General features: G+C 43.8%; 2 protein-coding genes across 6 annotated transcripts; both read right to left on the bottom strand.

The window, feature by feature from the left end:
- Positions 1-14141: 14141 nt before the first annotated feature.
- Positions 14142-18933, bottom strand: BAMBI (BMP and activin membrane bound inhibitor). Of its 2 annotated transcripts, none has more exons than XM_061177640.1 (3): positions 18764-18933; positions 15277-15564; positions 14142-14860 (listed from the first exon to the last, which is right to left on the bottom strand). In XM_061177640.1, exons 1-3 carry the CDS (start codon positions 18837-18839, stop codon positions 14442-14444), a joined length of 783 nt encoding a protein of 260 aa, XP_061033623.1. In that variant the 5' UTR covers positions 18840-18933; the 3' UTR covers positions 14142-14441. The 2 variants fall into 2 exon arrangements, with proteins under 2 accessions (XP_061033623.1, XP_061033625.1); XM_061177642.1 differs by lacking the exon at positions 18764-18933 and adding an exon at positions 15660-15786.
- A 37560-nt stretch (positions 18934-56493) lies between these two features.
- WAC (WW domain containing adaptor with coiled-coil) lies at positions 56494-138353 on the bottom strand. 4 transcript variants are annotated; one of them, XM_061177618.1, is made up of 14 exons: positions 138112-138353; positions 137256-137292; positions 135546-135741; positions 91821-91927; positions 85684-85799; positions 84974-85086; positions 80727-81035; positions 68711-68956; positions 67185-67307; positions 66163-66311; positions 62898-63016; positions 61169-61355; positions 59830-59957; positions 56494-57944 (listed from the first exon to the last, which is right to left on the bottom strand). In XM_061177618.1, exons 3-14 carry the CDS (start codon positions 135682-135684, stop codon positions 57875-57877), a joined length of 1806 nt encoding a protein of 601 aa, XP_061033601.1. In that variant the 5' UTR covers positions 135685-135741; positions 137256-137292; positions 138112-138353; the 3' UTR covers positions 56494-57874. The 4 variants fall into 4 exon arrangements, with proteins under 4 accessions (XP_061033601.1, XP_061033593.1, XP_061033609.1 ...); XM_061177610.1 differs by lacking the exon at positions 138112-138353 and adding an exon at positions 137560-137924; XM_061177626.1 differs by lacking the exon at positions 138112-138353 and adding an exon at positions 137598-137616.
- Positions 138354-144179: the final 5826 nt, after the last annotated feature.

The raw sequence follows: 144179 nt of genomic DNA, 5'->3' as shown, positions 1-144179 counted from the left end.
AAGGTTAAGGTGATTTTTAAGCAGAATTCTAAGGTTTTTGTTTTGTTGTGTCATTTTCTTTTTCTTTCCTTCCTTCCTTTTTTTTATTTTTGGTTGTTGTTGTTGCTGAACTTGATGTTTTGTTTTGTTTCATTTTTATTCAGGACATTAAGAAAAGTCAGCATGTTTGGTTCAAACTATACTCAACAGTGCTGCTACCACTTTTGATAATTATACTGTTTGGACTTTTCTCTCTACCCACCTTGGCCCAAATTCTAAGCCTGAGGTTTTCTGTAAATGTAAATTCAATTAGAAACAATACTCCAAACAGGTAATGCTTGTATTGGTGGAAAAAAGGAAAGATGGCCCTAACCTTGTAACTGCTATGTAAACCATGTTCTGTCTCCTTAAAGCAAATTTTATGGTTTCATTATAAATATTAGAGAGAGGAGAAATGATTCAAAACCGATATTGAAAGAGTAATAGAACAAAAAGTATAAAAGAAATAAAAACTTTGAGCTCCCAAGGAGCTCAAAAGGCCTTGCTAGCCGTGCAGAATTCCCATAGCACACTTCTAAGGTGGGAAGGAAACAGTATTATTGTGACTCTCATTTTACAAATGAAAAAAAAGAAGCCGAAAAAGAAAGATGGCATGATTGACTCAGTCTCACTAGTCAGTGTGGAATCTTTGAACTAATGGCTTCTTTTTCAAAAACTGAAAACAGACTTCATCATAGTTGCACCATAGTGAACAGGGGCCAAGAGAAAGATGTTAGCAGAGAAACAGCAGTGGCCGTGGTAGCTTTCATCGATCCCTGCGCTGTGCAGGGCATCGTGCTACCCGAGGAACAGGCTGGAACACGCAGGAAGGCTCTGCAGCCCCTCTCCACGGGCTGCCAAGGCTGTGGTGCGTCCTCAATGAGCCTGAGGCCAGCGCTGCCCAGACCCCACCTTGGCACAGGGCATCAAGGAGCCTGCGGCGGAAGCCCGTGGGCTTTCTGGGGTGCACATCCCCACTAGGCCTGGCCAGGGCGGGGTGCTCACCCCTCTGACAGCCTGGGCTTGAACCGCCCCGCCAGGGGAGCCAGGGGCTGACAGCCTGACCAGCTGCCTCTGTGGGCCAACAGTTAGGCCAGAAAACCTGCAACATCTCATCCAACCAGACCCCGCTGGTGATTCCTGGGCCTGTGAATTCAGGTGGCCTCCAGCCACGGGGAGCAGGAGCTCTTGGGAAGGCTCAGGTTTCTCCCTTTCTCCTAGCTCTACCAGGAGCGCCCCCTTGACTCCTGAGCGAGGCCTCCCCGGTGGGTGTGGAAAAAGACTTATTCCTCCTTCTCACGGGCAACTTAACAGGCTGGAGGGGACGGGAAATGTCACCGACCCAGTTTCATCAGAGAACCAAAGAGTGGATGAGCCTAAATTGTTCTGCCTGCAGCAAGAATTAGAGCAATTATAACAGATTTCAATGCAAACCGTCAGACCAGGGCCTGGAAAAAACGGACATCCCCTTTTGTGATGAGCTCAGGGGCCACCAGAGAAACTGCCAGTGTGTCCTCACTCCCAATGGTGCGGGTCTTCTCCCTCAACCACTGTCTTGGCCATGAGGACTCCAGCTTACCTCTGACCCCCTAAGTCCACAGGGTCCAATCCTACATTATCATTGGGTAAGGAACGCCCACCAGGAAATGTAAGGTTAGATGTGTCTTGGTGAGGTTAGTTAACATGTGATTCTTGAGTGTGAAGCCAAGTTTGTATCTAAGCAAGAGTCCAGTGTTTCCAGGCCCAGGCAGGCAGGGTGGCTCAGGCCTGGTCCAGCACTGGTTGGCCAGCTTGACATCATGGCACCAGGGCTGACACAGAGAGCAGCCCAGGTAAAGCCGAAGTCAAAGGTCTGTGTCCAATCATATTACTGGAAGACAAACAGGCTAGGCAGAAAAGCCAAACCCAGAGACATGCTCACAGGAGAAACAGGACATTAAGTCAGAGCAAAAGGGCTTGAAACTGGCTTGATGCAGAACCCAGAGAGATGGCCTGAGCTGTGGAGTGTCACAGACAAGACACCCCAAGCCTAGGGGGAGAGATGGGGCCTGACGTTAATCATTAACAATGCAAGCCATATCCAAGGGGGTCTGAAGAAACGAGAGGCAAGACCTAGGATGGAGGGAACGGTTCCACAGCTAAAGAGAAACGTGCTGCACCTGCCATCCGCGTCTCACACGCAGGCGGTCCAGGAAGAGGTTGGCGCTGCTCGAAGGCGCTGTGTCGATGGACGTGGGACACACAGACAGAGCCCTGGGCTGGGGAAGCCCCGCTGATCTGTCAACTTCTTAAGTGACATGCCCATGAGGCTGGCCTACAGGAACACTCAGAGACACAGAACGACAGGTGTCACCACATTCCTCATAAGGAACAATAAATGACAAATTGGTAGATTTATGATTGGTTCTCCTATTATCAAAGCTGCAGGGTGTTTTTTTTAAATAAATTTATTTATTTATTTTTGGCTGCGTTGGGTCTTCGTTGCTGCGCGCGGGCTTTCTCTAGTTGCGGCGAGTGGGGGCTACTCTTCGTTGCAGTGTGCGGGCTTCTCATTGCGGTGACTTCTCTTGTTGCGGAGCACGGGCTCTAGGCACGCAGGCTTCAGTAGTTGTGGCTCGTGGGCTCAGTAGTTGTGGCTCGTGGGCTCTAGAGCGCAGGCTCAGTAGTTGTGGCCCATGGGCTTAGTTGCTTCGCCGCATGTGGGATCTTCCCGGACCAGGGCTCAAACCCGTGTCCCCTGCACTGGCAGGTGGATTCTTAACCACTGCGCCACCAGGGAAGTCCCTGCAGTGTGGTTTTAGGCCAACAGATTTCGTAGAAGCACAGATTCTCATGAGAGCAGTCCTCACTCAGCTTATGGAACCCAGGAACGGTCCGGAACAAAATCTTAATACACCTCTCGCCTTCCTGTGGGGATGACTCTCACCAGCTCGGGGCACGGACCCCAAGTGGCAAAACAGGGGGCCAGGCCACGTGCTTGTGCTACCTGGGCTCGACGCTGTGGACTGCGGCCGGCCCCTCTGTCACTAGGTCAGCCAGGCAAACCAGCACACTGGAGAGGTGTGTGTTCATTAACAGAACGTGCAGAAACAGGCATCTGCTGTCAGGGAGCAGAGAGCATGCCCTTCCGGTTGTGGGCAGTGTTACACAATCTGCTCTGTGCTGCGTAGACGTCATAATGGCTCCTAATAAGTAACCTCTTCCCACAAGGGATAGTGTAGTTTCCATGTTTTTTTCAATTAAAATGAAGTACTTTCCTACTGTCTTGAGCAAACTATAAACATGGAAGGTTAACCTGGACAAATTAAAGACACACATATAAAAACGACGGCACGTCACTGGATCTTTGAATCTATCCAGTCTGCGTCTCGGTCTGTGAGGTGGGCGTGAGGACCCCCGGGCCCCTGTGCATCTGTTCTAAAAGCATCGTGAGGGTTTATGAAGGAACAACACCTCGTCCTAATGGCTAACATTTACACCTCCGCAAAGGACTGAGCTAAACCTTTATTTTCGTTGTCTTAGTTAATCCTCCCAACAGCCCAAAGCGCTGAGAACATTATTATCTTCGCGTGTCAGTGAGGAAACAGGGGTTAGTTAGGCTGCGGTCCCACCACGGGTTAACAAGCCAAGTCGGGATGCAAACCCAGGTCCCTCGCAAGCCAAAACCGTACCACCCGTGGCCCCTGTAAAGACGATTAAAACGTCAGGACGAGCACTTTGAGCGGCTGCTTTTGAGTAAAGCAAGTTCCCACAAAGACCCACCTAGGGAGAGACTTCACGGCAGATCTTCTTCAAGCCCAGGAAGGAGGGGCCTTTTCCCAGAATAGGTGGGGAGAGGAAGCCGAAGGAAATGGCCAATTTATTTTTTTCCAGACACAGTATTTATGTGATGGATATTCTGAGGACAGGAGTTTTTCCCCTTCGGTTGCCTGCTGCTTTGGTGGCTCAGGCCCAGCCGGGAGCACAGAGAGGAGCTCTGCCACCTGAGAGCTGGCGGGTCCCGGGGGCCCCTCCGTCCAGGTCAGTCCAGGGACCGGCGGCCGCTTCCACTCCTGAAGGCCAGCGTGAGCGAATGAAAGCGCCGAGGGTGTCAGTCACTGCTGGACTTCCTTCACTGCTGAGGGCCACGAATAAGAGCCCCATAAATCTTCCCCCACCAAGAAAAGGCCGGGCTTCCCACGTTGGGATAAACAAACTGAACATTTCAAAGCCACCGGTTAGGTACTCGCCCCAATTTGCATACAAATGCCAACCAACAGCCTCCTGTGGTTAAACAAGGTGGGTGAGGATGTCAGGGGTTTATGGTCCACCTCTACTGCTTGCCACAAACCAGCGCCTGGAAAGACTGACCTCCTAACCTGCTTCACAATCGAGTGTCAGGCCCGGGAAATGACCCTTGACATTTAGCATCCCGAAGGGATGGACAACCCCCTTCAGACGGCCCCCGACAGCAGTGCCACCTCCGTGCTTTGTCCTCCTGTGACATCGTAGTGGGACACGAAGAGTCCCAGGGGATACCCACAGGTTCGCTGCCACAGCGGGTTTTGCAGAAAATTTGCCTTTGAAAATGTTGGCCGACAACAGTGCTGCTTTTGAAGAAACGGCGCTCCTCTTTTCCACACTTCATTTGTATTTCTAACAAACACTGCTGGAAGCGGGTTGACGTTGCTTTGAGCCAGGACTCATGGAAAATACAAATACGGGTACATATAAAATGTTTTTAAACAAATAAAAGGAATATGGGAAACTAGAAATAAGGATTGGAAAGGCATGAACAATCACCCTCTACACATACATTTTTAAATTTACCTTTGGTTATTTAAGTTATCTATGCATGACTAAGTTTCTTAAGAGAAATAATATATATACATATATATAATAAACTATATAATAATAAAAAATAATGAAATAATAATATAAAATATCAACTATATTATTAATTATTAATACATTTATATAATATAATCTAATATTAATAAAATTAATGTTATCAATGTTATATTAATTATATCATGTTATATTGATTATAATATTAGTATAATATATAATAGTATAATAATTATATTAAAATAATAAAAACTATATAATAATGTAATAAAAGAAAGCTATACAAAGTCTAAATTATAAAACTGTAAATGGATGCACCAGAACCACTTGACTTTTGAAGTAAAAGCATTTTCAGATGAACATGCTAAATGCTTGAAGGGGGCAGGTAATTTATTTATAACTTTTGGTGTGTCCTTGAATAAAAAGACACAGCAGACTATTCTTTGCTGTTATTATAGCATCTGGTCAGAGGCTCATTTCCAGGAGAAGATAACAAATTCACTAAAGTTGCCCCAGCGGGGCTGAGACAGGCCGTTGAAGATGAAACAGTGTATCCGCCTGCAGATTCCAGATCCTGGAGCTTTGCAACGAGCCCAACTCTCAGGCGCTTATTCTTGACTCCTTAGAGAAACCATATTTGATGAAAATCTTGGATATTTAAAAATACTAACATGAAAGCACAGCTCTTGGTTTCATGGCGGGGGAGGATGTACTTTTTGGTGAGAATCAGTTTCCTTCAATTAACCTGGAGGCCGTGCTAACGTTAAAAGGTGGCTGAGCGGATTGGGCCACGCCCCAGTGGTTTCTCCCTTCAGTAGCAATCTGCTTTTCTTTAGGCTTCCCATAGAAAACAATTACACATCTGGGAAACAGTAGTTTGGGGTAGAGAAACAAACAGAAAGACAATGTTTCTTTATTTACTGACGGTCTAAATTCAGATGCCTGTTGACAAGAAGCCTTGATCTGTCCTTCATCTCACTCTCTCCCTGGATTGTGGAAACCTGCAAAGGTGACTGATGCTAGCTCCTTCCCGCTAGGAGTTCACAGTTTAATCCCTAAATCCAGGTGAGAAATACCCCATTTGCCAAGGCAACAGTGAGTCAAAGTCTATGGTATCAAAATTACATCCACTGCATTTAGTAAAAAAGGTTTCCACCTGAATGTCTAATGCTTGAAAAGGCAGAAACGGCTCGAAGTGTGCTGTTTCTCCACTGTCCTCGTTAGTCCCCAGGGAGATTCCAAGGGGAAGAGACCAGGGATAAGGAGTTTTCTGTATTCCTCTCGGTTTTGACTGCTAACACAATTTTTGTCCCATTAGGTTTGCAACGTGAGATCTTTCAGAGTAAACCCACACGACAGCCTCTGACTTGATTAATTCATCACAACTAACATAGTCTTCAAGTGTCTAAAAACAAATCACTGACAAATTCCAACATCTACTTACACGCCCCCCTGAAATTTGTTAAATGTACAGTCATTCCAGGATTGCAAAGACCATTTGGCTGGCATGGCCTGTGTGTATACATAAATGTACAGTCATTCCAGGATTGCAAAGACCATTTGGCTGGCATGGCCTGTGTGTACACATAAATGTACAGTCATTCCAGGATTGCAAAGACCATTTGGCTGGCATGGCCTGTGTGTACACATAAATGTACAGTCATTCCAGGATTGCAAAGACCATTTGGCTGGCATGGCCTGTGTGTATACATAAATGTACAGTCATTCCAGGATTGCAAAGACCATTTGGCTGGCATGGCCTGTGTGTACACATAAATGTACAGTCATTCCAGGATTGCAAAGACCATTTGGCTGGCATGGCCTGTGTGTACACATAAATGTACAGTCATTCCAGGATTGCAAAGACCATTTGGCTGGCATGGCCTGTGTGTATACATAAATGTACAGTCATTCCAGGATTGCAAAGACCAATTGGCTGGCATGGCCTGTGTGTACACATAAATGTACAGTCATTCCAGGATTGCAAAGACCATTTGGCTGGCATGGCCTGCGTGTATACATAAATGTACAGTCATTCCAGGATTGCAAAGACCATTTGGCTGGCATGGCCTGCGTGTATACATAAATGTACAGTCATTCCAGGATTGCAAAGACCATTTGGCTGGCATGGCCTGCGTGTACACATAAATGTACAGTCATTCCAGGATTGCAAAGACCATTTGGCTGGCATGGCCTGCGTGTATACATAAATGTACAGTCATTCCAGGATTGCAAAGACCATTTGGCTGGCATGGCCTGTGTGTACACATAAATGTACAGTCATTCCAGGATTGCAAAGACCATTTGGCTGGCATGGCCTGCGTGTACACATAAATGTACAGTCATTCCAGGATTGCAAAGACCATTTGGCTGGCATGGCCTGCGTGTATACATAAATGTACAGTCATTCCAGGATTGCAAAGACCATTTGGCTGGCATGGCCTGCGTGTACACATAAATGTACAGTCATTCCAGGATTGCAAAGACCATTTGGCTGGCATGGCCTGCGTGTACACATAAATGTACAGTCATTCCAGGATTGCAAAGACCATTTGGCTGGCATGGCCTGCGTGTACACATAAATGTACAGTCATTCCAGGATTGCAAAGACCATTTGGCTGGCATGGCCTGCGTGTACACATAAATGTACAGTCATTCCAGGATTGCAAAGACCATTTGGCTGGCATGGCCTGCGTGTACACATAAATGTACAGTCATTCCAGGATTGCAAAGACCATTTGGCTGGCATGGCCTGCGTGTACACATAAATGTACAGTCATTCCAGGATTGCAAAGACCATTTGGCTGGCATGGCCTGCGTGTACACATAAATGTACAGTCATTCCAGGATTGCAAAGACCATTTGGCTGGCATGGCCTGTGTGTACACATAAATGTACAGTCATTCCAGGATTGCAAAGACCATTTGGCTGGCATGGCCTGCGTGTACACATAAATGTACAGTCATTCCAGGATTGCAAAGACCATTTGGCTGGCATGGCCTGCGTGTACACATAAATGTACAGTCATTCCAGGATTGCAAAGACCATTTGGCTGGCATGGCCTGCGTGTACACATAAATGTACAGTCATTCCAGGATTGCAAAGACCATTTGGCTGGCATGGCCTGCGTGTATACATAAATGTACAGTCATTCCAGGATTGCAAAGACCATTTGGCTGGCATGGCCTGCGTGTACACATAAATGTACAGTCATTCCAGGATTGCAAAGACCATTTGGCTGGCATGGCCTGCGTGTACACATAAATGTACAGTCATTCCAGGATTGCAAAGACCATTTGGCTGGCATGGCCTGTGTGTACACATAAATGTACAGTCATTCCAGGATTGCAAAGACCATTTGGCTGGCATGGCCTGCGTGTACACATAAATGTACAGTCATTCCAGGATTGCAAAGACCATTTGGCTGGCATGGCCTGTGTGTATACATAAATGTACAGTCATTCCAGGATTGCAAAGACCATTTGGCTGGCATGGCCTGTGTGTACACATAAATGTACAGTCATTCCAGGATTGCAAAGACCATTTGGCTGGCATGGCCTGTGTGTACACATAAATGTACAGTCATTCCAGGATTGCAAAGACCATTTGGCTGGCATGGCCTGTGTGTACACATAAATGTACAGTCATTCCAGGATTGCAAAGACCATTTGGCTGGCATGGCCTGCGTGTACACATAAATGTACAGTCATTCCAGGATTGCAAAGACCATTTGGCTGGCATGGCCTGCGTGTACACATAAATGTACAGTCATTCCAGGATTGCAAAGACCATTTGGCTGGCATGGCCTGCGTGTACACATAAATGTACAGTCATTCCAGGATTGCAAAGACCATTTGGCTGGCATGGCCTGCGTGTACACATAAATGTACAGTCATTCCAGGATTGCAAAGACCATTTGGCTGGCATGGCCTGCGTGTACACATAAATGTACAGTCATTCCAGGATTGCAAAGACCATTTGGCTGGCATGGCCTGCGTGTACACATAAATGTACAGTCATTCCAGGATTGCAAAGACCATTTGGCTGGCATGGCCTGCGTGTACACATAAATGTACAGTCATTCCAGGATTGCAAAGACCATTTGGCTGGCATGGCCTGCGTGTACACATAAATGTACAGTCATTCCAGGATTGCAAAGACCATTTGGCTGGCATGGCCTGCGTGTACACATAAATGTACAGTCATTCCAGGATTGCAAAGACCATTTGGCTGGCATGGCCTGTGTGTACACATAAATGTACAGTCATTCCAGGATTGCAAAGACCATTTGGCTGGCATGGCCTGTGTGTACACATAAATGTACAGTCATTCCAGGATTGCAAAGACCATTTGGCTGGCATGGCCTGTGTGTACACATAAATGTACAGTCATTCCAGGATTGCAAAGACCATTTGGCTGGCATGGCCTGTGTGTACACATAAATGTACAGTCATTCCAGGATTGCAAAGACCATTTGGCTGGCATGGCCTGTGTGTATACATAAATGTACAGTCATTCCAGGATTGCAAAGACCATTTGGCTGGCATGGCCTGCGTGTACACATATGGTGTGTGGTAAACAGTTACCGACTCGTCTTACCAGGGCTCTGCTCAGGCTTAGCCCGACAGCAATCTAATCTGCAAGATACAGGCAACTAAATACAATTTGAAACAGCCCCCAGAGGCCATCTGGCCGCTGGCTACTAGGTAGACGGAATCTCCCTGAAGTCTCGAGGAATCTCCTTAAATGCCTTGAGATGTCACCTAACTGCTTATTCCGAGTATCTCCAAGATTGCTCATCAATACCTATCTGGTTATCCCCGTTCATATGCACATAAAGGGGAACGTTTGCAGCTGCAAGGTTGGTAGCCCTCCCCTAGTAACAACAACTTCTAGAGGCTACAAAGCAGAACCACTGGAAAATTGCTGCCTTGCTGCCAGTAAACCCTACTATCTGGTTAAACTCAGCTCTGTCCCCCTTCCCAATTCTACCTCCAACTTTCTGGAATGGCAGACAAGTGAACGACACCACCGCACTGCGGAACCGTGCAGTGTTAGCAGATTGACAGTTAGAGGCTCTAAGGTTGTGGTTAGTCTAAAACTGTACCTCAAATAAAGAGCTGTCAAAATCTGAAGGAGCATTTAATTTCATTATTGCATTGGATCTCAAATTCTCAGACCAAGGGTCTGGTTTTTTGGTCAGCAGACTGAGGGCAACATCCACAGAATGAATTGGGTAGAAGGAAGGGAGTGAGTTGGTGTTGCAGCAGTTATTTTTCTCATGATGACTGTGACCCACAGAGTAACTAACTAAATTAACTTCATCCAGGGAAATTAAGTAGATTGTTTACTAAGTAGGGTGCCCCCCCCCCAAATTTCACAAAGTCCTCCAAACCAGTGGAACCACTGTATTTTGTCGGGAACACCTATGGGGCAAATTGTAGTTGATAGTAGCACTTGCTCAGAATGCATCAGACACGAACTGTTCAAGCAATTCTGACACACTCTGTCACCTAACTTGGCTTTTGTGGTTTTCTCAATGGATTAACCACCTGGAACAGCTGAAACTCTAAGAGAACTTCCTTTTTTTTTTTTTTTTTTTTAATAAGAATGTCTATTTTTTTTAAAAATTTATTTATTTTTGGCTGTGTTGGGTCTTTGTTGCTGCGCGGGCTTTCTCTAGTTGCGGCGAGCGGGGGCTACTCTTCCATGTGGTGTGCAGGCTTCTCATTGCAGTGGCTTCTCTTGTTGCGGAGCACGGGCTCTAGGCTCATGGACTCAGGAGTTGTGGCACGCGGGCTCAGTAGTTGTGGCTCGCAGGCTCTAGAGCTCAGGCTCAATAGTTGAGGCGCACGGGCTTAGTTGCTCCGCGGCATGTGGGATCTTCCCGGACCTGGGATCGAACCCGTGTCCCCTGCATTGGCAGGCGGATTCTTAACCACGGCGCCACCAAATATCCAACGGAATAGGTACACACAATGAAAATGTTCTTATCAGTAGCCATCTAGATTATTACAAAAGGAAACAATTACAAACCAACATGATTTGTAGCTAGGAGAGGCTAAAAGCAGTCAATTGAAAGTGAATATTTAAAAAGTTAAATCCAGTCTGCAGGCAACTGAAGGGCTTGCAAACCTCAAATATGCAAAGATCTGAAATACTAAAGAGTAAAATAAAAATATCCACTGTATAAATAATAGGTACCAGTTCTCCAATTTTGAGGATTTGGGGGGGGGACTTGAGTTCATCCAAGACTCTTGTATTAGCAGGAATACCACCTCCTACACCTCCTCACAACAATCACATAAAGTGTAATTACTGCCCCCATTGTGTGGGTAACCAAACTGAGTATCCAAAGAGCCTAAGTAATGTGCCCAAGTTCACACGTCTAGTGGGAACAGAGGAGGAGCATAGGAACCCAGGCTGTGAGACCCCCAGGTGCTCTTGGCTGCTACCTTGGATGAGTTCAACCTCATCACACCACGTAGCTTTTGTATGTTTAAAGTTATTTGGGCTAAGAGACACAGAAGAGGGAAAATTAGAGGCTCTAAGGAAAAAAAGCTGTCCTGGCCCCAAAAAGGCTAGTTCCAGACTCATGATACTAGATGCCACTGCTTTCAAGCTTTTAGTCTATAATCAAGCCATATTGAAACCAGATTTACAAGCTCTTCAGAGGAGAGCTTTGTGATTTTCTAAAGCAGACATGTTCGGTATTTTAGGAGGGAGGTCAAACCCCCTATGGTGCAGTGTTTTTAATAAAATCAGTTCAGCAGAAATTAGAGACACACCAGTCAATTTCTAGGAAGCCTCTGAGCCATTCGAAATAAGGGAGGAAAAATCACATAAAAGATGTAACCACGGACAGATCAATTTTTTCAAAAGGGGCAGAACGTTTAAGGGGTGTACATACAGAAACATCATGGCAAATTTGGTCCCATTTGTCTCTGGTTTGGGCAAATTTCCACTTAGAAAGGGAAAATTACTTTTGGGGGGAGTTCTATGTCAATATTAAACAAGGACCGTTCCCGGTAAGCCCAGCCGTGTCCTGACACCTCAGAGTAATGGCAAACATCACTATGAGGGAAAGACAAACAAATCCATCACCATCCTTACATCACTGAATCAGCTAGGTCATTATTTCATGAAGGGTCCTTTATCTCCGCTCTTGGCAACCTCTACACTCTCTCAGGGAACCAAATAGACACCATATTTAGTTCTTAGAAAAATCAAAGTGGAGAAACCTGCAGTATTTTCGTCAAAAGTCCAAGTCATGTGCAGATCCTACTTTAAAACTGGTGGCAAGAACGTGTACAAATACTAAATAAGGAGATAGCAAAGGGAGAGGGTTTGTTATTACGGAAAGAGACAGGCCCCGCCTATTACGTGGCTACAACTTGAGGACACCCTGAGCACAGAGCCACCGTCCCACCAACAGGGAGATGTAAACAGCCTCCTTTCGGGAAGAACGAACAGGAAGCAGCTCAGCCCGAACAGAACCACGTGGAGACACTCTGTATTCACCTGCCACTAAACTTCCGTGATCTTAGCACCAGCCCAGACGCAGGCCTTCCTGGAGGATGGAATTCACTGATTTCAAAGTGTTTCCAAGAGTATAAATTTCAATCCTTCACTGTTCTATTTATTTCCTAATGAACTCCTGAGTTCCTAGTTAACTGGTATTTGGAAGAAATGGGGTTTATAAAGAATAACAGCAGGGCAAGCAAGGGAAGAGGCCACTTCAGAATCATGGGACTTGCACGACGCGCTCCCTGACATGAGAATGCAGAAGGGGCAAGAAGTCTTTCAACCTTCAGGCTACAAAATTACTGTAATTTGATCTAAAGCTTGGAAGAGGCGGTGAGGGTGAAAATTTCACCCACTGGCCATTTTGATCCATTCTCTTCTCTTAGGTTTGGAGAGTTAGGCCCCAAAATTCTTTGGCTCCCTCAAAAATTGACACACATAACACTTAATACCTTTTATAAATTGTAAGTCATGCGTGCAAGAATTGTCAATCTCAAAAAGCACAATACGAATGCCATTTATTAAAACGCATATTTATTCCATAGCCTAATTTGTTTGGGGCTGTGGTCCATTAGTTACTAAATAACCTAGGTATTCATTTTTAGACTAGTCATTTCAACTCAGGTTCTTCCATCAACTGGGTGACTGCACCTGTCTTCTTAAGGGACCCAAATTATACTGATCATAAAATATCCCAGAAAAAAATGCAAAAAAATCCTTTAACATTCGTAAAAGAAAACCCCACATGTACTCAAATATTCAGGCTATAGGTTAATTTTTAAGCAAAAGTTTCAAATATACAAAAGAATTGAGAAAAGAACCTACAAATTATTCTCACATTTAAGATAACAAAGACCCATCTGGGGGGAAAAAGTAAACAAATGTGGCATGGGTTTAAATTCAGGCTGGGCTATATTGCCGAAGTCCTCCAGGAGTGGAAACACTGTTATATAGTGTGTTAGTGGCTAAAATCAAGTCTATTTGATTATATTAATAAAAGAATCATTTGGGGAGGAAATTGTTATTTAAGTCTCAATATATAACGTTCACTCTTGAAAATGTTTCTAAAGATTGAGAAGTAAAATAATAATAATAACACTGTGTGGAAGGAAGGCTTAAAAACTAGGAACATGGTACAATCATGTTTGGCTAATTTGGGGTCCAAAATATTTAATTAGGTTTGAGACAGAATAAACTGATGAATTAAGAAGTAAAAGTAGACAGTGACTAACTTTACCAAAAAAATGTTTCATTTAGTAAGCTTTTTTCCTTTTTTCATTGGAGGTAGACACATTTAAAAACGTATTCCAGAGCACCTAGATCAAGTTGATAAATACCACTCTTTGCTAAGGCAACTTCAGAAATTGATCAGTGATATCTGACCTGGTATAAGTAAGTTTCTGATTTCTATTAGATGAAAGTTAAAAACCAGCATTATCTTAATAAAAAATTGTGGGTAAGACACTGAACGATGGGCAGTACACATTTAGAAATTCTCTACACTGTAAGAAAATGACACACGTGCCATGTAAGAACAAACGAGATCTTGGTCTTGTTTTAAAAAAAATAAAAATAAAAAAGTTAAGCCAAAATCTATAGTTGAGATCCTACTCTGGGCAATGATAGGTCTTCATTTGTATAATTAACATGTAGTTCCTTACCTTTCCCGCTTAGTTTTTAATTTATAACAAGATACCGCTAAATTTCAGACAAAAAAAAAATATATATATATATATTTTTTTAATCTCTATGATAAATCAAGATGTAGGAGCTTACAGAGAGCACACTTTCTTTTATTTAGGTACTCGATTCCAGCTCCCTCTGGATGCAAATAACCCTGGTAACAGTGTACAGAGTCTTCTCTTTGCTTTTTATACTTTTAAAGCAAATAATACATTTTGTCTGTATTTAAGTCTGTGCAAATAATCCTTCAGAAGAAATATCCAAGATTCTGTTTGCAGAGGTCATTCTCTCTCTCGAAGGTCATGACGCGAGTTTGTTTTTCTTCAGATAAAGTGCTCCTGTCCAGCAGAACTCAAAGGGTCCCAGAAGTCCAGTTCCGTGAGACCCCGTCATACGAACTCCAGCTTCCCGTGCCCACTGTACATGCCCCAGTGCACAAGCGACAGGATCCGGTCGTGGCTGAGATCAGCCTGTCTCATCTTGTCGCAGGTCAGACAGCAGTTCTCATGGCCGGTCACGGGCACCATGCACTCCAAGTCTAGCTTTGCCACCTGCCCCTTTCTGGAGTGGTGTCCGTGAAAGCTGTAGTGCAAACGGGACAGCATCTGCTGTCGCTGGTCCTGAAGCCTCCTGCTCTCACTCCGCAGCATCCTCAAGGCCAACATAATCAGCAACACCAGGATGAGCCCCCCAGCGATGGGAACGGCGATCACTGCCGCCCGGAACCACAGCTCTTTGGAGGACGTCAGCTCCTGCACTTTGGTAATGAGGTTTCTGCTCCCGTCATGCTGGTGCCTGTTCCCTTGTCCTAAAGGAACACAAGCAAATGATCAAGCCCTCCTGGAGATATTGGCGAGTTTTCAACGGGGCACCCCATTAAAAAGAAGCTTACAATTCAATCAACACTTAGAACAGGAATGTCGCCGGTGTGGCAGAGAAGCTTCCAAAAACATTTGTTTACGAACTGTCATTACTGATTAGTAATGGTCTCTTAGTGGCTTCAAAACGTTGGAAAAACAGGCAAAACCTATCATGCAGACAGACATCTAACGCTCACGCAAACACGAAAGCTACCCAGTAGAGATGCCCCTTTGCACCCAGCCATGCTTCTCCCTCTGCTATCCCTAATTACATTAACAACAAAATCAGTAGCAGGCAGGTAACGTCATGGCTGTCACAAGCCTAGAGACCAGGCAAGGGTTCAGTCAGAGGGCTTCTCCCTACCTGAGGCCTCCCCCTTGGGAGGGGCGAGGACGTCCTGCAGCCCCCTGTAATTGCACATGTCCTCGTGGCAGCACTCCAGCGTGGGCGCAGTGCTGCCAGAGTGGTTGTGGACCTGTCTGGCTTGGCAGACATCTGCTGTGCTTGCGAGAGAGTCCAGGCAGCCATGCGTGAGAGGGGAATTTGTGTTCTGAGGATCAAGAAGTCTGGAGAAGCAGGCGCTCAGCTCAGATTTACACATATAACCAGTAGCCACGCAGTGGGCGGCATCGCAGTAGCATCTGATTTCACCTGAAAACAAGGGGAAACTGCATCAAACTGCTTCAGAGACCAGATAAGGCATCCACTCAAGCAACTGCTAAACCCCCAATCTCAAAGACACTCACTTTAGAGAACATTCAGCTGAGGGCTTCGAAGGGCAGTCCACGTGGACGGGGAAAGCCCTTTGTGCAAGCTGGTGCTTGAATCCCAAGCCAGGGAAATATCTTAGAAACGTATTAATCCACGTAGCAGAGAAAAGTTCAATTTAGGATAAGTTAGCAAATAATGAAAAGTAACACTTTTGTTTCTGAAGCAAAATAATCATCACCATAATTTCTCCTACCGTAAGGTAAATTACATTATTTACTCATTTAATCCTACGTGACCGTACAACATGAAATGCTAGGCTTTTAGATTCTGTCAGTTAAGTATTTGATCGCAGCTGCTGAATTGGTTACTACCTCAAAGGGCTGCACTGAGATGTAAGAGCTTTAGCTAACACCTCATAAAGCTACTAACTAGAAACACAGCAATCTAGAAGTTGCTCTGGTCAGGGGGTCTGAAAACTATGAAACTGGGTAGCTATTTGCAACCTCTCTAGAAAAGGCAAACTGCCTATAAAGATCTACACGTGCAAGGGAGCTTTTAGTCAGTATATTGTAAAACAGGAACTAGGCAGTTTACAATTAGTGGTTTGCTAGCCAAAGTCAATTTCTTTCAGCCCAAATGGAAAGTCATAAAACTGGGAGCAGGGAGGAGGGGGTAAAACTGCAAGGCTCACTCCCCCCCCCCACACCCCCCACCCCAGACTCCCCAGTTTTATGTGTAATTCAACATGGGATCTAAAAGGGGAAACATTGAAACTGAAAAGCCTCTGCTGGTTGAATGAAAAATCCTTAAGGAAACCTCAAATTTTTCTACAGGAAGTGATTAAAAGTTTCCTTTATAAAACTTAGTTTGAGAGTTGCAAGTCACAGCGCAAGAGCTGAGGCTTCCACGTCAACTTCTCCTTGAAATAATCTGGCTCTGGGAGCACTCGCTCACACGCTATCTGACCCGGTGGACCGCGGCCACTGTCACCTGCCACGGCTGAAGCTGCTGTGAACTGAACTCGGGTACACACCTCTCCCCAGCTTCCTCATCTGAAGTTCGGCCTGGTTACAGAAACCGCCGCCCTGAAATTGAACACCAACACCAACACGGGGCACTACCGCTTTACAAACCTCTTCCCAGCCTCGCCTTTCCTCCTCCCTCCTCCCTTGAATGCCTGAGTAAGAGGTCTCATTTAACTATCTGTCCAAATTCCAGGCCACCGGACCGAACGCTCAGCTTTCACCAGCATCTGCTAATGCTTCAGGTCTAAAAAACCAGCCAACTAAACACAGATCTTTGGCAACCTGAGTGCCACCACGCAAAGCCGGAGGTCTTGCTCCTGTCCTGTCTTGCTGCTTTCCTGGTCTGGGCCCAGGTCCCTTCTCCAGTAAGTAGGACCTTCCAGTCAGAAGCCTGCTTTGCAGAAGTTCTTTACTCCTCTTTCCAAGCTTGCTGGCTCTTTCGCATAAAGCTCACCGGTCTTAAGTGGTGATGACTGCAGATCCCTAAGTCTGACAATTTCCACATACAGATTGAAAGTAGACAGAAAACAGATTAAAAGTCAGTTTTGATCCCAGTCACTTCAGACCTCGTGCAGAAAAAGAAAGCTGAATACAATCAGAATGCTGCCTCAATGTTTACGAGAGCCTATTTGAAAAACTATATTCTCAGTGACCTAAAACAGTCTAATAAAATTTTGACAGGTAACTAGGAAAGCTCTAACAACTTTTTTTTTTTTAACTGGAGCCACATTTGAGCAAGTTGAATGGACTTTTGTGTTAGTGTATTAAAACTCTATTTCTGCCGTTTCATAAAGTTTCTTCCTGTGGCACGTGGAAGGCCAGGAGGGGACTGGTATTTTGAAAGAGAGAACAATGCTCTTCTGTCTGCCCCCCTTTCTAGTTACTGTATGCGGTGATTACACAAAAATGTCTGCTTCAGTCCGGACGGCTACAGGAGAGACTGCGGGCTTCTTCCAAAGCTTTTGAAGTCCGCAGCAGTCAGAAACCTCTGATCCCCTAATTATATCATTATCAGGCACATAGTTTCGGTATCTGCGACTTATGTCAGCCGCAGTCCGGCCCCGTTCGGCCGGCCTTTGATAGGGCCAGGAGGCTCCCCTCTGCACGCCGCGAGGGCTGTTATTTAGGGTTGATTACAGCCTTCCTTGCAAAGTAAATAAATACTGTAGCACATCATCCTCGCTGGCCTGGCTTATCCTTCAACCTCATGCCTGCTACATGGCAATTAGAGGAAAGGGGGCGTGGGATGCGGGGTGGAAAAAGCTAAAAATGCTTCCTATTTTCTAAAAAAGTATCTGTTCGCAGAGCAAACAGCAGGGAGAGTTCCTGGCGAGGGAGGCTCGGGGACCTTGAAACCCAGAGGCAGTTGTTTGGGTTATTTCGACCTAAACGGCGAAAGCCTGCAAGGAAAAAAAGAAACTGACCGCTGCTTTTTTTTTTTTTTTTTTTTTTTTTTTGAGTAGCGTTTATAAAATATGAAGTGAGTGGGAAACACGACCGCTGACAGAGCCCACACCTCCCAGCCCCTGAGAAGCAACACTGCCCACACTCCTGCACACACGCACGCCCCTCGGACGGCACACACGCTCGCGGGCTCACAAGCACCCTCGCTCGGAGACACACACACACACACACACACTCACGGACAGAGACACTGCAATACAGACACGCACTCGCAGCAGAGACAGACACACTCAAATACAGAGCCGCGCAGACCACCGAGACACACACTCACGACGGAGACGCGCACACGCGGGCACAGGGCGACGGGGGCGGGGTCCGCCGTCCCTCCCGGCCGCCTCCGCCCCACACTCGGGCCCCGCTCCCGGCTGCAGCGCTCGGAAGTTCACGACGGGCCGACCTGCACAAACACTCTGACAACCACTCGCCCGCAGGCTGTCACTCCACCTCCGCGCGTCGGGCCCGGGACACCCGGGGGCGGCCGCCAAGCCACCGCCGCGACTTCTAAGGACGGGCAACTTGTCGCGACCTGCGGGCCCCGCGCGGGAGGCCACCTCTCCCGCCGCTAACAAAGCCCTGGCGGCGGGTGCCCCGGGACCCCGCGCGCCTCCCCGGGGAGCGCGCGCCCCGCCGGCTGGCCGGCGGGCACCCACCTTTGGTGAGCAGCACGGCCATGGCGCAGAGTTCGAGCTGCAGCCAGATGAAGATGTAGCTGGAGTGGCGATCCATGGACGCCCCCCACGGCCGCGGCGCCCCCGCCGGCTCGCGGAGCCGCGGCGCAGCTGCAGCCTACGGCTCCCGGCGCGCGCAGGGCATGGGTGCTGCCCGGGGCGCGGGGCCGGGCCGCGGCCAGAGCATGGAGCGCGGCTGGAGGGCGCGCGGGGCAGGGTCCGACTCCGCAGGGCGCGCTCCTCCGCTCCGCCCGCTCGGCGCGGCGATCGGGGTGGGCGCCCGGCTCCGCTCCCCGCTTTCGGCCGGCCACTCGGCGAAGGCGCGAGCGCCGGAACGCGAAGACACCGCCCGCCGCGAGCCACCGCCTGCACCCGCCCGGATCAGGCCGGCTCCTCGCCGTAAATAGCGCCCCGCGCTGGGAGCCGGCCGGCGCCGCCCCGCCCCGCCCCGGCCCCGCCCTGGCCGCGCCGGCGCCGTCCGATTGGCCGCCGGGCTCCAGCCGCTCCTCCCACAGCCGGGGGGCGGGGCCGGGCGCGGGCGGAGGGCGCTGCCCCGCGGCTCCGAGCGGCGCCGGCGTCTGGGCTGCGGAGGGCGCCGGCCGTCTCCCGCGCTCCCCCTCGCGGAGGCCGCGCGCCCGTGACCTTCGGGAGCGGCGGGTTGAGCCGGGCCTCAGGCCCTGCCTCGGGCCCCCGCCTCCGTGACCCTCACCGCCCTGCCTCGGGCCGGCGTGCGCCAGCGCGTGGCTTCCTTTTCGTTCCCCGAAACTCGCGAGGGACCCGCGTGGCCGCCTTCGGACCCCTCCCGCCGCGCGGCGCGCCTCGGGAGCCCGGGGGAGCGGGGGCGGCCCCCGGCGTGGGCCCCGCGGGCCGGCGCGCGCCCGGGGAGGGCGGCGGGGCGGGGAGGGGGCGCGCTCAGCCCTCCCCCCGCCCCCTCCGCGCGTCCGCCCCGCCGAGTGATCAATAAGGCCCAGACAGACAGGCTGTTGATGAGCGGGAGCCGCCGAGTCCTCCCGGGTAGACGGGCCGAGTAGCCGGCCACAGACACTTAACGAAAATTAGCAAATCCAAAAGCGCCCGGCGCCAGCGAGACGACACTGGCCGAGACTGACACTCAATTAACCACCCCCGGAACAGTCGCAGGCAAACACACCGGCTGACCCTGATCAGTACCAGCCCCGCGGGGAGCGCCCTTCTGAGATGCTAATTCACTTACTAGGACTTGGGGGGCTGCCCGCCACAAAGTGCCCAAAGGCGGTCCTGGGAGGGTTGCTGTTGTTTTTCTATTTTTGTGGAGAGGAAATTCAGTTTAAAACTCTTATCTGAGGGAAGCTCTTTTCTCCCCTCCCCGCCAAACCTGGGGTTAACGAAAGTCAACCATTTGCAAAATTTCCTTTTAGGATCAGCCAACTTTTTGCGACCTGATAAAATGTCAAGGGGTGGGGCGAGGGGGAAAGGCGCATTTAATGCTATGGCAGGTGAAGCAGTCAAACCCTTGAGGACTCAAGAGTGCAGAAATTAAGACTAAGAAGAAAAAGATATATAGCTATATATTTTTTGTATACATATATTTTTGTGTGTGTATATAGATACACACACATACATATATATGTCTCGACTGAAAATCAAAGCCAACCTTGTAAATGAATGTTGTTGAAAGTCCACAGAGCTGCAGGATGTAGTTAATGAAATTGCCTTTGAAAAATAACGTGTATATGCAGAAAAAATAAAATAATTTCATAAACTGATGTTCTGCCCATTACCTCACTGGATCAAAATTGCATCTAAAAGGAGAGGAGCGCCAGCCCAGCAGAAGTTTTAAAAGGCAGTTAAACTGGTTAGGGCACCAGGTAAGCAGCAGCGGGCGTTTCTTAAGTGGGGGGCTGCCCAGCAGGTCCTGAGGGGAGGTTTGGTTGGTACTTCCTGACATGTGAGTATTTGACAAGTTAACAGCTCTAAGGGGTTTATGCAGACAATACTTGTCTTGTAGTGACACACTCTCTTTTAACTCTAGAGAGTCCATTATTAGCCAACAGGAAACTTTTCGAGCATATTCATTCAACTATTTTGGAGCACCCACTGTAGGCCAGGCTCACAGCTTGCGGGGTCCAAAAGATGCCAGAACCTAAATAGTAAATCACAAACAAGGGATGATAGAGATTATGTGCACAGCTATGATGCATAAAGACAGCAGAGATAACTAGCCCAGGAAGGGAAACAAGTCCAGAAGGTCTGCTGGAAGCAGTGACATCCGCCATGACGCCTAAAGAATGAAAGAATTGGGAGGGGGCCATTACAAGCATAGAGGACCACAGGAACTTAGGCGTGAAATTCATTGATCGCACGGGGGCATATGGGTGGTAAGTAGGAGATGGGTACTTGGGTCTACAAGCAATTCTTTGTTGCTGGATCATAGACGTGAAGCAAGGAGTGGGCAGAGATGCACCAGAAAATAACCACATCTACCTGTGATGCAGATAAAAATGCTTGTTTCATGGAAGAGGGTCTGGGGCACGCGTTGATGAAAGTCGTATTGTAGTAAAACACTGTGAATGCCTTCCCAGCCCCCTTCAGAGAACGTCCCCTTTCATCCCCTAGGCACGTCCCCTAGGGCACTGTGCCCCTCTGGCCATAACTAGTCACATGACCCCAGTTGGACCAATTAGGTTCTGTCTTCGGGGTCTTTAGACTGAGGTGCTGGTCAATCTCTAGAGGTCACTTCACGAGAGACAAATTCAGAGTCCCCCTGTCTGCAAAGCAAGAAAAAAAGGACAGAGATGTGCAGGGTGGCAAAGATGTAAGTCCACGTGGATTCCCGGTCCTTGGCTTAACTTCCGGTCCTTAAGTTCCATCTCAAGGTTAACTCAGGCTCCTCGATAAGGTCCTCTTGTTACTTAAGGTTCTTTTACTTTCAACCCAAAGGGTTCATACTCTGATACTTAACATTTTACTGAATTAACATCAGTTGTTGTTATTCCAGGATGTGCACTTTTTTTGTTCCAAATACAATTCAGAATAAGAACACCGTGATCAGACAGTGATTCCGCCTCTTTTGTTTTCATTATTCGTTTAATGGGCAGGCTTTTTAAATGGCTAAAAATTCATTTTAAGAGAAACAAGTCTGCACTTTATCTAAGGGTTTTGGAGCAGACATGGACTTTTCAACTAAGTGAACAAGAGTGTTTGAATCAATATGGAAAATCAAAATTGGTTTCGGGATAATATGTCAACTATGAGGCCATATCAATAGTTGAAAGAATAAGCAACCATTTTAATTCAATTTAAGGCTCAAGGAAAATTGCTTCTGTACAGAATTTTACTTGTGTTTTGTATGTAATTTGGTTATTACTTTCCCACAGGTAGGTTGATAAGTAGAGGGGAAAATAGTAAAATCTAGTGGGATTTTTTTTTTTTTAATCAACAAATGAAATCAATGACCAAATTCTTTTTATTCTTATGAAGGAAATTGTGAAAATATAAGCTGGGAACCAGCTATCTATACCCAAGAACAGAAAGCTGATTTTAGACCTAAAACCGGAAATAATTAAACATTATAATAGTTTTATTTTATTACCTTTAAACAGTGTTCTAGATATGATGTATATGAACATATATATACTATATAATCACAACATGCCACTATGATGTATTTTCATGGTTGTCCTATACACAGAAAAACTCTAAATTTTATTTTTCTTATAAATAGGGAAAAAAAATATTTCAAGGGTTTTTATGTCCCAAGTCATTTTGTTAACAAAGTTGTAAATACTCTAGCAATCTCTGCTTACCCAAATAATGCCATTGTTCCCCAAAATTATATGTGATACTCCATTTCAGCAATTCCTCTCTCCACGATACAGATGAAAAATAACTCGGTACATTTTGTTCAGAAGCAGTTGTGTTCAAGTTCCCGGCTAGCATACAAACTATTGCAGTCTGGAGATAGAATCTAACATTTCTCCCTGTTATACAAATCTTCTACCAACCAACAATACACAGAGGTTAGATAACACTTTGAATTCCCAGGAGCAGTTTTGTTTTTTGTTTTTGTTTTTTTTAAAGTCATTTGTTCTCAGAAGTTAGGAGTGCAGAGCTAAAATTTACTTTCTTTGGAATATGGTCAAAGGTGAGAGATTAGCCCAGCCCAAAGGAATGAGTGTCTAGTGAAGTTTCTTCTCTTCTTTTTTCCTCCAAAATGGAAAAGGAGATAAAGGACAGAGTGCAGAGTCCAGGACATAGTGTGATAGGACCTAGAAAACAAGGGGAAGACTGAAGCCCACATTCCCAAATGCCCATCCTCCTACAGACTAGCAAAAATGCTATTGAGTTGTACAAATACCACAGAGTATCTGTTGTATCTGAGAATTTTTAAAGCAACTAAGTTTAGAATACAGTAAGAAACGGATTAAAAGAACATCATGAACTTAACAATGGACATTATTTATAATCAAATAGTATCAAATATATTCTGTGTGATCCTTGATATAGCCTTTGTTCTATTGACTTATATTAATGTAATCTCCAATTAAGCCAGTAGAACTTTTAGAAATTATTCAATAATTTCTGCTAGTTTTGCCTACCTGGTGTCAAATAAGAAGGTTGATTCCTTTTGTTCTTTTAACTAAAATGGTAAATTAATCTTTTAAAGCAGAGAAATTATCTTAAATTCCTGCTTAAAGGAACATCCTTGACCCAGAATGCTGTTCAGATTCAAGCAACGAATAGTATTTGGCGTTCTATCTCCTTCGCTGGCAATACTTGTCTTTTTTTGGATTTTTTTTTTAATGTTCATGCACAAACCATTAAAATTAAAAGCTTTGATATTTTCATTAGACAATCAAACATTTAGGCTCTTGCTTGACGTTGGCTGAAACCTTGCATCCTGGCCCACCGCCCAAAACCGGCCTGTGTTTCCACTGCTCTACCTTTATCCAGGCTTCCCCAGGGGGTCTGTGTTCCAAGACCTTCAGAGAATGCCCGAGACCTCAGATAGCACTGAACCCAAGACACACTATGGGTTTTCTTCCTATTCATACATACCTACAAAAAGGTTTAATGTATAATTTAGGCACAGTAAGAGAATATCCGAATTGCCAGCATCACTCTTCTTGCCCTTTGGGGCCGTTATTAAGTAAAATAAGGGTCACCTGAACACAAGCACTGCAGCCGCGACAGCCCGTCTGATAACTGAGAGGGCTACTAAGTAACTAAGGGATAGGACACAGGGAACAAGGGGATGATTCACATCCCAGGCGGGACGGCGCTGGACACCACGAGATTTCATCACACTGCTCAGAATGGCATGCAATGTAAAACTTATGAATTGTATATTTCTGGAATTTTCCATTTAATATTTTTGGACAATTCATCAGGTAACTGAAACCTCGGATATCAGAATTGCAGAAAAGGGGGGACTGCTGTAATGACTTCTCAATCCATTCTATTCTAACACTGCATCTTCCAAACTGAAATCTCATTAACAGAACAGAATGAGGTCTTTTGCAGTGGAACTTTGAAGTTACTGATATTTGCCATCATGTTTCTGTCCCTGCCACTGTTTTTATTTCGCAACAGTGTCTGAGGAAATAATTAGCTATACAGTATTTGTTTTGCCGTTTACAAAGTATCAAGATGCACATTAAATTTGATGTATGTGTCCAACCCATGAAATGAAATGCCGTCCAAATGAGCATATCTTCTAATATTTAATGCATTTCAGTGAAATGTTTCCTGCGGGCAGAAGTCATGAAGAGAGCTGCAGGGTTGCACTGAGATCATCACTGAACAATCCTTGTTTTTATCCTTGATATTAAGGGAAGAACTTACAGTGCATTTCCCCCCATATTCGATAATCTTCCTTTGTTCCATTTGGTCACCTAACACATAAGCTCCTATTCTGCTGTGAATTTGTTTAAACACGAGTAACCCTTCACTGGCCCATTCATAGTTTGGTGTCACTTACCTATATTTTTAGCCTATCATTTCAAAGATATCCTTTAAAATATGCACATTTATAGCTCAGCCAAACTTGTTTAATTAAAAGAATGAGAGACCCACTTGAGATGACTTAATTTAGGAGGGCTTTCTTGGGAGGATACAATAGGCTTATTGTAAGGATACAGCCAGTTGGTAATTTACAAGCATTACTTATCTTCCCGCGAAGCCAGTATCCCTGAAACCGGAAACTAGAACACTTGGGTCTCATTTTCCCAGGGTTCTCTTTGCTTCTCACCTCTCTACCAAACAGCTGGCATACTTTCCCTACTTCTAGTTTTTGCTCTTCATAACTTCTGCTTGCTTTTATACAATCATAAGCCCCCATTACACAGGTTGCTGTTCAGCTTAGGGAGAGATCATCTCAAAATGCTCAGTTTATGGTCCGATCAGGTAGGGTAGGGTCCTGGCTGATATAAACACAACTGCTGCCCGTCATCAAGGTCGTGGACCAGGAAGACCAGAAGGTGTGGGCAGGCCAGCACCATAAGGCATTTATATATATATATGGCATATATATGATACACACATAAAAACAAGGTTATCATTTAACTCACCTTTTTATTTTTTATCTTTATCTTTTGTTATTGTTAGAGTTAGGCTTGAAAAAAAGATTCACACGTTGTAATTGATTGATATGTCCTTATAACTCTTTACATTTATCGGTTCCACCTCCCCTCTGTCTTTTCTTTTTTCTCTGCTGGTTACTTATGGAAACAATCAGATCATTTGTCCTATAGGGTTTTCTGTGGTCTAGAATTTGGTGATTGCATCTCCATGGTGTCACTTAACACGTTCCTCCTTCCTGCTATTATTTCCTGTGAATTGGTTGTTAGATCAAAAGTCTCCATCAGATTCAGACTCAGTTGGTAAGACTACCTCCCAGATGATGATTGTACCTCTCTCAGAAGTTCATTCTGTTTCTTTGCCTCTATTTGTGTGATGTGAAGTTATAGATAACCATTGCCTACATCCATTATTTCAGTGGGGAATGCAAAACCGTGATATTCTATTATTTTATGTTCATTTATTGGCTGGAACACTTCTATAAAGAGAAACTTTCCCCTCATCATTAACTCGCCTTTTGAATAAGAAAAGTATTAGTGAGTGGAATTAAGATCATTCCTTTAAATTATTAATTTAGTGTGAGTTTATCACTTGAGTGTTTGCTGTCATCAGGATTTTAGTTCCCTGACCAGGGGCTGAACCCGGGCCCCAGCAGTGAAAGCGCCGAGTCCTAACCACTGGACCACCAGGGAATTCCCTCATCAAAAATAAACTTAAGGGACTTCCCTGGCGGTCCAGTGGTTAAGACTCTGCCCTGCCACTGCAAGGGGCATGGGTTCGATCCCTTGTCAGGGAACGAAGATCCCGCATGCTGCACGGCACGGCCAAAAGAAAAAAGAACAGAGACTCAGTGCCCCTGTGGCTACTGCCAAGTGGTCTAACATACATGTAATTGAAATTCCAGGAGAGGGGCTCAGAGAAAATATTTAAAGAAATGAAAGTTGAAAAATGTCCAAATAAAAAACTTAATGTAACCAAATGAAGGTGGCCCATCTTACGTGGACTAAAGACTCAGAACATTTCCAGAATCCAGGACTGAAAAACCACTTTGAACTTGGATTATTTTTAATAGACAACCTCTTGAATATCCTGTCTTTTCAGTTGACTGCGGCAACTAAAAGAGCTTTTTTATCAGTTTCCTGAGAGAGATGGGTATTTGGGGTAAATAATCATCTGGCTTTCTCCACACATGTACTTTGGATACCGGAGGCCAAGGTGCCTTCCAGTCTGTATGTAACACATGAGCCAAATCCATCAACTTTACAACCAAAAAGCCAAAGTAGTCACTTGCTTCCTTAGAGTTCCACCCGCTCTGCCCTACCCCATACCACTTAGCTGTTCCTCATAAAATCACAGGAGTTATGAAGACAGCGCTCTAAAGAAGCAGTATTGTTTTCATCGTTACTAAATTTTCCTTTTCTATCTGGCTCCTCAAGGAGTTTATAAACCCTGAAAGACCAGAAAACCCACCTATCACTCCTTTATTCCCTTTGATGCCTTTCACAGTGTGGTCCTGAATACGTCTTATTTTTAAGAAGTAGATGCCAATGAGTGTATTTCCAGTGGAAAGGATGTAACTTTGTAGATGAGGAGACATCACTAACCAGGAGACTGAAGACCTGAACTTGTACCTAGGCTCCATCATTCAGTGTGTGATCACAGGAGATGAATTGTCCCCTTTGTGCCTCACCTCCCCCTTTGCGTGAGGGACAGCAGTGGTGCGTGGCCTAGCTGCCTCTGATATTCCTGCAAGAAGAACATGAGATCATCTCATGAAGTTTTAAGTGTGAAACCCTATAGAAATGTTACATGATTGTCCTTAAAATCAAAGGCTTTATTCAAATCCATCTTTTAATCATCTGGATACACTGATGATTGCTTCAGGGCTTTCCAGCTGGTTTTAGGATTTTCTTCTCCCTGGAGCTGAGGATCGGAGGTACGAACGATGCCACGGCCAAGCCAGGCTGGCAGGGTGATGTCCCTCTAAACACAGCAAGACTCTTGCCAACAAAGTTTACCTCCCAAGAATGTAGGTAGTCCAAGAATCAGCCGAGACAAATTGGTGGGCTAACGTATCATTACACAAGAAATATAGCTGCTCCCAGGAGCCGTAATTCATGCCTCTGGTCTTCTGGGAAAAACAAGAAGAATCTTCCACCTTAGCACAGGACTCCTTTGGATTACCCATCTCCAGTTCAACAGCATTTTTCAAAAAAGTCTGATGCTGCTTACGCACTGTCAGAAGGAAGCATTTCCCAATAAAACCCTGACTGATTACGGATGTACTTGCCACGAACGACTCATGAGCCACGCTCTTCTTTATGGATGATCAATAAGATTACTGAAGAGCCTCCTGCCCTCAAAACGCTTTCAACCCTGCCATCCTTCTTTTAGGTGACTGTCTAACAAATGTTTGGAGAAACGGGGGGGGGGGGGGGGGGGTGGAGGGGGAGCTGACATGCTGACATTACTTTTTCCCTAATCCTTCAAGTCATCCCCGGAAGCCCTGCAACTTTTCTGGAAATAGGTGAGTTCAGGCCCTTGATAGACGCAGATAATGCAGAGAAAAGAAACTATGTTTTCATATTTTTGTCTCGAGGTGTAATCAAAGCCCTTTCAGGTCTAAAATCTTCTCGTTTCCATCACGCAGCCAGGAGTCCAGCAAGACGAGGGAGATAAGGGGGCGGGGGCGGGGGATGGGTGGTAGCCGCGGAGGGGACGGGGGAGGGTGGGAGGGGTGGGGGGGGTGGTGTGGGGGTGGGGGGGTGGTGTGGGGGTGGGGAGGTGGGGGGGTGGTGTGGGGGTGGGGGGGTGGGGGGGCATCTTCCATCTTGACAGATCCAGGAAGGTTCCGGAGCGTTTACCCCAGGCTCTGCACGTTTGTACTGGTTCCCGGTTTACTGGAAGCAGAGGAGTACCTGGAGATATTAGTGTGAGCAGAAAATAAATGCTAATGCAGGTTTCTCTGAGTTTCCGCTGCAAATAGAAAAAAGTAGCAGCAGCATCGCCGTGTGGGCCAGTCGGTGGGATGCTAGTATCTGTTCTAGGAAGGCCTCGGGCCGCAGAGGGTCGGACAGGAAAAGATGGAGGAGGGGAGGGCGAGTGGGCCCCGGGGAGGGAGCGGGAGGCGGGCGAGAGGGGAGGGAGCGAGATCCCTGAGGGCAGCGAACGCGGAGAGCCCCGCATCCTCATCGAAGGTACCGGCGCCGAGGCCACAAGCAGCTCCGCCGCTTCGCGTGGCTCTGCAGGGACCCGGCGCACCGCACCAGCGCCGGTCCTCCCGCGCCGGGCCCTCGCGGCCTCGAGGTCAAGGCCCCTGCGCCCCCGCTGCCCGCTCACCTGCCCGCTCACCTGCCGGCTCCTCCCAGCTGTTCTCTGCCGCCCCGCCCCTCCCCGCCGCCTCCTCCCGGACTTTTCCCAAAGTAAACAAGGGGTGGGCAGACTCTCCTGGTCTGGACAGATTCCCCCCAGGCTAGAGTCTGCAGGGATTGGCGATGCGACCCTTGTGCCATCGCGCCCCATCAGGCTGGAGTTCTCAGTCCTACCCGCACCAAAACCTCCTTCCCTTTCCCCTTTAACGCAGGGAACAGACGTGGGTCTTCAGAACAAGCCCGGTGGAGCGGGCGGGGGGGGGGGGGGGGGGGGGGGGGGGGCGGGTGTGTGTGGATGGGATGGGAAAGGGCTTTATTGTTGTCTAACTCTTGGTCAAAATGGGATCCGGGAATCATTTAATTATTGCAAGCAGTCGAGGGTGATGGAATAGACGTTCCTGACTGGCACCCTGCAGCTGTAGAGACGAGGCCAGGGGAGTTTACGTGTGTTTGGAAAAACCAGTTTTATATAAATATATTTATAAAATATATATTTTTTCCTGACTGCAAAAGTTATGCATCATTGAAGAAAACTTGGAAAGCACAGAAAAGAAGTGTGAAACTTCTGTGGCCAGGGCAGGTGGCGGGGCACTGTCCCTGGTCCACGTCCCTCAGGAGCTCCCAACTCAGAGAAGAGGAGGGAGGTGTTCCCTGCCCCTGGGGCTCTGCGTAGGGCTCCGGCCAGCAGTGTGTGGTTTTGGCCAAACATGGACAACCCTCCCCAGGCCTGTTTTGTCATGCGTCAGGTATGACCAGTAGAATGATCTCTAAGATCATTTCCAGATTCTGTGGAAGAGCCTCAAAAGTGAAATCAGGGTCCAAAACAGCGAGGGCCACCTTCTCTATCAAGTCAAATAAAGTGGAATTACTACTTTTCAAGAAATGCTTTATGAAGGCCTCCAGAAAGCAGCCATCTGACCCTATCTATCATTTAGGAGCTCTGTCCCTTAAAAACAGATGCAGATCATAGCACAGGTATTTGACAAGGCAACTTGGTGCCAGTGCCAGTTTAAAAAAGTCCACCGCCAAATTATGACTGTCCTACTGGAAACTGCACTGATCAGACCATTCTAGAACGTGAGCTTAATGCAGACGGAGCACCTTAAAAGGTCTTTGAGAAGGTGATCAAGTTGGCAAAGGCACTCAGTGCCACGCTTAACAATAAATGTGAAGGGAAAACTTTCAATGATAATAAAGGAGACTTGCTTGTATAACTGCAGAGGGCGCACCAAGGACCAGTGGGCGCCAGCACTAAGCTGTCAGGAGCACATAAAAGTAAGGAAGACCTTGCTAGCATGATTGCTCTAGGGAGCCGGGAGGGGCCGTGGTTCCCCAGCACCAGAGGAAGTCCGGTGAAGGACGTGTGAACCAGTGATTGGAGCAAGAGACCCTTTAAAATCTCTTCCAACACTAAGATGCTAGAGTTACAGCCACAGGTTCTGGTTATAGATGAAACGCTGTGTCATTTTCCAGAAGTAGGGAAAATGCTGGGCCTTGGAACTCATGAAGGACTAAGGACTGAAGAGTCAACTCAGACTGTGCCAAGCTGTTCCAGACCAAGGACGTCCCGCCGAGGGGATGAGTGAGGGCTGAGGTTCAGCTCCCATCCCCAGAGCCACCGTGCACCCTGGGGTTTGGCCTGACTGCCTGAGAGGAGGTGCCTTTTTCTAATTCACAAAAAAAGCATAGTATGACCCAGCCCTTACTAACCTGGTAGGTCTAGTTCATCGGCAGGGAATCATAGCGTGGGCTGCAAAGGATAGATGGACCACAGGAAGACAGCTGATAACTGGGCTGTTGAGTCAAGTTTGGGATCCACACAAGACCAAGGAGAAAATCTCAAAACCACTTCAAACTCATAGACATTCTCCCAAACCTGCATTGTGTGTTACCGAAAGCCACTTCCTTTCTCTCTGTCCTGACAGAGTCCATCTTCTTTCACTTGACAAGTGGACAGATTTAACTTTCTATGGGGATAAAGACTCAGCAGACCTTAACAAGCTTCCTCCAAAATCATCTCATATCCATAGCATAATTCAAGACCCCCCCCCCCGCAAAAAAAAGGCAGAGGAGGGCGGAAGGAGAGATGGGGGAAGAGGAGGCAAGCTGGGGATCCCACATCTTTCTTCACGGTGGTGCTGTAGTTTATTTTCCCAGCTTTTGCTAACACGTTATTTTTTTTTCCATTCTTTTTTTTAAATTGAAGTAGAGTTGATCTACAATGTTGTGTTAATTTCTGCTGTACAGCATAGTGATTCACTTATACATATACATACATTCTTTCTTTATATTCTTTTCCATGATGGTTTATCACAGGATATTGAATATAGTTCCCTGTGCTATACAGTAGGACCTTGCTGTTTATCCATTCTCTATATATAATAGTTTGCATCTGCTAATCCCAAACTCCCACTCCTTCCCTCCCCCACTCACCCTCCCCCTTGGCAGCCACAAGTCTGTTCTCTATGTCTGTGAGTCTGATTATGTTCCCTAGACAGGTTCATTTGGAACATGTTATTTTAAATTCTTGATAAGTCTGCCTTGAGGTGCTCCTGGGACCGGGCCCTGCAGAACCGGGAACAGAACCGCCAAGCCCAGGCTGTGCCCTTTCTGCTGTTGAAAGCTCTGACCTCCCAGCGTCCTCCCCGTGCGTCACGGGCCCCTGAGGCCAGAGCAGCAGCGCCGGAACAGGGCCTCTGCCCCAAACCACCAGCTGCTCTTTTATCACACGTTTGGGTTCTTAACTGTGCATCATTCAAGTTATTTAATTGTGTTCACTCTCTAGAGAACGTAAAAAATATTTAAAAATGAAAAAGCAAGTGGAAAACCCACCAAGGTAACCCTTTATTCCTAAGCCAACACTGGAACGTACACAGCCATTATCAGTTTTATTTTCCAGAGAATAAAGACGCACTGTCTTTGCAGCCCAGAGCTTTCTCCTCTTGGAGGGGACACACCCTCTGGCCAGAGGGTCCGGCCTGGGCTTGGGTCTTTCTCGCCCTCTAGTGACCAGAGGGAAGCAGCACCCAGCTGGGAGAACGACGGCTGCCCTTTGCTGTTGACACAGAAAGCGAGGTCCTTCTAGGGGAAACTGAGACTCAGTGTTTCAACGAACGTGTCTCAGTGTCAGGCGGTGACCTCAGTAAGAGGGCTGTGAGCCCTGTTCCCAGAAGCTTCCTAGGGCCTCGGACAGTAACGGATAAGCTCCTCTGGGCACGAGGCCGGGGAAGCTGGTGGCAGCAGGTGCAGCACGGCTGCGACCGCCGTTCTGAACATAGCACCCTTCCCCGTGAGGGCCTGTGTCACCCGCCAGCAGGCCAGGGCGCCTCCCAAGGAGGAGGTCATATTCTGGGCCGCCCTGGTTCATTCCTTGGTTTTTTGTCTTTTTGATGGAAATGCGTTTACTGAACAGAACCCACGAGAGGCATTGCCCTAAACCTCTGAGCCCTAAATGTGTGCATCGTTCCTACAAATCCACAAATCCACAAACTCTGGCCAACTTCAACTTTCAAAAGCAAACAGAAAACCTCCAAACACATGAACTAAACAGAGATCCCCTCCTCTCCCGATCCACGCAACACCGAAGGAAGGTGACTGACATTCCCGGGCACTGAGGGTGGCAGTGCGCTGCAGACGCGGCCTGGGGCCCCACACCCCGCCCTCACGCGACCTGAGAACCTGACTCCCATTTGGGTCAAGATCAAAGCCAAGAGGCTAACAGGATAATTCAGCCTCCAACTCCACATGAGTTGCCAGTCTAGACTGATCAAATTAATCAAACAGTTCCTCTGGTACTAAGAGCTACGTGAGGCCACGTCAGCCTCTTTTAAATGAAATCATGGAAATGATCACGTCTGTCTCTGACTTTAGAGCTGAGGAAGCCGAGAAGAGGTTCATCCCCCACCCCGGGGTCACGGCAGCTGAGGTTCCCACGGAGGCTCTAGGCTCAGGGCATCACCGTCTGGCCCATCTCAAAGGTAGAAGCTGTGACGGGCCACCACATTCACTGTCGGTTTCTCCTTGAACCAGGATATGGGTAGAAATTGTGAGCGTTTCTGAAAGTCCATAGCAACATTCTGGTGATATTGAAAGGCCAAATTACCTCTTGACAAAAGGAGTAATTTGAGGGAGAGGGGAAAAGGAGAAGAGAGAACTTTTGCTGCTCAGAATCGGGCTGTTGACAAGTTGATTGAATCACCGTCACACCCAGACCTCACTCACCTCCTACAAGCCTGAAGTGAGGATTTCTGGGAATGGGTTTGCGGTTGTTCTTGGACTTCAGCTTTCGTTGCAGGAGCCAGCTTGCCTAGGTAGCGGTCAGTGACCGTTTCCCTGATGCTTGATTTCATTTGCAATCTCCCTCTGCTCCGACCTTGGCCTTTTCCTGTAGAAAATGTTCCCTGACCCTGACCCTGACCTCGGCGTCATTAGGTACATAAACCAAAGCAACGAGAATCATAGCCTTCACACCAGCCAGGATGCCCACACCCACCAGGGAAGGGGTTTCCAGGGAAGGGACCCCTCAGGGCTCCTGACTGAGGTCCATACCTGATTTCCCTCTTGAGGCGGATGGTGGGAGCCCCACCAATCACTCCTGGAGATGACGTCTCTCCCAGGCCACCAGGAAGGTAGCTGTGACCTCTCCTGGGGCCCTGCCCTCGGGGGACCCAGCTTCCCACCTGACCTTGCTGCTCCGCGGGGTCCCTCCTCCTCTGAGTAGCAAGTACTTGGAACTTTGTGATCTGGATGCAAGAAAGGCAGTGGGAGAAGAGCCCTGGGCTGAGCGTCACCTTGACCCCAGCTCTGGGTTTGGATCAGCTCTCACTGAGCCCCTTGGGGTTACGGAGTCCTCAGCTACAAAATGAGCCAATCTGAAAACTGGCTTCTCGAGTCCCTTGAGGCTCTAGAATCCAGAGCCTCCCTTGTGATGCCCGCTCGTGTGGCAGAGGGTTAGTAACAGGCCAGCAAGGTGGAGTCCTTCAGGCGGAGAAAGACAGGTATCACGGGGTAGCGCTCACGCGTGGAGTCGTATTTAAAAATGATACAAATAAGCTTACTTACAAGACAGAAACAGACTCGCAGATTTTGAAAACAAACTTACGGTTACCAAAGGGGAAACATGGCGGGGAGGGATGAATTAGGAGCTTGGGATGAACATACACACACCACTATGTATAAGATAGATAACCAACAAGGACCTGCTGTAGAGCCCAGGGAACTCTACTCAATCATCTGTGATGACCTATATGAGAAAAGAATCTAAAAAAAGAGTGGATATATGTGTATGTATAACTGAATCACTTTGCTGTACACCTGAAACTAACACAACATTGTAAATCAACTAGACTCCAATAAAATTAAAAAAAAAAAAAAAAGCGGGGCCCTTGTTCTTGGTTTCTGCAAAGGCTCCAAGACCTAGTTCACGGTTCTCAAACGTGAGCAAGTGTCGGAATCGTCTGGAGGGCTTGTTAAAACAGACTGATGGGGGACTCCCCTGGTGGCACAGTGGTTAAGAATCCGCCTGCCAATGCAGTGGACACGGGTTCCAGCCCTGGTCCGGAAAGATCCCACATGTTGCGGAGCAACTAAGCCCATGCGCCACAACTACTGAGCCCACGCACCACAACTACTGAAGCCCACATGCCTAGAGCCCGTGCTCCGCAACAAGAGAAGCCACCTTAATGAGAAGCCCACGCACCTCAATGAAGAGTAGCCCCCGCTCACTGCACCTAGAGAAAGCCCGCGCGCAGCAATGAATACCCAACAAATAAATAAATTTATTTTTAAAAAAATTTTTTAAAAACCAGATTGATGGGCCCCAAGCCCAGGGCCTCTGATTCAGTAGGTCAGAAGCGGGGCCTGAGAATTTGCATCCCTAATAAGTTCCCAGGTGTTGCTGATGCACCTGACGCTGCCACCCTTGGAGAACCTTCGCCCTGAGCTTCACGGGAGACACCCAGTACCACCCCCAGCCCCCCGCCCCAGAAGACGCGGTGAGAGACGGTTGAGGGGTTGTACACGTGCTCCACCAGCAAGACGGAGGCTCCTCCAGACAGACGCTGAGACCTACACCTGCCGAAAGGTTCCCAGGTACCCTACGACCTGTCTCCTGGCGTTAGCCTCACGGAGAAGCATGTAGTGACAACTAATATTTATGTCACGCTTTACGGTCTCTGAAGAGTTCTGCTTTACCTCATTTGTTCATCCTGACGATCCTATGATACAGAGAGGGGAGGTATTATTATCCCCATTTTCAGAAGAGGAAACTGCAGTTCCTAGTGGTCCCGTCTTTGATCTGCATCACAAAGCTAAAAGGCAATGGAGCAGGGACCCAGGACCCACCCAAGGCTTTAGAGTCACTTTACCAAGCCACCCTTCCAGATACTCTTCTGGGTAATTGGGGCACTGTTTCTAACCAAATAATTATTTCTTTGAGGTGCTAACTTGGTATCATCTTAACACAGGCAAAGCCATATTATTCAGAAAGCCCTTTTCTCTGGCCCAACTGTCATAACCCAGTAGAAACCTGAGCGGGAAGCCTTACTCTTGCATTAGAATGTCAGCCACTCTAGTGAAATAGTAAATTAATTTAGATCATATTTCAATCATCATTAGTGTCAAATAGTTTTTCTGCGCTGCCCCATGTGCTAGAGAAGGGCTCCCCGGATAAGATTGCCAGAGGGAAAATTTGATACCTAGTTCTCAGTTTTGATTTTTAAAATCTCTTATCGCTTTCTGGATTCCTTTCTGTGTTCACTTAACTTGGTTAACAGCAAGTCCTCGGAGACAGTTGGCAGACAGGTGGTATAAAGTGATGGCTGCAACTGGAGGGAATGAAGGCGCCCTCCCCTGTACACACCCTTCACCAGCAATGGCGATGAACTTCCCAAGTACGTCCATCATCCCTTCGGGGAGCGCTGCCTGTGATGTCTTTCATGCTGAAAGCTCCCATGCAGCCACAGGGAATGTGGGACTATTTATTAGGATAAAGGAACCACACCAAAAAAACCACCCATCATCTTAAATGTTTCTACTTGAGGACAAACGGACTGCCATACAAGGACTCCACTGTGCTTGTTGTGTTATGAAACATTGACTCGGGATAGAGCTTTTGCAAGAGAGACTAAGAACCTTGCTCCTTCTTCCTGAGATTCTCACCCCGTCACAGGGTCCTGCATCCCTCATTAGCCATGCGGCAAGGCTGGCTGGAGCCTAGGTTCTGACCAGTGGGATCTCCCAAGTCACATGGTACCGAGAGAGTTGAGCTTTCTGTCTTACAATCAAATCCCTGTCCAAGCAAGCCTGAGGCCCTGAGACAAGATTCTAAGCAGAGAGGGAAGGACAAATATCGTTGGCCTCCTGGCCGACATGCAAGTTGGATAGCCTCCAAGCACCAGTTGGAAAGAGATGGGCCTGGGAGAACGGCAGTGGCCGAGCAGAGGAGGGCAAAGGCTGGGTTGGTGTGTGGCCCGGGGTGTGAACAGTGCTAGCCATAGGGAAAGGAGCAAAAAAGTTATTAAGATAAGTGTTTAGTAAAAGCTTATTAAAGAAGTTTCAGCAAAATGATTTCTAGCAAACTGGCTGAGAGCCACCCAGAGATGCCAACTGGTCTCTCCCTTGATGTCTTCCTAGCCTGGGTTTTACAAACAACCAACTACCTTCTCACCTAAATTTGGTAGCAGTTATGCCTCTTCTTTAACTATTACCTTGGTTTAGGATACAAAGCACTGGCTTCTGAGTTCACGGTTCAACGAGGACGCTTTTCCGCCTGTAAACCTCCCTGGCCTCACACCCCCTAAGTGTTTCTCCCCCAGGGTTTAGGGGGCAGTGGACTGGGGTAAGGAAGGCACACTTGGACCCCAAATGCCACCTGTACCCTGGCAACACCGTGACTAGGTCTGTGATTCCTCCAGTCTTTTATTTTTCTTAATAAAGATGGATTTAATGGAGCTGTTTGTTTGTCATACACTTGGTGGCAGTCTTCACGTCTTCCTAAGCCTTTATTTTTTCATCTGTAAAATGGGAATAAAATAACCATTTCATAAGGTTACCGGGAGGAAAAATAAGACGTTACGTGCAACGCACGTAGCACAACGCCCCTCATGGAGGACGTGCTTCCTTGTTATCTGATTATCTGGCGAGGGCAGCCCTAGGGTTCCGAGGGTTCTGGCCAGGAGCTGTGTGCTGCACAGGTTATGTGATCTGAGAAGTGATGCCAAAATGTGTTTCCTGCTTCAGTGTCTCCCTCCATTTTCTCGATGACCCAGTGGAGGTCCCGATGGTAATTCCTGCCGCCTGGGAACATCGCGAGGGTTAACTAAAATACTACATGAGGGACTGTCTCCTAAGCTGTAAAGACTGGTTCCTAGTATTCTACGGGGCTGATATGTGAGGAGGGACCATGTCCAGGAGAATGAGGACGAAGAAAGAAGAACCAGGAAGACACTGAATACAGACTCTTCCCACCCTAAATCACACCCAAAGGCTACCCCAGCTGTCTTTGAAAAGTCCAGCTCCCCAGATACAGTTGTGCTGCTGCAACGAACAGGCTTGTGCCAGAGGCAAACAGTTCACCATCACTTACTCTTTAGATTTAGAGGTTCCAGACTCACTGCTCATATTCCTGGGTCAACAGCACGCAGATAACACCAGAAGCTACGGCCTCCGGAATGCAGGGTCGTGGGGCTACAGAGCGCCTCCCTCACTCCTGCTACAGGATCGTCCTTCCCTCCCCACGCCCACCAGCACTGGACAGACGGGATGGCCAGGGCAGCGTGGACTGCGATTTCCCCTAAGGCACTTCTGTTCCACCAGCCAAGGCCCACCAAGCAAATGGCAAAGTATATGGACACTTGCTGTCCTGCCCAGACTGACCTTTGAACACATGAGAAAATGAATAACCACAAAAGAGTTAGGTTATCACAAGGTTCATTCTCTTCTAAAGTAACAAAAGTCACAACCCATGTGTTGAAGTCTGATACCCTCTCCCCCTCCCCCTGCTACAGGGTCCTCAGTAATAACATTATGAGCTCAGGCTGGAATGTCAACTTGAACTTTAGCATTTGCGGCACAACCAACCATAACTCCGTTTAAGCAGACTTTTTTTATTTGATTGAGCATTCCAATTTACTCTGCACTTCCTGAGGCCCTTGGGTTAAAACAACATGATCTAATGCAATGAAAACCAGCAAGAAAATATATTCCTTACTTCCAGTAGCACCAGGCCAATTGAATCCACCCAAGCACACTTCAGTGGTGTTAATCAGCCTGGAGATGAAATGGTTTTCTCTCCTTTCTTTATGTCCACACATTCAACTCAGAAGCCCACCCCCCATTCCACTCAGTCTTTTGATGGTATATAACGTTCACAGTTTCAGGAATAACCCAGCACCTCTTGGAGCTAAAAGGTAGTATCACTGAATAGTTTTGAGGCATATTAGACCAAGAAGAAAAGAAGTTCAGCCTTCAATAGTTAATTCTAATTCTATAACTCCTGCCAGGAGTGTGGGGTATAAGAACTTTATAATATTCTTTTTTTTTTTTTAATATTTACTTATTTATTTATTTTGGATGCCTCGGGTCTTAGTTGTGGCATGCAGGATCTTTCATTGCGGCATGCGGGCTCTTCAATGTGGTGCACGGGCTTCTCTCTAGTTGTGTTTAGCAGTTGTGGCGTGCGGGCTTAGTTGCCCCGCGGCATGTGGGACCTTAGTTCCCCAATCAGGGATCAAACCGGTGTCCCCTGCATTGCAAGACAGCTTCTTAACCACAGGGAAGTCCAAAACTTTATAATATTCTTGAGGACATAAAACCAGGAAAGGGATCAGGGAGAAGTTGGTACTGACTTGGGCTTTAAAGCAAAGACAGGACTTGGTAGATGAAAAGGAGAAAAGAGGATGAGCTGGCACATGGGGCCACACAGTGAAGGCAGGTACGCACAGGTAAGCATGGCACGCGTGCACTCAACAAGTGTTAATAGGGCATGTTCCGTGTGCCAGGAAATGGGCCAGATCCGGGAGCCATCGATGAACGCAAATATCTCCTGGAATTTGCACTCTCGTGAAGGCAGACAGACAACAAAAAATAGGTGAGTAACATGTGGAGATGCCAGATGGTAACAAGTGCTCAGGGGAAAGGATAGAGCCAAGAAGGGAGTGGGGAGCTTGAGTCACGGAGTCACTCTTCCCACAGAGTGACCGAGGGATGCCTCTCTGAAAAGTGACTGTCTTAGTAGGACCTGGGGGAGGTGAGGGAGTGAGCTCGACAGCTCGATGGGGGAAGAGTGTTGTGCACAGAAGGTACAGTAGGTGCAAAGGCCCTGAGGTAGAACTACGTGCAAAGAGTGAAAGCACGCATTCTCAACAGTGAGACATCGTCCAAAGGGGCAGAACATTCACTCTTGGAGGATGAAGAAAACTTACTCTTTTAATGTGTGAAGCAGGGGTCCCCAACCTCCAGGCCATGGACTGGTACTGGTCCGCGGCCTGTGAGGAACCGGGCCGCAGAGCAGGAGGTGAGCGGGGGGCGAGCGAGGGAAGCTCCATCTGCCTGCCGCTCCCCATCACTCCCCGTCGCTCCCCGTCTCTCCTCGCCGCTCCCCGTCGCTCCCCATCGCTCGCACGACTGCCTGGACCAACCCCCCCACCCCATCCATGGAAAAACTGTCTTCCACGAATCCGGGCCCTGGTGCCAGAAAGGTTGGGGACCGCTGGTGTAAAGCACACACATAGAGACGGTAGATAATCAAATGTAGTATATTTATGGCATTAAGATTTCATGGGGTGGTGTAAGAGGGTCATTAGGAAAAAAAATATCTAAATAGGCATTTCCCTTTTGCTCCCGGCAGGGGCAATAATGAAGGAAAGTCAAGAAACAGAGTTTGAGGCCGAGATGGCTAGAATGGAGTGACCAAGACAAGGAGTAGAAGAGGACAGAGCAGTTACGGGAAATGGTCTGATAGGTCACTGTAAACCCTTTGACTTTTACTCTGAGGAAATGAGAGACATTGCATCACAGAAGAGTGATGCGACTTAGCTTTTAAAAGAATCCCTCTGGCTGCTGCGCTGAGAGTAGACTGTGGGATGACCACTGCGGGTGGTCGCTGTGGCCCAGGTGACAGGTGACGCTGCTCTGTCTAGGATGTCCAGGCGAGGTGGTGGGAAGCAGTGGGTTCTGTGTCTGCTGCAGATGAGACAGACAGGAGACGCATGGATCGAATGTGAGGGTGAAAGAAGGAGAAGAGTCAAGCATGACTCCAAGTTTTGGCTGGAAGGCCAGGAAGGATGGGGTGAACGGTGAGCAAGAGAAGGAGGATGAGGAAGAACTGCCATCGTCTTAGAGGGGACCACCGAGAGGAGAGCAGGAGAGGGCCATCAGGAGACGGGGTGTGGTATGAGTGTGAGACGCCTACTAGGTGCCCAAAGACAGACGTTGAGGAGAGAGTTGAATTTCAAAGTCTGGGGTCCAGGGGAGGGGCCCGGACTGCAGATATAAACCTGGTCCGTGAGGCCTGGCAGTGAGATCAAGAAGGGTGTGAGGTGGGGAAGAAAAAGGAACAAAAAGAGAGTAGACAAAGAGAAAACAAATTCAGTGGTGGATCCAAACGCAAGTATGTCAATAATTACATTAAAGATTGACGGATTAAACACTCCAGTTGACAGGCAGAGACTGTCAGAATAGAGATTCTATATATATGCACTGTCCAGAAGAAATGCAGGTTAAATATAACAACACATGTAAGCTGAAAGTAAGTGGATGGAGAAGGATACATGAAGCAAAGAGCGGGCATGAGACGGCTGGAGTGGCTGTGTGACTACAGAGAAAACAGACTTTAAGACAGGAAGTACTTCCAGAGATGAAAGGGGACATTTCATTGCGATAAAATGATCAGTTCATCCAAAGTCATAACAACCATAAATGGGTGTGTGTCTAACTACAGAGATTCAAACCACATGAAGCAAATATTGCTATAATTAAGGGGAGAAGGAGACCTCTCCACAATTCTAGTGTGAGATTTTAACACCCCCCTCTCAGCAATTGACAAGATTGCTAATAGAATAACTAGGCAAAAATCAAGAAAAACAAGAAGATCTGAACACTACCACCTACATTTTTAGGTACCTGACAAGGGCAGAACACCATTCTTTTCAAGTACTCATGGTACCTCTACCAGCATAAACTATACGCTGGGCTATAAAAAAGTCTCTATAAACTTTAAAATATTGAAATCATATAAAGTATGCTCTCTGACTACAACGAAATTAAATTAGAAATCAATAATGAAAATATAACTAGGAAAACCCCAAATATTTGAAAATTAAACAACACACTTCTGAACAATCCACAGATTGAAGAAGAAGCTAAAAGGGAAATTAGAAAAGGTTTCAACAGACTCACAGACACAGAAAACAAACTTATGGTTACCAAAGGGGAAAGGGAATTTGGGATTAACAGGTACACACTACTATATATAAAATAGACAAGCAACAAGGACCTACTGTATAGCACAGGGAACTATATTCAGTATCTTGTAATGAACTATAGTGGAAAAGGATCTGAAAAAGAATATATAGATGTAACTTAATATATTTATATATAACTTAATCACTTTGCTGTACACCTGACACTAATACAACACTGTAAATCAACTAAACTTCAATAAAAAAATAAAATAAAAATGAAAGCAAACAAAACAGAAAACAAAACAAAGAAGTTTTCGAACGGAAAGATAATAAAAATACAACATATCATTAATTTGTGGAAGGCAGCCAAAGCAATACTTAAAGAGAAATATACAGACTGCAATCTTTTAATTTAGAATCTAGAAGTCCAGCACAGGTCACCCCATTCTATATTTTGAGTGCTTCTGACCTTTTAATACTGCCTCAACAAGGGAGAAGCTCTCACTGAATGAAGGTCTGCAAGCTTATCACAGGGTCCTACCCCCAACTCCCAAAAGCCCAAGTGTCTCCAAGCAAGATGCTTGGGCTACAGGAGAACTCAGAGAAGAAGGCAACCCTCCAACACCGTAAGTGCAGGCTTGCTTTGATACAGATTTCTGGAAGGTTGGTGAATGAAGGCCATGAAATACAGTAAGTTTCTGCAAAGTCCAAGAACTTTAAACATCACCATCCCAAATAAACTGTAAAAGAGGAGATGCCACCAGAAGGCTCTGAACACTGTGAAGATGTTTTCCCAGCTCTGGTCTAGATACGTCACAGCTTTTGGTTTTAGGTCCAAGCCTGATTCAGTTTTCTAGATAAATAAACCCTCCCCAGCCCTGATCCTGCAGCTTTGCTTGAGCAGAACTGGTCTGGCGTCAGTGGAAGGCGTCCAGAGCAGGACTTCACAGCTGAGGCCGGAGCTCGTGTTCAATCAGGCGCCTACGAGCCTCTGGAAGAAAGATCAGGCCCTGTCAACAGGTCTGCTCAAGTGGCACTGGTGACAATGCTGGCCAAGGCACAGAGAGTGTCTAATTACAGTATCATCACAAAACCCATATTTCTCGCTCCTGCTTTGAATCAGAAGGCGTCAGCGCTGGATTTCATGCACACCTTGTCCGTGGTGCACACGCCCGTCTCTCAGCTGCCTGCTGGTCTGTACAGGCTCTTCTTCCCCCTGAACCCATTCCTTTGTTAACTCACATCCCAGCGCATCCCCAGGCTGGAAGAGGCCTCCACGCTCACACCCCGCCTGGCCCCTCGGGCTGCCCCAAGCAGGCCCTACCTCCTTCTGCAGCCCTCCTGGGGTTTAGCGACCCTCCTGCCTGGAAAGTCTTCCTTTGCCAGACCTACAAACTTGACAGGAGTCTAAAAATTACACGTCCCCTCGGAGCATCCTTAGCTGAGGCACCATCCCTGCGGGGACGCCCCTTCACCTGTCTGGGGACCACTGGACGTCATGGCCCGAGCCTCTCCGGACGTGACCCGTTCCAGGTCTCTGCAGCTCTGAGTCCTGCCGGGCGGGGCCCCGGCTCGCAGAGCCCAGGGCTGGGCGCCACGCGGGCTGGAGAGGGTGGGGCAGGGACGGGACACGGCAGCCTCAGCTGGACCGCGGCCCCGCTCCCCCTCAGCAGCGCTGCCCCCCTGCCCCTCCGCCCTCCCGGCCTGCCCCGGCGCTGGTCACAGAGCTGGTGGCAGAGGTGGCAGGGGGCGGCGGCGGCGGGGGTCTCCGTGTGACGGACCACACGAATCCGCTGCCGTCACTCCCGGGCGCCCCGGCGGGGAGAGGCCTCGCTGGCTGCCTCCGTGCCTCCAGCAGGAGCCGCCGCCCAGGCCTGAGCTCCCGCGCACAGCCCCCAGCCCCCGGCCGCCCAGGGGCCGCTGTCCTGCCCGCAGGACGGGTGAGCGGGCGGCTCCCCGGCTGCAGAGGCCACGACCCCAGGCGTCCCGTGGCGCGTGCAGGGCGCTCGTGACCCCCGAGCAGGAGGCCCGGAGCCTGTGACCAGGCCCGCCTCTGCCAGCCTCCCTGACGGCCACCTGGCGCTGAAGGGAAAGCGTTCCTCCCAAATGTTTATCTGGCACCTGGCAGAACAGCGAGAGCGGAGGGCTCAGGAGTTTCCCGCACGTCCTGCAAACCTGGGTTATGCGAGTGCGGTCAGGTCTCTCGCCCTCGTGCGCGGCGGCAACGTCCCCCTCTGCGTGGACGGAGGCTTATTCACGCCGGGGGCCGGCCGCGCGGGCGGGGACGCCTCCCCGCCTCCGTTTGCTCCTTCACTCCCCTCCTACCTTCCGACCTTTTTATTTTATTCTATTTGACTTTAAATAGTATTTATTTGTTTGTCTGTTGGGCTGCGCCAGGTCTTTTTAGTTGCGGCGTGTGGGATCTTTAGTTGCGGCATGTAGGATCTTTAGTTGCGGCGTGTGGGATCTTTAGTTGCGGCGTGTGGGATCTTTAGTTGCGGTGAGTGGGATCTTTAGTTGCGGCATGTGGGATCTTTAGTTGTGGCGAGTGGGATCCAGCTCCCCGGCCACGGATGGAACCCAGGCCCCTGCCCTGGGAGCGCGGACCCTTAGCCACCGGGCCCCCAGGGCAGTCCCCCTTCCTCCCTTTCTGGTGGGCTTCTGGAGGCTTCCGTGCGCATGCCCCGCGTCCACAACCCCCCAGAAGAGGCCTTCCTTTCCGCCGGGCCCCGACCCTTCTGGAAAGGCGGGATGGGTTCACGGCGGGAAGCCCTCGGCTGCTCGGACTCTGCTAAGCGGCTGCGGACGCCGTGGAGAAACAGGCCTTGACCTCGTCACCGACCCTGAGCCCCGCTTCGTTCGGCTCTCCTTGCGGGCGGCGGGGGCGTCTGCTCGGCCGGCGGGGCCCCTGGCTCAGGCGGCGTCGGGCTGGCGGCCCCACAGCCCGTCACCCACACGGGGACGGTTCCGAGAGGGAAGGTCGCGGTCCCCGGAGGCGCCCGCGGCGGAGCTGAGCCGCGCGGCCCCGGGCGAGCCCCGGTCCTCGGCACAGGGAAGGGCGCTCACTCCCGCTGCTGCCCCGAGCCGCCCCAGAGCCGCCAGCCCGGCCGGATGCTGAGGTCCCGCAGCCAGGGCCCAGCAGGGCCCACAGCGCCAAGGTGGGCTTTATTTCCTCCGGCGTAACCAACCTCGCTGGGCCTGGTGGGCAGGTGCACGGGGTCCCTGCCTCCCCGAGAGCCTGGGGCCCTGACGAGGCAGCGCCGCGTGGTCACGCCCCTGCCCCCACCTGCCCAAGGCAGGACCCCTCCCTGGCACACGCACGCACACACGCGCACAGGCACACACGCGCGCGCACACCCGCATTCCCCAGCGGACCCACCTCACCCGCCAGCATCGTGCCCCCCTGAGCCCCTCAAGGGCCGCAGGGACTGAGCGGTGGAAATGGGGTCCTTCCACCCGATCCCGGGCCCTTCGTGGAGGCCACGTCCTGCCGTGCCAGCGCTGCAGGTGCCCAAGCGGCCCTGTGCCATCTGCAGCCGTGTCCTGGGAGCAACCGGGGCCACCTCCCACCTCTCTCCTTCACTGTTCCCAGAACTGCGGGGTGACCCCCCGTCCCCCAGCATCCAGCTCACCGAGCAGTGAGGTCGGCCGCCTTCCCAGTGCGCCCGGCATCCTGCTCCCGTCACCGCCCAGCCCCCAGCACCTCGCGCCTGGACCGCTGCAGTAGCTCCTAAGGGCCGTGCTTCTCCCGTCACCGCACCCCCGTTCGGTCTGTTCTCGGCACACAGCCCTCCAAGATGTAACGCGATCTGCTCCAACCGAAACCCTCCAGCGGACCCGGCTCACTCGTCACATGCCTCCAGGGCCCCACGTGATCCGGACCCCCCACCCATCCAAGCTCATCTCCTGCCCGTGCCCCTGCCAACCACTCCGCCCGCCCCTGCTCTAGCAGGGCCTGCTCTAGCCGGTGGGCCTTTGCCCGGGCTCTTCCTCTTCGTGATGTCCCCCAAGTCTTGGCTCCGTGTCACCGCTCGACCATGCTGACCCCCTAACACACTATCTAAAGTGGCAACATGGGGCTTCCCCGCGGTCCAGTGGTTAGGACTCCACACTCCCACGGCTGGGGGCGCGGGTTCGATCCCTGGTCGGGGAGCTCGGGTCCCGCGTGCCGTGGGGTGCAGCCAAAAAAAATCAAAAGACAAAATAATTTTTAAAATGAAATAAAACGGCAGTCTGTTCCTGCACCACCTACACATCTGGATTTTCTCATCCTGCTCTTCTTGTGCTTTATTCATATCACTTATCACCTTCTAACTCACCACGTAATTTACTTAAGTGTGATGTTTACCATTTGTTGTCTGTTTTCCCGTGGAAGCGTGCGCGTTCCAGGGGGCAGGGGGTTTTCAGTTCACTGATGTGTCCCAAGCGTGGGGGAAATTTTCTGGCACGCGAGAAGATGCTTGATTAATGTTTGCCGCGTGAATGGGCAAAAAGAATGTCACCCTTTACCAACAGACGTTGAGGCTCGTATTGGGCCCTGAAGCTGCCCTGCCAGTGCCGCCGGGACCCCCAGAGCCCATGGTGCGAACCCCCCTTCCTGCTAGCTCGTAGGTGTGTCTGCACCTTGGCAGTGACTGCACAACTGGGATTAAACCGGCATCACCAGTTTAAGCCAGAAACGGAAGAAAATACAGTAAGTCCCCTACATCCGAACGAGTTCCATTCCAAGAGCGCGTTTGTAAGTCTGATTTGTTTGTAAGTCCAACAAAGTTAGCCTAGGTACCCAACTGACACAGTTGGCTATATACCGCTGCTTTCACGCTCGCTTCCGGACATCTTGGGCTTGAAATAAAGATGCTGCACTACTGTGGTCTACACAGTCCCGTACAGTAAAGTACACAAAAGCACGACCACTTGCAGAGGATGCACGTACGCCAGACACGTTAACTAACACATGACTGGACACGCGAACGCACGTTCGCATCTTTGAGAGCTCGCGACTTGAAGGTTCGTGTGCAGGGGCCGTACTGCACGAGAAAGGGCAGGAGAGCCCCCTGGGGGTGGCCTCCTCCGTGCGGCTCCCTGTCAGAGAAGCAGAGGGTGGGGAGGTGGCTTGGTCCGGTTCACAGACCTGGCCTAACTCCCAGCCGCTCCACCGCTACCTGGGCGGGTGGAGGACAAGCGCCTCGCAGGGTCGTCACAGAGGCTACGGAGATGATCTTGTGCGACACCCCAATCTGTAGTAGGGACTTGATGGATGACTGAACGCAGTGGCGGCCTTTGTAGCCCAAGCAGCGTGGCTGCATTTGCCTCGCACGTTGGTCCGGCATCTCTGAGGCTCATCACTGGTGTCCGGGCACCACCAACTCGGCTGGTAGCTACCCCGCAAAAGCAACATCCTGGCTTCGTACATGCACTGGCCTGGAATGGAAAGCTGAAAGATCAGAGAAGTGCAGGGCACGGAGCAGTCACTTATACAAAAGCAACCAAGTAGTTCAATTTGCTAATCCCCTTCATGGCTTCTCACCATAGGACGGTATAAATGAAGGCCCGATAGAGGGTGAAGCAAATACACACGTTCCTGGTTAAAATGAAACATCCACAGGTGGTAACTGCTCCATCAAACTCATATTCTCTTCCCCTTCGGGAAGATTTTTCAACTTCCTTCCTCTTCTGGTAGAGGAAGTCCCAAGCTTTGTTTCTAGAGCCACCACGGTACTGCTCACAGGTCTGCAAATACCGGACCCCGTCACTCCCCGGCCTCTCTCTTCGGAAAAGAGAGAAATCTGTTTCACTCTGTAGATTTGGCTTCTCCTGGCTGGGCTCTGCTTCCTTCTGTTCCCCCTGGGGTCTGAGCAGAAAAGCAAAGATCAGATCGAAGCTGGTCTAGCCCATCATCCACCTACTGAGGTAACTTTCCCCGCTTTTAAATTCTTGCCAACTCCTAAGAGATACAAACCCCACTAACAATAATGCCTGCTTTCCCCAAAATTAGGTAGATAATAAGTACCATCGCTTTAGCACCTTCTGTTACATCCATCATCTCTCATTTAATTGTCACAATCACCCTTCAAAGCAGGTCACACAATCCCCGTGTTACCCGCGAGGAAGCTCACACTCCCCAGAGCTGCTTTTCACAAGGTCTCGGAGCTAGAAATCCGCAGGGTTGAGACGTGAACTCAGGTCTATCTGGATTCCTTTGCACTGATTGTCCTGGCTGACCATTCGGTGTTCCCAGCGGAGATTAATCGCGTCTCGCCCTGGGCTGTAAACCTAGCAGGTAAGGAAAGCCAGGTACCCAGGTGCCAGCTGACTCTCAGCTTGTCCCTAATATCCTCTCGGGGTGCGGCCGCCTTAGTTTCTTCATCTTCCAACCCAGACCCTACTGAGAACAGAGAGCCCAGCCCTGAACTACATTGTGAGTTTCTTGCAAGCTGGGAGCTTCGTGCCCCTGATCTAGGTGCTAAGTGTTCATGGTTGTTGAACTAGACCTTGGACTCCTTGCCCATGATCTAGTCGTTTTTCCCAGTTCATCCAGGGTCCCACCCCCAAGGACCAGTGCCGCTATCATTCCCTGGCTGGCAACTTCCTGTATAAACGGATCCCCATCCGCCTTGGGTGACTGTCCCCCTGGACTCCTGACCTGCCCCATCCACCGGCCGGCGCTCTCATCAAATGGCCCACTTCCCCTCTCCTGTTTCCAACTAGCCCGCTTTGTTCCTCCTCCAATCCAGTCGCCAGCACGGCGGTCCTGGCACATTTGACACTCAAGCCCACTCGCATGATGAGAGTGGGTGGTGAGTAGAACCCCACCAGCCAAAGCCTTTGGATTTTTCAGGGTGGACAGAGGAGGGAAGGCAGACGGCTTCCTGCAACAGCCCAGCACGTCCTTCCTGCAGGTTCTGTGTTGCTCACACAATTTCCTCCTGTGTTCCTTCCCTCTGTCCCAGGCACTACCCTAGACTGCTCACCTCCACATGGACAACTAAGTGTTTTGTCCATAGGGGCATCAGAATAGTGCCCTCGAGGATGTCTTCCAGCTCTGAAAACTCCAACTCTATGATTTAAACACCAAACAGTAAACCTACAGCCAAAGAAATAGCCAAAAACAACCAAGGAACTGCTGTGCCCAAGGCAGGCATCTCATAGGATGCAAATCTGAGCTGCTCTCGCGGGCACTGCTTACCATCCCGACAGCTCCAGAACCAACAGATCCAACGCGACAGTGAGAGTTCAGATGAAGGGGGAGAGAATTTAGCAGAGGGTGTGATTGCTTCCAGTTAAGGGGTAGGGGGTTTACTCATTCAACAGACCTTCATTAAGCACTTACGTGCCAGGCCCTATTCTAGGCGCTGGGGACACTGCCGGAAACAGACGAGACATATACAGGCCCTGCCTTTGTGGGGTTTACTCCTCAAGTGGTGGGAGAGAAGCCACAAAGACATAACGACTGAACCTCATGAGGATGTGCAGTCCTGCTCTGAGCACGAGGCTGCTGTCCCCCTCCCTAACCTGAAGAGGAGCCACTGACCGCCCAATACACAGGTAGCTCTGGGAAACAGCTGGGCTAGGGCAGAGGCAGAGAGGTTTTCAGGAGGATAAAGCCAACGGGGCCTCGATGCTGGGGAGAAATGAATGACCATGGCCGCGGGGCGCGCCTCGTGCTAAGGACTTTCCGAGCATCGTCACGATTGTCCCGCCCAGCAGGTCCTGCACATGATCAGCAACATCGAGCCTCCTTGAGTCTATGGCAAGTCAGCTTTGAAGGGGCAGAGCCTGGATTTGACTTCAGTAGGTCAGACTCAGAGATGGTGCTGACTCAATATCCCCGCAAAAGAAGTGTGTTCACTAAAATAAGTGCTCCGCCATTTCCCCCTTCCTGTCTCTTCAGGGTCTGTTCACAGTTCTGGCAACCTCTCTGAAAGCGTAACCATCCTCCTCTCCCGCCCCAGCCCTAAAGTGTCTGGGGGACCTTCCTGCAGGTTTGGACGATCTGCCTGAAGGCAGCCCAACACCGCCACCTAGTGTCACCAGCGGGACGGCCCAGCCCGCCCCGTGCTGAGATCTGCGGGTCCTGATGCCGCTTCAAACCCTTTTTATTTTCCTGACTGCAAAAGAAGATGCTTATTGTAAAACTTTCAAGTATGCTTGTCGAGAATGACTCTAAAAGCCCACTTACACAGTGGAAAGCCAAAGCAGCCCTGATCTGACCTCCATATGGATGTTTCTCTAATTTTCCTTAACTCCCAAACCCCACCAAATGGTATGTGTTCTTGTGATAACGGTGTTATTGGTTATGGGAGGTGCTACCCTTATCCGTGGGATAGTCACGCTGCAGTGTGGAGGGTAAGGGCTGCAACGTCTACAACTGACTTCCAGATGGTCTGAGGGGAAGGGAGGGAACGGGGCTATGACAATGTTAGTGACCGATTCCGGATGGTAGCACACAGGTGTCCGTTGGACAGTTCTCTTCACGTCTCACATGTCCGACATTTTGCAAAATAAAAAGCCGCAAGCATCACCGGGACGGGTGAGGAGAGAGGCCAAGCATGTTCCCAATGTCAATATCCAGACTTAGGAATGGGGACCGTGCGTGCCCTTGCGTGGGACCCCTCGGGGCCTGTGTGTTGCTTACGGGCAAGTCGGACCCTGGGGGACTGGATTCCAGCCAACAGCCTCAAGGGCAGCCTCGCACCTTCTTAGAGATCAGTGACTTTCCCTGCTTGGTAAGCTCGGTGGAGCCAACCAAACAAAATATGGTAAACCCTGCACGGCATTAGACGGAAGATGATGGACATGACTGACTGTTTGGAAGCAGAGAGGATGCAGGGAGAGGGGTCTCCCACTGGCCTGCAGCACAGGCGCTGGTTTGAGTTGACTCGTCTTTTTTTTTTTTTTAAGATTTATTTATTATTTATTCATATTTGGCTGCGCTAGGTCTTAGTTGCAGCACGCAGGGTCTTCGTGGAGGCGCGCGGGCTTCTCTCTAGCTGTGGCGTGCTGGTTTTCTCTCCTCTAGTTGTGGCGCGTGGGCTCTGTAGTTTGCGGCACGCAGGCTCTCTAGTTGAGGCGCGTGAGCTCAGTAGTTGTGGCGCGCGGGCTTAGTTGACCCGTGGCATGTGGGATCCTAGTTCCCTGACCAGGGATCGAACCTGCTTCCCCTGCACTGGAAGGCGGATCCTTTACCACTGGGCCACCAGGGAAGTCTCAGAGTTGACTGTCTCTTGAGCTCAGTTTCTCTCTCTCCCAGTTGTTACACAGCTGCCGCTCCAACCCCTCTCAATGCTGGACACAGTTTTCCTTGTAGATGCTCACTTTCCGTTCTTGATCAGCTGACATTCTTTTTCTATTTCTACACTAAAGCAGGAGAGGAGTCAGAAACAAAATGGAAAGTAACAATAGTTGAAGGGACTCAGGGAAGGGCCCCGAAGGGTAGGCTGACCCCTTCTCCGGTGGGGTTTGGGGCAGAGGACACAGCGCGTGTGGGAGAGGAGAATCCTCCAGGCTCCTGACAGGACCATGTGAGCCAGAGGTTGCGTCACCCCTGAAGTTAATCGCGCCCGTCACCCAAACATTCTTGCTGTGGACAAACCCCGAGCTAAAGTAAAGGGTTAAAAAAGTGTGCCACTTCTTTGCGTAATTGGAAGCACCGCCAAGGGGGGACACAGAGGCAGGGAGAGGGCACTTTGCAAGCGAGCTTCATGCCCGGATCCCCATCCTTTCCCTCCAGGCCTGTGGCGCGGTTCCCCTAACTGAGGTCATGGACGGAGCCCGTGAAAGTGCTAACTGACAGGGCGCAGGAGGCCGGTCCTGGTCGAGAGAGGGTCTGGCCGAGCAGCCTGCCCGCTGCCTTTCCTTCTAGTCGTATCCGGGGCAGGGAGACTGGCCTGGGGACCTGTGCACGTTTTCATTAACTAGACATTTGGTAGGGCGACAATGCTAGTCAGATATGCAGAAGTGTGCTGATGAATACTTAACAACAGGCCCGGGGCGGGGGGGTAAGTAAAGCCTGGTTTGAGGGTTAGTCCATTTCCATGGTGTCCATATTACCACCGTCGCCAATTTCGAGCTGCCAACGTGCAGTCATTAAACACAGAGCTGGGAATAAATGCGCACAGTTGCACAGCCAGCGCCCTTGAGCTTGGCTTCCTCGCATCACTGAAAACCACAGTAGTATTTCCCAAAGAGTATTGGAAGTAACAGAGGTGATAAAAGCGTTTTTCTGTTCACGAGGTTGTCCGGGACAGCTTCCCGTGCTGTGCCGCTGAGCCTCACGTGACGTGGAGCCCGACATGCCGTCTCGTTCTCCCTCCTCACGGCTCAGCCCAAAGGTCACGTCTTAGGCGAGGCTTTTCCAGGCTCCGTGATAAACCCCTCGCCTCCCTCCCTTGTGGGTCTCTATTTATAACCGTGTTTTGTTTTCTTCACAGCAACTATTTCTGTAGGTAGTAGGCATTTTGTATTGAATTCTGAATTTTTTGTGCATTTACGTTTTCAAATTGTTTATGATTGTTTTGCCTTGGCTGGAGCAAGCGCTTGACCTGCCCATACAGAGCATCTTTCTATCGATCAGCCTCCTGTTTTCTCCCTGCTAAGAAGCCAATGACTGCACTTGAATCTCCTCCCATTTCCTTATCCCAACGTTGCCGCGCTTCCCTACATCACGAGCCTCGTGCCCCGCCTTCTGGGGTTGCAGGTCTAGGTTGCTTCCACGTCACCAGTGGTGCTTTCACCACCTTCTCCCTCCATCTCTTGGTTAGATTTTGTCAGTTATTGCTTTCTTCAAGGTCTCTGACCCTTTTATGTTTGGGAATGTCTGCTGTCTTTATATTTGAACAACTTACTAACTGTAACATTTGGGTCAGAGTACAGTTTCTCAGACATCTGTTAGAACTTCATAGACGGCGCTGCATCACGTCCTGCCAGGAAGCGTTGCTGAAATTGGCACACTTTCTCTCGTCCCTTGTTCTGCTCGAGCTGGTTATTTGCTTGGTCGCTCTCAGGTCCGTTTTCCTCCCGTTTCTTCCCGTCTCAGGGCTGCAGAGCATGTGCCGGGCTCTCCTGCCGTCCTGCTTCTGGGTAAGCTCTGCCGAAGCAGAGGTGGGGAGGTGGGCCTTCTCCCTCTCCGCGCAGCTGGCATCTTTGTCAGTGGGCTCCCCGGGCGGGAGCTGCCCCTTTGTCCGCCCTCCAGGTCGCTGCCCCGCTGTTCCCTCCAGTCAGGCCTGCCTTGGTTTACCCTCTGCCAGCTTCAACTTCCCTCCTTTGGAAACACCCAGGGTGACTTCTATCTTCTGGCTGGGCCCTAAGTCAGGGGTGACTGGATGTGCTGAACTCCACCAAAATTTTCTATCCGCTTTTCCCTCCAGCCGTCACCTTTCACAGATTATAGGACAGGTTTGTGCTTTTTTCATTGTTTTGAGATTTGTGGAGGAATATATTGGCTCTTCAAATACTTTTGTTTTGTTAAGCATTAGGGGATATTTCATCAGCTATCTTATGCTGTAATTCCATCATCAGTATTTTACATAATATCTTTGCAACCCTTGTGCTTGTCAAACAGGTATAGAGAGATGGAGCCTGAGATTCTGCATTGGCATTTTAAAAATTAGAGCTTCTCCAACCATGGAACTATCTTCTGCTTATCACTTTTAACAGCTCAAAAAGACGATAAAATGTCAAGGTATCAGAATGGAAAAAAAACAAAAGTGAAATTTAAGGAAGTGGCCTGTTGATATTTCACAATGACTTTGTTCAAGCTCTCCTCTTTAATCATGAATTTTTTTTAGAATAAAAATGTTTGAATGCATTACATTTAAATATTAAACACAAATTTTGAGCAATCCTACAAAGCAAAGAGTTAAAATGTTTACTTCACTCATTCATGCAAAAATATTTGAGCATACACTAGGTGATTTTTCTAGGTGATGGGAATACACAATAAAGAAACAAACATTATTGTCCTTGCATTCTGCCTTTTTCATCCAAGGTAATAACCCTGGAACTACCTCAACAGGATGAGAAAACTTGAGGCCATAACACACCCACATAGGCTGGTCAAACTGGGCAATTAAACAGTAGGCACACGAAAAAAAGAAAAAGACGCCCGTTTATGAAGTGCACCCAGTCGCAAAAGCAGGGAATTCTCACACCCCAGCTGTTCTCCTCTAGGGTGGATGTGTGTAATAAAGATGCTCCTCCATCAGTGACACATCTCAGAACGTAGTATGTGTTTTCTGCCTAAAACACCCGTCCTGAAAGAAGGATCTGGTTGGATGTCAAGACATCATCTGAACCAAAGACATGGGCCTAGCAAACCTTCCCTCCCTGTGAATCCGGGACCCAGTCTCCAACCCTGCTCACCCAGCCACACTCTGCAGAAGCAGGGCCAGTTTCTGCGGGTCCATCTCCCTCCCCAGGCTTATCCCATCAGAAGTAGCATCTTGCTTCTCAGCGGCTTATTTAATCTTTAAACGTGTTCAAGTTGACTAACCTTGCTGAGAGAGCAAGCGAGCACATTTCATAATGCTAGCAACTAAAATGGGTTTGGAGTTCGGTTTTGGTAACCCATTGTGATTTCTTAAAAGGAAAAAAAACAAAACTAGTTGCTGTTCCGTTCCTATCTCCCAAGGCGAGAGGACCAAAATTACAACTTGAAGAAAAAGCTCCGTAATCTTTGTCGATCAATCCTCGTAAATTGATTCTGTCCATAGCCCCTTAACACTCGTAGTTCATTCAGTAACTGTCTTCTGAAGAAAGCCAGCGCGCAGGCATAGAGTGGTGTTCTGATTTGGATGGGAGGTCGGGGAAGGCCTCTGAGAAGAGACTGCACGGGCGGCCAGCTAGCTGTGCAGGCCTCTGGGAACAGGGCTTCCCAGGCAAGAGAACGGAGGACCCTGGGGGACTGGCTGCAGCGAGCAAGGGAGGAAGCAGACATGAGACAGCGCCGACGTTCGGGGCTTGAACACAAAAGCCACGGGGCAGCTCTGGGTTTTGTTCTGAGCGTGACAGCACGGAGAGCAGGCTGTGCACGTGTGCGCGCGCGCAGACAGGAAGGCAGGAGGCCGTGGCAGCGCCGGCGAGGGCTGGGCTGGAGGGGCAAACGCGGGCAGGGGCTCTCAGGCCCAAAGCACATCGTGAAGGCAGAGCACGTGTGAGAACAAAAACGTCTGGGTCTTGAGCAACTGGGGGAACCGCGGTGTCGGCCCCTGAAAGCGGGGAACAGGGGAGGATGAAAGTCTTAAGCGCAAGAGCTCCTCTTTTTCTTAAGAGAATTTGCCATGCATGGTAAGGCAAGTGTTAAACTAACTTGTCGGGAGCTCAAGGGAGAGACCAGGGCTGGAGATAATCTGGGTGAAACTGACCTAAGAGTGGGATTCCTAAAGCCAAGGGCCTGGACGAGCTCACCTAGGCAGGATGCACTTTTAGGGTACTCCCAAAGCTCAGAATCAGGGGAAAAGGGTACAGCAAATCCTAACAGGATCCAAAGAATCCCAACTCTAAGCCAAGTTTTTCACTAAAACAGTGCAATTAAGAAATTATATGAAACAAGACTGGAACACAACTATTTAAACATTTTGTAGTAACCTGGTATTTTAAGTTTTCTTCTTCAAACGCATAAAATTATGCACTCTTTCAAAAGACTGTTCTGAAATAACTGCACAATGTAGTCAAAACATATTTATTACTTTTCAGTGTCATTTTGTACACTCCAGTACAAATACAAGAATATAGCCATATTTACAGGTATTGAAAAGAAATCCGTATATTCAAACCCCACATCTAAATACAGTAGCTTTAAGTCCTGAACTACAATAGTTCTGGTTTGCAGTGAATTACTTCACGCCCTGCCCCCTCCCCTTTGAAATAATCCCTTGAAGTTAAGGTTGTGTTTAAAGACAACAATAGATTGTTTCTGAAATGGATTCACAATTAACTCTTTGAAAAATTTTAAGCACCTCCTTTCCAAGATTTTACAACTGTGAAGCAGATACATAAAATCTGGAAGATAAAATCACTCATTTGGGCTATTAAAAGCAGCATAATGTCTTTAAAAAGGGCTGACAGAGTTTTCAGTGTGCTTAAAATCTGGAGATATAGCCCAAGCTCTAAAATTAAAAGTTAGTCAAACTAGTTAAACAGAAAACAAAGGGGAAAAAGATAGGGAGGCTGGCTCCTCGGGGATGAGACTCTAACAGACCCACCTTCACAAAATACATTTTATTACAACATCAGTTTTTAAGGTTTGACTGTAACACCACTCATGTCCCTTTTAAAACAGAAAAATAAAAACCCTGAGGTTTCCCAGGGGCTATTTGCATTTCTATTCTCAAACTATCTGAGCCAAGGTGTCCACCAAAATGAGATACATGCTCAAAGCCATGGCAACAGGACAACTAGATAAAGAATATTCTGGGATACTATGCCTATTTTAATAAATATTCCCTGGTTACCTCAAGAAGGTTAGTAGCTGGACACCATGTGTGTATTAAAGTGCAGTATTTAAAGTAATTCACTACAGAATAAGTGAATCAAATGTTATAAAAATACTTCCACAAAGTTTTTAATTCTGTTTAAAAATTCACCGGGAAAATTTCAAATTAGGCGTCACTTATGTGTATGTGAGCAGTTCCTTTAGGGATATAAACATTTTTAAAAGTCAAAACAATAAGGTGACATAGATCAATAAACAATTGGCAAATCAAGTTCAAAGTTAGCTTAAATCACAAGTTGCCATCTGACTGGGAAACATCTGCCTACTACATCATCTCTCCAGAAAAGATACAGGACTACATCAGTAAGGGTTCTAACTTAACATAATTCTCCGGAGTTTCATTTACATGCACTAATCAAGTCCAGCAAATATCAACAATCTCACAGGTATTAACATTTCATGGCGATATAATTTATAACATTTATTTTTTCTTACATTTTAAAAGTATCCTCAAGTTACAATAAAAAAAAAATCAGTTTCCAGTATGACTTTTAATTCTTAATTACACTGGAACATTTTTGTATTTTAGAAAGTATCATCCATACTATTGCTTACAGTTTACCTTTTTTTAAATTTATTGAAAAATCTGAACATTATCTTCTATGCTTTAAATATGCTTAAAGCACAAGAGCGATTTGGAATTTTAGCATCCCAGAATGTAGTAACAATGTCTAACATCACAAAATAAGCCCTTGGTGCTGGCAGTTCTGAAAGCACATGAATACATCTGCCTCAAGAGGAAAAAAAGTCTCTAAATTGGGTAAGTTAAGATTTTGAAATTAGGAGGTTTTTCAGCATAAAGAAACCCTTGTGATCTGATTTAATACTGGCAGTGTCATGCTAAGGCCATGTGACCAATATTTTAGCAAAGAAAAAAAAAAAAAGCCAAGGTAATTTTATAGTAGCAATAGTTTCTTTTTTTATTTTAATATACTTTCAGAAACAATATACAAAGCTGAGCTTTCCCACCATTTCCAGGTAACAGCAGGAAGCTCCAATTACACAAATTTAGCGTTTTGTGATGGCTAAGATCAGCAGTCAGCACCAGACTTGAACAGTCAGCTACAACACAATCATCCTTCAGAATGAAATGTCATTAATAGCAAGACAGGTAAACCAGGGTTTAACAAATGACAACCACTTGGGAAGTGACTTAATCATTCTTGTTGAATTTCACATTTCATTAAATATTCTTATACACAATTTCCTGTTAATTGCTTTAAACAAAACCTCCCTTAAGGAATTATTTCAATTAAGTATAAATGTTCAACAAGAATAGTTCTGACAAAGAATCCCCAGGTAGTTCAAATTCTAATATGCATTGACCGAAGGTAAAGAAAAATAACAATTTTTGTTTGTTTTAACATGTTTATTATAACAGATACAATTCACATCTGACTAGCTGTTTCCTCTTCCCCCCCAACCATGTTCATTGGGCCATTTCCTTATATTTGAGCCATCAATGTACTTTCAGCACACATGCCCAGCAGTACTTTTAAGTCCATTCTTACAGGGTGCAAATGGATTTCAATAATTTACACAAACAAGTGGGTTATGCTCAATCACTGCAGTTTTAAGCTACTGTACACAGGAATGAAAAGGTTATAGAAAAGTGCCATAGCAACAGTGCCTTAAGAAAGGAGAAAAAGAGGAGCCTTAAAAAATGGATAAAATCAGATCAAGGATTTCAGAGGGAAATGGAACACACGGGAAATGAAAAACATTTCTCTGCAAAACAAATGGAGAAGCACTGCTCTTGATCAGGTGCAAGTGTGGAAACAGTTGTTTCATGGTATTTTGTACACTGCCCATATGGTTCAAAATTGTATCCTTAGACACAGATCGCCTGGCGCTTGCACTGAATTTTTTGAAAATGTCAAGATTTCTGAATGATAAATTAACCCCCCAAATTTTTCTTTAAAAAAGCTAATTTTGCAGACAGGTTTACATGTAAAAGGCTAGGTATTTAGCCACCTCAGCATTGATTAGTTTTGGATGTCTAAGCTCTGTTACACATGGCTTCCCATGGCTTCACTCTACAAAACATATTTACAACGTGAAGAATACATCTACAAGAAATCTACATTTCAAGGGTTTTACAAATCAATCTTGTATCTTTCCCCTGAATTGAATCTCACAGACCCCCACCCCTTGTCATTTCCTTTGCCCAGCTTAACGGTCCAAAGTCTACTTAAATGCAGCTCAAAAATGTTAAGACTGGGCAACAGATTTACAGTTCTGTTCTCAACACCATGTGCAATTATTCACATCTTCACACCATGAAGGAATTCTGATTTTTTAGCTTTTCGAGTTCCTTAATTTGTTGTCTCAAAAATAGTATCCTGAAAAATAAAAGAGGGCATTAGAACCCATGTGGTCATTATAAATGTTACAGAAAAACCAAACTTTTAACTATAAAAATAACTTTACAAAGAAAATGAGTAACTACTAATTAAGATGAAGTAATTTAAAACTGATTAGTCTAGTTAGGACAAAATCACCATTTGAAAATATTACATATATTAAAGTATCAGGATGACAAAAGTTAGAAGGTTTCCTAGTTTTCTAAAACCCGTTCTCAATAATTAGTTTGAATATAATGACTGACTTAAAAGGTAACTTTGTTCACTGTATCATCACCAGACACAAGAGGCAGCAGATAACATGAGATAAACTTACACTGCATGTTTTCTGGACCACAATACAGTAAGCCTAGAATTAACGAGCGGCAAGAGGCTAATCGTTTCTGAAGAACAATTCTCAACATAAATGTCGGTTCATAAAAATGGAGCAAAGTCCAATTGACATGTATATCTAAAACAAAAACTAAAACACAAATTCCACAGCTAACTCGATTTCCATGAACTCTGTTAACACTGTTCCTCTTCTGACCCCTTTCTTCTGCGAACTATGACGATTACTGCTTTGATATAGCATGGTACCTGTGTACAGTCAAACACGATACGTGACATATGACTGATACGATACGTGACTGTTCAGTAAGCTGCTGTAACAAGTATCGCCTGCCTAGCAAGCCAAACTAAAGTTAAGTTTTATGTACGTCAGAACCACTTTCAGAGCAATCCTAGAGTAGAAGATTCCCAACTGATGTTCAACAAGTACCTCCAGACATTTTAGTAGTTGAAAGGTTAGATAAAAACTTACTTTTCCAAGTTTACTATAAATCCCAACTTGGCATTTATTAAACTTTTGTGATTTCATGACAAGATTAACTCTACTTATTGACCCAGTCGCTCAATATAGACAGGAAGTGAAGCCATTGAAAGTTAAGTCCTCGATTTTGTAATAGGCATTAAAAAAAATATCTATACTATTTAACACGATATAGAAATCCTACTTGAGTAAGATACTAGATTAAGAAATATGAGACAGAGGGGCTTCCCTGGTGGCGCAGTGGTTGAGAATCTGCCTGCCAATGCAGGGGACACGGGTTCAAGCCCTGGTCTGGGAAGATCCCACATGCCGCGGAGCAACTAGGCCCGTGAGCCACAACTACTGAGCCTGCGCGTCTGGAGCCTGTGCTCCGCAACAAGAGAGGCCGCGATAATGAGAGGCCCACGCACCGCGATGAAGAGTGGCCCCCACTTGCCGCAACTAGAGAAAGCCCTCGCACAGAAACGAAGACCCAACACAGCCATAAATAAATAAATAAATTTTAAAAAAAAGAAATATGAGACAGAGTTTAAGTGAAAACAATTAAAGAAAGCAGATATATATCATTAAACTTCCTGGACAACTAAGTTCTTAATGCAATTGCCAGCATCTATCGATGCTGCGAGGACAATGCAAACAGTGACGTGAATTTCAGCTGAAATATGTGCCCTCAGCAAGAGAGTGCTGCTCCCAACCGGACAGGGGGCTCCCGGTAACCGGCTGCTGGCAACACCCCGCTTTTTAGGTAAAACATCACTGGCACCGTGTACTGTCATGATGACGCAAGAAAAAAAGTCTAACAATGAAGCATTTACCACAGGTGAAGAGAAATAAAATCTAGATGCCACTACCATTCGCCGGGAGTATTATCAAATTATGAAAATACAGTTTACAGTATCATGGAATGCGATGTATCAGAGAACTTTAAATTTCAGAAATGAAATTCAACTTACGTTCTTTAGTCCAATTTAAGATCTAATTATTTTAAGATATATAATTTTTAGCATTACCTAAAAAAAAACAGAAAAAAATTCATTTCAGTGAAAAGCTTACCTTTGCTCTCGCAAAGTTGCTTGAATTTCACATACTCGGACTAAAGATCTTAAATTTTTTAATTCAGTACAAATTTCTGACATATGAACGCTTCCCATGTTATGGGCTTCCTCTCGCAATCTCGATGCCTGTAATTAAAGAAATGAAAATCTCATGAAATATAAGTCATATTCACATACAAAAAATAAAACATTAAATTTGAGTGTAACTTTATACCAAGATTACAGAATAAATCTTTTCCTTTAAATCCACAAAAATGCTCATGAATCTAAGGGGGAAAATGATTTTCTTTTAAAAAACTGTCTCTAATGGTGGAAGGTGTTCACTTTAAGATTTCCCCTTCAGGTTTCCTTGGGAGGATAGTATTTCCCATCTCACAGTAGTTTCGGGCTGGGATAGAAGGACTCATGATTTGTGGTTAAATAAAGATGCTGGATCAGCCAAAGCGAAGTTCAGGTATTAACACTGATAAAAGGGCCTATTGTATCCCTGTATCAAGAGATACACAATGTATTTCCGTGAACTTACAGAACATTTCAGATGGTTAGTCATTTGATAAAAGGGAAAAGCCAATGGCAGTAACTGCAACGTCCTAAGGTCCCTCATCCCAAAGCAGAAGTGTTTCCTAACTCCAGTAGCTAGTCTGGAGGGAGAGTCATAAGATTAATAGTACAGCTGAACCTCGAACAACAGATTTGAACTGTGCAGGCCCACTTACACGTGGATTTTTTTCAATAAACACCACTGTACTACATGATCCACGCACGCTCGTTTGAACCTGAGGATGACAGGCTCCGGATATGGAGGGCTGACTATAAACCATGCTCGGATTTTCGACTACGTGGAGGGTCGGCCTCCCAACCCCTGAGTTGTTCAAGGGTCAACTGCACTAACAGGTTCTAAAACTATCAGAGTGGCCGGCTGAGTAGAAAAAGCACAATGGCTTTGAGTCATAACACTGCAGTAACTGGGTGACCCTAGTGTAAATCTGTTTGGTCTTAAAGGCCTCATTAGTAAAATGGAAAACTCATTATCTGCACTGGTTAGTAGTTTTAGAAAGTGGAGAAAACAAACATAAAGCACTTAGCACAGAGCTAAATGCTGAGCACTTGATAATGGGGGCTATACTGATAATTAAAATATTTTATGTGAAACCACAAAAAGTTACCTCACAAATATCCACATCAAATATTTTATAAAGTGACCACAGACAATCTAATTAGAAATTAGTTGTTTTAAATACAGCTTGAATCCTCTGGTCCAGATTAGATTTTCTCAAAGTAGAATTAAGTTGCCAGTCATCCAAAGGTTGAACATCTGCTGTGATCATGTAACATACCTGCTTCTCTGCATGATCTGCAGGCCATCCTTGAACATGTTTGATGAGATTTTCATTGAAGTGTGCTGCTAGCGTAGGTGTTAATGAACACGTAGGACGGGCAGATGAATTCTGTGGTACAACTGTTGCATTTGATGCATTACTACTAGAAGTATGATTTGGACCAGGTGACGGACTTCTCTGGCTACTAGAAGAGAAAACACAATTGAATGTGTAGTATGTTTAAAAGTGGTCTCTGGGTATCCTAGACACTGTCTGTCAATACCTTTCATTAATTTAAAGGTACACAAATTCCTAACAAAAATTTATTATTTTAACATCAAATAAAACAGAACTTAAAATCCGAAGTATACTTATATATCGTGTATTCCTAATACACTTTTGGGGGGTTACAAGAGCCCCTTTAACACTAACGTCAGAGTTGAATTTAAAGTATCAGTACTCTCCCAAATTTGACAGCAGAACCTGTTGACTTTGTATACTATAAACACTAACAAGAATGTAACTAAGCAATGGTCGCATTTGAACAGTTGTCGATATAACGCACATTATTCTATCTTAAGTACATGAAGATATGGAGGGGGAAAAAGTACGCTGTCTTTGACTGTTTAATATCAGAATAAAGTGCTGAATCCGAGGGTGAAATAACGTGAAGCAAAATAGACTTTTAATTGCAAAACAATGAATGAGTTTAGCGGCAAAATGAGACCAAAAAAAGCAACACTCTGAGGTTGCTTATCTTCTTCTAAAACTGTATGGCTTGGGCTAGGATTTGGGGATATAAATAATCACCCAAGTTGATTTCCTACCTGCTTCACATCAGTTATTTCCAAAAACTAAGTCTCCCAAAGGATGAAGCGTTTTCACCACTGAGGATATTTATAATTATACTGCAGCCTCTAATGCCAATTTAAAAAGAGAATTTCCCCCAAATGTTCTGAGCAACGGCAACGCTGCTGAGCAGACAGCTTCCCAAAGTGATCACTGTAAGGGAACGACTCTCATGTGCATGTATATGCTCTGAAACGCTTGTTTAGAAAACAACAATAAAAACAACCGCTGAATTATGTTGCCACCTCATAACAAGAAATAAAAATAGGAAAGTCAATCAAATGAAAATCATTTAAAGTTAATTAACAAAGAAAACCGACAACACAGTACAGCTCTACACAATACAGCTCTATATCTGACAAGCAATCCGTATAGGGTCAGAGTTGAGGCTATTATTAGGAAAGACACACACACGCGTGCGGACACACACACACACACCAGTTGTAAAATACTGGCCCAAGTTTTAGATGTGAGATATTTGGCTTTATCAATACATTCAAATCTAAAACTGCTATTAGGAAGTTAAAAATGGTATCATTTCCAACTAATGAAGTAGTATAAAATCATGTGCCCTCTACAAGTATCACATATTATTACTCCCATCATATTTCACCAAGTAAAATTCTAAAGAAAGAGCCACTTTCTTCAAATTAACCCAGGATTCACTACTAGAGACAATCTACTTATTGTAGTAAGATTTGCCTTTGTAAATTTTATAATACACAAAACTATGGTTAAGCTATTCATGGATTCTTCCAAGATCAAGTTCTACTACATATATATATATATATATATACACACACACATATATATATATATAAAATAATATCCAAACAATATGGCAATATGCCATATTAAGGAAAAAACAACGTGGCCTCAACACACAACATCAACTTACTTTGAGCGCTGAAGACTTCGAGGAGAGACAGGTTCATGACCTTGCTGCTTGTCAGCAGTTACAGGCTGCTGTGTGGCTGATTGTGAAACTGGTCCTTGCTTAACTACCGGAGTACTAACCTGAAACGTCAAAATCTGGTGAGACAAGGCTTCTGCCACAGAGACAAAAAGCATGAAAACTAGATAAGAACGAAAGTCCTACCAATGAAATTATTTCTGTTATTATTCTATTATCTTCCCAATTATTTCTCTTCAGTGATTTTTAAGGTAACAAGAGTAGTCCTAACTGTCCTTACCTAATAAGATTAGTATTAGTGATACACACATGTAATCGTGTAAACTATTGTCATTTAGGGCCGAAATCCACATACTTCTCTAAGTCTAGTTAGTAATCTTAAACACTTTATAATCTAGAGATTTAAAGAAGCAGAATCAAATGAGTTTCCAAAGGTCATGTAGTTAGAAGAAAGTCAAGTTTTGAGACTTAGATCTAATTTCATAAAACAGCCCTGGGCCAAAAAATTACTTAGCAAACCAGCATAAGAAACTAGTTCTCCTGATTTTGAGCCCAGTTTTCTTTCCAGTACACTACATAATACCTCTTCTGATTTACTGTTATTTATTTACTGTATCAATAAAAATAAATACGTTACCACATCATACAAATACAGCTGCTCAAATTTCAACCACATACGAAGAGAGTGTATATGCCGGTCTATCAGAGAATGAGCTACGGCCCATACATAATTCAACTGGAGTGGGCTTCAAAGAGATGTCACCCTATACAGGCAGACCAAGAGGTCCATGACTGCAGTGGGGACACATATATTAGGGTGGCCAAAAAGTTCGTTTGGGTTTTTCTGGAAGATGTTATGAAAAACCCAAACGAACTCTCTGGCCAACCCAGTATCATTCACATTCAGACACGACAGAGAAAAAACAAGCAGTCAAAAGTGGAAGCCCGAAATTAAGGCACAAAGGCAGACAGAGGCACCTGTGATTAAGTCTCACCGCTTGGCAGCAGAGGCTGTTATGCGGCGGGGGGCGGGGGGGGGGGGGAGGATAATTAATATCACCCCCCAGCGACTCTGGTTAGCACTGCTCCTTCTGAATACAGAAGAGCACGCTCTTTTATAAAGAATATTTTGTGAGATCAAATGTCCACTTACTTTTAAAAACAACTCGTAAGTTTTTAATGCAAAAAACTGAGAGCCACCTGCGTAAAGGATCTGAAGTGGCAATGTTAGGACCGACGGTACACCCAACACTGCCACCCATGCCGCGTGCTCTCAGGACGCCACCGCAGGACGAGCTGTAAGCTCTCAGAATAAGGTGTCTGGTGCTAGAACTCACCTTGTAATTCTTCTCCCATCAAATACAGGCAAACAATAAGGAACTGCACAAAAAACTAACAATTGTGACTCAAAATTTAAAAACTTAATCTAGACTGACCCCAAAACACACATAGACCAACGGCTGAAGTAGGGAAGATAAGCCAACAGAAGACCGAAGAGCCGGCCCACCATCCATTTCAAGCTGTTTCAATACATTTTTATTTTTAAGCTTCTGCTTATGATTTTATTTGAATAAAGAGTTCTTTGGCATGAAAGTCTGAAACAGCCCACTGTTTTACAACTAAAAAGAATTTCCTCCTATAGTTACCATTAAGAGTTAAAAAAAAATTAAACCTGTACATTCCAACCTCCAAATAGCCCAAGTTTTCCTGGTGGTATGCTACAGAGCAAAGAACGAGCGTGACTGGGAACTGCGTATGAATCAGTGCATGAGACTCCAAGGATGTAACATCAAGCTGACAGTAGCACGGTAAGGTCCTGTTCACAGCCCAGCAAGAACAGAAACCAGCAGCTTTCTAACTGTGCTCTGAGGAGCCAACCATGTACGATTTTGCTTGGACAACCAGGCAATGTAGCTTAGTATTAATAAAATGGGTTCTGTACTCAGAAAGACCTAGGTCTCAAAATCTGACTTGACCACAAAAATCAGACTTAACGAAGATTTCATTTTCTATTAAATGAAGCAAATAGTAGCTGATGTGAAAATTAATACATATAAAGCTCTTAGCACAGAAACTGACTCATTTCTATAATTTGTAGAGAGGTGGATGGACCTAGAGTCTGTCATACAGAGTGAAGTCAGTCAGAAAGAGAAAAACAAATACCGTATGCTAACGCATATATACGTAATCTAAAAAAAAAAAAAAAAAAGGTTCTGATGAACCTAGGGGCAGGACAGGAATAAAGATGCAGATGTAGAGAATGGACTTGAGGACACGGGGAGGGGAAGGGTAAGCTGGGACGAAGTGAGAGAGTGGCATGGACACATATACACTACCAAATGTAAAATAGATAGCCAGTGGGAAGCAGACACATAGCACAGGGAGATCAGCTCGGTGCTTTGTGACCACCTAGAGGGGTGGGATAAGGAGGGTGGGAGGGAGAAGCAAGAGGGAGGAGATATGGGGATATATGTATACGTATAGCTGATTCACTTTGTTATACAGCAGAAACTAACACACCACTGTAAACCAATTATACTCCAATAAAGATGTTAAAAAAAAAAAGTATGGAGAAAATCACTGGAAAACATGTTCTCTGATATCTCAGTCTAAAAATTCTACAAATATTAAGACTCAATTAGTATACCTTCTTTATCCACAAAGCCAATTAAGAGAAGAGAACCAGTGTATAAAAGTGGCACAGGGCTTCCCTGGTGGCGCAGTGGTTGAGAGTCTGCCTGCCAATGCAGGGGACACGGGTTTGAGCCCTGGTCTGGGAGGATCCCACATGCTGCGGAGCAGCTGGGCCCGTGAGCCACAACTACTGAGCCTGCGCGTCTGGAGTCCGTGAGGCACAACTACTGAGCCTGCGCGTCTGGAGCCTGTGCTCCACAACAAGAGAGGCCGCGATAGTGAGAGGCCCGCGCATCGCGATGAAGAGTGGCCCCCGCTCGCCGCAACTAGAGAAAGCCCTCGCACAGAAACGAAGACCCAACACAGCCAAAAATAAATAATAAATAAATAATAATAAATTAAAAAAAAAAAAAAGTGGCACAGATGCAATTCCCTCCTCCAAGCCCTCAATCAACTGAGAGTCTAACCTGAACCTATTCTCACTCACCTGTCATTCATCCCACCACTACCTCATTCCCCAAAGAGGGCTTCTTCTCCAATACATATTCTAAAACATTATGAAACTTGCTTTAAGCAGAAGTGGTTTCTTTCCCAGTTTCCCGCAAAGGCGACATACCTTTGGCTGTGATGCAACAGGAGGAGTACTCGCCAGAGGCTTGACAGGGACTGCGTTCGTCTGAGGTGTGCTTATTCTCGGAGACACGTACGATCTCGGGGATGATGCGTCAGACGTCAAAGACATCGGAGACTGATTAGACGGCTGGGCTGTGGAGAGTAAAATAAACCAAAAACCGCTGTGGTTTATGTGCAGGGGATCTTGACATCTCTCCACATGCCCCACACCCCCAAAGAGAACAGCTATCTGAAAAAGTCAGCATCTAAGCGCTCGCTGGGGTCACAATGACCAACTGAGCTGCTGAGCGAGACCAGCATGCCCAGTGCGGCCCCCACCAGGTCTGCGAACATGCTCCCCTGGAAGGCCTCATCTCACCCTCGCTGCTTCTTTCCCACCCTACGAGGAGGCCTGACCGTCCCCCTCAGGTCCCCGCCTCATGAGACCACCCAAGGGCTGGCAGCCCTCACTGCACGCTGCGTCAGTAGGCCAGGCGTTCCTGCTCACTTTAGCAGCTTTCTGCACTGGGGCTGGGGGCAAGCCAGGCAACCCTTTCATTTCCCATTTGCTCCTCTGTGTCCCTTCCCCACTGGGTACCTGCACGGAGAAGAGGGCTGGCTAAACCAAGGCAGGACTTGAGCATTTCTACATCCTCTGGTCAAAACCCATCTAACACCAACTTGAAGCAAACTTCAACTCTTAAAACAGATCCAATGATTCACAAAGATTGAGGGTATATCATAGTTTATTTTAGCTTTGGAGTAAAATATCTCACTAACGACTTAAATGCTGAATATATACTATATTGCAGATGTGATGGCAACAGTGTAAGATATATGTCAAAAGCCTGTTTCATCTAAAAAGGTAGAGAAAAATACTACTTGTATACAGCAGTGTTAAAAAAAATCAAAATAAAATCAATATCATAGCTACGCTCTCTTCAAAGACTAAAAAAAAAATCTGCTACGAATTCCACCTGCCCCCCACCAAGATACAATTCTAGAGGTATCTAAGAATATAAATACCTTGTGTAGAGAGCTGAGCAGCTTGAGAAATCAGAGAAGTTATGTTGAAAGCAGATGGTCCAGCAGTAAGAAACTTATGAATTATAGACTGCAATGAGGCTTGGGTCACAGCTGCTGTAAGAACTATAAACATATTATAACTTAATTTCAAATAAAAACACAGTGGCATATGTGGTATTAGTTACAACTTGAAAACTCAAAAGGAACCCAGAAAAAATCTGGAGTGCTTCCATACTAGAACTCCCGAAATAAAAGTCTAGAAGATAGGAGTAATACAATGAGCCTAGAGATGTGAAGTGATCTGAGGCAGAGGCAAAGAAATTTAATGGGTTTATATAATAAAACAGTAGAGTTTCCTTTACAGTAAAGTTTAAGTGTCCAGTTAAAGGAAACTCCTCTATGAGACTTTTAAAACAGCAAAGAATATTCACCGGAACTTCTGATTATACCAGAAACCTATCCGTACATAGGCAACGTACTTAGTACATTACTTGGAATCAACTGGATAAAGAGCAGTTATTTCATGCGATTGCATTATTAGACCAGCTGAGCACTCAAACCCTACATCAACACTCACCCCACAACAAGCTTTCAAAAATGGATATTAAAAATCTGGGTACTTTGGAATAACATGTATTTTTGAAGCATAAGATCTTTTATTATTGACATTTGCTTAGGCTATCATTTCTTCAAAATGTTTAAAAGCCCCACTTTGCCCAGTAAAATGTTCACCTATCAAACAAGAAAATACAGAAATGCTGAAGAGAATAAGCATGGAAGATTAATGACCAACTAGCCTAAGATACCTCCATTTTTAGGATAAAGGAAGAATTTAACCACTTATGTGGAAGTGTACACAAACAGAAAATTTTGCAATGTTCATAAGGCTTAAATGTTTCAATCTGAATGGTTTACGAATTAAAAACTACATCCACTTTTATTCAGACTTCTTTGAGGTGGCTGCCCAAATACTTTAGTAGTACACTGAAAAGCAAAGTTGGAATTAACAATGCAACTAACTAGGAAAAATAGCATAATGTTACCCATTACTTCCCCTCTCAAAAGTGTTTAAGTAGTTTAAGAACTACCTGAATTCCTATTCTTAGTAATTAGCATATTTTAAATATTCCAAATAATCATTTACCGATATACATGAGATTTCTTGAAATATGTTAGAAACCAGGTGTTTTCATATCAGTTTTAGCAAATATTCTTTTTTCTGTTTTTCACTTAAAAAGAAAAAAAAAAAAATCACCATATACATTAAGCCGACAGAACAGTTATCTCCAGTAACTACCAGGTACACAGCAAGTCTTGAAAAATATACAGAAAATCCAAGTACTGCTAATTCAATTACAGTAACAAAGACCTTATTAAGCTATGGGGGATATAAACTCCAAAGCATGAAGTTCAAATGTGAATTTCAAAACGAAACAAAGACCATTCCTATATTGGGGATTTTACTAATTACATAATTTTGCACAATGCAGATGAACTTTGTAGAAATTATCACAATGAAAATGTACCTTCATTTATCTTGGATATGTCCACATTAGAATTATTGAGTTGCAGCGTGGCTTGCAAAGCAGGAAGCAACTGTCTGAGCAGATTTGGGTCCTGCAGTAATGGAGGTATTGGTGACTGTGGGACAGGAGAGACAGGCATTGCTGCAGCAGAGGCTGGAGGGGCAGGCGTGGGGTTCAGTCCAGAGGCAGAAGACGTGGAAGGAGTTGTGCAAGAGTGTGACACCGATTTGTCTCCCGATGTAGATTCTAAATAAAAAGGAGATAATAAAGCTGAAAAACATTACTTCAATAGAGGAAACTGGAACCAACATCAAACAAGCAACCCCCACGTGGCAGGCACCTAACTCAAGTAACCTCATTTAATATTTACAAGGTAGCACAGAGGGGGCTCAGTAAATATCTGGCTGACTAGATATGAGGCAGACATTTCATATCCCGATTTCATAGATGAGAAAACTGAAAGATTGCATAACTTGCTTGAAGTCACAAAACCTGGCAAGGCAGTGGCTCCACCATACCCATGTCTGAGTCTCGCAGTACCACACTCTATTAGTAATGCTGTCTCAAACACATGCACAAGCACACCCTCTTGTATCGCGTTTTGCCTTTATTGCATTTTGCAGTTGCTGCCTTTTTCTTCTCCCCCGGCCCGCCCAACAAATTGAAGGTTCTGCAGCAACCCTGTACTGGGCAAGTCTCTCCGTGCCATTTTTCCAACAGCATTCTTTTTTAATTAAGGCATATTTTGTTTTTTAAATATAATGCTACGGCACACTTAATAGACTACAGTATAGTGTAAACACAACTTTTATATTACACTGGGAAACCAAAAAATTCGTTTGACTTGTATTGTCAGACCTGCTTCACTGTGGTGGTCTGGAACTGAACCCACAATATCTCCATGGTATTGTCCTGTATTAACTACACTTCCAAATAAGCTTCCATTAGGATATAAAGGGACAATACAACTCTCCAAGACTTAATTTCTATGCATCATAAAATAAGGTGAAAATGCTTATGACCACAAAAACAGTCTACTTAAGCATGACACCGGCCTTAATACCAATCAGGAGAGGCACGGTGGTAAGCACCCCAGAACGGACTAAGGATGTGATGACTAAGAGGAGACCCTCCTACTCCGAACTTCCATCCTTACAACTGAGCTTTAGGATTGCACACTCCTCTTCGGAATTAAATATATAAAGTAATGAACTACCTCTATTTGTACCACTTAATGATTATTAGCACTAAAAAAGATACTTTTAAAAGCAAGAAACTCCCACAAGACCCCAACCTCAGTGTTTAAAAATAAACCAAAAAAAGCATAAAACATGCATAAAAAATTATCCTTTGAAAGCCATCACTGCAAATTACTTATACAGATTCAACGTAACTGAAATTAAAAGCCCAATAGCATTTTGGTAGCATTTGACAAGCCAATTCTATAACTTATCTTGAGGACCTATGGGCTAGTAAGAGCCACAAAATGCTTTAATAAAAAGAACACAGCTACTGACATGCCTTGCCAGACATAAAAACTTTAACATTTAAAACAAAACCAATTTAAGGCAGGTTAGACTTCTGTATATATATTTAAGTCTTTAGAACTAGTAGATGAAAACAGAGGAAAATAACTTTGATGTGAGGATGCAGAAAATAACAAAGAGCAAAACAATTACACCCAAAGTACTGGTAACCAAAATACTTTAAGGAAGTCCTATAAATCAAAAAAGACAAACAATAGAAAGGTGAACAAAAGATATGAAGAGACAATTCACAGAAGAAACGTGAATGGCTTAAAAAACACCAAGGATGCTCAATTTCATTGATAATCAGGAAAATGCAAATTAAAAAGCAACAGAATATTCTTTTATGTTCATCAGACTGACAAAAATGTCCAAAGTCTAACAATACCGAATGTTCTCAAGTAGTGATGGAAACACCTAACATCTCAGGTGGAGACTAAACTCATATAACCACGCTGGAAAACAACGTGACATTATCTAGGAAAACTGGAGCTACATGCACTTCACGACCCAGTAATTCCCCTTAGGTATACACCCTTAGAGAAACTCTAATGTACATAAATCTGGAGAAATACTCAACAATTCTCATAACAGTGTTATACTTTTTTTATTTTAGCACAAAACTAGAAACAAAACACATGTCCACAAACAGGAAAAAGAACGTAAACTGGTATTTTTATACCATGAAATTTTACTAATACAGTCACCGTAATGGAGGAAAGAATTAGAAACAGAGGTCCAATGGGTTAACGACATTAAGACTAGATTATTCAAGATATTCATACATAGTCTCTTACAATCTTGGCTGAAAGGCTCTTGAATTTCCCATATATACCCATTTCTTGGAGATTTTCAAGCTCATATATACATTATATAACTGAATTAAGACTGCTACTATGATGTATAAAAGTTTCAGGAACACTACATTTGAATATTACACTGCTACCTAATAAGTATAAATCTTCACTCCCAATTCTAGGAACTAAACATTCATTAATCATCATGGCCCCAAAGAAGCCGGTAATTACTACTGAATAGCAAGTTTACTGCCAAAAACAAAACCCCTCCTCTACGGCCTTTTTACGCTACTGTAATGGTCAGGAGACCCAGGGACGATAGCTGCTTTCAGTAGATTTCACGGATGTGTTGATCTCGTATGATCCACTCAGAAGGTCTAAGACATTAATTTTTGTAAGGCAGATACTTTCATTTTAAAAGGCACACATTTTAAAGGAGGGTCTCTAAGTCTAGCAGATTGCCTACAGCATTCAGCTTTGCTGTTTTGGAATCATAAACAAGTATAAAGAAACTTGAAGGAAATAAGATCTTCCTTGTGAAAAGTTTATTACTTCCTTGTGTCAGTTATTACATTTTATGAGGCAATATAGACTATAGCAGCAGTTTTCTCCAGATCGTACACCTTAAGGTTCAGCTTAAGGAATAAACAGTTCAGGGGCATCTTAATGATGTTTAGAATGAAGCAAGTTCTCTGTTTTTACTTCCTGCATGAACAATTAAATTAGCACTTATATCCCTCTGAAATGACCCTTTTGTTACGTTTACTATGGTTTTCCTCTGCCTTTATAATGACAGGAGTTGGAGAAGGTGTAGGTTGTTTCCAAATTTCTTTCAATGCTGCTAAATCTATCCACAGATTTGAAAAATTAACACAGGCTTGAAAATTCTTCAGTGTTGCCATTCAATCCAGGAAAAGGAAAACACTCCAAAACAGAAGATACATATCACCACAAAGAAATAAAGTAACAATGTAAATAAAAATGTGTATCCTGAGGAGGGATTTCTTTTGCAGTTCTGTGAGAGATTATTAACGAACAGTATGGAAACCAGTTACTACTACTCAATACTTACGGGAACCTTGAGCAAGTAACATCTCTGAAGACCAGAATTTCTCTCTTTAAAAGGTCTGACTTTGTGTACGACTTATCAAAGTTTAAAAACAAAAAACAGATACCAGGGCTCCACCCCAGTTCTAATGAATGGGGCGGGGGGGGGGGGTGTCCGAGCATATGGTGAACTTCCAAGAGTTCTATGGGTGATTCTGGCACACCTTGCTGGTTATGAAAAAATAGAGAACTTCCCAGATTCCTTTTAACTTTAAAAAACAAAAGGAAACAAAACCAAAACAAAAATTTTAAAAATACAGCACAAACACAGAGAACTGGCGGAGAAAGGGCAAGGTCAGAGACAGCAAAGCTAAACTGCTTTTCCAGGTAGGTCTTCAGCATGCTATTTTCACACCAGTTACTTATTTTTAAAAACAGCTCCACTCACCCCCTTCTTCCTAAAGGACACACCCATACAAATGCCCTCCCGAAGTATGTTACATCTTAAACATTTTTAATACTACTTGCCTCCATCTAGAAGTATAATTGAGAAAAATGATTGAGTGTGATAAAAATATAAAACGCTACCCTGAAAGGCAGTCTTGGTTTCATCATTAAAATATAAACCAAAGCTACTGGTTGGGTGCCGCTCCTCTGCGTTCAGAGCGCCCTACCACAGACATTACCCAGCATCTCCTATTACGTAGCTTATTCTCTCTCGCCCTTCTATCAGAAAATGAACTCTTTCAGGAGAAGAATTTTGTTGTATTTATCTGTGTAGCTCTGGTGCAAAATGGGATCTGGCAGCAAGATGGCATCAACATGTACTTGCGGACTGGATGCCTGATTCGGCAAGAAAGGCTCAGGTGCATGTGTCTGTGCTGTTTTTCTTAAGCTCTAGGTTCAAAACTTATAATGGGGAGAAAAGCCTAAGGTCTCCAAAGATAATTCATTGAGCAGACAATGAACAGCTCACCTTATGCTGTGTTTCATAAAGCTAAGTAATACTACATAGTCTTAGAGACAAATTTAACTTATTTAGATTTATTTTAATAATCATAAAATCCTCAACCCCCTTCTTCTTTCTTTAAACACTCAAAGGCAACAAGCAACTATTTGGAACAAATACACAGTCATTAAGTGTGCTTTTTCTACACAGATATTTAATTTTAATTAACATTTCTATTTGTCTTTTTAATCCGGAATCTGTTACAATGTTAGGTTAACATACTTCATGTTTAAACGGTTTTGTATCAAACTAAAATTAAAAATCTGGATCTTTGAAAACAAAGACAAATAATGAATTTAAGTAAGAAAATTAATGTAGTGTTTTACATTACAAAGCCATTTCAAAAGGCTCTTCTGCTTTTTAACATCAGCCTCTAGTCTCATTCTTTAAATGCAAACTTTTCCAAGCATTAAAGAAACCTAGGTTGCTTTAAGCCTATTTTTTCAGCTTTTGGCAAAACAACGGTATCCAATTTTAGCTCTAGCATGTTTATCTTTTTATTTTGTGTGCGTGTGTACGTGTGTGCGCGCGCGCCCGCGTGCCTATAATTTTTTTAAGGATATGTGGCGATGTCGTCCTACGGTATTTTAAACTTAAAATGAGCTTTAAGGTCACTTTCCTACCTGATGTTTTTCTATCATTTGTAGATTTCTAACCAATTCTTATTGTAAGCCATGAAATAAGTATGTTACTCGGATTTTAATTTAAATTGTGTATATTAGCTTTGATAAAACCTTTTTCTCTCCCTTTATGCTTGTAATTATGAATTATTCATTTATACTTCCAATTTTTACCAGTAGGGGGAGTAACCTACCAAAGACTAGACTTCACAGAGAAATGTACTATAACCTAACTTTTTAAGGCTTAAGGTAATAACCACTCACCTCTTCTAATTATAGGCACCCTTTCAAAATACCCATGACAACACAGACCAAAGTCAAAATTTTCTGACCTACATTTTTCTGGTATGCCAAATAACTCCTCCTCAATCTGCAGTAAGATCTAACAAGATACTGCACGTAAAGAGTAAAAGGTACTGACTGCATTTCTAAACATTAATTTCCCACAATGTTCTGACAGTTGCTGTCATAATACTAAACAGGATATGGGAACAAAGCTCAAACTACTGATACAACAAGGGCAGCCTGCTTGTTCCATTGTGTAGTAATGGTGTTACAACATGGAGGAATCATAAGGGAAAACAAAGTATACAAGCGTAGTAGAAAAAACCATAAAATAACTAGGTGACAACACCAGGTATATAATCTGTGACTTCCATTTTAATTTATTTTTTACTCTACAATTCATAATTTTAAATGTGTCTGTCCAGAACCTTTCTATGCATTTAAAATGTACATAAAAATAAGTATGGCATTGACTGATGTTTTATAACAATTATGTTTTTGCAACTTGCTCTTTTATTCAACCGAGAAAATCTTTATGCTAATACAAAGAGGATAAGCCTATTTTAAAACTTTTAACAGATTTTACTTAAGTGACCTCCATAATAACCATCTTATACACTCCTACCAATTGTGTTTCCCTCCATTCAACTGTTAATTGTCACCAACTTTAAGAGTGAAAAATCTCATTTTAATTTCCAATATTGAATTGGTAATCTTTCTCTTGAATTCTTTTATGTTGGTAAAACATACAACATACAATTTACCATTTTAACCATTTCTGGGTTTACAATTCAGTAGCATTAAGTACATTCACACTGTCATGCAACCATCACCACAATTCACCTCCAGAACTTTTTCATCTTTCCAAACAGAAACTCTCTACCCAATTATAAACTATAGCTCCCCATCTCACAAGCCCAAAGTAAGCACTATTCTAGTTTGTCTCTCTATGAATCTGCCCATTCGAGGTACCCCGTAAGTGGAATCACACAATATTTGTCCTTCTGTGTCACTTAGCATAAGGTTTTCACAGTTCATCCATGTTGCAGCGTTTATCATAATTTCACTCCTTTCTAAGGCTGAGTAATACTGCATGTGTGTGTGTGTGTATATATATATACACACACATATATATATCACATTTTGTTTATCCTTTATCTGCTGGTGGACACTAGGGTTGTTTCCGCCATTTGGCCATTGTGAATAGTGCTACTGCGAACACTGGTGTATGAATACCCGTTTGATTCCTTGGTTTTCAATTCTTTTGATTATATACTTAGGCATGGAATCACTGGATCCTATGGTAATTTTATGTTTCACTTTTTGAGGAACTGCCAAACTGTATTCCACAGCAGCTGTGTTATTTTACATTCCAACCAGCAATGCACAAGGGTTTCAATCTCCACGGCCTCAAAAACACTTGTTGTCTTCTATTGTTTTTTAAAATACATATACAGTAGTCATCCTAATGGGTGTGAAGTGATATTTCACTGTGGTTTGATTTTCTTTCCCTGTTGACCAATGATGCTGAACACCTTTTTATGTGCTTACTGGCCATCAGACTATGTTCTTTGGAAAAATGTTGCATCAACTCCGTTGCCCATTTTTGGACTGAGCTGTTTCATTTTACTGTTGAGTTCCAGGACTTTGTATTCATATATTCTGGCTATTAATCCCTTATCAGACATGACTTATAAATATTTCCTCCCATTCCATGGGTTGTCTTCTCACTCTAGAGTGTCCTTTGATGCACAAAAGTTTTTAATTTTGATGAGGTCCAATATATCTATTTTTTTCTTCTGTTGCCGGTACTTTTGGTGTCATATCCAAGAAATCACTACCAAATCCTGTCTCATAAAGATTTTCCCTTGCTTTCCTACAGTTTCATAGTTTTTAGCTCCTAAGTTAAGGTCCTTGTTCCGATTGGAGCTGATTTTCTAACTGTTCTAAAGCAAGACGGGCGATTTAAAATTCCTCTTCTGTAACTGCCTGTTCATACACTTTGCTCATTTTTCTATTGGATTGTTTTTTTTCATACTGCTTTGATGAATTCTTAATGTATCCTTAATGTACTGTTATTCATATTTGTTGCAAATATTTTCTCCCAATTTTGTATTTTTTTTTTCAACCTTTGTTTACTGTATCTCTGTCACAGAGAAGTTTTAAATGTCTTACGTAGCCAAATTTACCAACTTTTTAAGGCAAATGTGTTTTGGGTCCTCATTTAAAAGGTCTTCCTTGCCCCTCAAGTTATAAACAGTATTTTCTAACATTCTTTCATCACAGGTATTCCCCCTGCCCCACTGCTCAAAATGCCATCTTTATTATGTAATGTCATTTAAGTGAAACTTACTAAATCAGACTAACACCAACCGCACCCCCCCCCCACCCCCGGTTAACGTCCTCAGTTATTCAACAAATATTTAAGTACTTCTATGGCCAACTGGTCTAATTTTACATGACCATTTAGTAATCCTAAAAGTAGTTTGAAAAGTAGTTTAAAGCAAAGCAATGAAGGGCTGAATGTGTCCCACTTACAGCCAGCTATGACCTCCTATGTGGGCTATAAAAGATTACTGCTGTTAACACATTGGGAAAAGTCTTCAGGTTCATTTTAACTTCACCCAGTCTACAAATATCATCAAAACACAAAAAGGAAGTTTATTCCAAGTGACTAACTCACATCTCACATTAAAGAACGACTAATCCCCTCCCATTAGACTAAGACTACAGAATAGCATGTAACTATGTGACTCTTTAGACAGGCTAATTTTCTGAGAGCTGCCTTGAGGTCACTGAATAGGTCTGCTTCTGTGGCTGCTCTGTTTACTTTTCAAACTTATCTCTGTTAATAAACCATAACTCTAAATTATTAAATAAGAAACTTAAAAGTCATTAAACTCTTCTGACCCTGGCACTTATTTGGCTAAATCAAAAAACAAGGACCCACGTCTCCTGCCTATTTTGTCATTTCACAAATCTGGAAAAGAGGCTGGGGTCAGGACCAGTTTAGAATGGTCAATGGGTTGCCAGCCCATAAAATTCAGTTTTAGACTTTTTTTTTTTTTTTAAGCACATCAGAGTTTCTCTGTACTTTGTTATACGGCTGTCCAATAAAGGAGTCTTGCCAAGAGATGTTCAAATGTTACCATAAGAAACAGATATAAATCTAAAAGGAGGCACCTGACGCCCTTGTCTCACCCTGCCTAACACTAGGGTTATTCTCTGCAGAACCCAAGAGCTTCCCAGCTCCTCCACACTTCTGTCCCTCAAGCAAGCACAGACTCATTTATCAACGGTTCTTTTCATCGAAAGACACACTGGCATTAAACACATCTAAATCTATTTCTTTAATTAGATGCACAACACATATAACACTCTTCTTTTTCTCCAAATACATTTTTTAAACCGTGACCAATGTAGGTGCTTCCCCAACTCCCAACACATGCATTACCATTCTTTCAGTTATTTATCCATATACCACAAATACTGACTGACTGCCTATTACCTGTCAAGTACTAAGGATACAGCAGTGGTTAGGACAAAGTTCCTGCTCTTCTGTTATTTATTACAGCATTCTACTGCTGTCATCCTTAAATACAGTTTAGCTATACTAATAGCACTTAAGACCAAGAGACCTATCTTATTTGAACCATCAACCCCTTAATATAAATTATTTGTTAAGGAAAATCCAAACAAGGAAATCACTATGTTGATGAGAACAGTCAATAGGAAGCTTCACTTAAATAACATGGATGTCTCCACTGAGGAAAAAAATATACCGCAAATTAATGGACCTTTCACAAACTTAGACTAACTGGAAAACAATCGGAAAAGATCCAAATTGTTATACAATTTATTTAAGGAAATAATATTGTCTTCAATTCACACGCAAGGGGAAATACTTGGTAAGACTGTACTATTTTCCCTATACATATAGGCAACTCCAAGGTAATCAAGTTTCTTCCTGTAAGTTTAAAATTACTATATTATAAAATTTTCATATAAAGTTTGTGATCAGCAAACACACTTTGTAGAATTTAAACATGAAATCACCTAAGATTTGTGAGGAGTTTTGAATTACTGGAGTCCAAACTAATATAGATTGGTGATGTCTTTCATTACGTACAGTTTTATGGAAAGAACATGGATTTTGGAGAAGCAGCCTCTTACACCATACCATAAGCAATGTGCAGGCTCTTCATATCTAAGAAGACAATTCTTTCCCTCACAATGTTGTTTTAAGGAATAACCTAAAATGTGTACAAGACATTTAGCACCGAACCTGGTACACAGTTAATCTTTAATTACGTTAAGTTTGTCAGGAATGGTGCTTGAAGCTTCGAGGGAGAGGTCAGGGAGTGAAAAAAGTACAAAATACAATAAATCATAACGTCTGACCCTACACAGGATAGTCTAATTGAAGGAACTAAAATTATAAAGTGGTAAGTGCAGTAACAGACAAAAAAACAAAGTGTTTGAGAGGTTAACTGACACTGAGAACCTAAGGACATCAACGCTGGCCCTTAAAGAAAGAGTACTGAGTTCAACAGAATGGAAATGGAGGAAAGAATATGTCCTTTTCAGCAAAGGATCAAAACATGAAAGAGCATAACACGATCTAAAAAACGTTGTACAAGTTTGCAGCAGATGAGTTATACAGGGAATGTTTAAGAGTGAAATATTGGAGATCAAGCTAGTAAGACAGGCTGCAACCAGACTGTCAAGGACTTGCTATCATCTTACTGAGAAGTATGGACTTTTCCTTTGGATAAAACCGTTAGAAAATTTTAAGCAAGGAAATAACACAATCCTATCTAAATTTTATAATGATGTCACTGTAAGTGGATAGACTGGGTAGAAGGAAGCACAGCAGTTATCAGAAGGTTATTTCAACAGCAATGACCTGAGTCTCAATAATGGCAGTGGCAATAACAAGAGAGAGAGAAACAATACACACCAATAAGACACAGGAGGAAGAATCCAAGATTTGTTGATGGATGGATGGGCAAGAATGTTGAAGAACATGGAATGGTTGGGAGGATAGTGTTGTCACTGAGAACCTAAAAACTGTGGGAAAAGAGAGGAATTTGGGACACACTATATTCTGGGGAGATGTTAACAAATACCAACTGCTTGGAGAAGGAAGCAGACGTGTGTGAGTTAGAAATAAAGATTTGGGAGTCACTTAAGTAGACGAGGTAGTCATGAGAATTGCTACCCAGCAAAAGAGGACATGTCGGGCAAGAAAAGAGAACAGAACACAGTGAAGACTGAACTCCACTGCCATTTAAGGAGCGAGAAGAGAAGCGAGCAAGGAAACTGAAGGGCGGCAGCATCCCAGCAGTCAGGGAAGAAAAAAATTCCAAAAAAGAGGTTAAGAGCTAACAACAGGTAAAATGAGATAAAGACCAAAGATCTTTCTGAAGGCCAAAGGTTGTTTTTTTTCAAACTGAGAAGCGTTTTTTAAATAAATTTTTTCTGTAACCAAAATAAAACCGGCAGAACTCAAAAACCAAAACATCCTTTAGAAAGTATTACTACACTAACAGTTAATGCATTAATTCAGATTTTCTCTCTCAGGAATTCTCTTTTGTAAATTTAATTCCGCATCAGGGCAAATACGACTTGTACATATGAATTTTGGTACAAGCCATCTTTGGGGAATCTGACAACATTTGAAATAACCTGTTTATGTATGATGCACTGTATGATGAAAGTATGTTTAGTAATGTGTAACAACTGCTACAGGGGAAATTCAAACAACATACATAAAAGGAGAGCAAACCAGAAGCAAAAGAAACCCAATTACTTAAATCCTTTGCCAACAAATCAAATCAATGTGAAATAATGAGTCAGACAATAGAGTAAAAGCTTAAAGACTCATTAGGTCCACATAGCATCTCCTAAACCCAAGGGACATAAAAATTCCTCAACATTTACTGATGCTAATCTGCTAATTCATCTTGCTAAGGGGTCTACCCAAGGTGATTTATTTACTTAATGCTTTTCAAATTTCCTTAGTTCCTTAAAACTGGGTTAAGTCTGGGACTGTGGCTGGTCTATGAAATAGGCTTATCCCATCACCCTGCTTCTTCCATTATGCATCGCCCCCGAAGTGGTGGTTGCCACAGTTTTTCTGAACCCTCTATGGTTATTAGCACCAAGTTGGATAAACACAATTTGGGCTGCAAAGTTCAACTTCTACTCTTCAGACTTAACTCATAATTCAGACATTAAGACTCCTTATCTTATGGCCCACAACTCAGTTTTCTAATTCACAAACTGAAACCAATAGTTGCATGTGTGCGGAAATGACAAGTTTTTAAATGTCTCTATTCATATTAAATTTTAATAGAAAATTGAGACAATTTCTAAACTATATCATGAAGACCATTATCACAAAAACCAAAAATTACTTTATACAAGTATGATGGGACAGTCATTTAGCTGTGAAAAGTTATTTTATCCATTACTAACTGTTATAAATTAAGCACTTGACTTCAAAGTGTCAAAGGCAAAAAACAGTTCTGAGGCTTCGTAATTAAAAAGAAAAAGAAAAAAGCTCAATATGGCTAACTCTAGATCTAAATCTAGGCAGTAACATCCTAGAAGACTTTTTAAAAGAATTTATAATTAAGCGTCTTATTTAAGCTAACGGAAATCATGTCATATAATCAGAAACTCAAGGAACTACAGTTCAACGTGCAGCATCTAGTGATAACGGCATACCTTTTCTTTCTGTCTTCTGTGCAGGGACAGAAGATGTGGGTGTAGGCAGTTTTGAGAGAGCAGATGCTCCGTTAGCATCGAATGATCTCTTTGGCTGGTGATCAGACTGCGGCGTGAATGGACTACAAGGCACAGAGCCTGGGGCAGCAGCTGGAGGGACCACTGGTTTGATGGGGTGCTGGGCTGGCGCAGAGCTACTCTGAGTCTCTGCTCTTGGCAGTCTGTAGTCTCTGTCATTGTGTCTGCTTGTCTGAGACAAAATATTCTGTGGGAGCAAACTACTGGCATCACTGGAATGCTTGTCTTCCACTTTAGTTCAGAGTTCAGAAAAAGAGATGTTGGAAATGACGGAAGGGGAAGAAAAAAGATGACGTTAGAATCCTGTCTTTAACATCAGCCAATTTACCAACATACTTGTATTTAACATCTTTTTATAAAACTGCAAGCCCAGTTAGCGTCTGCAGTTTTACCACTAGCATATAAATATTCAAATACTGCAAGAGGAATTTTAGCTCAACTCTAAGTACTTAATCTATACTGAGATTTCAAGTGGGCTACTAGTTTTGGGGGATTCTTTAGAACCACAACATAGTTCAAACAAAACATTTTTTAAAAGATCAATATATGGAGAGGTATAATATTTTACTCAAAGAAAAAAAAAATTATTTTAAAAATAGAAAAGGTAAACGGTCCATTCTTTTAAAATATGGATCTTGGTTCTAATAATTGACCGAATTATCCACAGTGGTTCAACTACAAAGGAATACTACTTTGTTGTTAGCCTGATTTTTCTGAATACTGAAGTAGCTAATTAGTGGGCTCTAAAGTAGTTGGTACTAGGGCTTAAATGACCTCATTTTGGGATGGCTGAATTTTATAAAGAACTCTGCATTCAATAAGTACATCAATTCATATTTTTAATGATGCTAACAAATACCAGAGTTAGTTATAAAATCAAGTTATAGATAATGCTATCTGAAAACAGGAGCCCTACATCTGCAGCAAAGTCAGAAAAATATACTTGGTATTATCAGTCATGTTAAAAACAGATCCTCTTCCAATTTAAAGCCACAAAAATATTTTAAACTCAAAAGTACTTCTGCTTCCGCAAAAAGAGTACAAAAGAAGGAAAATTTCATCAATCACAGTAACAAAATATGTATTTGTCAAAAAATCTCCAGCCTAAATTACAATAGTCTCATCAGTAACTGAAGGATTAAAGCAACTTCCAAGGAGAAAAACACCTTAAGATTCAAGCACATGGTATGTAATGATATTACCAAAGGATGCCCTCCCTGTTGAATACTGTGTCGTTTTTTCCAGTTCATGGTTCCTCCAAGTCTAGAGAGCACGAGAGCACAAAGAAGGAAGTAGGCTTAAACCGCAAAGCAGTTTTCAAGTTGTCAGCGCACACCTGCAGCAGAGACACTGCAGAGCGTTACAGCACACGAGGGCGCTATGGCGCCAACAGCTTTCTCCTGCTCACGACTCGAGAGGCGACGCCGTTCAGCAGAGACGCCATCCGCACAGCCCCACGACAAGAACACTCAGCAAACATCTGCAGACACTTCTGGGTGCCACCACTGGGCGAGGGGAGGTGTGCTACCGGGGCTGGCACGGAGAGGCCAGGTGTAACGCTCTACATCCTACAACACAGGACGGAATCCACACGCATTCCCTGACCCCAAGCGCCATCCGTGCCACTGCTGAGGAACCCAAGTTACAGTTTCTCTAACCACAGAGCAATCAGTCTGTGAGGCACCGATTAAAGGTAATAAAAATAATCAATAATACAACTACGCCAGTACAATTACAGCAGCAGTAATACCAAATTTAAAATTTTACCCCTACAACTTCACTGTCAAACTGTGGATATTGTTTGCTACATTGCCAAAACTCCCGAAACACAAAAATGCTCTTTAAGAATCTTTTTTCCTACCTTTACCTCTTTACGTATGAAATGTTCCCAACCCTCCCTGCCCCCTCCACACGCACACCTCTTTAGCTGGCTGTTCAGGACAACAGAGCTTTAGGCCCTACCCTACATGAACACCCACGTACCAGACATATAGGAGACTCTGGCAGCATTTTTTGGATAGACAAAGTTAAGCACTTCAGTGCCTAGTGACCATTATTACTATCACGCCAAGTACAGTCAGTTGACCAATTAAAAAAAAAGTAGCAGCAATACAGCTGCAGCCCTTTCTCAAACATTACTTAAAACTCAAGAAGTGTGATAAAGGAGTACATTTCAGCACAAACAAAGACCCACCGACTCCTCATCTGCACTTCTAGGAATTTAGCTAAGGAAGTAATCAGGGAAGTGGGCAGAAATAGGAACAACAGCATTGTTCACTGCAGGAAGAAGCTAAAAACCACGCGGGTATCCACGGACAGAGGATTATTTACGAATGGGGGCACGTCCAAAACCGGGACACCATGCAGTTAACGTACGTTGCACTATAAAATGGCAAAAGGAAACAAATCCTTGGAAAACATTTTTTTCTTAATTTTTTATGGCCGCGCCACGCGGCACGCGGGATCTTAGTTCCTCAACCAGAGATCGAACCCGCGCTCCGTGCAGTAGAAGCACAGAGTCTTAACCACTGGATCGCCAGGGAAATTCCATATCCTTGAAACATTATTGAACAGAAGAAAAAGGTTAAGAACAGTAACATACAATCCTATTTTTGGTGTAAAATACATGCACATGTAGTTTTTATATACTTTCACAGGCAGCTAGAAAAAAGTGTATGTCTCCAAGTGTTCCTGAGTCATGAGATTAAAATACTTTCCCTCTCTCTACTTTTAATAACAAACATGCCTAACTTCTGAAATCATAAAGAAAAAACTGATTTCCCTTTTGAAAGAAAAAGATGCACACAGATAATTTGAAACCACAACTCTGATTTTATTTCCTTAAAGATTTTTATTAAGCAGCCAAAAGTAGTATTTTCACTTCCATCAACTTTTCTATCAGACCTCTAATTACCCCAAGAGAGGACGAGTGACTAGGTTATTTTGGAAAGAACAAACATACTAGGCTCTGATCTTTTCTTCTCTGGGAACCATCAGCCACTACGTGGAGAGGCCTGGCCCAATAACCAAAAAACGTTATTTTTACACTCATCTAGCCACTCTTCCTGGATATCCACAATTTGTTCAGGAGGACCACAAGCTGGGCACTATATTTTTTTTAACCTGGAAAGGAAAACCTCTCATTTTTAGTTATTTGCCAAAAAGTCACAGTTACTTAAGATATTAAGTGAAATGGGACACAGCCCAAGTCTTCTGTCTCAAAATACAATATTCTTAAATTTCCTAACTTCAGTGCTTTAAACCATTGTTATTTTCTAAGAATTAAGTACAATTTCACTAATATAAAAAGTTAAATGTTCCAGGGAACATACTTTAAACATTCAGTCCTACAGAACTATATTATTTGTTTCATCTTAAGTAATTTCTCCCATCAAAAATTCAATATCCTCCACTGGGACCAAATATAACCCTACGTTTTTGTTTTGAGTTACAGAAGGAGAATTCAAACGCTTAAGTCTAAGAATTCCCAAAACACATCGAAGATTCTCAAAACTTCAAAATTTGATGAAGAGCCTAAGAATTCTATGTGGCATTTAAATTTTATTCTGGGCAAGACAAGCCATTGGGAATAGAATATATTTAGTAAAATCTTCAAATTCAAATTTTATCTGAACTTAAAAATAAATGTATGTTACCCATATTGTCCAACTCGGACAAAATCTGACCTCAAAAGAACCTGAAGGTGCCCACAGGATGGAGACGACACACAGATCTACGATCATGGTGAAACCCATTTCCAGATACAAGGATGAACAAGCTCCTTGCTGATAACACTGACGAAGACAGGCACTTCACGTCACTCTCTGTGTGCGGCTATCGTTCAGTTACTGGACTGAAACCCAGCGGGCTTCTCAGTGACCAGTGTAAATGGGGGTGGGGTCTTGTCAATCCACAGCATGAAATCTTACTTCTTCACCAACTCAGCGGCATTAGAGCCATCACGGGTGGTGACGGACACCTCCACGTGCACCGTTTCAAGAACAAAACGATGCACGTTAAGAGGACAGACCCAACACAGAAAACCTTTTATGTTTCTATTTCTTTTAGTTTACCTATATAAACGGCTGTGCACATCAATCTGTAAAGTAAACAAACTACAGGAATGAATCAAACATTATACTGGTTCAAAGAAAGAAATTAATACTTACTTCCACTGGCAAACCCACTAGTGGCTGTTGCTTGCATCACCTCTCTTCTGTAATCCCTATCTTTTGGGAAGCTATTAACTGCCATCTTGTTTGCTTCTTTTTGTCTCTGTTCTCTAAAAATAAAAGATACACCCATAAAAATTACAAGAGATACAATGAATCTACATTTAACACTTCTGGTCAAATGCTCAAAGAAACTGCATACGGAACATAAAAAAACAAGGCAGTAATATCATTCAACTGGTGTGGGACATGGGATATAGCAAACAACATTAATGTTTCTCACTGATGGCAATATTATACCCATTATTTACATGCCATTAACCCTACAACCAAAACTCTGTAATGATAATTCTACATATATGAAGGAAACATATTATTGTCCTACAAGAATGATAAAGTTCTCTAATACAAACTATAGGGAAGATGTATGATAGATTACAGATTAATATACATTTTTAAATTACATAAACACACTGACTGTTCACAAGGCCCTTGTGGACAGCTGCGCATCTGCCCTAGTTTTTCTGGTTTTGCTTTTTAAGGTAAAGAGAAACTATGGGAAGCACAGACAACGGGCCAACCGCTGCAATGAAGGAGTGGTGAGCATCGCACTAAGATAAGAAGCCTGAGCTTAGAAGGTTTCGCACCGAGACGTCAGCCTGTGGAACCAAGGGCGAGAAACACTGTTCAGTTAGATGAGCAAATACCTTTCAAGCCACTCTTTCGGTTTTTCCCACTGTGAAACTTCTGTTCGACAATTGTAGTAGTATTTCTTCCCAGAGGAGCTAATATGCTCAGACCAGTCATCGGCAGAATCATAAGGCTTAAAAACACATTTCAGAAAATTAGAAAACGTTAATACAATTGAATCACTTGGTATGAAATATCAAGAAGGTCAATGGTTTTCCAGGCATACATATGGAAAAAGACTTGAGATAAAAGTGCCCTGATCTAAGATGTCTAAGATGTAATTATCTGCATATATATCTTAGGAGACCCTCGTCTATGAAAACCTTCAAGGGTAACAATGGAAAACTCTATAAAATATCAAATTAAACAGATTAGCAGGTGTATTAGGCACAGGAAGAATGACATGAAACTAACATCATAGTGACTTTAGAAAAGCATAACAAAGCCCCCCATTACCACAGTTTTAATTGCTGAAATCTAGTCACATGGAGAAGCCACTCTCAACTGACTGATCTGATGGCATGAGAGCACATCAGTTCTAAACACTCTAAGGCACAACAGTAATCACAAATAGTGTGACAGAGAACAGCCTGCCTGTATTCACTGTTACTTAGTGGGAAAAAAGCACACACAAAAAAGCTTTAATGTAAACACAAAGCTAATTAACAGCTATGGATTTGTTTCCACTTCAAAATCCATGAGCTGGGTCAAGTATTAACTAGACCTTGTCTCGCACAGCACATAGGGTCGGCGGTGCTGAGCATTTCCCTGTAACTAAAACTGGTCTGTCTTTCGAAAGTTCTCAGATACAGTAATTTCTTGCTAGTAATTTCATAGGCACTGTAAAATTATAATGAAGTTATTAGAAATATCTGAAAGGCCCAGTTCTCATGGAACTAATCTCAACAAAAGTAATGTTTAAGCGCTTGCACCAGCTCCAGGAAATCTGGTAGAACCCCAAGTACACTTGTACATGAATTTAACTGTTTTCAAAGGAGCTTTGAGGCTAAAATGAAATAAGGTTATACTCTGGCAGCCCATCCTCCTTCTGGGCTCACCAGAGTGCAGAGGAACACAATTTTAAAGCTTAAGGAAAGGGACTCTTATGTACTGCCTACACCCAGCTTTCTTTAATCTACCACGTAGGAACAAGCTGAGAGAACTTACAAGTTGTCCACAGGTCACAAAAGTAATCAGTGGCAGAAGAAAGGATCAAAACTCAGGTTTCTGGACATCTATTATTTCCACTAAGTCAATACTGATTCTGGAAATGTCGTAAGGATTCTGAGGACAGCTGAAGAAACGAGGCAGATTATGCTCTCAGGCTGGTGTCTCAAAATCGTGAAGCTGCTGGAAATCAGCCCTGTGCTTCCAAACCTCTAAAGATCAGTGGAGAGTTAACTCTCAAGCCCTCTAGCTTCCAGGAGGCTTTGCCAGGCTGCAGGAAAGCCAATCACAGAAGGCCAAGTTCAAAAGGTTCTCTTCCACCACCCAGCACTCCCTAGACCTAAATCAGCATGCCCACTGAGCGCCTCTACGGATGTATCTGGAAGATGTGGTTTGCTGGGCAAGTGGCCACATGGGGCTACTAGTTCGGTCTGGAGAGGCAGAAGGGGGTTTGAGGCAGGGGACAGAGGCCACCAGAGTAGAGCGGAGGGTCTAAGCCCGTGCCCCGCAAAGTGCCGCCTGTGCCGACTGTGGCCTGTCTGGAGAGACGAGGAGCCCCGGTCAGAGCACACGGTGCTAACACACTGCTTCCCGAGCCGAAGGCCCGCTTTCAGGATAGACACTACCACAGCTCAACGAGGCAGCGTATCTCATGGCGGTCAATGTCCACTCTGGCACAACCTCCAGGACAGTTCAAAGTTCACAGACCAGAACCTTGAAGAGCATGGGTTCTCCAAACCCTAGGTTAGTACTAGTTAATGTCTTACTTGACAGAATGTGCTCCAGGTATAGCACTGCAATCACGTACTAGTAACTTAAGCTCATCTTCTCCACCCTACTTCTATCCTCAAAAAAAGGTTAAGGAAAAAACCCTTAAGTAACAGGGTCATGTTTTTAAATGCTGATATGCAACAGCAGGTGTTAAATCCACCCCCCCCCCCCCCCCGTCCCCGCCGTTGTATTTTTTTCAGCCTAAGGTATAACTGACAGATAAAATTGTAAGACATCTAAAGCGCACACAGTAGCGATGACCACGTCTGTCTCGTCACCTCGCTCACAGGCACTTCTTCTGGGAGGACACTGGCGCTCTACTCCCCTAGCACGTTCCCATTACACAATACAGTGTCACCAGCTACAGTCACCATGCTATAGATTAGTCTCAAGTTCCCTGATTAAAAAAAGGTATCTAAAATTAAGAATTCAACAAGAGTTTTGCAAACATTTCAAGTTTTCTAAATTAGGCTTGCTGTAGTTGCCAAGTGCTGCCCAGGAACCCTTGAGGGACCCCGAGATCATTCACAAAATCACAACCATTTTCGTAATAATACTAAGACAAATTTTGTCTTTTTCCTCCTCATTCTATCACAAGAACACAGGAGAGTTTTCTCAGAGGCTTTATGGGAGATCTGATATCACAAAAGACTGAAGGTAGAACAACTATGAAATTCTAGGTATCTTCTCTCTACTCAGGCATTTAAAGAGATGCTCAATGTCTATTTTTGAAAAAAATAGAAAGTTATTTTTCAAAAAAAATATATTACATGTGTTGACATGTAATAGCTTTATAATTTTTAAATTATCTTTCAAATTTATCAGTGTTAATTTTTGATATGGTTACTCATGATGGAGTCCACATAAACAAAAGCTCTCCATTTTCATGAATATAGAGGCCCTGAGACTACGAAGCATGGAATGGCTGCTCTATAAGAACGGCACTGAATAGTTACTGAAGCAACCGTCTACTCTTTCAGTTCAAAATCTCTTTTAGAACTTATATCAACGCTGCTTTCCTCTTCTTAAATAAAAAAGCATCCCCCTATTTACTCTCTCCGAAATACAGACTTCCACCACTTCTTCTCAAAGTTAAACTATGGAAAATAAAGTGTTAATCCCGAAATTTAATTATGCACTGTTAATAAAGAATAGTTCATTAAATAACATCAAAGATGGCACTCACTGTAACAAAGAATTTCATGAAGTCCTAAGAGTTCTATGGTTAAGTAGAATATCTTCAGTCAAGACTGGTTACAGAGAACAGATCTGAAGAAGAGCCTCCAACTTAAAACCTCCAGAAGATATTTAATTGATAACAGAAGGTATTTAAATCATAACAAGGGGAGCTGGAGTATAAATGCAAAGTAACCTAGGACTGAATTTAAAGCACCTCCAGCAAATCTAAATTGGTAAACGATACTTAAGGGAAGATTCTAATTATAATGTCTTTAAATGGAAATAAATTTCTCTTCCTAAATAAACAGATTCTCTGAATAAAGAGATCTCTTAAAAAAAAATCAGGAATATGCATAACATAATCTAAGGCAGCCTACGTGATGTCTGTCAATCCTACCATGATTTATGTTAGGAAGGAGGCGGCGTTCAACAGGCTACATATTTAAATCCAAGGAGGCCTACATGTGAATATCTTCATACCAAAAAAACAAGGTAATTGCAACTCGACTTCCAACAGTTAACTTGATAAATATAAATCATCCATACAACCACATATCTGTGTGCATAACTCCAAATAATACTGCTACTGATTTTCAAAGACAGATTTAAAACTTAGAAAGCACAAAGAGAAAATAAAAACCCACTTTAAAAAAAAAGCTATTCCGTATTTTAACCTGGGTTCAAATAACGTGTTGACCTGGGTTACCTGATATTCTTCTGTTCATCTCTTCTTTCATTATGAAAGTATTAATGAAAGGTGACTTTATGTTTTACTTTACTACTCAAAAACCTTCCATTAGAAGTGATTTTAGGACAAAGTCAGTTTACAAGTAACCTTCAGAAATGTTCAAAAGCCAGGCTCTCAGGTAACATTAAATTTATAGTTTGTAAAAATGTCATTCCCCCTGGGTACACTATGGTGAAAAGACCACTACTTGAGGTTAATTATATACCTAGAGTTGAAATCTACAGAAAGGGGACACTGATTCTGAAAACACATGACATTTAATCCGTCTTCAGTTTGCACTCACACAGTGTAGTCCCCTGACACCCTTTAGAATTTGGATCTTTCAAACTTATCTGATGCCCATTATTTATTCTTTCTGATTTCATTATGTCAATCCATTTCTTGAAAATCAAAATAATCAGAAACTGTCTTCCCTGAATAAGGAATTTTTTCCCACCAAAACAATGTCCACACGGCCCGCCTCTGTCCTAATGGCAAATAGCACATCTAAACCGTCAGTAATAAAGGGAACGTTACGTTAGTGCTAGCCTGTTGATTTAAGGGGGCCATTTTTCACAAAAACAGAGATACTCGTTGTAAAATCCTGAGTATATGTCTTAGTGACAATGATCCAGCACAAGTAGTGTGATGATGACACCTGTGAAGGTTCATCAAGCTGTTGTCTCAGTCTCGATACCACCCTTTCTCTATTCTGTGATGCTAAGGCTGGGATAACGCCAATTACATTCTGTTTAGCCAGCTGGCTTCCTCTTAGATTCTGCCAGTACCAGGCATTAGAGGGGGGCTGAAAGGCAGGAGGAAGAAGCCTTGCAGCGCAGCAGGTTCCAGTTTCCAGCTCTCAACCCAGAATCAGAACCAGCTTCATTGTACCTTGCAGAGGTACCGTCACCAACTGTGCAAGGCTCCTCCTCTGAGCAACTGGGTTCTGATAACCCCAACCTCTTCCTTTTGCTCCCAGCCGTCAGGGGTATCACTATATGTTCCTTTTCCTTTCCTGTATTTGAAATTCTCTATGCTAAAATAACCCGTATGAGTCCTGTTTTCCTAATTTGACCCTAATATTTAAAACTGCTCTAAAATTTTTATGAAAATCATTGATGTCTCAATTTTCTATGGAAATGTACTATCTACACTGATTCAACAAGAGACAAATAATAATAAACCCCAAGGGTTTTCAATACCGATTAAGGTATGATGATCACCTGAATAACCAAGGCAATGTCTGCTGGATTCAACCTACACTTCTATAGCCTTCTAGCTGTTCTTCCTTCCTATGATGTATTTTCCACACTGCTAGCTGATGTTTTTTAAATTGCAAATATGGTACTTCACTGATTATACCCTTTAGTAGCTCTCCACTGCCTTTGCATATAGTTCATATTCCCTGGAAAGGCAGAGAATGCTTTGTAATCCGGCCCCATTTCTCTCTGTAACCTGAGCCCCTGCCATTCTTCCACACCATCGAAATCCGTGTTCTGCAAACATGTGGTGTTATTTCATACTTCTGTGTCTTTGTAGGTGCTGTTCCTTTCCATGCTACACAAATTCCAACCTCTTCCACTGCGTGGCTTACAGTCAGTCTGTTGGCCAGCACACCTTCCTCATCCAGGCTGCAGCCCCCCTCTTGAGGGCTCCCCAGCAACATTAACATGCATCATTTTAATGGTTTACTTTTCAGTCTCCACCATAGGCCCAAAAGTTCCTTTAAGATGGGCTACATTTTCTTAGTTCTATACATCAACAACCTAGCATATGCCTGGGAAATTGAAACCTTATTTTTGAATGACTGTATTAAAACTTTTGTTTGAACCTTGACACTAGAAAGTTCAACCTGAGTAATAGTTACTTCATTAACAATTACTTCATTTTTAGAAATACCTACAATTCTTCACTGGGTTTCATGCCTTTCAGGAGACGGACCTCTATGTCACTAGTGTCTTGTAGAGTATGTAATACAAGTAGACACTCAATAAATTTATAGAATTTTTTTTTAACAGAAGTTTATAGATTATGAAAAGAAGAAGCTCAAGTTAAGCCACAAGTTTCACAATCTAAAGTTCTTTGTATCTCAAATATCACAATGGTAAATTCTGCTCCATAAAGGAATGCAAACAATATTATTTCTTGGTGAAACAATACCAAGATGGCATATTTGGACCATGCTCAGTTTGAATAATAAGGCCAGCTCATTAGTTCAAGTGCGTTAAGAAAAGATCAACTTTGATTTAAAAAAAATTTTTTTTGCAATATATTCCAAAAACACAAAATTGGGCATGTTTATGTACTTACTGCATCTGAAGTTTTGCTTGGATTATTGCTTGGATTAGAAGAATGTGAATTTGAACTATGAAGAGCACTGTGGTTGTGTGAATTTTCTTGGGGAGAGTAACTGGTCCCTGAAAAAAATAAAAAGCAAAGTGAATTGTAAGTCATATTTGATGTTTACACTGGTTTCTATCAGACTACAGACCACTGTATATCACTAACTCATCATTGCAACACCTCATTTTTATCATTTCTAGCAACTTGTAGCTTTTTTAAAAATAAAAGTTCTAATAAAGACACAACGTACAGAGAGAAAAAGGCAAAAAAATTCAACTGACAGAGAACTAGAAGTCACAATTATCCAGTACGTTTTTGCAATTATTTTTCAACTTCTTAAACCGTTTCCATACTTGCTCTTTTAAGTTTTGCCACATTTCAACTAAAACAGTATGAAGTTTTCAAAAAGTTAAGTTTCAGGGAAGGTGCCTGCTTTCAAGATGATGAAGATGGCATCGTATCTCCTCACAACAGGACTAACTCTTCTTAAAAACTGCTTAAAAGTAACTCATGAGTTTTATGAATAATCTACACATCTCAGAGACCATCAGTGATGACGGTTTCTACTGTCTTAAGAAAAACCAAGATATAAATATCCACACTTGATTAATGATACAAAAAGGTCCACTACAAAAGTCTAATTGTTAGCACTTCAATTTCATTCCATGTATTTATTTTTCAGTATCAAGGTAACATAATTCAACTCCCCACCCCCAAAATTGAGCTGGCAAGTGGTATGGAGGCTACAAGACAATGAACAAAAACTGGAAGTGGGAAGAGCAATTTAGATGGTCCAGTGGTCCTGGAAATTAATTAGCAGTCAGAACCAGAGCTGTTATGAGAAGAAATGAGTAAGAATTAACCATTTCAATCAACAGGAACAACTACAGGCCCACCTCTGTTTTATTGGGCTTTGCTTTATTGCGCTTCACAGTTACTGGGTTTTTTAACAAATCGGGAGGTCTGTGGCAACCTTACATCTATCGGCGCCACTTTTCCAACGGCACTGGCTCACCCCGCGTCTCTGTGTCGCAGTTTGGTAATTCTCACGGTATTTCAGACTTGTTCGTGGGACTCTATCTGTTACAGCGATCCGTGGTGAGTGACCTTTGATATGCTACTCTAACTGTTCTGAAGCACCACCAACCACCCCCACGAGACGGCAGACCTCACTGACGAAGGCTGTTGTGTGTCCCGACGGCCCCCGCCTGCCCCGCCTCGGGCCACGCTCTTCCCTGAGACACAGCAATGCTGAAATGAGGCCAGTTAATAACCCTGCAATGGCTTCTCAGTGCTCAGTGACACGAAGAGTCACACGTCTCTCACTCTGAATGAATAGCCAGACATGGTGAAGCTCACTGAGGAAGGCAGGTCAAAAGCCAAGACGGGAAGCAAGCTGGGCCTCTTGCACCAAACAGTTAGCCAAGCTGTGAATGCGAGGGAAAAGTTCTTGAAGGAGAATTAAAAGTGCTGCTCCAATGAACACACGGAAGAAAGCGCAAGAGCCTTACTGCTGATGTGGAGAAAGTTTTAGTGAGCTGGACAGAAGATCAAACCAGCCACGACATTCCCCCAAGCCAAAGCCTAGTCCAGAGCAAGGCCCCAACTCTCTTCAATTCTATGAAGGCTGAGAGAGGTGAGGAAGCTGCAGAGAAAACTCTGAAGCTAGCAGAGGTTGGCTCATGAGGCTGAAGGAAAGAAACCGTCTCCATAACATCAAAGTGCAAGGTGAAGCCGCAAGTGCTGATGTAGAAGCTGCAACAAGTCACCCAGGAGATCTAGCTAAGATCATTCATGAAGGTACCTACACTCAACAGATTTCCAATGTAGACTGAAAGAGCCTTCTGTTACTTTCATAGAGAGAAGTCAATGGCTGGCATCAAAGCTTCAAAGGACAGGCTGACTCTCTCAGGGGCTAAGGCAGCTGGTGACTTGAAGTTGAAGCCAATGCTCATTTACCATCTGAAAATCCCAGGGCCCTTAAGAACTCTATGCTAAATCTACTCTGCCTGTGCTCTGTAAATGGAACAGCAAAGCCTGGATGACAGCACATCAGTTTATAACATGGTTTACTGAATATTTTCAGCCCACTGCTGAGACCTACTGCTAAGAAAAAAAGATTCCTTTCAAAATATTACAGCTCACTGACAAGGCATCTGGTCACCCAAGAACTCTGATGGAGATGGACAAGATTCGTGTTGTTTCCATGCCTGTTAACACAACATCTATTCTGCAGCCCATGGATCAAGGCTCATTTCAACTTCCTGTTCTTTTTTGAGAAATACATTTCATAAGGCTATAGTTGCCACCGACAGTGAGTCTTCTGACAGATCTAGGTAAAGTGAATTGAAAACGCTCTGGAAAGGATTCACCATTGTAGATGCCATTAAGAACATTCATGATTCACGGTAAGAGGTCAAAATATCAACATTCACACAAGTTTGGAAGAAGCTGATTCCAACCCTCACGGATGACTTTGAGGGGTTCAAGACTTCGATGGAGGAAGGAACTGCAGACGTGGTGGAAACAGCAAGAGAACTAGAAGTGGAGCTGAAGATGTGACTGAATTACTGCAATCTCATGATAAAACCTGAATGGATGAGGAATTGCTTCTCATGGATAAGCAAAGAAAGTGGTTTCTTGAAAGGGAATCTACTCCTGGTGAAGGTGCTGTGAAGACTGTTTGAAATGACAACAAAGGATTTAGAATATTCAGTAGACTTAGTTGATAAAGCAGCAGCAGGGTTTGAGATCATGGATTCCAATTTTCAGAAACAGGGTTTCTTTTTTGTTTTAACATCTTTATGGGAGTATAATTGCTGTACAATGGTGTGTTAGTTGCTGCTGTATAACAAAGTGAATCAGCTATACGTATACATATATCCCCATATCTCCTCCCTCTTGCTTCTCCCTCCCACCCTCCTTATCCCACCCCTCTAGGTGGTCACAAAGCACAGGGAGCTGATCTCCCTGTGCTACGCGGCTGCTTCCCACTAGCTATCTATTTTACATTTGGTAGTGTATACATGTCCATGCCACTCTCTCACTTTGTCCCAGCTTACCCTTCCCCCTCCCTGTGTCCTCAAGTCCATTCTCTACATCTGCGTCTTTATTCCTGTACTGCCCCTATGTTCGTCAGAACTTTATTTTTTTTCTTTTAAGATTCCATATATATGTGTTAGCATACGGTATTTGTTTTTCTCTTTCTGACTTACTTCCCTCTGTAGGACAGACTCGAGGTCCATCCACCTCACTACAAATAACTCAATTTCGTTTCCTTTTATGGCTGAGTAATATTCCATTGTATACATGTGCCACATCTTCTTTGGCCATTCATCTGTCGGTGGACACGTAGGTTGCTTCCATGTCCTGGCTACTGTAAATAGTGCTGCAATGAACATTGTGGTACATGACTCTTTTTAGTTTCTTAAGGAACCTCCATACTGTTCTCCATAGTGGCTGTATCAATTTACATTCCCACCAACAGTGCAAGAGGGTTCCCTTTTCTCCACGCCCTCTCCAGCATTTATTGTTTGTAGACTTTTTGATGATGGCCATTCTGACCGGTGTGAGGTGATACCTCATTGTAGTTTTGATTTGCATTTCTCTAATGATTAGTGATGTTGAGCATTCTTTCATGTGTTTGTGGGCAATCTGTATATCTTCTTTGGAGAAATGTCTATTAAGGCCTTCTGCCAGGGGCTCTTTGAATAGGGACTAGATTTCACATTCTATGAAACAGATTTATCTAGATCACCTAGCAAAACTAACAACTGTAACTTAACTTAAAAAAAGAAATGAGGAGGAAAAGGAATTTAGAAGAGGATCAAGAAGTCTCTTCCATTAAAAAGATGGGGGCTTCCCTGGTGGCGCCGTGGTTAAGAATCCGCCTGCCAATGCAGGGGACAGGGGTTCGATCCCTGGCCCGGGAGGATCCCACATGCCGCGGAGCAACTAAGCCCATGCGCCACAACTACTGAGCCTGCGCTCTAGAGCCCGCGAGCCACAACTACTGAGCCCGCGTGCCGCAGCTCCTGAAGCCCACGCACCTAGAGCCCTTGCTCCGCAATGAGAAGCCCGCGCACCGCAACAAAGAGTAGCCCCTGCTCTCCGCCAACTAGAGAAAGCCCGCGCGCAGCAACAAAGATCCAACACAGCCAAAAATAAATAAATAAAATAAATTAAAAAAAAAAAAAGATGAAAGTTAGGGGATGCACATAGAATATAATAAACAAGCACTATGAGCTCAGAATGAAGTAACAGCATGGCAAGAGAAAAGGCAATGACCAAGATTTAATCTTGGATAGGACCCAGCTTACTGGGGAAACTAGAAGCAGATTCAGACCCAAAAAAGCGAGTGATATGACAAAAGACAAAAGGGGGTTAAGTGCCCAGCAAAATGTAGGTGATACAAGAGAGGAAATTTCCCAGCAAGACCGCTGCTTGAGATGCCTGACGGTTTCTTCATCTACTTACTTTTAAATTTGTCTTGCTGGATGGTATGTATTTATGTAAAACACCCTAAACTTTTTTTTTATATAGTAGTCAATGAATTCTTCAATAAACACTGCAAGAATGAACACGACTGAAAGAAGAAATCAGTCAAGAATAAGCTCAAGCATACAGGAAAGTTAACATGGAACCTGAGACTGCAGTCCTTAGAAAAGCCTGCTTGCAGAGCTGGCCCTTGGCTGGCACAGTGACTCTTCAGGAGGACTGACTGCCACAACAATAACTGGTAAGAGTGGCTGCCTGTGACTAAGCTGCTGTGCAGACAATATGGTTTAGGCTGAACACCTGCTTTCCTACTGGGAATCCAGACTTTTGGTACAAACTAGGCAGAGATGCCTACCTAAGAACCCAAATCCAATAAAAACCTTGGGTATTAAATCTCTAATAAGCTTCCCTGGTAGACAACATTTCACCAGTGTTGTCACAATTCGTTGCTGGAGGAATGAAGCGTCTGCTGTGTGACTCCACTGGGGCAAGATTCTTAGAAGCTTGCACCTGGTGTCTTCCAGGTTTTGCCCCAGATGCCTTTCTTCCCTTTGCCGACTACATTTTGTATTCTTTCATGGTTCGTAAGTCATAGCCATGGTAATCAAGGTCCTATGACGCCTCTTAAGAGGATCACCAAACCTGGGGGGCGGTATGAGGACCCCAACACATTCAGTTACAAAGAAAAATCAATACTCCAAATTAGACTTTAAAGAAAATCTCTGCTCTATGCCAAAATCTGCACTTTTCAGATGTAACTCATGAATTTTTTTTTTCCAAAAAAATCAAGCTTGGGGCTTCCCTCGTGGCGCAGTGGTTTAGAGTCTGCCTGCCAATGCAGGGGACACGGGTTCGAGCCCTGGTCTGGGAGGATCCCACATGCCGCGGAGCAGCTGGGCCTGTGAGCCACAACTGCTGAGCCTGCGCGTCTGGAGCCTGTGCTCCGCAGGGAGAGGCCGCGGCAGTGAGAGGCCCGCGCACCGCGATGCAGGGTGGCCCCCGCTCGCCGCAACTAGAGAAAGCCCTCGCACAGAAACGAAGACCCAACACAGCCAAAAATAAATACATAAATAAATAAATTAAAAAAAAAAAAATCAAGCTTTACAGCTGCATGCAAATAAAAAAGAAACAGTAATATGGGCTACTACAACACCATACTTATACACTACGAGTTGAGATTTCAGAAACAGGAGCTTTTTGAATGGGGACTAGACTCCACATTCTACGAAACAGATTTATCTAGAACACTTCGCAAAACTAACAACTGTTAACTTCAGAAAGAAGTGAGGAGGACTTCCTTCCCTGGCAGTCCAGTCGTTAGGACTCTGCGCCTTCACTGCTGAAGGCACGGGTTCTACCCCGGTCAGGGAACTGAGATCCCACGAGCCACGAGGTGTGGCCAAAAAAAAAGCAAAAAAAAAAAGAAGTGAGGAGCAAAAATAAGATACAGATATTTTACTGAAAGACTAGGAGTAAACTCACATTCTTAAGAATCCAAACTAAGTAAAAGATTTTATAGGAAGCATGATGAAGCAGGCAACAGAGCTTTAGATCAGGGCCGGAAGGATGCACTTCAGAACTGAAGGCAGGGCAGCTTTGCCTCTGAGTATCAAGACTATGATAAGCTGAACAAAGGTAACTCTCCATTTAAAAAGCTACAGTTTACATTATCTTCCAAAGCACTGGGGGGGAAGGGAGGCATTAAAAGCACTGAGGCTTTTAATTTCTCCATGTAGTTCTTTCCAAAATGAAGTAACATGCAAGCAGGAAAACAAGGTCAGAGCAATGATGATGGTTATGATTTTGTACAGCCATACCTTTAAAGTGCTACAAAACAGTATTTCTTTGAAAACTCCTATTTTATCTTAAAAACTCACATAAATTTTTATATCCTATTCCATGATGGATGGATTTGTATGTTTCAGGATAAGAACAGAAATGTTTTTTTTTTTTAAAGTAGTAGTAATAGTAGTAGTAGTAGTAGTAGTAGTAGTAGTAGTAGTAGTAGCAGTAGTAGTAGAATGTAGAGTCTAAAGCTGAGAGAAAGAATAAGTGATTTGAGGATGGTAACATATCCAAAGAAAAGTAGAGCCATGCATAAAACTTCAACTCAGATTTTCAATGCTAAATCCAGAGATTTACATACATATATGCTGGTGAGAGATCATCTCATAGATGCTGTTTGGCCCAACAAAGTAATGGAAGCAAAAACTGTTTATATGCCTGGTGCCCTTTATGCTTTCTTTACATTACCAAGAAAAAGGCTTGCTACTTTAAAGAAACAGAAATTATCTCCTTGAGAAAAGTAGAATTTGTGGATAAGTGGGATAAAATTGGTTTTAAGTAATACACATTTAAACCAACCTTAAAAAGTTAAAGTTAAGACTGATGAAGCAAGTATTCAAGACTTCTCAGAAAGGGATACTACTGAGAATTACTTGGGGTCTTGCTTTCGGGAGGGGGCAAAAGGTGGGGGGGCGGGGGGCGGTTTATGTTTATCCTTGCAACTTGATCAACCTACAGGAGTGGGCAAAGTTCTCCCGTCCGGAGCTCCAACCCAAGGCAGACATGAAAAGAAGACGTGGCAACATGACTGGATGCTAGTACCAGACTAGAACACAAGCATCGGCAAGCTACAACCTGCTGGGTGTGTGGTGCAGCCAGCCATTTACGTACTGTCTACAGCCACTTCTGCTCTTTTCATCGAGGCAGTGAGGATGCAGACTGGAAGACTAGAATTTTCACTATCCGGCCCTTTAAGAAAAAGTGTGCTGACTCCTGGACTGGACAGTATTCATCTAAGACAGAGAGTTAACATAACAATGTACGATGCTGACTTCTTCCCTGACAGAATCTTCACTACTTCAAAGGCAGAATAATCCCTCCTACTTGTCATCCTCTGAACTTCAGAAGGTAGATCTTAAGGGTGAGAAGGATATAACCTACAGTCTGAGAAAGATGGAGCCCTAAGAGAGCACTACGGGAAATGGACCCAAAAAATGTAGCAAAACTCACCTAACTCAGCAAGAAATGGGCGTTAAGCAATTAGATTGCCCTCGCATTTAGAAAAAGGGAACTTGGATATTAGGTGGCAAGTGGGAAGTATATACAATTCCATATAAACAAACAAGGCTGGGAAATGCAACCAGCTTTTCTAAAGGTGAAACTAGTTTCCACTCTACTCAGGGGTAAAATATTATGGCATTTGTGTCCTTATTCAGAACAAGACAACCACCAGAATTCCCTACTACATCCTCAGACTTAGAAATTAAGTCTTAATGCCTTCTCCAAGAAACTGGAAACAACACGTAAGGTACACCTATAATGATAATGAAAGATTTCAAGTACATCCACCACCCCGAACTGCTATTCAAACTAACAACAAGCAGATAATCGGCATGACTGAGTAAGGTTCAGTAGTGGACCTCAAACTTCAGTCTATTAAAAAATGTCGAATTCAAAGTTGAATTTCACAGAGACTGTGATTCACACGACATGAGACGGGGCCTCCAGACCTGAATTGTTAATAGGCACTCCCTCTGTCAAGATGGTTCTGGTGGTCCGTATCCAGACTGCACTTCATTCCAAGTGTCCTCCTCTCAGCCCTTCAAACCAGAGACCACAAATATTTAAAAATAAAGGGATTTCACAAAGGAAGTCATGTATCTGTAATGGGTATTTCTGCCATAACATAATAAATGTTTTCCTGAAAAACCTTAAACTCTGCAAAACTGCACACTAAAAGTTTTATGGGAAAAATAGGGTAGGAGCAAATCACTCAAAACTATGCAACTTTACCACAGCCAGAGCACTAACAAAAACCTGAACAGCACAGGCAAGCAGCTCAGCATGGCTGCAGAGTGCTTCAGGGGATATTAAATTGCTGGGGTTGAGAACATGGAAATGAAATTCTGAGCATTGAGGCTACAATCCAAACGGACAGAGAAGAAAAGTGCAACTTGCCACAGAGGGGGAGCCATGCAAGACAAGGGGAGCAGACTTGAAATGTTCTTTAGGGGTCCTGCCTGTACAGCTAGTTGAGGGCTTTTTCTTTCTATTTGAAGGTTATAACCTTACTCCTACTATTTTGATTTGCACTGCCTAGAAAAAAAAAAAAATTCATGTATGAACCAACACACAACTTCAGTTTATACTGATGCCATTTACCAATTGCATATGAGCTAACTGGTGGTGAAAAGCAAAAGTTGTAGCTAACCAGACTTTCTCCTGGGGAGAGGGGAAACAATGGGCTGGCATCTGACAGTCCCCTGTAGTTGAGTTACTCCCTACAGATCTGCAGTACCCAAATGACAGCCACTAGCCTACATATAGCTAGTGAGCACATGACGTGCAGCTCCTCTAAACTGAGATTTGCCATTATGTGTAAAATACACACTGGATTCAGAGACTTAGTACAAAAAAAGTGTAAAATAGCACATTAATACTTTTATACTACGTAATATATTGAGTTAAATAGTATATTTGGCTACTAGAAAATGTAAAATCGCATGCGGGGCTTGCTGGCCAGCACTGCTCTAGATGAAGACGCCCGCTGACACTCAGTGAGGGGCCAGGGATGACTACTGTGCACAGGACATTTCCCAAAGAACTGCTGCGTATCTGACAAATCAGCTTCTAGTTAGCGGAGCCTAGAGCCCGATACTGCTTAATACAACCTGCTGAATTTTCTAGAATGTAACTGTTGTCCAAATTGTACTACACTTAGTTTTGTTTTGAACTTTTACCAAAATGTTCACCACTTAGAAAAATCTCATCACCAATAATGCCATACAATACACCTGCACTTGTATTTATTACACAGAAATGGTATCAAGGAGACACCCTTGTTAAGAGAGTCAGGACCAAAAATAATTAAACTAGTAGAGACAAATGAAAGATAACAGCTCTCAATGACTTTCATTAATAAAGACTATTTTAAAAATAGTACTGCTGGGCTTCCCTGGTGGCGCAGTGGTTAAGAATCCTCCTGCCAATGCAGGGGACATGGGTTCGAGCCGTGGTCCAGGAAGATCCCACATGCTGTGGAGCAACTAAGCCCGTGTGCCACAACTACTGAGCCCACGTGCCTAGAGCCCGTGCTCCGCAACAAGAGAAGCCGCCACAATGAGAAGCCCACGCACCTCAACAAGGAGTAGCTCACCGCAGCAACAAAGACCCAACGCAGCCAAAAATAAATAAAATAAATAAATTTAAAAAAAAATAGTACTGCTATCCTGTATGTTTATCCCAAATGAATATGCTAAATATTTTCAACACAGTGATACAAACTACTTTGTGAAAATTACATTTAACATTATTTCCTTTGAAGCTGCCCTTATCTTTCCTACTCTTACATGTGCAGGTAGCATATATTATTCATGCTTGTCTACAGGCTAGAAATGGGGAATTTACAAAATACTTGAGAAGGTGTACATGCAACAAAGAAAACTGAGTTGGCTCCCTTCCTCACATCATACACAAATATTCAAAATGAATCACAGAAATTAATGTAAGAGCAAAAACTGTAAAACTCTTAAAATACAGGCGTAAAATACTGCCAAAAAAACAAACGAAAAAGAAAAACAAATTAGACTCTGTCAAAATTAACAACTCTGTGCTTCAAACTCTGTGTCAATAAGAAGACAATCCACAGAATGGGAGAACACATTTGCAAATCTTATGCAAAGGACTTTTATCTGGTTCTACCAGTAGGAACTCTCACAACTCAATAAAAAAGAAAAACCAGACTTTACGCTTCCACCCGCAGGGAGCGCAGGTTCGGACCCCTGGTCAGGGAAGTTCCGCATGCCACATGGTGCCGCCAAAAAAAAGAGTGAAACATCCCAAATTTCCCCAAAGACGTACAAACGGCCAAAAGGCACATGGAAAGATGCTCAACAACATTAGCCGTTGGGGAAATGCAAATTAAACCTGCAATGAGATACAACTTCACATCCATCAGGATAGCTACCATCAAAAAGACAGACTTAACAAGTGTTGATGAGGATGTAGAGAAACTGGAACCCTCCTACACACTGCTGCTGTGAATCTAAGCACTCAGCTGCTTTGGAAAACAGTCTGGCAGTTCCTGAAAAGGTTATACATAGAGTTATCATATAACCCAGCAATTCTACCTCTAGGTACATGTCCAAGAGAAATGAAAGCATGTGTCTACAAATGTCCATTGCACACTATTCGGAACAGCCAAGACACGGAAACAAACCAAATGTCCCACAAATGATTAACAAATGAATAAAACATGGTATATCTATACTATGCAGTATTATTCAACAAAAAGGAAAAAGTATTGCTACATGTTATAACATGATGAACCTTGAAAATAGTATGCTAAGTGAAATAAGCCAGTAACAAGACTACAACATATTGTAGGATCTCACTTATATAAAACGTCCTTAATAGGCCAACTATAGAGACAGAAAGGAGATGAATGGTTGCCTAGGGCTGCGGGCACAGGGGAGAGGGGGAACAACAGTAAGAGCTACAGGGTTTCTTTTTGGATGACAAAAACATTCTAAAACTGGCTGTGGTGATGGCTGCACAACTGTAAATGTGTGAACTGTACAGGAGGTGAATTACACATCAGTAAAAGTGTTACCAAAAAAAAAAAAGTCTACCATACCTTACATGTGACTTTTACTTGTCTAGCTTAGACAGAAATCTGTCATCATTTCTCAAATTCTAATCCTATGAGATGCTTTGAATAAACAATCTTGCATGGTCATGTGAATCTGGAAAAAGCTGTATATGATACTGTCTTACGGAAAACTTAAATGTGCTTTAAAGGCTCTGAGAATTATCGTTAGTGAATAAACTTTAACCTGGGGGAGGGGGGAGGGAATTAAGTACGTGATACAACACGAACGAACCTCAAAAACACCATGCTAGGTGAAAAAAGCCAATCACAAAAGACCACATAGAATCATTTCTATGAAATGCCCATAACACGACAATCTATCAAGACAGAAAACAGATCAGTGGTCTGGGAGTGGGCAGGGAGGGGAAGAAAATGGAGAATGACTGCTAATAGGTATGGGAGGTTTTTTTCGGGGGGCGGCGGGGGGGGGGTGGAGGGGTGGCGGGGATTAATTGCGTGGTATGTGAATTATATCTCAATTTTTAAAAATAACATTTAAAAAATATATTTTTTTTTACAGGAGGGGGAGGTTGGGGCTAACCAAGTTGAGAACCACTCATTTAGTGAAGAGTACTCAATCAGGCCGCAATCAGGCAACCAGGGCTTCAGTCAAGATTTTGTCTCTACTTTACTGAAAAATGAAGAGGTCATGGAACTTCTACAGTTACCTCCACCTGTCAAATAAGGTGCTGGTCTACAGCATGCAGGGCTGCAAAAGAGTCACAACTCGATCTGAAATGCCACCTTATGAACGTCAGCGGCCTCTCCTGACCTCCGCCACCTGACTTTTCACTATGGGATGATGAAGACTTTCGAGGGAGATTTTTATCCTCCTTTCTGTTAGCTCTTCACGAGGGCTGTATGAACAAAGTAACCATAAAAGCCTACAGCCTTCAAACTGCCTGTGCCCTCAAGATTCAGCGCCTTATACTCCTACTTGCCTAAAAAAATTACCAACACATGACTCTCAACTCTGCAGTGACCTCAGGCACGTGGTTTGCGAACACGCAGAGCAAACAGGCAGTGAGCACCACGGGCCTATGCAGACTTAACCCTGGCCTCACCATCTCCTCCTCCTTACTGACGCCAGCAGAAATTCGCTGGGTTCACCGTAATATTCTAACTGCTCTCCCACTATCATGCTTATCTCCATTTCAAAACACTCTCTACAGAACAGTCAAAGTAATCTTTTAAACATGTATCTCAGATCATGATATGTGTTTTGAATTTTAATGAGTACAGAAGGAAGCCATTCACTACACTTTGGCTACACTGGCCTCTTTCAGTTCTTTGAATATATGCCCAGTTCTTTCCTACCCTAGATCCTTCATACATTCTACCCCCTCACCGCTTATCTCCCACTCTTTGTCTGCTTATTTCTTCAGGTCATCCTTCAGGTTTCATCTTTAATGCCAAATCCTTAGAAAAGCCCTCCCTGATCCCTCAATCTAAAATCAAGCCCCCATCACAGCACACAACTGTCCTTAACAGCTATTTTTATGCAGTGTAATTAAGACTACATCTCACATTGCTCCCTATGTTTTCTTGTTTTTAAATTAGCTGACTGGCTAGCCTAAGGACAGAATGCATTCCTTTGAGAGAAAAATATGTTAGTATGGAAAACAATACGCACTTTCAGTTAATTTATGAAATTATCGTAAGATTCTAAAAGGGAGAGTAGGAAACAATGCAACTGAAAAACTAAGTATCCTCCCAAGCTGATGCCTTTAGAGACAGAGAGAGAGAGGCAGGTGCTGGCATGCCTAAAGGTCTCTCTCCAAGTATTTTCACCTCCTGACTCTAATCAACTGAGCAAGAAGTGGCAGAGTTTAACTTTGGAAGCCTCATGGTAACCCCTCACTCAATCTATGAAAGGATGAAAAATGACCAAAGGTATCTTCAAGTATGTGCCATGTCCTAAATGTTTCATACACTTAAAACTCTCAGTTACACTAAGATAGTAACAGAAACTATACAGATCTAAGAGATTTAAACTGGGTACAATGAAATAGAGAATAAACTTCAGTCACGGGAAATAATATGAGCAACTGGCATAAAAAGAGGTAAACACAGAATGGCAAGGGTTCAGAGGGCAATGAGTAAAACTAGTTTGACAGGAACACGCGGTTCCCAAATGAGATAAAAGGGAATAAAGCTAAGTTAAGCTAAAGACATCAAGGGCCTTGGAAATCAAACTAAGGGGGAAAAAAAAAAACAACAGATTTTTATCTTCTGGACAAAGGACTGTCAAAATAAATAATTTAAAACCTATTTTTTGCTTTTGAGGTTCTTTTTTTTTTGGTGCTTTTGAACAGTACTAGGTGCATCATGAAAAAGCAGATTACAAGTAGGCATCTTTAAGGATAACATAAAAGACTAAAGAAGAGGTTTAAGAGGATTCTTTCTAGAGAAACGGTTATCTAATATTCCCCCCCCCCCACCTTCAAGCCACAAAATTTCTTGCTTACATGGCTGGCTGCTCATCCTTCAGCTGCCCCTAAAAGAGCCCTTCCCTGACCACCTCCTACATCTGTCTCCCTCTCTCCTGCCATTACCATTTTCAAATCATAATTCATTGCCTTTATAGCACAGATCTCAGTATGAAATCGTCCTGTCCGTCTACTTGAGATCATGTCTCTCCCCAGGAGGGAAGCTCCCTGAGCACAGGGGGCCCTGCCTGTCATGCCACGCTACAAACCCTGCACGTAGCTACAACGGTGCTCGAGTTTCTCACCAGACTCTAAAACAGACACATGACCGGAAGCCCAATACCCCAGCAGGAGCCGCTCTTCCTGCCATGGGGGTAGTGGGGGATTGAGGACAATAATTAGCCCAGTCACATTCTTGGAACCTCTGGGCTCCATACAGTATCATTTAAAAAGAAATGACACAGATAATCTCCAGAGATTAGCTGTCGAAAGGCTGGGTAGTAGTAACAAGTTCTATGTATCATAAGCAGGTATGTAAACTTCACCTGTTAAATATAAATAATATGACAAAGCAAAAAAGTTTTAACAAGATACTCATGACCTGAAACACCCACTGAAATTGAAAACTACTCTCGACTTCCCTGGTGGCGCAGTGGTTAAGAATCCGCCTGACAATGCAGGGGACATGGGTTCGAGCCCTGGTCTGGGAAGATTCCCACATGCCACGGAGCAGCTAAGCCCGTGCGCCACAACTACTGAGCCGGTGCTCTAGAGCCCACGAGGCACAACTACTGAGCCCGTGAGCCACAACTACTGAAGCCCGCGGGCCTAGAGCCTGTGCTCTGCCAAGAGAAGCCACCGCAATGAGAAGCCCGCGCACCGCAACGAAGAATTGCCCCTGCTCGCTGCAACTAGAGAAAGACCGCGTGCAGCAACAAAGATCCAATGCAGCCAAAAAAATAAATTAAGAAAAGATCACTGAAACAGAGACTTAGGGTTTAAAAAAAAAAACAAAAACTTACCCTCCATTCTATTACCTGTACAACATAATATAAACTGGAAAAGTGCTTTTCCCAAGATTTTAAGGTATATGAAAGAAAAAAGGCAGCATATTCCAACAGAGTTACCTCAAGGAAAACAGTAAGTTTCCTCGTACAGATAAGACGCTTTTAATATTGCTCTTGTGTGTCCCTTAGTAGAGACATATGCACACAGACAGCGCTTACTCCCCCTGTTTTGGCTGGGTCGTCACCCTGCTTTGTGTCAGGACAGGCGTGCAGTCTGGGGCGAGGCACTGGTGAGCTAACACTGGACACTTCGTGCCTAGGTGTGCTCCAACTGTGAAAGGGAAAAGTCGACACTGCCATACCACCTAAACCAGTTTATAAACATTTAAGTGGCATATGCAAAATACTATGAAGTATTTTAAAAATAAAAACAGAAGCTCAGAATGATAAGGGGGAAGAGAAGCCGCAACAGATAGATGACATTTGCTGATCATGTTTAACCTACATACTGATTTTATGACAACACGCTTCGGACGAAGAATATTATTTCATTATCTTTTCACTCTCCCTTCAGCCCCCATCTTCCTGCTCCCACCACCCTCCTTGTCCAATCACAGCTCTAGCCAGACTTAGATTATATAGATTTATTGAGCAGCTGTTTCGAACTTCCAAGGAAAAAGTATATAATCTGTTCCAGAATCAGACTCAGTCATAAAAGTAACCAACCGGAAAATCCTGGCCAACAGTAACAAGAATCGCAGAGCAGTAGCAGAGCACCAGGTGAATATTCAAAGTCTTGCATGAATATACACCTCGAATGTTAACTTTTTAAAATATGTTGTCAACAGATAATGAAGAGCATTTGATAAATTTCAAAGCATTAAACACCTAACTGTAGGAATAGATGGATGTTTCCTTAATATGAAAAAGCGTCTAATGAGGAATGATCTTTACATAATGATCATCTTATCACCAGGCAATACCTTTTTAATACCAAGAACCACATCCGCAATTGAGTCTTTTACTGTTTTTTTAATTGCAATAACTATTATTTGATTTTCTAAAATAAAGAACAGGTATTAATATTATAATTGGAAGCTACAGAAAAACATTAGGAAGGATAACTGTATCCTTTTTTTCTGCACATACATACATACATACAGGCTTTTTTTCTGCACATACATCTAATACCCAAAGATAGAATCACACTGCTTTATATGTGGATTTTTCTACTTAAATGGCAGACAGAACAGGGGGGAGAGAGGGTCACGCGGCCCAACTGAGTAGAGAACTACCTGAATCAGAGGAGAGCCCTGCCACTCTAAAACCCTGCCTGGATCCACAGACATGACTCCCAGAAAGAGAATTAGACAGTGGAAGTTCAGGGCTTCCCTGGTGGCGCAGTGGTTAAGAATCCACCGAGCCCTGGCCCGGGAAGATCCCACAGGCCGCAGAGCAACTAAGCCCGTGCGCCACAACTACCAAGCCGGCGCTCTAGAGCCCGCGTGCCACAACTACTGAGCCCATGTGCCACAACTACTGAGCCCGCGCTCCACAACAAGAGAAGCCACCGCGATGAGAAGCCCACGCACCGCAACGAACAGTAGCCCCCGCTCGCCGCAACTAGAGAAAGCCCGCGCACAGCAACGAAGAACCAAAGCAGCCAAAAATCAAATCAATCAATAAAATTATTTATTTATTTATTTATTTTTTAAAAGAAAAAGACAGTGGAAGTTCGGAGAAAACAGTATGAACTGCTACTTTCCCACATGATCACTCTCCTCCTAATAGACACCTCCCTCACCTCCTTCCCTGATCTGGACTCAGTTTAGAAGCCACCAACTTCTAAAGCTACAATTAAGATAGTGTCCAGGAGAGTAAGAAACAAAGAGAATCTAATCACACTTTACATATATATATATATATTTAAAACCCAACAGAATGACTTCACTCAAGTACACAGAAACCATTCCACACAGAGCCTGTGCAGAGACCAAAGTGGTAGTATATAACCTAAACAGATGAATACTTCGAAAGAAATCTCAGGAAACCAGTAACTTCTTAAACAAATTCTCTTTTATCTCAAGAAATAAAGAGAACATGAATTCTATGAAACAAAGCAAGAGATAAAAGGATACAAAGGAGGGGGGTGGAATAAATAAGAGGAGGAACTCAGTGAAAAGATGAAATCAAAGAAACAAAAACCACCTTAGAAGTAATGAAAGAATCAATACTGCTGCAAGCAATGTCAACCACAAGGAACACAGACCTGAGAAATATCACAAAATACATGGGACAAAAGGACAGAGATGACAGCATTTAGAGGTAAGATGCCAGATATGAAAGATGAAGCCAACATATGTAGAACTGGAGGTCCTGAAGAGGAGAACAGAAAACAGGGAGGGCACCCAAGAGAAAAGAAAGCTTCCCTGAAATAAAGGAAGATCTCAACCTGGAGACTGAAGGGGCTCACCATGTAGCAGGGAAAAGTAACAAAGGACCAATAAAAACTGACACATATCCTCACATTCTGGCGAAGCTGCTGAATTTTAAGCATAAAGACAGAATTCTTAAAGCATCCAGGCAGCAGAAGCATGTCACTTATGAAACAAAGAAGGGTTCACCACAGACTGCTCCACAGAAAACACTAAATGCCAAAAGACAATGAAGTAATGTCTTCTGCTAAAAGAAAAAAAATGGATGTGACCCAGAGAATTATTTTTCCAACTAGGATGTCATTCATGAGTAACAACAGGAAGAGGACATTCTCAAATATTCAAGAACTCAAAAATTAAAGTACTCATAATCTGGGAGGTGATGGGGTTAGTAGATAATCCAAAGGAAAATCAAAGCGGCCACTCGCCAGTGGAGAAGCTGTGCTTTCAGGACAGGCAGCGTGCACCGAATGAAGTTGAACGCGTCTCCTTAACATCTGGGGTCAACAGCCACGCATCATTACCAAGCGTTTATTCTGATACCTGCCTTGTGCCACACGACTGACATTATACAGCAAATCATTGCCAAAATATACTCTTTAAACTTTTCCTTTGTTACTATTTTATAAAAGCCGTCAATGACATTACACACACACCCACACACACAGAGCACTCATTTAACAAATGTTTCATTTACTGAATATTTACTATATGCCAAAGACAGTGCAAGACACTAACAGAACAGGACAGAAGCCGTTCTTCCCTGAAGCTTAGTATAGCTTCCCAAACTTAACTACGTATTGAAAGAAACTGAGGTGCTTTTTAAACAGTTAAAATTGCCAGTCCCATTCACCACTTTTAATAATTGGAGGATTTCGGGCTTCCCTGGCGGCGCAGTGGTTAAGAATCCGCCTGCCAATGCAGGGGACACGGGTTCGAGCCCTGGGCCGGGAAGATCCCACATGCCGCGGAGCAGCTAAGCCCGTGTGCCACAACTACTGAGCCTGCGCTCTAGAGCCCGCGAGCCACAACTACTGAGCCCACGTGCCACAATTACTGAAGCCCGTGTGCCTAGAGCCCGTGCTCCGCAATGAGAGAAGCCATCGCAATGAGAAGCCCGCGCACCGCAACAAAGACTAGCCCCCGCTCGCCGCAACTAGAGAAAGCCCGCGTGCGGCAACGAAGACCCAACACAGCCAAAAATAAATAAATAAAAATAAATAAATAAATAAATAATTGGAGGATTTCTTCTCCGGTGACTCTGAGAGCCAGTCTGAGGAGCTACAGGTCTGCCACAGTTACAACATACACAGCTGACCCTTGAACAAAGCGGGTTTGAACGGCACAGGTCCACTCATACGCGGATATTTTTCAGTAGTGAATACTACGGTCCTACAGGGTCTGTGGTCGGTTGAGTCGGAGGACTTGGAGGAACCGAGGCTACAGAGGGCCACCTCTAAGTCACACTTAACCCCTGTGCTGTTCAAGGATCAAATGTACTCCGACCTCTCTAGGTCTCCTGAATCTTCAAAGGCAGATTAAATAACGTCCAGTAATCTTACTGTTGACTGCATTTTATTCTAAGTTTTTTGACAATAGCAGTACAGTCGGGATGGCACTTTGCCATAAATGTCAGAGTCTAGATTGTGTCACTGCTTCTTGAACAGTTTTTAAATGTCTTAAATACAGTGACAGCAAAACTGACTTCTGTGAAAATATGTAACAGCTCAAGAGTTTGATAAGTTAAAAATAAATTAAATACATACTTCAGTATAAATAAATACAATATAAACAAATTAAATGTGAACAAAGTATATTTGTTCCACGGAATACACTGACCAAATATGAAAGTACAGGTTATCCAGAAGAGTCGCCTATAGTATGATCTGAGCAAAATGAAAAGCAAATCTGGTACATTTACTATCACTCCATGTTAGATACAAATATTAAACATTAAATTAGCACCTTTCCTTTAAAAAAAATTCAGGTATTTGTGTAATGACTTACAGAAGAATGTGATTAGAGAGATGGCAACAGATGAAAATTAAATTCTGGCAACAGTAACAGTTTGATAATTGATGACAATGAGCGAAGATTTTCCTACTTGCAACTGTGACTAAAGAGTTAAGCAGCAATTATACTCCGGCATTCGTAACAGAGAAATAAAAAGTTATTTCACACAAAAATCTGTACATGAATGCACAGCTGTATCGGTAATAGCCAAAAACTGGCAACAACCTAAATGTCCTTCAACAGTGAGTGGTTAAACAAACTGAAGTACATTATACCACAGAACACTACTCAGTAATAAAAGAGAAACACGCCATTGACACACAGTCCCTTGGTTCTCAAAGGGAATCATGCCGAGTGAAAAAGAAGTCAATCCCAAAGAATTACCTACTGTGATTCCATTTACATAACATTCTTGAAATGACAAAACTATACAGATTGAGAACAGATTAGTGGTTGCTGGGGCTTAGGGAAGCATGGAAGGAGGGAGGTAACTGTGGCTATAAAAAGAATAGCACAAGAAACCGTGCTGAACTGCTCTATATCCAGACCTGGGCGGGAGTCACATTAATCTACTCACGTGATACAACTGCATGGAATGCACACGCACACACACACACAGAGCATGTAAAACTGGTAAAATCTGAACAGGCAGTGATGGGGTCAACATCAATTTCCTGGCTGTGACAGTACACTATAGTTATGCAAAAGTTTTTTGTTTTTTTTTTTTTTAAGTAGCCAGCCAAAACCAAACAGCTGGGGTGTGAACCCAAGTGTGAACGCTCCTATTCTCCTGCCTGCTAACAAGTACAGGTGGTGTGGCTTTGTTCTCTCACTGCCCCTCATCAAAGTCATTCTTGCTGGAGGTGCTCTCCCCACTGGACTCCCTAACCTCCACCAATGCGTGCTTAATCACTCCCGCTCGCTCATCTAACCTCCATGGCTTTCCTCTCATGTCACTGCCATGGAATCCACGCGCATCAAAACATCCTCCAAATACATCCTTCGCCTTCTAGAGAAGCCCCAGTATCAGCCAATCATGTCAATGAACTCCACACCACACTTTCCCAGTGTTCTTGTTCCTTAATTTTTCTTTCAAGTTTTTTTTTTTTAAACACTTCTAGATTTGATGTCATTTCAGAAAGAAAATCTCTATTCAAATAATGTTTTACTATAATTCTCCTTAAAGATACAAGTCTTGTGTTGCTATCATTAAATTGCCATAGGTCTGAAAAATTCCCAAACCTGTTTAGTGCTATAAAATATAGCATTTTAAGAAACACTTTCAGTAAAAGAAGAAGTGCCACATTTAACCTTCGCCCTTCCTTCAACTCCAAAATCTCACTTGTCCTACCTCCTAGAGCACGATCACTATGGTTTGGCTATAAGCCAAAATGAAGGAACGACAGAAATATCAGGCATCACTAAACATCCTACATAGGGCAGAGGAATCGGATTACTTGAAAAGAGTAATGCTGAAAGAATATGGTTCTTTGTGCCTAAACAGTATCCTAAAACAGAAAAACAAAAAACAAAGTAACATTTTTTGATTACCATATTTTGTAGGAATTGTTACAGATTTCAAGCGTATTATTCTATTTAATCCTCAAGCAAATCTTTGAGAGGTTAGTAAAAATGCCTGTGTTACAATTCAAAAAAGAGAGAAGTTTTAAATAATGAGCCCCAGGCTACAGAATTACTGCGTGGAAGACAAACAGACCCCTGGCACTGATGCTCCTTTTACAGTATTTTCTTTGCACCACAAAGCTGCCAATGCACCACTATCTACATAAGTGACAGCTGGTACAGGAGAGCCCATACTGAATTAGTTTAACCCCTTCAAATAAGGGATAGAATGAAATGCCCAAATACTGTTAATTTTATTAATTTTTCTCACCTTTCTGATCTCCTAAAAGTATATTCTTAAATTGTATTCAAATTCAGAAACAACTATTAACCATAACTATTTGCTCATTAAATCACCATATTATTCAGCAACTACTGTGTTCAAGGAGAACATGTACCAGACCAAAAAGCACGCTGGAAATGGTCAGATCACTCTATTTGCATCAGATTTTCAATTAATGCCACTGCCCTTAAGGAACTGGGGGAAAAAACATTTAGAAAACCTATGAGAAAACAGAACTCATCTGAAATGTCTGCAGCGTATCATGTATCTCAGTCAGTTCCCAGCTCCCGGTTTTCTGCCCTCCTACCCTCTCACCCTTAACGCCCACCCTTACTCCACTGAAGCCATAATACCTCACCCACCATCCCACCTAATGAAAAACCTTAAAAAGTTCTGTGATCCCTGTTCCCCCCCCTTAGGGTCAAAGCCCATTAAAACACACACACATCCACGTACCCTAATGTAAACTGTTTTAAACTATTCTTTTTAAAAACACCAGTTAAAAGTGAACTTCTGGAGGCTTCCCTGGTGGCGCAGTGGTTGGGAATCTGCCTGCTGGTGCGGGGGACACGGGTTCGGGCCCTGGTCTGGGAGGATCCCACATGCCGCGGAGCAACTGGGCCCGTGGGCCACAGCTGCTGAGCCTGCGCGTCTGGAGCCTGTGCCCCGCAACGGGAGGGGCCGCGATGGTGAGGGGCCCGCGCACCGCGGTGAAGAGTGGCCCCCACTCGCCGCAACTGGAGAGAGCCCTCGCACAGGGGCGAAGACCCAACACAGCTAAAAATAAATAAATAAAGTAGCCATTAATTTAAAAAAAAAAAAAAGTGAACTTCTCCGGCAGTTTCTGTCAAAGGAAAATCTACAAAGGTGCCTTTAAGAACTACCATACGACCCAGCAATCCCACTCTTGGGCATATACCCAGAGAAAACCATAGTTCAAAAAAACACATGCACCCCAATGTTCATTGCAGCTCTATTTACAATAGCCAGGACATGGAAGCAACCTAAATGTCCATCCACAGAAGAATGGATAAAGAAGATGTGGCACCTATCTACAATGGAATATCACTCAGCCATAAAAAGGAACGAAATTGGGTCGTTTGTAGAGCCGTGGATGGACCTAGAGACTGTCATACAGAGTGATGTCAGTCAGAAAGAGAAAAGCAAATATCGTATATTAACGCATATATGTGGAATCTAGAAAAATGGTACAGATGAACCGGTTTGCAAGGCAGAAATAGAGACACAGATGTAGAGGACAAACGTGTGGACACCAGCGGGGGGAAAGCAGGGTGCAGCGGGGTGTGGTGGGGGATGATGAATTGGGCGATTGGGATTGACATGTAGACACTAATATGTATAAAATAGATCACTAATAAGAACCTGCTGTATAAAAATAAATAAAATTAAAATTCAAAAAGAATTAAATTTTATTTATTCAAAATAAATAAAAATTAAATGAAAATCAAAGCAAAACAGTCAAATTCATGGGAATAACAAACATCAAAATGAGGACAATTATATGAAACTAATCCTTCCCATGTTTAACTTAAAAAATGGTACCACAGTGCTCTCTCCAGCTGTAACTAAGTACATGCTGAATAATAATCTGCATGTGTTAGAGCAGTACATATACACGTGCCCCTTACTACCAATGGACTGTTAGCGCCCCATCTAAGGCCACCCTCTACTCGGCACTCCAAGTTGTACATATACACGTGCCCCTTACTACCAATGGACTGTTAGCGCCCCATCTAAGGCCACCCTCTACTCGGCACTCCAAGTTGTACATATACACGTGCCCCTTACTACCAATGGACTGTTAGCGCCCCATCTAAGGCCACCCTCTACTCGGCACTCCAAGTTGTACATATACACGTGCCCCTTACTACCAATGGACTGTTAGTGCCCCATCTAAGGCCACCCTCTACTTGGCACTCCAAGTGATCCCGCTTCTCTCATTCGCACGGACTAAGCGACTCCACGTCCTCCAACAGCTCTTCACCTTATTCAGGGCGCAAGCCGGCATCCCCGCCATCCCCATCCCCTGCAAGGCCTGCGCAATGGGGCCCTGCTACCTCTCTGAGGCCATCTCCTGCCACCTCCCACTCTCATACGCTGGTGGTTATCTTGTTTCTCCAACACACCAAACATGCTCTCACCAGAAGGCCTTGACACACCCTTCTAGAATGTACTTCCTTCATCCTATATTCATATGCCTACCTCACCTACTTCCAACATTTCCATCGAGCAGCCCCAACTTCCCAAGATTATCTTATTTCCTCTTATTCAGCTCTATTTTTCTGCAAGGCAGCGCTTTTCTCTAACTCATATATTATCAGTTTATTCTCTCTCTCTCCCAGGAGAGTGTGAGCTTCGTGAGGGCAGATTTAACTACCTGCAGTATCCACAGTGCCTGGCACACAGGAGGTGCTCATATATTTACGTGTACTCTACCAGTGTCTCAGGGAAATATCATGCTCCCCCAATGGTTTTCTACCTTACACATTCCACCTGTTATATCAATACATTTACCTTGGTGGATTAGTACTACTACACATTCTTCACTCTACAGTTTTCTGTTATCTTCTCACCTTTCACTTCTAATCAACCTTTGACTTCTAGGTGCCTGCCTATTATATCAACTAAAAAGCCTACAGTGTATAAAAATTATGTTCTACTCTTTGTAGAGTGTCTTTATTCCCCAGGACAGCCCACCTTGGGATTCCCTGAACTCCTTGAGCGCACCAGATTTTACTGATTCTGAAGCAAACTCATTATCTTACTTGCCTTCACTAATTATCAGCAATTGCAGTCCTTGACACAGTAAAGTGCAGTAACGTGAGCCAAGAAAGATGGAAAACTGTGAACTTACCTAGGCTGGTTCACTTACATAAAACTTCTTACTATTTATATTTATAGGGACTTCCCTGGTGGTGCAGTGGCTAAGGCTCCACACTCCCAATGCAGGGGGCCCGGGTTTGAACCCTGGTCAGGGAACTAGATCCCACATGCATGCTGCAACTAAGAGTCTGCATGCCACAACTAAAGATCCCGTGTGCAGCAACGAAGATCCCACGTGCCGCAACTAAGATCCGACACAGCCAAATAAATAAATATTTATCAAGGTAGTTTGTTGTGCATAACACTGGAGAACAAAGTAAGCGGCAGCAGGAAAAAAAATGAGGAAAAATAATTTCACAGAAGTAAAGTTTCATCTCTAAAGACCCGAGCTTGCTAAATCTCATATCCTTTCTATAGGCAATAATGTATAACATTAATACCGTTTTACAATACTGTTGTTATATTGCCTCAACATGTGATTTTTACTGGCACTGAAAATGCATTATACTATGCCTAAGAGCGGGGCCCCCAACCCCCAGGCCACGAACCGGTACCGGTCTGTGGGCTGCTGTTAGGAACCGGGCCGCACAGCAGGAGGTGAGTGGCAGGTGAGGGAGCGAAGCCTCACCTGCCGCCCCCCATCGCCCCCCGCGACCGCCTGAACCGTCTCCCTCCTCCACTCCCCCGCCCCGTGCAAAAACTGCCTTCCACAAAACCAGTCCCTGGTGCCACAAAGGTTGAGGACCGCTACCCAAGAGTTTATTAATTGATAACACAGGTACTCAAGTTAATTTCTGAACACCTCAGGGTACAGAAAACCACCTGTTTTTATTAGAAAAAGACTGTTTCAAGTTAAATAATCTTGACTTATGCAATTACCAGTCTCAAATGTTTAGGACAATCTCCATCTTAAAACTGTTATAAATTTAATGACAAAAACGTGAAGTTTTCATTTAAGGAAACTACTGCTGGCAGGCAGGAAACACACAGTCTTCTACAACCCAAAATAACCCATTCACATCCAGGCCAAAAGCTGAGTGCTAGTGTAAAACAGTATACAATTACTGTAACAAATACCTGAAATTTTTTGATGCAACGAAAGCACTAAGATAGAAGAGACATTTCCCTAGAAAGCAGGGGTTTGTAAAAATCTTTACACACTGTACGTATGACTCAAACACACTGTTTGAATCACAGGTTATTCCAAAGTTCTCCAGTGTGAGACACTACAGACAAAATGTCATTAAGAATTAGAAGGCGTGTGAGTGCTGACGACTCCAACTGGATCCTATTCAGCCCCAAAGTTTGTCACACTTGCTTCCAGGAGAAAATGAAGGATAATTCCGCAGACTTAAAGGGCTCATGTTCGCTTAGCATCAAAGTTTTAACTTACAGTTCTTTAAAGTTTTAAATATATTTAAATTAAAACATTTTTAAGTGTTAAAAGATTCCAAGTTAAAGCTTCTCCCAGACTTTGTGCCACTAACATGCCGTGGGATTCGCCATGGGACTCCATCATTCATACAGCACAGAGCAGTGGCTGTCCAACTTTTATGTGCACCAACCTGCAGGTTAAATTTGCTGACATTCAGGTCTCAGCACCCAGAGGTTCTGACTCAGGCGGAACTGAGTGGCATTTTAAACACCCCAAGTGATTCTGAGGCAAATGGTCCCTGGACCACACTCTGAAAAACAATGGTACATGTTTCTGACCATGGGGGGGGGGGGGGTGGGGAAAGAACGCTTCTCTAAAATATGATAAACATAGATTTCTCTGAAACATACTGAAGTATATTTTGAAGAACAAAGAAAAACTGACAAGACTTAAAATTACTGGCAGTAATATTTCATAGTATATGTTCACTTTTTGTTCAAAAAACCCTCTGTAGACCTAAATAAATGCACTGGATTTAGCCTAAGACTGGATATTTAGTCCTCTGAGGGGAGAAGATTCACGAGAAACCAAGCATTTGAACAGTCTGTTGCTGCCCTGGGTGAGAACCACAGATGTCACTGTCATGCTTTCGATTATCCCATTTCAATGCACTCAATGTTACTACTCCTTAGTAATCATTCTGAATGGCACATTTTTAGATATCATTTATCAGACTAGCTAAGTGGTTGACTGAAGCTATCCGAGATACCCAGTAGGAAGGCAGACAGACCGTGAGGCAGGAAGGTACCTAACATGCTGGAGGAGAGTCAAGGAAGTCAGTGCTGTAATCTCAGCAAGTCGAGAGGAGGATCTAGAGACAGAATGTCAGAGAGGTAACAATGCCGCAGTCACAAATCACACCCGGGGACCTGCGGGCCATTGTTAAGGACATTCGAGAGGGTCTGCTGCCCTGAGAATAAACTGAGGAGTCAGAAGGTAGGAAAGCAGGTTAGGAGGCTCAAGATTATTGGTCTGAGCAACTGAGAGGCTATAGTTTCTGCTTATCAAAATGCAGACGACTGGGAAAAGCAGGTTTGAGAGGGGAAAACGAGCAGCTCAGTTTTGGACACTACAATATAACCATCATAAATAAAGTGTTTCCTGGGATAACAGATGTGCTAACTAACCTAGACTGGAGATTGGGAGGTTAGAGAAGCGACCTCTAAATTGAAGCCTGAAAAACAGGAAGGAATTAACTAGGCAAAGGGGAGTGGGGGACAGACAGTATTCTAGAAAGAAACAGCACGTGTAAGTCACCCATGTGTGACAGATCTCCATTAGCTTCAGAGAACTACAGGAGGGCTAGACACAGAGAGATGCAGCAAGGTGTTCACTGAAACATTTGTGCTTTACCTGAAGGGCACTGGGGAGACAAAGATTTTTTCATAAAGAATGAGCAAATGTGCTTTTCTTAGAAGGTGATTCTGGCTGCAGTGTGGATAATGAACTGGGGAGAGGAGGGGACAGTAGACCACTGCTTTAATTTAGGCAAGAGGGGATCACGATCCCAGCTAGAAAAAAATGAGTAAGATTCACGAGCTATTTCAGAGGCAAGATCTAAGCGAGTCAGTAAGTGGATATTGGAGATAAGGAAGGATAACAGCATTAAGAAAGTCAAGAGCGAAGCAAAGGAAAGGAAACCAAGATGCAGTTAAATGGACAACCAGGATATTTCACCAACACCTCAATGCTTATTCCATTACACAGTAAACCTAACACAGCATTATAAAAAAATACTTACCCATGCTAGATTATTTGCATTTTGAAAAATTCATTTTCACCAAAAACAAATCGCCAAATTTAGGTATTAACATGTACACTCTACTTACATACTTTAAACTTAAAAGACCAGTAATGACTCTTCCCTTAACCTTAAATGGCGCTCTATATAATTTCATGACACCTTTGTTTTATAATTTTGTAAGTATCTCATCTATTAAGTAAAAACCAGAAAAGACTGTATGTTCAAAAGAACATACACTAGAATACATAGAACAAAGAATACAAAGAATAAAGAATACACAAGAATTTCTGAAATATGAAATTAGTATTTCTTCCCTTTTTAAAAGTAAATCCACCAGAAAATGGTATTTGACCAACAGAGTAGGTTTAAAATATTTAATACTCGGCATCTTGAGAGTCAAAATGATTATTTCCCGACAAAGCAAAAAAATGAATACTATGTTTAGTGGGCAACTTAAGACTTAAATTGGAAGCTGTATTGACAAGGTCACAAACTGAATCACTTTTTTACATAAACAAAAATGATTTTTAAAGTATATACCATACAGTGAAAACTTTAGGGCTTCTGTTTATAATAGTCTTGAAAAGGCTCAGCCTTATTTCTCAACTTAAACTTAATGAAGGCAGAGGAAACTATCATGCTGTTCTATCCTTCTCTATATACAGTGATGAAAATACTACATGAACACTGGAGAGAAATATTCCAAAGGTCCCCACACAAACAAAAGAAGCCATACATACTACACTGCTGGCAGGGAGAGAGTTTTGGTTACCATGCAATGGCAGGACACACAGCAAATATCTCAAAGCATAAATTAAAGCACAAAAATTCAGAAGGTCCTCCTGCACACATTTCAAGCCATTTATTTGGAAAGGGCCTTGGAGATTATCAATTCAACCTTGTTTAAAAAAGGGGAAGGAAAAAGAAAGCAGTCAAAAAATTACATGATTTGCCCATAGTCAAAAAGCTAAGAACAAGCAAACAAAAACAACATCCAGACCTCAAGACTGGTGCTCTTTCACCTTACAATTTTCTCACCTTAATCCTTTTTACCAAGTTAACAATGCTCTCTATCTCTTAACAGCATGCCATCCTAAAAGATACATGTATCCAAACCCAAAAAAAGGAACTTCCTTACAATTAGAATCCAGTCAATATTCAAAGAGTTCTGGCTCTATGATTCAACGTTTTCTTTTTTTTAGGTTTCAAATTTGACTTGGTAGTAGTTCTTTAACACGATGCTTTGACATGTGTATTAAAAACCCAAATGCCACCCAATAAGCGTCTTCTGAAATAACACTGCAGAACACAAAACAGAAGGTCCCCATATGCTTCCTGGCCTTCCTCCACTGACAGCAGTCTTAGTGATACTGAAAGGTTACAGAGAGGGAATATCTAGTAGGTCCAAGAAGAGACGGCTAACAAACCCAAGTTAGGCACCACTCTGACCAACAAGCCTGATTTTCTCCACCTGACAGAGGAGAAAGCATGATGATACACTATTCCAACACCACAAAAATAAATTAGTGCTTTTAAGCCAGAAGATAGCTTTTTAAAAACCACACATATCCTTAAGAATAATCATTGAGAGAAAAAATCGGAAAGGTGATAATGTGATGACGTTTAAAAAGATAATAAGCGTTAGAATACACACGTACAGAAACGTAGACGGGAACCTTCAAGCATTCACCTTAAGGAGTCTCCAATGATGAAAACTCTTACATGCACTTAAGTACTCCTCCTTTGAGAGCCTAGAGTATATTCACTCAAATATCTGAGGCCAATTCTTTAATCGTTGAAGATGTGTTTGACTATTAAAAATAACTAATAATTCAGTGAAAATACTGGTAACTAAGGTAGGAGAAAAGTTGGCTAATGTTGTTTGGGTAACACTGTTTCAGATCAAAAACAAAATGGGACTTACGAGAAATTAAGATCCATCTGTTACTATGGCTCTTGATTTTCAACAAGATGTGAATTCAACCCCAAAAGATTTCAACTGAGCCACTGCTGGACTGAAATAGTCTATGTTCTTTAAATGAGTTTACTTTTAAAAGTCATAATTTTACTGTCAAAATTTTACTGTCAAGAGCCAAAGTATGCCATGTTATAGTTGCATTCTTTTTTTGCTGATAAAAAATGATCTTCAGTTAACATTTTAGTCACTTTTAGGAATAAAATCACAACACAATGAATCACTAATTAAAAATAATTAGAGCAGTAATTCTCAAGGGTGAAAGAAATGGAGCACCACATGTGAGAATTTCTGGGCAAGTCTTAATTTCAGTAAGCTTGAAAAACCTTATTGAATATTCAAATATAAGGGAATTTGGGAAAAAAAGACCAACAACCAAAAAAAAAAAAAAACACCCTACAAAAAATACAAAAACTCACCTTATTGTCCTGCCTAAATATATCATAGAAAGTACTGTAAGATCTCCTTAAATAGTGGGTGGTGCATGAATTTAAAAGGATTTGAGAAACGATTTACAAAAGGAACAGTAAAAAAAAATTAGTAAAAAGTCTGTAAAGTTTTAAACGTCATTATTCAAATTAAGTATAGTATATTATAGTTTATCATAAGGCAAATGATAGCAGTCTAACTATCAAGGTGACTTAAAAGAACTGGTAATAATGTGTTGGAATTAACATACCAATTACCATACACAATTTTTTTAAAAGTTTATTTAGATAGTTGCCTGAAAATGTGAATAAACTGTTTGCTTCCTTCATAAACAGTACAAAAGCAACTTCAATCCAACCTAAGAATTCTAGAATAGTAAATGCACCTGAAAGCAAACTCGCTGAGGTTTACTACCACTCACCCGCTTCTCACATGTACTAGGTATGTAAAATGGCACGTAAGTTTAACAGCACTGAGCACCTGCATTTATATGCCAGGCCCTGATACAATTAAAATGAACACAGCCTCTGCCTTCCGGGAGCTGAGAGAAGGCAAACCACGTACGTGAACAATTACAACTCACTGGACGGCAGCTGTAAGAGGAACAGGGTCAAGGAAGGCTTCACACAACAGAACTGGGACCCTGAAGGGTTAAGAGGTTTGCCAAGAAAAACAAGGTGGGGTAGGAGTAGTGAGAGGACAGTTTTGGCTGTGAAAAACACATACAAGGGGGACAAAAGTATCTGATGTTCTAGGACCGGGCAAGCAGTTTCTATACGGCTGTAACAGAGAGAAAGGAGAGGGGGGGCTGAGAAAAGTTTGGACTCTTGGCCACGGTGACTCGGAGGATTTTCAATTCTTCAAATTTTCTAGCTATGCTTACAAGCAGAAACTCTATTCGGAGATGCCAACTTTCCAACGTGAACAAAACAGCGGTTTCTTTTCACCTCAGTGTCCCCTATGTACACCAGGCAGAAAGACCACCCAGGCAGGCATATGAGGAAGCAGGGAGGAAAACTCCCACATCTGCACAGTCATGTTGCTCGTACGTAACGTGCTTCAATTTAGAGCCTCCATGAGGTCTAGGGTTCCTCCTAAACAGAGGAGGAAAGGAAAGGAAAACTTCCCAAGTATTAACCAAGACAGAGAATACTCAAGTTAGGAACGTCCCATGAAACATGCCTCATGAGCAGGAAGGCATGCGGACCTAGAAATCCAAGGAGAGGGTGCACAGCCAAGGACAGGACGACGCAGAGAGCGCTAATGTGTCGGTGCAGATAAATGAGACTCAGAGCTCAGAAAGAGCTTGTAACAGCAGCATGGAGAGGAAAGACAGCATGATGAAAAATCAAAAAACTACCAATAAGGAAAGAGAAATCACTTCAAAGGACTTCAGTAAAAGAACGACTGCAAGGTTTTCAGTGGACTTGGCAACCAAGAGATTATTAGCAACTGCGAAAAGAGAAATCTCAATATTACAGAGAGCAGACGCCATAACAGCAATGGGCTAAATTTAAATTTTAAAACACTAAAACTTCTTAGTTGCATTAGCCACATTTCAAGTATTCAACAGGCACACGTGGCTCGTGGTTACCACACTGGAGAGCTCAGATACTGAACATTTTCAACTACACAAACGTTCTTTTGGACAGTGGCTAACTAACCTAGACTCTCCTTCCCAAATATAAACGTACAACTTCAAACAGCAAAAATATGAGGAAACCAGTAACATGGAGATAAACCAAACCCAGACAGAAAACTTTCTGAGGACACATATTTGACATGGGAAAAACTCGAATATAATATAAAATCTCAAGAGTATTTCTACTGAATCAGAGTCATCAAATTACAATAAGTTATTTAAAAATTAAATCATCCAAAATAAAACTTTCAACAGGTGGACAAAACGAACACAGCTTTCACTATAACTATGGCACCAGGAGAACCTGCCATGGGATTCTTCTCCCCAGAGTACAATGTACTCTCATTCAAAAAGTATCCAAACACCTACTTTTTACTAAGCAAGAGATAAGAACAGAACCAAAACACATCTAACACAAACCCCAAAAGGAGAAGAGTCAGAAACAATTTTTAAAAAAGAGGGGGAGGGTGGCAGGAGGAGGGGAGAGGGAATGACCCTTTCTAAGGGTTATCCTCTGGCTAAAGCAGCCCTAAGCAGAACTACAAAAAGAAAAAAAGACCACATTTAACAAGGAGAGACTGGTGAAGGAGAAATCCTAAAGACTCTCAAGCTGGGGGTGGGAGAGTAGAGGAAAGCGAGACACACACATTGTAATGGGTTAAGCTACCTATGAAAAAGAACTAGGTTTGATGTGGACTTCTCATCTGCAACTACGAATAGTAATCAATTTAGAAGGAGCTTCAAAAAAATTAAATAAAACTTTAAAAGATTCAAGGAAAAATGATTTTAATCTAGCCAAAAGATCATTCTCCATGTCTAGAAACAAAATGAAGACATGTTTGGGCATAGCAAAGCCTCAGATTACCACCCATTAAAAAATAATAGTTATGAATCTTTATGTAAACATAAAGGTAGAACACATAAAGGAAAAAATGCTTTTAAAAAGTAAGAAGTGAAATCAACTATCATACTGGAAAACTTTCTCACCTGTCAGAAAACAGATCAAGTAAACATTAAGAATAAAAGGATTTCTATTACATAGTAATGTACGACAGAATTAAAGAACTTGATCTAAACAGTTCTTTGTACCGAAGAGAAAAATACATTATTTTCAAACATCTCAAAACTATCTGCTGTCATTAAACTATTAACAAGAAAAAAAATCTTAATTCCAAAAGGCCAATAAAATTAGAAAAACAAAAAGCCAAATAATAATTTTTAAAATACCAATTTACAACGTTCATTTAGAAATTTGAAGGCACACTTCTAAATACTCCTGGACTTAAAAAAAAAAAAACAAAAAGGAAAATCAAAACTGAAATCACCTTTAGGCCTGAATTAAAATGAAATCACTCTATAACTCTACATTAAAATCTATGTAGGGCTTCCCTGGTGGCACAGTGGTTGAGAATCTGCCTGCCAATGCAGGGGACACGGGTTCGAGCCCTGGTCTGGGAAGATCCCACATGCCACGGAGCAACTGGGCCTGTGAGCCACAACTACTGAGCCTGCGCGTCTGGAGCCTGTGCTCCGCAACAAGAGAGGCCACGACAGTGAGAGGCCCGCACACCGCGATGACGAGTGGCCCCCGCTCGCCATAACTAGAGAAGGCCCTCGCACAGAAACGAAGACCCAACACAGCCAAAAATAAAAATAAATTAATAAAATCTATGTAATACGAACAAAGCAGCAAAGTTTAGAAAATTTACATGTCAATCTATTCTACATTACCAAAGTAGGAACCAGAAGTTTCTATATTAGTGAAATTTTGATACGGTTCCCAAACAAGATTGTAAGAGCAATAAAGAGGTCACCCAATGACAAATACATGTCCAAACCTATCTCTCTAGATTTGACACCAGAAATCTGTTTTTCCCTCAAAATACGCATATCAACTGCAATCCTCTTTAAATTCTACTTCTACCATCTTAATCCAAATCCTAATCACCTCAAATCTATAGTACAACAAGCAGTGCTAACAATACACGGCTTTATATAATCAAAGGTTGGCTAACGTGCCCCACATCCGCACACAAAAGGACAACCTCAAAGCCTAACTGTACAGCGTGCCCACGTGCGAGGACACGAGGGGAAGACGTGGGTAGTGCGTCGTCCCGAGCTAGGAACGACACGGTGCTGACAAAAGTCCAACTGAACAGCGAGCGGGAGGAGCCACCAGCAGGTCTCCTGCTCTAAGGGGACCAGACTTGATGAAAATGAAAACCAGCTAACACATCAGTTAAACAGTAATTCCCTATGTCTGCACTAAAAATAGCAGTTTGACATTTAAATACTAAAAGGGGTGCCACATTTTAAAACCTGTTCTTCCCAAGAATCAAGACCATCCTTAAATTATGAGAGTCGGTATCAGGGACTCACCCAACTCCTGGTCAAGGTATCAATAAATCAATCTAGCCCAAATCAAACTGACGAGGAAATCTGGAGGGACCAAGTACCTTGGGTCTACTTTTGCAAAATAATCAACACTGACATTTAAGTTACATTACAAAGGAACTACCATACTTACACAAAAATACAAAACTGAGGTTGGTCTACAGCTTTAGACAGTACAGCCTTGTGACTTAACCCTTAAGAATATTCTTCATAACTTAAATGTCCCATGATAAACGAGACTCACCTCTATGCAGAGTATTAAATACGAATGCTTTAAAACCCTGATAAGGAGCCAACAGGCAGCAGGAACACATCGTCACAGAAAAGGCTGTGGGACAGGAGAGAACACCACTTCTAACAGCCTACCTTACTGTGTTCCAACTCCCATGTTTTCCCCAGGGCTTCAATGAATGTTTTCATAAACCACCAGCACATACTTTTATGAAGTTGGAAGAGTCTGGAAACTTATTCTTCACAAATGCGTTATTAAATGCAGAAATATTTACCATGATCTTCTCATCTAAGCCAAAATATTCCAGAACAACATCTTTTACTCGTACTGCTTTCTGGCTACCACAGAGGACGAGTTCTATGGGTATAGTACAGGTCAAAACCCTTCAGAAGACGCCAACCCAACGCCATGCTCTTCGGGCACGGCGCCACGCGATTCAGCAGGAATGAGAGACTAAGCCAGACGACCAGCACTACCTAACACACCCGACACGCTCAGCCTGAGCTTCCTTTAAAATCCAACTACAGCTGACCCCTGACCCACGCAGGTTTGAACTGCACCGCTCCACTTACAGGCAGATTTCTTCCCCAATGTACACATCCCACAGCGCTCCACGAGCTGAAGTCAGCTGAGCCTGAGACGCAGAGCGGCGGGTAAGGACGCTCGACTGCAGAGTCATACACACAACGGCTACGGGGGCAGGGGCTGGCTGGCACCCTAACCCCTACACCGTTCGACGGCCCACTCTGCTCCTCAGGGTCAACTGCAGGAAGGCGGTCTGCTAGCACCTGAGGTCAGCCTGAGCACGCCAACTCGGGTCAAGGCTCTGTCTTCCGAAGAAACAAAAACCAAATGAAGCTTAGCACTGGGCTGTCTCAGGAAAGCCTGACTGCAGGGGAATGAGGGTGTGTGTGCCAGAGAGACTTGATCTAAGTAAGAGCGGCAGCTTCAGATACGACCCAAACATATCCTGCTGGCCTGGCCAGCTGCTAATACCGGTTGAAAACTCCTCTACTTCCCAGCATTAGTTCTACTCTGGAGCACTGGCTATTACATTAGATGCCACAGGATGCTAATTGAGCTATTTAATGCGTAACTGTATACAAATTATACTATTATCTGTGCGCCAGAAAAGAAGGTGACAGAGAAGACAGTTCTCTGAAACTCAAGAAAGCACACAGTATGACCTGGCAAACCACCACTCTGACTTCTAGACTCCTAACGAGAAAATTCACATTCCTTCATGTCCATCTCAGCGTTCCTCCTCTTGTGCGTACTCTCCCTAGGTCTACAGTCTGCATGTATCTAAATTAAACCGGTGTGTATTTAAAAATTCAGTTTTACACACACACACACACACACACACACACACAAATTCAGTTTTCTAGTCTCCCCTCCCCACCCACCCCCATTGCTCTGATTGACGGTAATTCAGATGGAGTCAGGAACTTGTAGCTCTAAGAGCTTCCTAGGCGACCTGACTAGACAGCCAAATTTGGGGTAACTACCCTAAATGTGTGTTTTGGTTTACCCTTCCATCGATCCTAAAACTCTCTCAACTGCAGAGCTCCGGACGTGAGCAGCTAACAAGCTAGCATGGCCCTGCAGCCCCTTCACGTCACTCTCACCCATCAGACCCCTCACCTGGCAAGTGAAATACCCAGGACAGTCCTTCCTAAGGAAGAAGGGAGAAAGCAGCAGTAGCTTGAGACTGGGGCTGCTGGTCTGACACCAACTCCTCATCAGTCACAGCAATAAGAATAAACATAATAACGTACTATGTCACAGTCTGAGCACTTGACTAGATGCTTCACAAGTGTTCCAAGGTTTGTCATTTCCATTCACCCCACAGCAATCCTAGCGAGTGGACACAAAAACCCAGAGCGAGTGACAGGCCTGACGTCAGCACCCAGCTACACGTATCAGCGACTGGACTAAAAGGATAAAAGGTAAGTATTCACATTCTCTGAGCACTACCTAAAAGTACGCCTGGTCAGTCCTCTCAGATTGATACTGCCAACACCAAGTGTCTACTGAATCCACTGTGAAAATATACTAAAGACGAGCCAAATAACCCCATAATATGAAACCATTTCTAATAAGAACTGCAAAGGCTATGTATAGTATCCTTCTCATATGTTATGGCACAAGAAGGAGTCCTATGAAAACTACCGACAGGATCTGAGGCGATTTCATTTTCTCCCTTCTCTGCATTTTCTAGTTTTTCTATAATAAATTCGTACTAACAAAGAAAAATTGTAGTACAAGCAGCACTATACAGTTCAAGGGCCCATTAACTCCGACCCTGACTGGCATAAAGATGCTGTTTCAGAAATCAAGCGGATAAAAAATTTCTTTAGAAAAATAGGAAAACGTGTTAAGCTAAATAGGTCAACAGGGTGATCATACTCTCCAGAACTGTGCTGTCCAATTCCGTAGCCACTAACCACATGTGGCAAGTAGGCACAGGAAATGTGGCCCCCAACTGAAATGTGCTATTAGCGTAAAATACCAGATTTCAAAGACTTTGCACAAAAAAAGGATTATTAAAAAAAAATCTTAATAGTTTTTAAAACATCCAGTGCGTGTTGAAATGAGAATATTTTGGATACGTCAGGTTATATAAAATATACTAAAGCTCACTTCTACTTCAACGGCGCTACTAGAAAACTCGCCTTTGTGGCTCACTTTGTTTCTACTGGGCAGTGCTGCTCTAAGACCTTGTCACTCACGTGCAGCCAACAACATGGCAACATCTGGGATCTTGTTAAAAAGGCAGACCCTTGGGCCCTACCCCAGAACTGCTGAACTAGAAAATGCATTTTAGCAAGATCCCCAGATGTTCAGCATACACACGCACGTTGGAGAAACACTATTCCGGAAAACCACAATTTCATTTCCCTTTCCATCTTGACAATCCCAATAGTCTTTCATCTACCCATTTACTAAAATCTGCCAAGGTGTCAGGCACCGTTCTAGGCAACAGGGATACAAGGGGATAAAATCATCAACAAATTTACTCCCTGTTCTGGTGGAGTATATTCCAGAGGACACGCAAAACCGTCAGTCCTGCTGTAACACTTTTTGTCAAAAAAATGCCAATTTGTTTGAGCACCATTGATTTATCAGGAAACTACCTGAGCATGACGCAGATTTCCCCACTTACCTACAAGCAACTTCACCCGGGAGGAACACCAGCTGCAGCCAGCTGGACCAAGCTACACTGGAGTTCACGGCACAGACACATACGCCTCCAACACCTGCCAGCTACCCCAGCTCAACGTCCGAGTTACGGGTCACATCCATCCACAGTCGGTTACAATCTTCAAGGGGTTATTTCAGCTAACCCTCCTTCCATCAGTTCACAGTAACTCACAAACTGCAACCCTTCCACAAGCTAACTTCAGGTCTTCGTCAAGGTAAAATGCCGCATCTATTGCATCGTTAGTGTACTCCTTAACCGTTTAACAAAGTTGTGCAAGATCTTCGCAAGGCTCCCCCCTTCCTAACATGCCGCCGACAGTGTTCTTGGAGTCCTGTGCCCCACCCACGTCTCCCCCATAAACCCTGGGGTGCACTCGGCACGGCACGGTAACTTCCAGGAACACGTGCTGTAACACAATGACAAGAAGGCGGTGACATCAGGTCACCTAAGTACAAGGAAGGAACAAAGCAGTGGGAAGGACAGGCGATGATAGGACGGCTGTCTGAGTGACCGGAATGGCAGGTAAGGCCTCTGGGAGAGGGTGGCACTTCGGCAGACACCCTGCTGGAGAGATGGCACCAGGGGTACACACAGAAAGATGAACATCCCAGAAACGAGGAGCAAAATGTGCAGAACTCTTGAGACAAGAACAACCCTGCTGCAGGGCCAGTACGGACAGAGCAGCACGGACAAGGGGAAGAGGCCGAAGAAGTACCCTGACGCCAGATTACACCGGGCTTATCACAGGCCTCGGTAAGTAACACCGTCAGGGGAGGGTCTCGGGCATGACAGTGATGTAAGCTGTCATTTTAACTGGACTACTCTGGCTACGTGCTGTGTGAAGCGTAAAAGATGTGGGACACCATTCAAGAGGCTCCTGCAGAGTCCAGGTGGGAGGAGGAGGGAACAACAGTTTTATTTTAAGTACAGACAGTCCCAGACTTACCATGGTTCGACTTAGGATTTGTTGACCTTACAATGGTGTGGAAGCCAACAGGCAGGCAGTGGGAACCATACTTGTAATATTGAATTCTGCTCTTCTCCCAGGCGAGCGATATGCGGTAGGATACGCCCTCAGGATCGGAGCTCCCAGTCAGCCACGTGACTAGAAGGCGAACCACCCCTACACTTACAGCCGTTCTGCTTTTCACTCTCAGTACAGCAGTAAGTTACACGCGATATTCAACACTTTACTGTAAAGCAGGCTTTGTGTTAGACGATTTTACCCAAAATGATTTTGCTCATGTAAGTGTTCTGAGCACATTTAAGGTAGGTTACATGTATTAAATGTAACATGCAATAAACTAGGTACTATAGTTTAAACTATAGTACTTTTTTATAGTACATTTCCAACTTACGATATTTTCAACTTTTGATGGGTTTATCGAGATGTAACCCCACTGTAAGTCGAGGAAGATCTGTACTAAGAAGCGGTTACAGCTGGAGTACAACTTTAAGGTAGAGATAAGGTTTTATGTGCAGCAAAAAGACTCGCTTTCTACTTTCAACAATTAATAGTAGGCTAAATAACTAGATTATATGTTCATCAGTAAAACAGGAATAATCCTGATCGGCCTAATTCAATGGGTTATGGGACCAGGTGAAAAACAATGTAAAAGGGCTTTCAAGATTATGAAGCATCATATAAATTATAAAAAGGAGAGTCTTCATAGGATATACTTTCAAGCTCTAAATAACTGGTTTTGAAATGACTGACAAACAGTATCTCCAGTTCTTAGCACAGGGTCGCAGAAGTAGAGTCCAGGTACAGATGTGGTCCCAGGTACAGAATCTCTACCAAGATACCCCAGCTCATTGCTAGCTCCACTCTTTCCAGCATCAAAACAAAATGGTTCACTACATAAATCAAAAGCATTCTGCACAACAGAATAAGACAAACAGAGCCTCAACAGGAAGACAACCTAGAATACATAAATTTTCTGCAAATTATGGACCAGAAATCCTAAGTATGTTACACCAAGAACTTTAGATACATCTTGCACAACTAAAACAGTTCAACTGAGACTGCCTTAAAAGATCAAAGTAAACCATTCCAAAATATTTTTGATTGTGAAATTGAAATCCATTATATCATAAATACATAATAACCACCTCTTTAAGAATAACAAACAGGTTAAAATGTGATGACTAGAAGACAAACGACATTGTACGTATTCAAATACATGCACAAATGTTTAGAGCATGTATTTCCTAAAATTAAGGAATACTGAAGAGCTGAAGTATTAAAACTGTTTATCCACCAACCTTACTCTGTTCCTCTTGAAATGGAATACCTATTTCCTGTGGTCTTTTTTAACTGACCTATGGAAACCCAATGCAAACCTACCTGCCTAGTTTATTACCTTACTACATATACACTGGACCAATAAAAATAGATAATACTTACCTATTTTCACTAGACAGAAAAACACTTAATTCAAGTATCAGTAAATTTTAGATTCTGTATGAAATTTCCAAGTTGCTTTGAAAACAAGCCTCTGTATACGAGGGCTTAACTTGAGAAAAATGGCTTCTTCCTAGTAAAACTGGCAAGCTTTCCCATTAAAACTTATTTTTAAAAGTACACTAACATGATCATCTGGTCTAGAACTACACACACACACACCACACCTACACCCACACCCACACACACAGTACCACTGTCAATGCCCTGATGTTGATACCCTACTATAATTCATTAAGATGTATCCAGAGCATTAAGAGGATACAAGTGAAGTCATCTTTATACTAATTTGTAATATAGTAAACACCCACCAAATAAAGTTCAAATATGCCTGAATGTTTCATCTCCAACAGTGTACACAAGTTACCAGAGTAGAGAGGACTAATTTCTAGACTCATCTGTCACTATGGGTTCCTTCCATAAAAGTAAATCTTCCCTCATCTGTAACCTGTAATACAGGGATACTATCCGTACCATCTACCTTCCAAGGTCAGTGAGGATCAAATGAGACTGTTCATTTTATAGCACTTTCTCACATTACAAACGCACAGCGTATTTCCTTTTATTCCAAATGTAAAGTTATATGAATAACTGTAAGACCGTACTGTGCAATTTTCAGTCTATTATTTAATGTGAAAATACTAAAACATTACTAAATTATACTTTAAAAACTATAAAAACACCAATTATCCCCAAATACTCCCTACTGAACAATTCCTTCAAATGTTACAGTAACCGTCATTTGACAATTGTATTAAATACATTTCCAAATTTCTCCAGATATAGCTAAATGACAAAAAAAAAATAAAAGCTTTCATTATGCAGCTAAAAACTTTAAAATCTTTAGAAATGTAACCACTAAGGGCAATTTTTCCTTTGTACTCAAAGGTATTTGAATGCTAACTAAAAAGCTATGCAAAATCACTGTAAGTCCCACAAATCAGGGAACTGATAAAGAATATTTTTCAATTAACCAATTGAGCTACGCTATCTCCCCCAAAAAGATGTTTCTAACAAGTATGTTTCTGACAGTTAATTCTTAGAGGGATGATGAGAAAAATGGGACAACCCCCAAGAGGCTGAAGTTTTGTGGAACAGCTTTACAGAATCCTTGTAAAGATAGCCTTCATTCCTAAACTCATTTGTACTATCAACATTCTTAAAGTTACTTGGTAAAATTATCCTCAGAACTAGTTTCGTTAAAGAAAAACATACTTTAACGAAATGGAAAGAGTTTTAAAATTCCACAGAAGTACAAGATCATCCAGAATTGTACTGTCATACTTCTGAGGTGGGGGGATGTAAGCCGCACCTTTAAAAACGTGTCTAAACTATAAAAACAAATCCAGTGTACCTTAAGATTCTTGTTTTTGGTTATTTTTAAACAAAAGATATTTTGCAGATAGGTCACGGAATATATAAAAATAACTTATTCCACAAAGTTAAACAACCTTCTAGGTAAGTTATAATGTCACATAACTTCCCGTAATTACGACAGATAATCTACATTCCCTTTCATAAATCCTACAGGATAAAAACCTCTAATTCTTTTAACTGCACATACTAAGCTGGAATAAATCCTTTCTAGCTGCAGATTTCTGAGAGTGACGATCCTCCTCAATCCCTGCTTTCTGACTTTTTATGATGTACTTTAAAGTCATTTTATATATTACTCTGAATTGGCACTTTTCAAGGAAATCCAAGGTACCATGGAAGAAATCTAGTAAATTACTGAAAAAAAATATGCTGTGATGTGGACAGATGCCAGTAAAGCCCCATTTGTGGGGGGGGGGGGGGTTCACACATCTTTAAATTAGGTAGTTATTAAAATTATTAGATTTTTTAAATCCTAAAATAAAAATCAATTTGAAATTAGTTCAATAAATATAGTAACCTGTTCTTACATTAAGCTGTTACTTACAAATGCTGAGTGCACAGATAATCCAACTCACTTGCATTTCACTTTGGATAATGGTTTTGCCTGTTATGTGAACATTTATCTAAATATATTTGAATTCATATTTATTTAAAGATAAAAATCTCAGGGAATAAAAATGCCTGTAATAAAATTACATATTCCCTTTAAAATCTCAGTTTCAAACTCTCATTAGCAAGGGAAAAAAAAGCACACCTGGAGTCAAAGTATAATGACTAAATATATCAGTATTAACTGAGGAAAGAATCACCACTTCACATCTTTAAAACACAGAATTAACATCAAAGATGCACTCTGAGCTCAAAAATGTATATCTGATTTTATGGTATTCATTATTATTCCTACCTAGCGTAAAGTAATATGGTAGCCAGGTATATAAGAGACGATACAGTCAGGGATGAAGTTAGTATCAGTTAAAAGGCTCCAGAGAAAGAAAAGCAAACAGCTAAAAAAGCAAATCAGAAAGTGGGGTTTAACTGAGCAAGTGACTAGATCAGAAAAATAAGTTTCTTACAAATGCAGCTAAAGAAGCATCAGCAAGCAGATGCAAATAAAAAGGAAACTAACAGCAAACAAGAGATATCTGGACTACACACAGGAAGGAGAACTAAAATCAAAATGAAGAAAGAAAAAGCACAGAAAAAGCAAGCAGCTAAACCACCACCACCAGCTCTCCAGAGTCAGAGCCTTCAAGGCCAGGATCACATCTTGGCATTACTTCCAGGAATACCACACAACTGTTGACACACAGCAGATGCCCAATGTTTGCTGAATGAATGAGCAACAAAATGTTCTTGGGATTATTTCACCTGTAAAAGAATTTACCAGGCATGGTTCACTGTAAATGTATGAACGCATTTACAGAAGTCAAGTTTCCTAGAGTACTTAAAATGACCTCCTTCCTGGATTTGGGGATACATGATAGATTAACCAGATCATAATCACTAAAAGAGAATCTGGGATACTTATCCATAAGGAGATGAGGTGCCACATCCTATTTAGTCACAGTCACCAAAATTTTAAAGATAAAGCAAAATACAGTGCAAACAGTACTGCCTTCTAAAAACTAACATTTGAAATGAAATCCACTACAGAAGAGTGGTTGGTAAAAGAATCATCTCAGACTACACAAACACTATGAAAATTTACACACAAAATTAAAAACGTTAATAGTTTAAGTAATTCTGTCCAAGAACTTGTAACGCTAAATAACCAAACCCATCTACTGTTACTTACAAACAAATATATAGTTTATCTGTGTAAGCACCACAAAGCTATACTATAAGTAACGGAGAACTATATTCCCCTCCCGTTCAATAATCATCCAAATATTCCATCTCAATGCAATCTTCTGATCATTATTAATTCCTCCACCCAGTAGTTATATACAGAGACGGCCAATGTTTCTCAATATCCCATCACACTGAGTAGAGCTGACTTCCACCCTAGGAGGCAAAAAAGAGAACCAGAAGATGCAGAATTTTTTTTTTTTTTTTGAAGTAAAGCAAAATATTGAGAAGCTAGCTGAAAATCAGACAGAAAGCCATGTGAGACTCCACCGAGTTTCCTTAGAAGTTTATAAAAGCACAATCAATAGGGTATATTTATTTCGAACACATTATCTATTAAGCAATTTAAGATCTTATAGCAGGGAAAAATAGAGATTAATTGTCTCAGCGAAATTGGTTTATCCCTCAATGCATCCTTTAGACATGAAATCTGATTATTTTGGTAAATTTTGGCCACATTAAATCTGAAAATAGTTAAGAGTTTATTAACTTTTTTCCTCAGCCTTCCACCTACCACAAAGAACTTGAGGCAAAGGAATAGCTGAAGGGTAACACCACTGGAGCTAACTTTTAACAAGGTGAATATGTGAATAAATATAGAAGTTACATTAATAAGATCCTAGGGAACAACAAAAATCTCATTTAAATGTTCACAGCAAAAACTTAAGAAAAACTTTCTGAATCACAAATGATTTCTTTAACCTGTGAACTGTCTCAAAATACCTACTAAATTTTTAAATTCGTACTTTACCATCAGGAGACACGGCTGAACTCCTTAAAAAAAAAAATTCAAGCAGAAACAAGGATCTCAAAATAAACCAAGCCAAATAAACTGAAACCTTTACTTGAAGAGGCGAAAGTTCCTTTCTTGGAAAAACGTCCTGCACTTCCCTCACCATTCATAAAGCACTTGTAGGCTACAAGCATAAATGCATTCTCTAATTATCAGCTACTGGAGTCCAGTTTTGGATGCTCAGGTCAGCACCTGTTATCTCTACATCACTTGTTTGGGAATCAAATAAATTAATAAAAATAAAATATTCTGATGACATAACCAGGCAGTAATGTCTGCAAGCTAGAAACATGACTAACACCTTTTGTTTTATACAGAATTATCATGAAAAACAAACATGTGAAAGTTTCAACAAAAAAGCTACTCACCACCATCCCTCTCTCTAACTCTGTGAATATGCACATTTTTGGCCTTACTGTGACCTGTGCTGTCACTATATTTGTTTTCAGGACTATCAGATCTCCGCAACATTTTATTTGGTGGTGAAGGATCTGCGGCGTCTCGCATTTTTTCATGTCTGTGATCACCGCTACTGGGGTGACTCTTCGATGAATACTTAAGTGCCTGTAAAACATCACCCCCCCAAAAATAAGAGAATTAAAACCTTGAACTCAACTTTCTGGGTTAGTTCTACTGTAAAACTTGGCATATTAACTTCATTCAGTTTTATGAATTTGTATCAAGAAAATTAAAATTTCCTTTTCCAATTCTGTCTTTCAGTTATTCAGACAAGACCTAAATGCCTAAGAGTTACTGTAAGGCCCCTCATAAAAATCAAAACACCACGTTCAAAAAAAGAGATCCACTCCACTCATTACCTTGTAAATACAAGAAATCAGACACTTTGGTAAATTAACTCAATAAATCTTTCTGGGAATTAGAAAGTTCAATCTAAAGGAGAGTACTACCGTCATCCGTTTTTGCTCTGCAACTGCTACGCTAGACACAAAATATAAGCAAGCATGCACAGGTTTCTGCAATTCAACAAAAAACAAAAGCATCACTTTCTCCAATTCTTGGGTTCACGCACGTAAAGCATTTGAGACCTGACTTCCCTGCTCTTGCAGGTGCGGGAAATAATGTTAAGAGGCAGAAACGCTGGCTGGTATTTCTGACCTATCACAGCGGAACTTAATGGAACTCCCTCACAACAATGTATCTGAGACAACCACGACATGGCAGTCTTTCAAAGCGCATCATCAATTATGCTTTGGAGGGCCCGGCTCAGCAGGGTTTGACCTCTGACTTATGCAAACTAATGAACACTGTTTTGCACATCAGGGGGCCTAGGGTTTTTAACTTGGGCTTTTAACAAATCATGCTGGCCAGTAACACAACCGTCAGCTTAGAAACCTGCTCTCCTACCCGGTAAGGGATCAGACGCAGAAAGTCGTTCCTCCTAGTGTCATCTGAGCGCTGCCAACCATGTCTGAGACCCGCCCCACCGCCGGAACCAGGGGCCACTTCTACCAGGACTTTTTTTTTTTTAATTACAGGTTTACGCGCAGCTGCCGCAGGCACACACTAGAAACACCTTCCTTACTTAGAGCGGCTGCCCCAGCACCCAAAGACCTCAACTCCGGCAGGAACAAAAGCGCCATCTTCCACTAGCAATGCACTTAGCCGCCCCGAAACCAAACTGCGAAGGGAGAGCGCTCCACCGCGCGCCCAGGAGTCGCAAACCCGTCGGCAGCTTCGCCCCGGCCTCGCGCCTACTCTGGACACCCTTCCGGCAACTTCTCGTCGCCCCGCTACAAAGGAGCGTGGCTCCAGAGGCCCCCGCGCCTCGCCCCACCGAGTCCCTCCCGCCCAGAGGCCCAAGTCCGGCCCCGCCCGGCCGAAAAGGGCTCCGCTCGCCACGCGGAGCTGCGCTTCCTCCAGTCACCTGTCAAGATGAGCGCCCACACCTCGCCGGCGAGCGCCGCGGGGGCCGAGCGCAGGCTGCGGGCGCCGCGGAGCCGTGGCCCCGAAGGGCCTGCAGCGGCTCGCGAAGCCTGAGCTCGAGTAGCGGCTCCTCCCTCCCCGCCAGCCCCGCCGGCCCCGCCGGCCCCTCCGGCCCGCGCCCGGCCCGTGGGTACCTGGTAAGGCTGCGCGTCCCCCCGCCGGTCGTGACAGCTGGAAAACAGGAAGAGAGGCGGCCTGAGGCCGGGGGCCCCGGCGCCCCCCCCCGCAGAGCCCCCGGAGCCCGCCCGCGCGCACACGCACACTCGCGCCCGCCGCCCGCCCGCCCGCCCGCCCGCGCGGCCGCTCCCCCTCCCGGCTGCTCCGGATCAGGGTTAACAACAAAAATGGCGGCGCGGCCGGCCCAGATAAGGAGCAGCCGCCCCCCCGCCGCCCGCCCCGCCGCCCGCCCCGCCGCCCCGAAACGAAAAGACGATTTACCCATCACTGAGTCTCTGCTGTTTCCTCGCATACATTACCATCAATGCCCGGCCTGTGAGCGTGTGTCGGGGACGGGGAGCGGCCGCGGAGCCGGGCGGCGGGCGGGCGCGCAGGCGGCGGGCGGCGCAGGGCCCGGCGCGCCCTCGGCGACGCTCAGCACCTCCCCGTCACTGGCGCCGGCGCTCCCGGGCCATCCCCTCCGTCCGCACCACGCTCACGCTCGGCTCGGCTCGGCTCAGGCCGGGCAGCGGCGAACCGGGGGAGGGGGCACCAAGACGCGTCCGGCTCGGCCCCGCGCGCAGCGACTGCCTCCTCCGCCTTCGCCTCCTCCCGCTCCGCCGCCGCCGCCGCCGCCGGGTCCTCCTCCTCCGCCGCCTCCTCCTCCTCCTCCTGCCGCCGCCGCCGCCGCCGCCGCCGCTGGTGCCGCCGCTGCCGCTCCACCAACTACATCCGGGCAACTCGGCCGCTGCGGCCTTCGGAAACCCTCGGCACTTTCCGCCGCGCCCCTCCTCTCCCACCCTCGCGCGCTCCGGAACGCCGCCTTCGGCAAACCTCGGCTCGCCGCGGCCCTCCTCTTCCTCCGCGGCCTGGCTCGCCTCCTCGCGACCCGTCCGCTCTTTCCGGTCGCCGCTGGGGGCCCGCACGCGCGCGTCCGGCCGCCGCCCTTCCACTTTAGGGGTAGTCCGGCTCGGGGAGCCGCCCGAGGCTGGTCCCGGGGGCCCCGGGGCGCGCGGGGCGGGCGGCGCCTTCGGGAGGAGGCCGGTGGGGCGCGCGAGGAGCCATCGCGGACTTAATAAGGGCGGCTGCGCTGCTGCGCGTGCGCCCGGCGGCGCGGGGCGGGGAGGCGTCCCGCAGGAGCGCGCGGGCCGCCGCCCCCGCCCCTGCGGGCTCCGGCCGGGAAGCCCCTGGTTGGGCGGCGGGCGGACGCTGGCCCAGGCGCCCGCTCCGCGCGCGGGGACGCGGGCTGCCCCGGAGGCCCGCTCTTCGGAGCAGGACCCGGGGCCTGCGCGGCGGCCTGGGGCGGGCAGGGCGCGCCCCTGGGCCGTCGGCGTCTTAGAAGTAAGTCACCGCCGGAAGCGCGGGGCGAGGGCGGCGTGCGTTCCGGGTCACTGCGCGGAGCGCCCGGAGCCCGTGGGCTCTGCGCCTCCCCGGGTAGGGGGTCCGTGGGGGCAGAGCGAGCGCCGCCGGGGCCGGTGATTGGAAACGCGCGATGCCCCTGCACGCGTAGGGGAGGGGGGGGGCCTTGGAAAAAGTGTTGTTTACTGTTTTCCACCCCTAGCTGCGCCCTCCCCTCCATCTCCTTTCTTCGTTTCCCATTTTTCTCTCTTGTGGCTCCTCTTCGCTCACGTGCGGTCGCTTGGAGGTTCTGCATGTGAATGGAGGCCTGGGGAGTGCTAAGGGAATTGCTGTCAAGGGAATTTGGTAGCGCGCTCCAGGCACAGCAGGAGCGTTGGCACGTTGGGAGGGAAAAAAATCAACTCTGTCCCCCCAGCTAGGCTTTCCTGGACGGCGGTGGTATCCAGGTGGTTTTATTTCTTCTTCTGTTCTAAACTTCTTGTAAGGCAACACTGAATGAAAAGAAGTGTAATAAACATACACTAAACATACAATAGTTTACATGGAAGAAAGAGGCAAGGTAGGAAACAAATCAGAAGAAACAAGGTCTTTCCAAAGAACTGATTTAATTGGTATCCAACCAGTTACATTATGGTTGGCCTAACGAAGAGGTGGAACGATGCGGGGAAGAAGGCCCAGAAATCACAGCTGATGGAAAAAGAAATAAAAAATAATTACGTAGCCTTATTTGTCACATCTACCTGTCAAAAGCTAAGATTAGTGCCGTTTGGGAGGACTAGTAAAGTCCACTTAAGGCCCACCGAAGCTGTCAGTAACTAAGAAAAAAACTGCCAGTGACTGAAATGAGGGAAAAAAAAGAAAAACCGGAGTCTTTTAAGTGCGGTTTCTAAACACTTTTGTGACAAGTACGCTGAAGACGAAAGACATCAGATTGGAAGAGTACAGAAAGTAATACATAAATCTCATGCAGAAACTTTTTGAAAGCTGGCAGCAAAATTTATTACTAATTTCTTGTTTGATGATTACATGTCTGCTGAACTTGTTATATACTGTTTCATCAAAAGCGGCAAACCGGGCTGAGACACGCAGCAAACAGCTCTAGGCAGTGTACAGTCGGTCCTCGTTATTCGCACATTCCATGTCTGCGAACTCATCTGCTCACTGCAATGTATTTGTAATCCCCGAATCAGTATCCACAGGGTTCGTGGACGTGCGCAGTGAAAAATGTGACTTGCCTGACAGGCACTGCTGAGGTTAAAGGAGACGACACTCAGCCTTGTTATGTCAGCTCTTGCGCTGTAAACAGATGTGCTTTTCACAGTACATACAGTGTCATGTTTTTAGCAATTTTTTTGTGCTTTTTACTGGCGGCTTTCGTGTTTTAAGTGCCTCCACACCCCCACCCCAGGCGTAGTGCTGAGCTGCTGTATAGCATTCCTAAGCAGAAGAAGGCCGTGTTCTTGGTGGAGAAAACGTGTGTCCTGCATCGGGTTCATTTAGGTTTATCATTAGTGCTCTTGGCCATGATGAGGTCAGTGCTGATGAATCAACAGTACATTAAATAAGATGTCTAAACAGGAACGCACATAAAGTTATGTATCAGTCAGTTGACGAGAATGTGACCGCAGGATCTTAGGAACCTAACCCTGAGCTCCTCCAGGAGCAGTGTAGCGTTCCCGGTGACTTTATAGAACACAGCTGCCTCAGATAACGAGAATCGACTGTTTACTAAAGGACACGTCTAAATGTTACCCGCATTTTTTAAAATCTCATCTCGTCGCCTACTTTAGATTCCGTTATCTGTTGCTGTGAGTCGTCCTTTGGAAATACTTTCCATCCTTGCCTTCTCCCTCCACTTTACATATCTCACCCACAGCCCTTCTCAGTTCACTGCATGCTTCAGGAAAACGTAACACCTTGCTAACTCTGAAAAGAGCTCCCTGTGTTCCTCACCCCCCTCCCACTAACTTCCCTGATCTGTTTACCCTGCCCTCTTCAACAGCTGTTTAACCTCTTCTAAACCTGACAGTACATCCCCAGTCCTTGCTGTGTTGCTTCTTGTTTCTCTAAGATGATAGACGGAATCAGAAATCTGTAACAGCTCTGGCCCACGCCCACCTTGCATCTACCAACCTTCCTCCTCTGAATACACTGCTAGCCTCCATAACTGGATGGATGGTCAAAATTCCTGTCCAAGACCAAAATTGCCACTTTTGCGTTGAGTCCCATTTTACTCTTGGAATTGTCCTCTTTCCTTAGCACATTTTCCGCTCTCAACTTGATCGTTTTTGTCAACTTGTAAAGATTTTAATAGCTAAAATCTTGATCATATCTCCCTCCAAATATTACCCCATTGCTCTGATCTGTTCTCCTATACAGAAGAACTTCATTTGCACATCTGCTACTCTCTCTTGAACCCGCAAGTCAGACTTGATCCCCAGACGCCACTGAAACTAAGGCTCCGGATCCTCGGGAGCCTCCACGTTCTCAAACCTGATTTTCGTTTCTCAGTCTTCATCTCACTCCACCCGTCAGCAACGTTTGACACAGCTGATGACTTACTCTCTTCCTGCTGAAGCCCCCTTTCTTGCCTGCCAGAATTCCATTCTGTATTTCTCTCTTGCTTCTTCCTAAATGACTGTTACTTAGTCCTCTTGCTGGTTGCCCTCTTTTTCCAGCCTCTAAATGCTGGAGTACCCCAGGATTCAGATCTCACAACTTGTGGACTGTTTCTCCTCTCTGTTCTTTCTCCCTCAGCAGCCCCATCCAGATCTCTGGCCAAATGAAACCCATGTTTGAATCTCCAGCCCACACCTTTCCCCTAAACACTAGACTCGCACTTAACTGCCTACGTTACAGCACTGCTTGAATGTCTAATAGGCATGGCAGATTTAATATAGTCTAAACCAGACAACCTCCGTCCCACCCCCCCAAAAAAACTGTGATTTAGTGTTCCCTATTTCATGATATGGCAATTCCATTCTTCCAGACTAAAACCTTTGGAGTCATCCTTGATTCTTTCATACCTCACATCCACTCCATCAGCAAATCCCACCAGCACTATCTTAAAAATATACCCAGAGTCTGATCTCAGCTCACCACCTCCATCACAGCCACTCTGATCCAAACCGCTGTCTTCTTATACCTAGACAATAGCAAAGGCCACCGAGCTGATCTCCCACTTCTACACTTGCTTCCACGTCATCTACTCACTCACGGCAGCAGTCAGGGTGATCGCTTTGAAAGTCAACATCATTCCTATCTTAAAGCCCACTGATGGCTTCTGTCTCACTCAGAACAAAAGCCGTGGTCTTCCATTCTTACCGTGGTCTGCAGGGCCCTGCGTAAACCGCTCCCGCCCACATTACTTCTGGTTTCACATCCAGTATGACATTTTTGCGTGCTCAGTCTTTTCCCACCACTCCATCCTCCACTTTCCTCCACTACACCAAGCATGTCTCTGTCTCAGGGCCTCTGCACTAGTATCCTCCTGCCTGAATGCTCTTCCCCTTGGTACCCACTTGGCTCACACTGTCACTTCTTCAGGTCTCTGCTCAAATCTCTCATCAGAAAGGTCTGAACTCTGAGAACTATGTAAACAGCACCCCACCACCATCTCTCTCCCTTACCTTGCTCTATTTTTCCTGTACCACTTGCCACGTAATATGCTGTGTATTTTGTTTATTGGTTGTCTCCCACTAGAATGAAGGTTCTGTGTGACATAATCAGATAAATATTTGGTGAGTGAAAGAATATTTACCTACAAAAATATATACAAAGAAAATAGCAAAATATTGTAATTCTCACGAAGAAAAAGATACATGGGTTTATTTCTGCTTGCTCTCTTAAAGAACAATAGAATTGTAAATTGAGTCCTGCTGTCACAAATTAAATGGGAGTAAAGCTGGATGATTCCTAATACTCGTAATATATTGTAAAAGGTAACATTTGAAAATTTATATAAATTTGCATATATAGCAAATCTTACGCAGACTACTTGCATTTCTGTTGAATGAGAGATCTCAAATTTGTGAATGAGCAGCAAGATCCATATTTCAGCCAATAAATTAACACACATCAACCATTATGGGGGAGATCTATCAGCCGAAACGCCATCGGTGACCCTGATTTTAGTGTGACCCTATTGGTGGAGGAAGAATCAGAAAGTCACGTCATCAGGCCTCTAGTTGTAAAAGAGACTTTAAAAGGTTTGCTAAAATTTTTAAAGAGTCACAAAATAAGAATACATTCTCTGAAATTTTTACCAAGTGCTTTTCCTTTCTATCTTTTTTCTCCTTGCCCTTCTCTCAACTTGGCACAGTTTAGTGTTTAAAAGCATGGGTTTTGGAATCAGAATGACATAATGTGGAGCTCTGGCTACATTATTGACTGGCGAGCAGTGTAACCTTGGGCAAATTGCCAGAGTCTCAGAGGTTATGCTTCCTCATCCCTAGAATTGACTTGATAGAGTATAGGGCTGTTTGTAAAAAGTTAATGAACTTCCGTAAATAATTTAGCAGCACGTGGCACATACATAACTCCACTGCTGGTGGATATCATTCATTCATTCAAAAAAAAGCGTTACTGAGTTTCTGTGTATCATGTCTTGGGAACATAGTATTAAGCAAATTCACTTGGTCTCTGCTCCTATGGAGTTTATGTTTTAACTAAGTGCAGTACATAACTAAAAGGAGATCCTTTGTGTTCTCAGATTTGTGATGTGAGGCTTTCATTCAACTATGTTGAAAAATAGCAAAAATGCAACAAAAATTATGATTTAGAAAAGGGGAGTAAAAACTTCCAGGACAGCACCATATCAGTATATGGTATATCCTTCTAAGCTGGGGTAATAGTGTAAATAATGGAATCAGCAGGTCCTGGGATTCCCACCCTCCCCACACCCCCCCAGGATCCTTATTGACTCATGTATTCACAGTTGAGCTAAGGTCTGGATTTACAACTTGCCCGTTTTTTGGGTTTTTTTTAAGTTTCTCCCAGTGATAGATAACAAAGTGCAGCCAAGATTGAGAACTATACCCTAAACCCTTTGCCTCTGGGAAAACTTCAGCCTCGATTAACCCAACTATGCACTTTCTCAGTACCTGGAAGCAGTTGCATGCTGCTGAAGGCTGTTGAGTGAACTTCTGAATAGACTGATTCCACTAAAATCTCATGAGCACCAAACAGACGGACCCTCAGTACAGCCAGGCAGCCTTAGACATTTCTCTCTTCAACCCCCTCATCTACTCCAAAAAGTTTCTCAAACTTCCACTCTCCTCTCACTGTGCTGCCTCCCCTTCACTTTCAGAAGATAGCACCTCCTTCCTCCTAAACTGAAGCCCCCAAATGGAAATTTCTTCCTGCCTCAAAATAGCCACATTTACCTACACACAACTTATCCTTCCTTCTACTTACTCAACAATTTACTGAGAACCCACTGGTGCTGGGAATACATCAATGAACAATACGGACAAAAATCTCTACTCTCCTGGGGCTTACGTTCGAGTGAGAAAAAACAAACATAAATAAGTGATATGGTAATT

The sequence above is a fragment of the Eubalaena glacialis genome, chromosome 2 (assembly GCF_028564815.1).
Source record: "Eubalaena glacialis isolate mEubGla1 chromosome 2, mEubGla1.1.hap2.+ XY, whole genome shotgun sequence".
Taxonomy (NCBI): Eukaryota; Metazoa; Chordata; class Mammalia; order Artiodactyla; family Balaenidae; genus Eubalaena; species Eubalaena glacialis.
This window is presented reverse-complemented; position numbering and strand designations above follow the sequence as displayed.

Bases quoted from the DNA above. Each gene is read 5' to 3' on its own strand.
- BAMBI (XM_061177640.1), bottom strand. From the start codon at position 18,839: ATGGATCGCCACTCCAGCTACATCTTCATCTGGCTGCAGCTCGAACTC. The intron at 15,565-18,763 runs GTGGGTGCCCGC...CCTTGTTTTCAG, and splicing joins GGCCGTGCTGCTCACCAAAG to GTGAAATCAGATGCTACTGC. The intron at 14,861-15,276 runs GTAGGGAGAAGC...GTGTTCCTTTAG, and splicing joins TCCCAAGGGGGAGGCCTCAG to GACAAGGGAACAGGCACCAG.
- WAC (XM_061177610.1), bottom strand. From the start codon at position 137,600: ATGGTAATGTATGCGAGGAAACAGCAGAGACTCAGTGATGG. The intron at 63,017-66,162 runs GTATGTCGCCTT...TTGACGTTTCAG, and splicing joins CTGTTGCATCACAGCCAAAG to GTTAGTACTCCGGTAGTTAA. The intron at 57,945-59,829 runs GTAAGCTTTTCA...TTTATTTTTCAG, and splicing joins GCAACTTTGCGAGAGCAAAG to GATACTATTTTTGAGACAAC.